Below are 121,896 nucleotides of genomic sequence, written 5' to 3'. Positions count from 1 at the left end.
ATTGGTCAAAGCAAGTCACATGGCCACCTCCAACTTCAAGGGGACAAGGAAGAGCAATCCTCTCACACCCTGAGAATCGATTCTGTTGAACAGTAGTAACTGACAGCAGTGAAAATATTTGGTCTAAAATAGAAAATTTGGCCTTAAAATATCTTTTTATTTTTATACTTCCAGTCCTAGCTTGGTGGCTGGTACAGAGGGGGGAGGAGTCAATATTATTTGAATTTAGGTATGTGTTAGAAGATGATTTAATAAGTCTACTTGAAAAGGTGTTCAAAAAAGTCTGAGTTGATGCCTTATTTTCCTTCAAAAACAGGAACATTCAAGAATCTTTCCGCTGATCTTGCTGCTGGGCTCAAAGTTGGAGTAATTTTTCAAAAATAGTTCTTGGGGCATCTAAATACTTGGAAGCCTCATTAAGAATTCAAGTTTAAAGTCTGAAGAGAAGGCACTTCCTAGCCCTGTTGTTTACATTTACCTTGGTCAACATCCCTACCCAGCCTCAAACACAACAGGCAATCTGGAAGGGGGAAAGTTACAAAATATTGCCCTGAGTCAGGTAGGGGTGTGTGTGTGTGTGTGTGTGTTTGTGTGTGTGTTGATATGAATGGGTATTATGTGTGCATATGCACTTCTCATGTTGTGTGGACAGTCATAGTTGTGTTGCCTATAGGTATACTTATGGACAGATAAATATGAACCTCTTGGAGTATGAAATTAACACATGAGTTCTGAGCTCCAGTTGATAGCCTCTCTCTTACATTTTCCATCCTGCTTCCATGAGATACTCCTTCTTGCCCTGTGATGGACACTTTTCAACATATAGATTAAATTGTTAAAGATTAAGTACCAAAATGAGGTGGTGATGAGAGGCAGTAATAAATGACTGCTGTAGAGGAATGCAAAGGATCCAAAAGAGAGACTGTCTGTTCAGGATTTACTTAGGATTTTCCAGGTGTTTTTCATACCAAAAGTGTTCTGTAGTTCCTCTCTTTAAAGCTTTCTATTTGTTTAAATTATCAATATATACACTTATCATAAAAAATTCAAGCAACAGAGACAAGGGCAAAGAAGAAAGTTAACAAAATCATCCAATATCCCAAGAATAATGATGACCAGTATCAGGCGAACATCGTTCTGGGTGTTTCTAATGTTAGGAACAGAGAGGAGGACAATAAAAATCATTGTCCTCTGGTTTTCCTCCTACTTTGCTGGCTCCTCTGCCTCTTCCAGTGTCTCAGGGGTGAAGAGTCCCAGGGTTAGCCCCACATTCTCATCTCCATCTTTACTTTACCCACTGGAAATCTGGCCAGGTCTACAGCTTTCAATGATACCTAGATGCTGATGGCTCTCAAATTTATATCTCCAGCCTTGTCCTTTGGAAGCCAAACAGCTAGACTGCAGGGAGTTGGAGAGTGAAGAAACATTGAGAAAATAGAGATCCAGCTGGATTCTCTTTCTTTTAGCTCTGAAGTTATATGAGCCTCCGATACTTGTAGATACACTGATACTGCTAACACTAATTTTTAAATCTTAATGCCTTCTAATACTACCTATCATTTTTTGACCACCTACTACATGTTAGGTATTGTGCCATGTGTTTCACATATATTAACTCATCTTATGCTCATGACTCTGTGAGGTGGTATTTTAAGAAATAACAAGAAACCCCCAAACCAAAACTTCGCATCATAGACAACTTGTCTGAACTGAAACAGCTAGTAGGTATTAGAGTTAGGATGTAAAGTCAGGGGACCCATGCTCTTTCTGGTATGCTACACTGCCTCCATTTGCATTGCAATATAAATTTTAGTATCAGTTTGACCATTTCACACACACACATACAGAGACACAAACCAAGTTCGGATTTTGATTGGGATTGCACTGAATTTATAGATTAATTTGGGGAGAACTGTCATCTTATATCAATGCTACTGACTGTTCCAAACGTGAAATGGTCTTTTCCTCCCTTTATTTAAGTCTTCTTTAATTTTCCTAGTAAGATTTTGTGGTTTTCATCGTGAAGCAGCAATCGATTCACCACAACCCCAATGAGGCAGGGGACTTCTGGGGGTCAGAATACTAAGACTTGATGGATAAGAAGTATAATAAGGGAACTGCAAAAATGTGGGCAGAAAAAAATGATTAAAGGTCCCACCAAGTAAAGCAACAATTTCAAGAATTTTAAAGTGGACAGCAATAGCGGGGTGTATAACGTATTGTAAGATGCAGACAGCAAATGGCCTTATGCCCTGCCAGCAATAGGGATGCCAGGAACTCTGGAGAGTATGTGCATAATGTAACCTACTGTGGACTGTTGATTCAGCACCAATTTTTCATGAGGAGGAGACTGTGACTGTTAACTGAGGCATGATGGTTGTCACCTTTAAAAGTGAAGAGCAGGTTAGGCTGAACCCAGGCCAGGATTGCCTTCTGGGCCCTCCTCTCCCTCTTCCATTTCTGTAACCTTCTCCAACCTGCTGGCACTACCTCCTCGGCACCCTCCCATTTCCTCACAACCTCCCTCTTGCCACCCACAGTTAGACCTGCCTTATCCTATACTTCTCCATAGCTCCATACGTGGATCCCCCCCAACCCTCCCCGCTCCCCATCTCCTCCATTTATATTTAGGGTATTCAAGTGTTCAGAGAAAGAGAGTGGATAGAGGATCCACTTAGTACACATTACATGTGTATTAAATGACAGATAGCTAGGTAGCTATTTCTCAAATTAGGGTCCAAAGACCTAATCCTAGAGGTTTGAGAGGTCCACAGGAATTTGGATAATAATAATTTACTGAGCACTTACATGTTCCAGGAGCTGTTTGAAATACTTTACATGTATTTAGTTTCACTATAACCCTCTAAAGCAGATGCCCTTATGTCCATTTAACAGACGAGCAAACTTAGCAACACGCCCTTATCCCCATCAAAGAGATGAGCAGTCATGGAAAGGTTGAGTTATTAGCTCAAGGTTACACATCTAGTAAACGGTAGAGTGGGGACTCAAACCTAGGCAGTCTGGCTCCAGAGCTAATGACCTCAACCACTTTGCAATGCTGTCATCTGGGGCTTGACTGGGACTAGGTGGTCCAAGATGGCCTCACGCATGTGCCTGGTAGTTAGCTGGGGCTATTGGCTGTCGCCTCCTCCTCCATGTGGCCTTTCCAGCAAGATACTCTGGACCTTTTTATGTGGCAGCCAAATTCCAAGATTGTACCATAAGTCATAGAACAGATAGGCTTTTTTTTCCCCCCAAAACACGACATGATTATATTTTAATACAAAACGATAGTAAATTGATGGCAATAAAATACGGTATTTCATTTGCATTGCATGATAAATGGTTAACATCCTTAGTCATAAGTGAGTTCTTAGAAACCAGTAACAAAGACCTTGATATACCAAGTGAAATGAAAAAAAAAAAAGAAGAAGAAAATGAAATAACACAAGTGACTAGTAAGGATTAAGCATATATGTAGATAGGCTTATAGACCAAATTAAGATGCTTGAATCACACTGTTTATGTGGCAGCTTTAAAACATGTCCTCAAATTCTTTGACACTGTTTCCATTGAGAGGTGGAGGTCCATATCCCCTTCTATTTTATATGGGCTGGTCTTAGTGGCTTGCTGGTAGCTAGTAGAATACAGTGGAAGTGACACTCCATTACTTCTTAGGATAAGTCACTAAAGGCCATGAACCTGGTTCTTTTCAGACACTCGCTCTCAGGGAAGCCAGCTGCCATGTGAGAAGTCTGACATGTTGGAGGGGGTGTGTGAAGGTACTCTGGTTCACAGTCCCAGCTGAGCTTCCAGCCAGCCAACAGCCAGCCTCGAATGTCAGCCACATGAGTGTGCCATCTTGGATGTCCAGCCTAGATGAACCTTTAAACGACTGCAGCTGCAGTGACATGTGATAAGAGACACCAACAAAGAACTGCCCAAGCAAGCCCTTCCTGAATTTCTATCTATTTCCTGAATTTCTATTTCTATTTCTGCAAAATAAACTGGCTATTTAAGCCACTAAGTTTCATTTAACATGTTCACTTAAAGAGCAGCAACAGTTTGTCAACCAATTTAGAACAGAATGAGAAGCAAGGAGAAAGAAAGGAGTAGATAAACAAGCTTAGGATAGGGTATAAGCAGGGTGGAAGGACCATAGCACTTAAAACCATAGATGGCATGGTTTTAAGGACCGGAGTGGAGGGTAAGCGAGGGGTTTTGGCAGACTGAAGGGGTCTGGAATCAACATACATCTTACATACATCTGAGTGATACAGAAGCAAGTGTGTCTGGTCATAACTGTAGCTGGCCATTAGCTGGCTGAGCAGCTAGGGATTTATCTGCTTTTCTTGTGCAGAGACTACATGAGGCCATAATGGGGCTATAATGGGTATCACTAGTTGGTGGCCAATTTAGGAATGACGTAGTTGTCAGTCGAGAGGTAGTATGATTCATGCCTTACTAATATTTAAAGTTTACTTGATTTATCTCCTTCTATCTGAAGTAGCACTTTCATTTGTTCCATCCTTTTTATCTATGTTCAACACATATCCATTTACTCTGCATGTAACATGTCTCATAAGCAAATTGTGTCTACATTTTTGTTTCTCTTATTTTCTATAGCAGAACTGAATATTCATAAAGCATACAGCAAACACATTACAGCAAGCCCCAAGGAACAAGCACTTAGAGCATGGCTGTGATGTCCCACTTATTGGCTAAAGCAAGTCACGTGGCCGAGCCCACAGTTATATGGGACAGGTCTACACAAGGGAGTGGATACCATAAGGCATGATTATTGGGACCACTACTGAAACAATCTAACACTAACACATAGCTAGGAAGTGGTTGATCCAGTTATCAAATTTTCAGCAATCTGTTTCTGGAGCCCAAACACAAAACTGGTGTCCTGGAGACTGCTGGGAATTCCTACTGAAGAGCTTTTTCAAACCTCTCTTCCCAGGCCCCAGCCCAAGCCCAATGAGTCAGAATCTCTTGGGGGTAAAAGGGATATGGGGGGGGGGGGCGGGTGGTGGTGGTAGAAATCCCAAGAATTTAAATAACTCTGTAGAAGATTCCAACACACACTGGGAGGTGTAGGGGGTTTCAAAGACAAGAAAGTCTCTACACTCAAAGAGCTTCCATTTTCCACAGAGAAAATTCTTGTCATTATTACACCAGAGGCGCTGCCCTGAAATTTAACAATTTAAAAAATTGCTTTCCATGTTTAAGTTAGAGCAGTGGTTCTCAAATTTTGTGTGCATCAGTATTAACTGGAGAGCTTCTTAAAACGGAGTTGGGGCCCAACCCCCAGTTTCTGACTCAGGAGATCTCTGGTGGAGCACACAAATTTTCATGTCTCACAAGCTCTGCTGTCCAGGGACCACACTTTGAGAACCACTGGGTTACAGCAGTAGGAGGATTTAGTGATACCGTTCCTCCCTTGACTCGCATGTATATATTGCACTTACATTCTTATAGCACATCTACTGCATACAAGGTCTCGGGCTGGGTGCAGCAGTGGGTATGATAAGGATAGGATTTAGATCTTGATTACACTTGAGCAGATTTATTCTCTAAGTGGATCTATTCTCTAAGAAGACAGGAAGCCTAAGTGTCTTTAGACAGGTTCAGATAAAGCAGAGATCTCCTCCCTTGGCAAGAGATAAATTAAAGCTTGGAATAGCAGACCCTATGAACTGGGGCCTTGAAAGATGCCTAGGACACGTGGAAATGGTGGAGGATCGCAGAATTCTTTCCACCTCGGCACAGAGAAAAAAAACAACCAAACAAACCTGGACAACCACCTGGAAAAGGTCTGTGACATTCTTGCCTCAGGCTCCAGCGTCTCTAAGCTGCTTGCATCAGAACGGGGAAGGGTGTTCTCAGTGTCAAGGTCTCAGTCTCAGACTCTTCTTGGGAAGGGGGGAGAACTGGCCTAGCCCTCCCTCTGGGGCTCCCAGAGCGGGTGCCTCGGAGACCCGGTTGTCTGGCCGAAGTCTGGGTGTGCGCGACTTGGCGAAGGGCGCGGCCTGGGCGCTTCAATGTTCCAAAGCCTGAGCAGGGCGCTGTGGCCGGGCCCGTGCCGGGCGAGAGGGCCTACACGCTGGAGCATCGTTCAGAACCAGCCTCAGATTCAGGCACGGCGCTAGCGGGGGCCGGGTGGCAGCCGTACTCCTCTGCCACCCGGAGGCCAGCGCAAGCGGCAAGGTCCCTCTCTCTCTCCACCTTCACGCTTCAGAGAGGGTGGGGACACGCGTGCACGCTCTTTAGCCCGGAGAAAGCGCGGCCCGCAAAAACCTGCACAATGCGCCTGCGCAGCCCTGCCTCACCCACCCCGCCTCTTTCCTTCGCCCCGCCCTGTTACCCCCTATATTGCCGCTAGGGGTAGCGGCGGCGGCTGTGGTCTGAGAGCGCGGCTGCTTTGAGGGCGCGGAAGCCGTACGGTGTGGGGACTAGGGCTGGCAAGAGGGTGGGAAAACCGGCGAGACAGGAGGGCGGTGCCGGGGAAGGGCCGTGCCGGGGAAGGGCGGCGCGTGGCTGACTCATCCCTCTGGAAGAGCAGACTGACAGACGTAAACCCTTGCCGAACCCGCCCGCCCGCGCCGCTCCTCTTTGGTTGGGAGGCGCCCGCCCGCACCGCCCGCCCGCGTTCTCCGGGAGCGCTCTCCCGGCCCGGCCGCCTCAGAGAAAGTTTTTGTCGTCGGGAGGGACCGGAGGCGCCGCGAGCCTTTGGGAAGGGAAGGAGGACTGAAGAGGAGGCTCCAGCCGCGCGGGCCCGGCGAGTGCATGGTTCCCGGCGCCTCGGCTGCCTGTCAGGAGGACATCGGGGCGGGGTCGGGCTGAGCCCAGCTCCTTCCCGCGGGCTCGCCAGAAATCGCCCTGCCGGACTGCCGCGGGGCGTCCCCGCTCCTCAGCCCGCCATGTCCCGGCTGCTGCCCCTGCTGAGGAGCCGGACCGCGCGCAGCCTGAGGCCGGGCCCGGCCGCCGTGCCCCGCCCGCCGTCCTGGTGCTGCTGCGGGCGGGGGCTGCTGGCGCTCGCGGCCCTGGGCGGCCCCCGGGAGCTGGGCACCCACCCCAAGAAGGAGCCCATGGAGGCGCTGAACACGGCGCAGGGCGCGCGCGACTTCATCTACAGCCTGCACTCCAGCGAGAGGAGCTGCCTGCTCAAGGAGCTGCACCGCTTCGAGTCCATTGCCATCGCCCAAGGTAAGGGGGGCGCGAGGGGGGCGAGCCGGGGCGGAGGGGCGGGTGGCCAGAGCCCTCCCCTACCCCGCCTGCGCCGCGGCCGCCCGGCCGCCCCTCGGCCTGGGCCCCTTGCCGCCGGCCCCCTCGCCCGCTTGGCCTCGCGCCTGGGACGTCCGGGGGGGGCGGGGGGAACTTTGCGCCTCCTGAGTGTCCCCGGGGCAGGTAGGACGGGCGCGGATCGTGTCAGGCAGCCAGGGCCAACGCTTGGCTGGTTCCTCCCCAGCCTCACAGTTGGAGCTTCAGCCCCAATTACCGACCGACGTTGATTTGATTTTGTTTAGATTTGCTGTGCCCCCCGTCCCCCAGCCCTCCTGTCCCCCTGTAGTCCTTGCTGCTTACTTGTGAACGTGCAGCCATGCCGGTGGCCTGCGGTGCGTGCTTCCAAAGCGCTACAAAGCCGAGAGGCAGGGGGAAACTTCGCTAAATGGTTATCAAAGGAAGATGTGTGAGGGTCCGAAAGAAGGGATGTTGCTTTGTTAAGGCAGACGTGTTCTCAGCGGCTTGTTTGCGTACACCTCCTGTTGGATTCATTTAAGCAGCCGAAGGAAACATTTTCCTGGGAAACTGAAAGCGTGGATCAGACCAGCAACTGCAGATACATACTTGCAAGCCCATCACAGGTTTGGTGCTGCCCAAGTTAGACTCCCGTTTTTGTTGTGCCCCCAGAGGATGAAAGAATGCAGTAGTTAAGAAGGTATTTTTCTGGAAAACTGTGGCTCTGCAATAAAAAGCGGACTTCTGCTCAAAAATAATTTGGAATGGTGAAAGCCAAGCTATTTTTAAGCCAACCTGTTAAAAGAGGGTATTTTTCAAACCGGTGCACCATGCTGGTATGTCAGAATTTGAGTCCAAGTGAAAAAGCTAAAAAGTCAGAAAATCAGAAGGATGAAAGGGGCCAGTGATCAAATCATTCAGTCTTAAGATACTTTGGCCATTTGAATACCGTGATACAGACAGAATACATTGCTGCTGTTTTGTGTTATACATTCTGGTGTGTTTGAAAGGTTTTTTTGGGTTTTTTTTTTGTTGTTTGTTTGTTTTACCAACCTACACTCAAGGTTGGTAGGTACATAAGCATTCCATAGGTTCCGTAAGTTAAGAGCACATTTATTTGGAGCAAAGCATCTGATCTGCCGCAGGCACTTGAAAGTGCTTCTTTGGTCTGTGTTCAGGAATGGAGGAGAGAATTGTCTACCTCATAAGCAGGACTTTTCTACACTACTTCTTCAGAAACTTTTTGTTAGTTGTGCCTTTTAACTGCTTTTTTTTTTTCCTCCGTTCAGGGAATTGTGGACCAATTTATGGTATTGGATGATTCCAGACATTGTCTACCCACAGTGCTTCTATAGGAAAAATGTAACATCACAATCAATTCGGTTACTAAATGTAATCATGATATTACATGAAGTCATTATCAAATACTAGCATATTTGTGAGCTATGTGTGCACTCAGTGTGTGGTTTTAAAATATTCACTTCTGAAAATGTGACCCTTGGAAAACTATAAAGACATTCATGCTAGAGCATTCGTTTTAGGAATCTTTCTCCATGGGCAAGACTGTTTGAACACACATTTGGCCTTTTCTAAGTAATTTCTTGGAAATTCTGCATTAACATTGTTACAAGATTGGAGGGCCTTATTAATATGATTTTATGACAGTTCATGAAAAGCATGTCCTGTGATACAAATGGATAAATTTTGCCTCATACCTTATTATTTTAGCACATGCCAGTAAGAATGCTACATTTTCCAGTGAAAATAGAAAATGTATTTTAAAATTTAACATGGTTTTAAATATTCTGGAAAGGACCTATAAACTTCAGTCAATGGAGATCAGTTAGCGTCAATTAAACTTAATAATACATAAGTTATATGAGAGAGAAGTTGGTAATTTAAGATGTCTTTGTTCAAGATAAAGGATATAGGAAACAATGTGGTATTCAAATGCTTATTTGACTTAAAAGCTAAAGAACTTCAGAGTTTAAGTCAACTAATTTTGCCAATGTTGATGACTAAATTATTGCTCTTTGACTCAAATGACACTTATTGATGATGATGGTTTAATTTTTAATACAGTCTTAGTGTTCCTCGTTGTTTTCAATATCAATACATATAGTTTCTATGGAGATAACTGGAATCATCACTAGTAAATTACCCTATTCATTAACCATTTAAGGTAGAGAGGATTTATTATGTTGAGAATGCATACAGCTCATTCTATTGCTGAAATCAATTTTTTCCCCAGACAAATGAAAAATTGCCATGTTTTTCTTTTATTGTTGCTTTTTGAGTGTTTTAAAATGCTCAACCCGTGTATTAAATATGTGTGTACTAAGTGCACTTTCTAATGAAATAAATTATGTTAAAAGAGCTGTTTCTTACAATAGGAAATCTTATGTGTTCTTGGAAAGAGTGCTTGCATGATCTAATGAAGTGTTTTGGATTTGGTGTGGAAACATTACAGGAAAAGAAAAATCTGTGCTTTGAAATGGAAGTGGGGTCTACTGTTGAAATTTGGTATATTTGCCCTTATCTTTCTTATGTGTTTATCAGTAGGCATTTGATATAGTCTGTGACAAGATAAAGCTTTAGAATCAGTTTCTAATAGATAAGGCAGACTTTGTGGGATGTCTTGTTATAGTTAAGTAAGATATTGTGATTTTTAAATTACAAACTGATTTCCTTGCTAGTTTTAAAAAAGTTGGTGTTCTGTTCTCAAGTTATCTGCTCAACCTGCTCTCTATTCTTCCAGAAAGAGTCCATAGTCTTCTGATAGTGTGCACTGTTGGTTCATTGTTTTTACAAGTAGGACTGACAAGCTGATGTTATTACTGTTGCCTTTTAATTTTAGCTGAGCTTTTTAAGCCAAATTTGTTTTCAAGTTTTGCAGTTACTATTTCTATTTATAATTATTTTTTAAAACTTTTAGAATACTTATTTGGTTTTTGAAGGATGAGCAGTGCTCATTGCATTAGTTAGTTCTACATTGCTGTACAACAAATTACCCCAAAGCACAGTGGCTTAAAACAAACATGTATTGTCTCACGGTTTCTGAGGATCAGGAGTCCTGGGGCAGCTTAGGGGGATGTTTCTGCCTCAGGGTCTCTCGTGAAGTTGTAATCAAGCTTTCAGCTAGGGCTGCATCATTGAAGTCTTGACTGGGGCTGGAGGAACCAGTTCCAAGAAGGCTCACTCACATGGCTGTTGGCTAGAAGTCTCAATTCCTTGCTGTGTGGGCCTCTCCACAGGGCTGCCTGAGTGTTTCAAGACATGGCAGCTGTCTTCCTCCAGAATGAGTGATGAGAGAGAGACACCTAAGCTGGAAGCCACAGTCTTTTATAACCTGGTCTTAGAAGAGATAGTCCATCCTTTTTTGCCCTCGTCATACACTGTGGGAGCATACTATACAGGCAGGGTGTGAATACCAGGAGGTGGAAATCATTGTGGGGGTCATCTTGGAGGCTGCCTTCCACGCTTATTTAGGTGTTGTAATTAATGCTCATTGGAGAATTACACAGAAAGGTAAGAGCTGGCTTTTGGGGAGGCACAATGAAAGATATGATTTGAAAAAAGGACCTTCTTAGGGAATATTTTTGTTAAATGTGTACTTAAAGTATTTTAAAAATGAGATTCTTTTTATATATAGCAAATAAGGGATGTTTTGGGGGAACAGAGCAGTTTTTCTATTAATGTTAGATCTTAATCAGCTTGCATTTTTTTTCTGTTTCTCTGTGTAAGTGATAACCGTATATGTTTAAAAAAATTTTTTTTACAAATTTTTTTTACCATTTATCTACATCCATATAGATACACCATATAATTCTAAATTTAATCTTGTACACGTTCCCCACCGTTGTGATTATTTACTTAAGGTAGCATGAGGAGTTTTGTTTTGAGAACTTGCCGTATAGCATACTCCGAATACATAGAAACAAAGATGATTTTTTGTGGAGTTCCAGTCCACTAGGGATCTTGGACTCTTAACAAGAGTATCCGCATTTTTCTCAGCTCTTTGTATAGGATTATGTAAGAAAGTGGCAGTGCTGTTAGGCTATTAGCCTCTAGATGAATTGGAGATAATCTTGGCTTTTGCTCAAAGAGAATAAGAAAGAGGGCAAGAAAACATTTCATACTCCAAATTAAGATTTGTGAATAAAGATATTTAGGTGCCTTAGTTGAAACAGTAAAAGAGGAATAAAGGAATAACTAGACCTGCAAGAGGAGAAGAACAGGATGAGGATATGAAATGTGGATTGAGTCAGGAAGAGTGAGTGATCTCTAATAAGCTGAGAGCTTCTATATCCTGGCCCTGGATAAGTAAATGAAGCTTTGTTACAATCAGTTATTTTACCAATATGGAAAGAACCTAATTTTAGCAGTATATTCCAGCAAGCTTAATTACGATACTTTAGAGTTAATGGGAATGTTGGAGTAGCCCTATAACTAGAGATTACTGCCTAGAAAACAGATCATATAAATAGGAATTTTTTCTTCCATTACAAAATGGATATATTCTATTTAACAATCTTTAATCATCATTTAACATGTAACTTGAGGTCCAGAGTTATTTGTGACATAAAACAATGACCGTTCCATTATTTCTCATGATTTTGTGGATCAGGAATATAGGCAGGGCTCAGCTGGGTGATTCGTCTCTTTCACATGGTATCTATGGGGGTCACTCGGTAAACGGCTGGCAGATGAGCTGGTCACAGAGTCCAAGATGGCTTCACTCACTTGTCTGGCACTTTGTTGGACATGGCTGGAAGGCTGGGTTCAACTAGAACTATTGACCAGAGTAGATGCATGTGATCTCACCAGTATGACAGTCTTAAAATGGTCAGGACTTCCAGAGAAAATGTTCCAAGAGAGCTAAGTAGAAGCTGTAAGACTTTGTTATCAGTTTCCCATTGTTGCTGTAACAAATTGCCACAAATATAGTGGCTTAAAACAACACAAATTTATTCTCTTAGAGTTCTGGAAGCCTGAGGTCCAAAATTAGACTTAAGGGCCTAAAATAAAAGTGTTAGCAATGCTCTGTCCTTCTGGAGGCTCTAGGGGAGAATCCGGTCCTTGTTTCTTCCAGCTTTTGGTATTCCTTGGTTCTTGCTCACATTAATCTCTGCTTCGGTTGTCACATCATTGACCTTTTTGCCTGTCTTTTATAAGGACCCTCGTGATTACATTTAGGGCCCACCTGGATAGTTCAGGATAATCTTTCTCAAAATCCTTAACTTAATCACATCTGCAAACTCTCCTTTGCCATATGAGGTGATGTAGTCACAGGTAGGAGGATTAGGATGGGGACATATGGGGAGGGGTATTATTCAACCTACCACAGTTTATGACCTAGCCTTGGAAGTCCCAGAATGTCATTTCTGCTGCATGCTATTGGTCAAACAAGTCACTAAGACCAGTCTAGACTCAAGGGAAGGGAAATTAGGAGGAGATATTCTATGTAGGTAACCATAACTAATAATTGTAGTTTGTTCCTTTATATCAGTTCCTTTATATCCGTTATAACATTTAAAAATTAATCGTTTCTGTTGGAAATCTTGTATTACATCTTTCTTTATTAATGCATACCAGTAACATATTAGTTTTTGTTTGTGTGTCTTAAGACTTTTGACCATTCGTTCTTGTACTGAGTGCCAGTATAGTGATAGTGATTCGTTTGATTGATAGATATGTATAGAGACAGAGGGAGACAGGTGTATAGGACTCTTTCCTCTGTATCAGGATATCTTAGCCTTGGCGGTATTGACGTTGGGGCTGGTAATTCTTGTTGTGGGGCTGTCCTCCACATAGGATATTTAGCAGCATCCCTGTCTTCTAGCCACTAGATGCCAGTAGCACCCTCCCACCCTCCTCACCCCAAGTTTTGTGTTCCAAAAATGTCTCTAGACATTGCCAAATATTCCCTGGAGGAGACACTGGGTGGGAGGAAAGGGAGGAATTTAGCAAAACCAATCTGCTTGAGGGCCATCGCTTTATATGAAATGCTATATCAGACTCTTCACCTCATTATCAAATAAACGAGCTTTGTGATAACTCTTTTCCTTGATTGTGATGCCCTTTCACTTCTAAGTTCTTAACTAAATTCTAAATATTAGACCCTTAGAAAACAGGGCTTCCAGATAAGTCAAACACTGCCATAGTTGAATTCACCAGTAATTTGCTGGTGTTCCTCTCAATAGTCACTGTTTTCTTACTTTTTATAGCAGTTGTGACAAGCAAATTTTTATAAAGATGTTTGTAGATAGGAAAATTGCAATAATATAAAGTCTGCAACTTTATAGGGTCATCCAAAGGGTCAGGCAGAAATAAAGATAATGGATAATCTTGAATGTTGGGAATGATCTGATATTGAACCACTATCAGTGGCGACTGTTTTAGTTTTTCTAAAAATAGTGATGAATTTGTATAACTATACTCTCAGCTGGTTTTCTCTGGCACGAGAGAATATAAAGCTAACTGGAACAAATAGGGACTAAATTCCTGAGTGCAGATTTTATTAGCATCTTGCTCGTCAGCTGAATTAATTAGTATGTAAGATTCTAGCCTTGTCTTTGACTCATAGGTTTATGCTTTAAGTGAATGAAAACAACAACATGAAAGCAAGTAGTTATTTGTTAAAATATAATAACGTAGTTACCTCAAACCATCTGGTAAATGACTCTTCTAGACAAAGGACCTTGCAGGTAACAAAACGTCATTCCTCTTTTTTTTTTTTTGAATTTTATTTCATTTTTTTTATACAGCAGGTTCTTATTAGTTATCCATTTTTTACATATCAGTGTATACATGTCAATCCCAATCTCCCAATTCATCCCACCACCACCCCCACCCCCGCTTTCCCCCCTTGGTGTCCATACGTTTGTTCTCTATCTCTGTGTCTCTATTTCTGCCTTGCAAACCGGTTGCTCTGTACAAAACATCATTCCTCTTAACCTCTGAAATGTTTACTTTGACTGTGTTTGATGGCAACATATTTGAACATACTGCTTGTTTCTCTGCCTTAGTAAAAGTATAACGAGCACAGTTTTGCTTGTACCAGATGTCCGAGTCCTTGTATACTGTATTTTAATACGATGATTTTCTTTGGGGCTACTTAACTTCTATTTGTAGAGATACTAGTCATCACACCAGATGCCCCCAGAACGCTGTGCTGTTTCCGTTGGCATGCTTTCAGACCGTGTCATAGTGCTGGCGAGGTGTGTCGGATTTGTTCTGCCCCTGCCCCAATCCATCCCCAGTGCCCTCGGACCGCTCTGCTCTATCCTCATTCATCCCTTGTGGTAAACTTTGCTCCTGTGGAAGGAGGTCTGCTTCTCGGGCGTCTCTGTTGTTGTTTCTAATGTCTGCTCTTTGTCACTCTTCCATGGTGGTTTTTTTTTTTTTTTTCTTCCAGTATCTCGTTCTCTCTTCACCCTTATGCTATTCAGTAGGGTTTAATCTTGATAGACATTTCAGGGTCACAGACCACTACTCTCCTGTCTCTCCAGCTAGCCAGTTACACCTATCACATTGCTATGGACCTCTGACTCTTCAGATCTCACACTGAAGATCTTATATTTCTGCTAATGTTACGATTATGGCCGTTCAAAGGATTGTTGTTGTAAATACCTGAAAGGCACTTAGGTTCAGAGAAGTTTAGGCTAGAATGGTGTTCTTTATTACTTGGTTTAGTTTAGATTTTCTGTCTTTTTTCTGAGTTTTAGGGTAGACTATTTAGGGCATTGGGTTATTAAAACATTTGTAATTTTAAAAATAGCATGATATTTTGTAATATAACTTCTGAATTTCTGTTGTATAATGGTTCTTATATTTTATAGAAGACATCCCACTGCTACCACTATTGCTGCTGCCAACACCATTTTCATTACCATTACTTAGCAGTTATTGAATGTTTGCTACAGACATACTGAGCTAATTAAGTGAGCTTTCATATAATTATTCTGTTCACTTCTCTTGGAGAGAGAAGGAATTATCTCTATTCTATGGATTAAGATGCTGAGGCTAAGAGGAGCTTGCCCAAGATCCTAAAACCTCTGTGGCAGAGTAGAGTTTTTAGCTTAGCTTTGTTTGACTTTAAAATCCCTGTTCTTATTATTGCACCTTTCTGTAGATATTCATACCTGGAATTTTTTTAACATGTGCTGGGAAAAAAGGTAACAACTCAAATGCTCAATAAAAGTCACATGTGCTGGTAGTATATCTTAGTCTATCTTTTATATGTTTGCATAATATACACATTCAATACAAAAGCAAATATAGCATTGTTACTTTTAAAATAAGGGAAATCAAAGTAAAATCAGTGTGCAAAAAAGTTTATAAATTGTGGGGGGATTTTGAAAAAGTCAGAAAACTAGTATTTGGGACTTCCAAGTGTTATAAATCTTTAACTTTCTAACCGTCATTCTAACTTTCCTTTAGATTTTTAAATGAGTTAAAAAAAAATCTAACATGCTATTCATAGAAGACCTTTCTAAACTTAGAAAATTTACTTGTGTAACAAATATATGTTACTCTCCCTACCATAATAGACTCGGTACTGGATACTGGAGGCATGTCAGAGAATTAATTCAGGGAAATACTCTCATGAAACCTACATTTTTGAGAGAGGAAAGATAAGAGCAATAAAGTAAATAATAAAATAATTATAGATAGTGTGTGCTATTAGAAGAATAAATAGAAGGACATTTACTTTACTTAAAGCGATCTGGGAAGGCCTCTGTTTAGGTAATATTTAAGCTGAAAATAAAGGATTGAGATGAAGCCATTCATTCAGACAGATGGAGGAAGAGCATTCTCAGAAGGAAAAGCAAATACCAAGACCCTGAGATAGGAAGGGACTTCACATAGTGTAGAAATTGAAAGGAGGCAAATATGAGTGGAACTTAATGAACAAAGGGTAGAGTAGAATGGGATGAGATGTAGGTAGGCAGAAGCCAGATTAGCCAGGACCTTTCTGGGTAAACCATATGAAGGCCATTCAAGCATTTAAGCATTAGTGAAATGGTATTTCAAGAGCCCTCTGACTGCTATTGGAGAACAAATTGGAGGGTGCAAATGTGTAAGCTGGGAGACCACTTAGGAAGCTGTTACAGTAGTCTAGGCTAGCAATGATGGTGGCTGGGACTAGGTGGCCATAGAGATGAAGAGGAGGAGATGGAGTCAAGATATACTTGTGAGAGTGAACTGATGGGACTTGCTGATGGGTTAGAAAGGGTCAGATAATTAAGGGAAAGGAAATAGTAAGTGATGACTTAGGTTTCTGACTATAGTGACTGAGTAAAAAGTGTTATTATTAACTGTGAGGGAGAAGACTGGGGAAAGAATAGATTTGGGGGTGTGGAACTTGAAGTGTTAATTTTGGACATGTCAAATTTTAGATACCTTTGTGAATATAAATGGAGATGTCAAGTAAGTAGGTATGTGTGTTTATGCATGTGTGTGTATTTATACACTTAAATCTGGAGCTCATAGAAGTTTAGGCTGAAGATGTAAGTGTGGGTGTCAACAGCTGTATATAGATGGAGAGGAAGATCCAGGACAGAACTCTGAAAAGCACCAATGTTTATTGGAAGGGAAGATGAAGAAGGATTAGAACTAGAGGGAGACTGAGGAGTGTCTACAAAGTCAGGAAAAATAACAAGAATAGTGTATTCCAGAAGCTAAGTGAAGAAGACAGCATTTCAAGAAAGAGGGAATGATCTGATGCTTTAGATGGTTCAAATAAGAGGAAGACTGGCGAGGTGGGAGGGTGGAGTAAAGAAGGTCTATTGGATATAATAACGCAAAAGAGAGTGATGTCTTTGTCAAGAATTATGTGGGGAGAAGCCAGATTTTAGTTGGCTGAGGAGGGAGTATCAATAAGGAAGGATTCAACTCTTTAAAGGGAACTTTGGATATGGAGGGCAGGAGGTGTTGGGAAGTAGCTTGAGTACTACTAAGGTTCCCTCTTTCCTCATCGGTCAGAAGTCTGAACTTATTTTAAATATATGTTACTAGTTTACTCATTTTTTACAGAGTCCTGTGTAGAATTCTAGTTTATCAGAGAAAAATGTAATATCACAGGTAAGCAAATTATACCTCTTTTTAGCAGTATTGTGTAGAAAATATACAGGCCATTTAGCAAGTAATGTCTTTTCATTTTCTTTAGTAAGAAGCTTAGAGAAATCAAGAAGATGATTTGAAACTCCACTTTCAAATTAAAATACCTGAAGGCTAGGGAGAACATTTTTTTCCTGGGATGTGGGACTTTAATGCTAAAACTGAAAGAGTCCCAGGCAAACTAGATGGTTAGTCACCCTACCTGCCCACGGGTGACAGTATTTTTGCCATTCTCACAGATTAAGGCTTTTGACTCATAGGAGAGGTTGAGAAAGGGATCCAGGTAGAGTTTCATGTCCCTTCTGCACTACTGCTTTTTCCCTTCCTCTAGGTCTGTACCACAATGGACACTTTATTAGGGCTCCTTCTATTACATTTTGTGCCTGGTGAGTTTTCTGGTGAAAGAACCTGCAAGAAGGTGCAGACTCCACAATTTATTCGTACCCTAATGCCTTCACACTGTTGCACTGGCTGTCACTCTGCCTTCACCTGTTCCCTTACTATTCTAGCAGTATTCTTATGGTGTCCGGTTGCATCTGTCTCAAGTAAGCATGTGCTAACGTCTCCTCTGTCCTTGAAGGTACCTGCTTCTCTTTTGATCTAGGGCCAATTGTTTGCTTTGTGACTTGAGTTCTCTTATGGGTTTGAAATAAGTCATAAATTTGAATTTAGTTTGACTTCATTTCACTGTAAGGGTGGGAGCAATACTCTTTGTAGCTCTCTATATCCCACAGTGAAAACTAGAACCTGCTTCACAAAGTTTAATGTACATATAAAATGATCTGGGAATCTTACTGAAATACAGATGCTGTTTCAGTAGATTTGAGGTTGAGCTTGAGTTCTGCATTTCTAACAAGTTCCTAGTGATTCAGTGCTACAGATCCAGGGGGGCAATATTTTGAGTAACAAGGTTATAGCAAGTGTTTTTGTTTTTAAGGTGAGAAAGTTGAGGTCATGTAGATAAACTCAGGCATCCTTGCATTTTGAAAGGAAACAGGCAAACATGTGAGAGTGATAATGTAAGATGTGGCATATTTTGTGAGCTGGCAGAATTTTGCTTGTGTGTTAGAAAGATATTATGGTTTAAAAAAAATTATTATAACATTTTTTTCTACTCACAGGGACCTGTTAACAACATTACAAAAAGTGTGAATTGTTAACACTGATTTTATAGTTATGCAATGATCACTTTTGAGTAATAAATACTGTGTAATAGATTTATTCCTTTGTTCTCATTTCTTTTTCTTTCCCATTATTACCTTGAATATACTGTTCATTGGTTAGTCTCATTTCTTCAGTGAACCATGTCCTCTGTCATACTTTTTTTCTTCTGCTTTTCTTCATCCTGTTCTTCCTGTGTTTTCCCCACTCAATTTTGTATTACTTTTAAAATTTAGAAACAATCTCAAATTTCTGAAAAAGTTTCAAGTGTAGTACACTAAGATTTTTTTTCCTTCCCCTGAATCATTTGAGAATAAGTTGCTGACATGATGCTCTGTCATCCCTGGCACAGGGTAGGTTACTTGGGAAGCAGTCTCTGAGACAAAATTTAGCATGCAGGACGTTTACTGGGAGTGCTGTTTGGAATCCTCACCTTAGAAAGGGAAGGGAAGGAAGGAGTTTTGGGCAGAGGTAGAAGTAAAGTGATGCAGTCTCAGCCGAAGCCTTAGCTGAACCTAAGGAGAGGTCTAGAGATAGAACGACCCTTCAGTGCTGTCCTGAGTTGGGTGAGAGGTCCAGGCCTCTTCCTCTGTGAAATTACATGCGGAACTGCCCTGGGCAGGGGGCAGAGCCTTGGGTGAGGCAGCATTCTTCAGCTGAAGCAGTCCCCTAAGAGGACTGTCACTGAGGGCTGTCTCTCGGAAGGACTTCGGGCAGCTAAGGATCAACTGTGCATCACGATGCCCACTACAACTGGAGTACTTTAGCCTATACTTCCTACAAAGAAGAATATTGTCCCATATAAGCCACAATATAACATGGATAGATTACTACCATCTTATTCTCTGTCACTCAGGTTTCACCAGTTGTCCCAATAATGCTCCTTTACACCAAAAAAATCCAGTCCAGGATCACATGTTGCATTTAGAATTTCCTTTATTTGAAACAGCTTCTCAGTCTTTCCTTTGGCTTTCATTACCTTGATAGTTTTGAGGATTACAGACCAGTTATTTTGTAGCATATACTTCAATTTGGTTTTGTCTCTTTCCTTATGAATAGATTCCAGTTATGTATCTTAAGTAGGCATATCACAGAAGTAGTTTTATGTTCTTTTTTCCTCCTATCAGTTGCTCATGATTTTTCTTTGTTTGTGATGATGTTAACTATTTCTTGATTAACCATTTCCTTTGAACATTTGACGAAGTAATATCTATCTGACTTATCCACTAGAGAGTTACTATTTTCCTTTTTGTAATTAATATTTTGTGGGGAGGTACCTTGAGTCTATGAAATATCCCATTCCTCATCAACTATTCAAGTTATGAATTCATATCAATATATATTCATGGATTCTTACTCTATTTAATGGGTTACAATTGATTACTTTCATTTTTGACCCTCAAACAGTCCCATATTTCACCAGTGGTAACTCCTTCAAGTTGGCTTCTGTGTCTTTTTGACGTCTCCATTACTCTTTGAACGTTTCCTTACTTTCTGGCACCATGAGATGTTCTAGGCTAATCTTAGCACATTTCCTACCCTAGCCCTGGAATCAGCCATTTCTATAAGGAGCTCTGTTTTTTTTTGGTGTAGAATGGTATTTAGAAACCAAGACGTGCACATTAGGTGTGCTCATAGCTATTAGGGTGTTGCTGTTCTCAGGCCCCCACAGTGGGCAGAGTTAGTGAATATATGAATGTATGTATTTATATACATAATAAATATTATTTATATTTCTCTATCCATATCTATTATAACATAAGAGTTCATAACAATTTTTCCAATCCTGATCCAACATCACAGAGTACATTCTTGTTTCTGTCTTTCTGTATTTCTAACTTTATTTTCTGATGGAAAAATACCTGACTCCCATTATCCTTAATATATTTATTCTTTTGATCATTCCTCCTACATGTCACCAATATCCCATCACCACCATTGAATTTATGCTCATTTCATTAAATAATTCAATTTTTTTTGTTATGGCAGTCAGTCCCTGCTTTACACAGTTCCCATAAGCATGAATTTTAGTAACCATGTTTTAGTTAAATAACACCAGTCCCCAACAACAAGATTCAAATTTTATTTACCACGGTATATTAACTCTGAGTAATTGCATAAAGTATTAACTTTGCTGCTAGCTCCTCAGTCCACAAATCACTGTGTAAAAACAGGGGGTGCCTCATGATTGTGACCAATCATATCACTCTTTCACGGTCTGTCAGTGATTGGTCACTACTTATCTGTTATTCAGTTCACACACAGACAGCAAAATGTGTAGTTGTGTTGCCTCCTTGTCTCCCAGTGATAAACCTATAAGACGTTTAAAAAAAAAAAAGAATGAAAAGGGAATGGACCAAAAAAAGATGAAAATGCAGCAAAGAAAAGTGATATTGCTGAAGTGAAATTTTAATCAAATGCAAATGAGGTAGTAGAATAAATAGCTGACTGTGGGAATGTTCACACTGCTGTTGTACTGCTGCCATTTGAGAGACTCCAGATATGCAGCCAGAGGAGCTAAGAGACCGCAAACTTATGGACATGAATGAGGAAAGTGAGAAGGTTGTGATGAAAAGGATGACGTTCCAGAGAAGTGACTCTGGTAAAAATTTCACATTAAAGGAACTTTCAGATATTTCATGATATTAAAAATATGAAAGATAAAATGCAAGCTATTTCAGACTTAGAAAGGAGTGTGACAATTCACCAAGGCATAGAAAAGATGCTTGTTCCATTTTGTAAGTTATATGATGAGAAAGAGAGTGCTAGCACGATTGAAGCGACTTTTGATCATTTAATTTTTTTTTTACAAAGCATAAAACACTTTCTCAGTGTTTCTAATATTTTAAATTACAGTATATTAAATAAATATCAGTTTTACTATTTAAAAACTTTCCCTATATATTTATAACTGCCAGTAAGAGAATTTTTAATGTTTTGGAAAAAAAGTTTAAGGTCACAGAACAATTATGATTTTTCCCATCAGTTATTGTTTGCTTTGCAGCTTGCATTGTCATTTTTATGTCCCCACACTATTGTACAAAATGAGAACTGCCCATATTCTAGCATGTTTCACTTCAAAATTTCATATACATTTGAAAACTTATACATATTTTATTTATATTATTGCTTGAATACATTGATTTAAAAATATTTTTAGCATGCAGGTATCCTAAACCCGAGATTACTATTGTGAAGCGAGCGAAGGAGGTATCATCAGCAGAGACCCCTGATAGTATTGGTATAGTACAATCTTGCAGTACTGATTGTTTGTCAGATGTTTAATGCAACTGGAAAAGCATCTATTTGACAGAACTTCTTGCTTGTTTGAAGTAGAATGCTTTGGTTATAGTGATAGTCTTTTTTTGTTGTTTGTTTGTTTGTTTGCATCAGTGTTTTAGACTGTCTGCAGAATATTTATTTTTATTATCTAACCCTAGACCTTGTGGATATGATCAACTAATAATTGCATGTTTAATTAACTGAAAGATTACATTTATGATCTTAACAAAAGACAAAATCACTTATAATTATATTTAAATAACGTATTTTCAAAGTTGTTGAAATAACGAGAGCAAGTGAGACGTAAGAAACAACAAAGATTATGAATATCTTTAGGATGAATGAGTAGGATAAAAGGACCACACACAAGGAAACCTTCAGAATATTGTAAAGAGAAACTGTGTTTAAGTAACTGAACTTTAGGGAAATATATTTTAAGAGTATATTCTTGAATAATTTGGAAGTCTTATGTAAGTTCACTTTAAGGCCATTCATGAACTTTTTTCAGATTCAACCTCCATGCAGCTTGATATCTAACTTCTGTTGTGCGTTGTGATGGTGGTGGTAGAGGAGGAATTGTGTTAATTGAGTGTGTGTGTGTGTGTGTGTGTGTGTATGGGGGGGAGGGGAGGGAGAAATAAAAATATTGCAATAAATTCTTCTCTGTCCATATTTTATTTTTTGATTACTATTTAATATATATGCGTTGCCTAAGAAGTATAACACAATGTTTGGAAAGGAATAAGAAATATTTTATGGGCCAATTGAAATTTTGTAAAGATAAAGGATAAATATAACTCAGTTTTCTTAGGCTGTATATATAGTGTCAAGAGCAGAAACTAAACTGTAAGAACCTCCAAGAAATGGAGAGACATATAGTGTGTGTGTACACACATACACACATGTGTATATATTAACATATTAGGGCAGTGCAAAAATCCCCCAGTTTGCTCTACTTTGCCAATTCTAATGTAACTCTGAAGTTAAAAAGTTTAATCTCAGTGTGTATGCAGAAGTTAAGCATTTAATGAAAATGTCTTTTGAAGAAAAAAGGTTTAATTTTGGGTTGTTCTGTAGATTGATTAGTTAGTCCTCATTTTTAGGACAATGTAGGGAAAAAGGAATGATACTTATTCTATAGATAATGGCAAATGATATCACTAGGAGGTAAGGTGCTGCTGAACAGTAACTAATAGTAGGATTTAACCTGTCAGCGATCAGCCTTTGAGACTCAGTCTTCAGTTATATCCCTACTCACTGTAGCGTGCTTCTTCATGAATGTTTAGGTGGTATGCCTCTTATTTTTTTTTTTAATCCTACTAGCTATATAATAAACAAGAAATATAGAATCAGAATCTTAGAGCTAGAAGGGATGCAGAGACCCTAAACTCCTCATTTTATGTAATATGAAACTGAGATCTAGAGGATTTATGATATAGTCAAGATTTGGTGACTAGTTATATATATACATATATAGCAGGGCAGGGATTAGTGTCAAGGCTTTTGGATTTTTAGTTCAGTGCTCTTCACTATAATAAATTTCTTCAGGGTTAGCAGGGGAGATTAGCGCTATACTATAGGGTATCCTGTTGTTCTGAAACCAGTAGAAACCATGTAATTTTCCCATTCAGAAAATATTTTATTTGTTAACCATAATAAATCAGTTGATTTCCTCTTCTTTCTTTTAACTTTGATGGATTTGAAAATGATGTATATGAAAGGGAATGATATTTTAGTGGAGAAAAAAGGAATTTGAAAAGGTATTAGTATTTTAGTTAATTGCGTTTTTACTTCAATTTCAAATACTAATGCATGACCAATGTTTTGACAGTGTTTTATATATTCATATACAATTGATTCTTGGTTCTTTTATGTTTTGCCATTGAGAATTTACTCATTGAAAGCGAAGTAGAGCAAGAGAATGAGAATCTGGGTTCTAGACCAAGTTGTGTGTCCTTGAGTAAGTCACCTAACATCCCTGGACCTAAGTGGCTGAATCTTCAAAATGGAGAATTCAGTCAGTATACTACCAAGTGGGCATACTACTGGCATTTGGGCTGGCTAATTCTTCATTATGAAGGGCTCTCCTGTGCATTGTAGGATGTTTAGAATCCCTGATGCTAGTAGCATTTCTCAGTCATTATCACATCCACAAACAACCCTGCATTTCCAGGCATTTTCCAGGGTGAGGTAGCATATTGAGAACCACTGGCAGACTGTTTCTAAGGATCCTCTCAGCTCTAACATTCTGTGAAAGAATTTTTATTTGGGGAATGATTGAAAGGGAAAAAGGCAATGCAATGACTGAAAATTCTTTGCTCCTTCCTAATATTAAGCAATTTTATTTTAAAATGAATGTTTTCTGGGGATTTATGTCACCATACCCACAGATATACCAACCACTTATGATGTTCCAAGATGAATAATTTTTTTATAACTCACTTTAAGCTTTCCATCTATAATATAATGTATCCATGTTATGTATACTTAGTTATATGATTTTTTTAATTTAATGTTATATAGTACTGTTTCTCTCTATACCTAATAAGTAAAAGTAACAAGATCTGACTCTTTTTTTTTCTTATTTTGGCCACACCACGCAGCTTGTGGGATCTCAGTTCCCCGTCCAGGGATTGAACCCAGGTCGCGGTAGTGAAAGTGCCGAATCCTAACCACTAGACCACGAGGGAACGCCCCAGATCTGACTTTTTTTTAAAAAGTTGTATTGTTGTTTTAATATCTTAGCCTTTAAAAAAAAAAGGAAAATCATTATATATAGTAATTATTTGCCTTGTCTCTTTTCCTTTGGCATGAAGGAAGGGAAGGAATATAGTCTGTGTTAAGTAGTGTATATAATTACTCCAAATACACAAGTAAGATGTGTAAAAGCAACCACAAATCAATAGTATGTTTGATTATCCTAAAAAAAAAAAACTCCATGAGATGACAGACATAAGAGAAATAAATTACTGTACATCTAGTATTTACTATTGCTTAAGCCAGAGTTAAATAATTAACAGGTTACTACATTAATGAGGTTAATAAAGGTGATGATTAATTGGGTACTATCACCTTCCTCATCATTACTGCTGGCCAACTCCTGTCCTCAACTGTTATACCACTGGACCGCCTCAGACTAGGAATTGGTTAGCTGCCCTTAAGTAAACTGGATCCCAGTCTAGGTTGCATTGAAGCCCCAGGCTGCATGTTACCTTCCCCTGAAGGTTAGTGAAGTGACAGTATTGCATGATCTAAGTAAAAATTTCTTTACTAAATAATGTACAAGTTGCAGTAAACTTTTAAATGATAAATAAAATTACAAAATCATACTTAAATACTTTTTTTTTTGGTCTTAGCTAAGGCATGTATTTAAAAAATAATTTATATGTCCTTTTATAATTAATAGTCATTATTTTAAAAGACAAGACCTGTTAATTGAAATTTACTAAATTAAAAAGTTCTTTCAATTTCTAAAGTGTTTCATTTTTCAATTGGAATGTCAGTTTTTATAAGTATATTGCTTAGTCATATTAATTTGTTTCTTTTAAAAAATATTGCCTTGTAGCTTTATAAACCCTTTTTGGTACATGTTTGATTTTTTTGGCATTTAATATGATTTACTTTGCTTAAATTATTTTGCATACAGCATGGTTTGCATTTTAAGTTTGTTTTCTTTAATGTGTTATATATTTATTGTAAATTTAACCTTACCCGTTGGAACTCTTGGTTCTGTTAAAAGTCTAAGCAGTTTTCTATTTAGAAATATGGGTAATTGAAACCTGTAATCCCCAAAACTGTTGTTTAAATGCAGCAGTTCCATCTCTGTTCTTTTCATAAATCTCTTTTTAGGTCAAATTGTGATTTGTGTTGCCAAGGCTACTTCCTCTCCTTTCTCAGGGAAGATGCTGGGGTGGGGCTTAGAACAAATACTAGGTGGTCAAACGATCAGAAACTGCATCACGGGAAGCTTCAAGGGTACTGAGTTATTTGTAATTAAAGGAATAGTGCGTGCATTAAACTGTTCCTTTTATGTCATCTCAGGGTGATGTTGGCTTCGGTACTTTTCCTGCTGTCTATTATAAATGATTCTGAATTTTTCCCTTGATTTGTGATCTTATATTGATGTTTATGTCCATGATAATAGACTGAAATAAGTTACCACATTTAGAATTATCGTTGCTGTGAAAGCGTATTGGAAACCAAGACCTTTCTTTTTGTTCTTTAGATTTTCTTTCGTTTCAAGTTTGGATTTATACTTGTAAAGTATGGTTAAATTTAATGGAAGGTTTAACAATGAAAATGACAGATCATAGTTTTTTTAAAATTATTTATTTATTTTAAAAATTGAAGTATAGTTGATTTACAATGTTGTGTTAGTTTGAGGTGTACAGCAAAGTGATTCATTTATACATATGTATACATCTATCCTTTTTCAGATTCTTTTCCCTTATAGGTTAAAATATTGAGTATAGTTCCCAACAAGTTATAATTTTTAGTACATAATGTTATAGAACTCACTCTGTCGAGGGGGGTAGTTTTGTTTTCCAGCACCACCTTTGTAAACACGTTTTGTTTTATAGCAGAGGCTAAAATGAAGTGTAGGTGTTCCACTTACTTTCTTCTACTGAAGTATTTTGATTTTCAATTTAAGATGTATTTCTTAGTACAGTAACTTATTTAAAAAAGAAATACACTAGGCTTAGTTTATCCTAAAAGATATTTTAGAACCACTTGTCAATATTGGACTGAAGATTTTTTAAAAATTATTTTTAAGGGGAAATATAGTAATAAACTCCTTTGACCTGTCCTACCTATTTGTTGTATTGGAATCTTTTGCCACTTAAAATAACTTGGCAATTGATTGGGGTCTGGAAATTTCTTTCAAGGATTTTGTTTTAATGACATTTGACCTATATTCCGAAAACATGAGAATATTTTTAGTACAGTGTAACAATAAAAAAATAAAAATGTAGCAAGATGGGAGTAATTTAGCATACTTTTTCTGAGAGAAATTTTGCAAAATTTAAAAAATCCTTCAATGTATGCCCTTTTTTTGGACTCAGTAATGCCACTAAGAACCTACCATAAAGAACTTTCAGGGGAACATAAAAAGATTTAGGTACAGGTTTGTATAAGTGTTATTTATAAATGTGAAAAAGAATAAAGAATAAATATCTTGTCATAGGGGATTAAACTACTAGGTATCATATGATGAAATAAAATACCACCAATACAATTATTGCCTTAAAAAATTTAAGGGGGAAATATTCACCACATAGTGCTTTGTGAAAATGGCAGAATACAATTTTGTGTATACCTCTCTATAGAAAAAAGATTGAAGGATAATACATCAAAATGTTTATTTCTGATAAATTATAGGTAGTTTGAAGGTTTTTTTTTGGTTTGTTTTTCTGAGTCTCATTAACTTTTTACAGTAAAGGTATATAACCTTCGTAGTTGAAAAGTGTAACTTATTCATTTAGATAAACCAAAGGAATTTAGTATTTTAAATGTTATTTTCTAATTTTTACTTAAAAATCGCTCTTAAGTAAAAAAACTCAACATCCTCATCCTTTTCATATATGTAAATATGAATAAATAAATATTTATGTGTGAATTATATATGTGTGTATATAAATATGGCTTATTTAATGTAAGATGTTTGCAGTAAATTCCTATGTTTTTTTTTTTATTAATGGAGGCTCTACAGTATTTGGGGGTTCTTTTGGTGCCTTCATTTCATTTTTTATTTTATTTTATTTTTTTACTGGGGTATAGTTGTTTTACAATGTTGTGTTAGTTTCTGCTGTACAGCAAAGTGGAGTTCCCTGTGCTATACAGCAGGTTTTTATAAGTTATCTATTTTATACATGTTAGTGTATATATGTCAATCCCAATCTTTGTTATATCCAAATTGATATAACAATCAGTTTTGACTGAAAAGCACAAAGGCACAAGGCATTTTATGGCCAGGTTACAGGCAGTTGTTTTGTTCCCAGTGGTTCTATTCTAAAACTTGCATGTTGCATATTCCTGAAAAGCACAATTTAAAAGAATTTTCCTACTTTATTCTAAGCATTAATATAAAAGGTAAATCTTAGTATGTTTATAGCACTGATAAAAGTACTTGAATATATGTTACATTTTAGTTATGAAGGATTCTAAGACATTTTGGTAAAACCTAGTAGGAATTTTCCAGGATTAAAACAAATGTGAGGGGCTTCCCTGGTGGCGCAGTGGTTAAGAATCTGCCTGCCAATGCAGGGGACACAGGTTTGAGCCTTGGTCCGGGAAGATCCCACATGCCGCGGAGCAACTAAGCCCGTGCGCCACAACTACTGAGCCTGCGCTCTAGAGCCTGCGTGCCACAACTACTGAAGCCACGTGCCACAACTACTGAAGCCCACGCACCTAGAGCCCGTGGTCCACAAAAAGAGAAGCCACCACAATGAGAAGTCCACACACCGCAACAAAGGGTATCCCCCGCTCGCCGCAACTAGAGAAGGCCCACTCGCAGCAACGAAGACCCAGTGCAGCCAAAAAATAAATAAATAAAATTTTAAAAAAATAATAAATAAATAAAACAAATGTGAGCTTTAAAATGGTGATATTTGTTCTTCTATGACTAGAGGTCATTGAAATAGTGTAGTATAGGCTTGGTTGTAGGAATACTGTCCCAAATATATGTCTTGGGAAAAACTGCTTCTTAATCTTACCAATCAAAAACTTATTATTGTTTATTTTTCGCCACAGGAAAAAAAAAAACTGATTGGAATTCAGCTTAAATTAGAGCCTACAGTTAGCTAATTTCCTTTCTCACCAGATGCCATTTTAGGTTTAAAAAAAAAAAAAAGAATGATAAACAATTGGTCAGGAATTTATTTTAAAATAAGCTTTTAGAACATGGCCTGGGGATTTGGAAACCTTTAGATCTGTGTCCTACAGCAAAGCCTGGGAACCCCTGGCATAGCTGGAGATAATATCTGTTCATCTGGTTTTCCCATAGTGCTTAGCAGTGTGTATATATTAGGAGGTATCTGTGTGCACAGGGAGTCTGATCCAAAGGTGTCAAGTTTAGACTACCTGATGACTAATCAACAAAGAAATACAGTAGCGGGACTGAAAAAAACCATGTCCCACCAACTCATTTGCCCAGATCTAGGAAGTCTCTTTCTTGTGTGGCCTTCTCTGAGTCTCCCTTCAAAAACTCTCTCTCTCCCTCCCTTTTTAAAAAATCTCTACATTTGTTCCTCATCTGTTTTTCTTACCTTGCTCTGTTTCTCATTTCTCCCTTTGTCTTTCTCTTCCTAATCCAACTTCTCCCCTTTTTAAGTGAATATAGTATAAAACAAATATTATATACTTATATTTATATAATAAAATATAAAAAGCTGCTTTATTAAATATATTTTTATTCCTGAAATAGGAGAAAAAAGCCTTAATTTTTGTTTTGTTCTCTCTTCTAATTTTTATGTGACAGTGACCCTCAGTTTTATATCTCCTAAACAGATAATAATTGAGCATTAAAATGATGATTCTGATGCACTATAATATTCCAATTCATCAAAGAAGTATTTCTTTTTAAAGAATTCAATATTACTTAGGTAGTAACAGTATTTTATAAGCTACATCAGTTCTCTGGTTGCTTTAGTTAACTAGAAAACTAACCGGAATACCTCATTCTTTGTACATTCTAAAAAATTAGAATTTCATTTAATAAAAGTGAAATTGCTTTAAATGTTTTAAACTGTTTTCTCTAATCTTCCTGGGTTACTGAAGCAAAACAAAATGTTGAAAGCGTTGAAAATTTTTATATTTAAACATGGAAAGTGCTTTCTTATGTTTTCAGAATTTATAATGAATATCTTAGGTGCTTTTTAATTCGGAAAAGATTTGTCTATACAATAATTGAATATATTTATGTTCTCAAGGACAGATCAGAAGGAGAGATAGTCCCACTTAAAATAATTTTTATTTGATTTGGTATGGTATAAATTAGCAGTTTGCAAGAACTGTCTTATTTACTCTCCCTCCAACAAAGACTTTTAACTGTGAAATCAAAAGGAAAAAAATTTTATTTGTAAATACTATCTCATAGACACATACAGATAATTTTCCTAATCTATATGTTTCTAAACATGGAACCCTGTTAAGCACAACTTCAAACAATGAGAAATATCAGAAAGGGAAAAATGTAAGGAAGTCTGGATGTTAGTTGTTTTTTGCCACTATTGTGAATAAACACACTTTGGGAAAGCAAAACAGTTATCATTCCATTAAAATTTTTTCTGTCTGTGTTCATGAGGGATATTGGTCTGTAGTTTTCTCTTTTTTGTAATTTCTTGGTTAGATTTTATATTTAGGACTATTCTGGCCTCATAAAATGAGTTGGGAAGTATTTCCTCATTTTCTGTTTTTCTGAAAGAGATTATAAGTTTGTCTAGGGTTGGTGTTTGCTCTTCATTAATATTTGATAAAACTCATTAGTGAAACCATCTGGACCTAGAAGGTTTTTCAGTGTGAATGTTCTGGAAAGGTGCTTGGTAACAAATTTGATTTTGCTACTAGATAGAGCTGTTCAGATTTTTTGTTTCATCTTGTATCAGTTTTAGTAAGTTGTATTTTTCAAGGAATTTGTTCATTTCATCTAAGTTGTTGAATATGTTGGCATAAAGTTATTTGTAATATTCTCATTTGAATGTCTGTAGGATCTGTAGTGATGTCCCCTGTTTCATTCCTGATATTAGTAATTTGTGTTCTCTCTTTCTTGATTGGTGTACCTAAGGGTTTTTTAATTTTGTTGATCTTTTCAAAGAACCAACTTTAGGCTTTGTCTATTTCCTTTATTGTTTGTTTTTTATTCATTGATTTCAGCTCTTTTTGTTACTATTTCCTTCTTTCTGCTACTTACTTTTGGTTTCCCTTGTTCTCTTTTTCCTAGCTTCTTAAGATAGTACCATAGTTTGTTCATTTTAGCCCTTTGTTTTTAATATTAGTACTTAAAACTAGAAGTTTCCCTCTAAGCATTCACTTAGCTGTTTTGACAAATTTTGATATGCTGTATTTTCATTGTGATTCAGTTTGAAAAATATTTTCTAATTTCCTTTTTGATTTCTTCTTTGGCCCATGTATTTAGAAGATGTTATTTAATTTCTAAATTTTTTTCCTAGATATCTTATTGTTATGGGTTCCATTTTGGTCAGAGAACATATTCTTTACAACTTTAATCATTAATTTATTAACGCCTGTTTTGTGGATCAGCATATGGTCTATCTTGATGAATGTACCATCTACAATTGAAAAGAATATGCATTCTGTAGTTGTTGAGTGTAAATGTTTAAATATCAGTTGAATCAAGGTGGTTGGTAGTGTTCAGATAATGTGTTTTTTACTGATATTTTCCCCTAGTGTTCTGTCAGTTACTGAGAGAGAAGTTTTTGTATCTCCAAGTGTGATTGTGGAAATGTTTATTTTCCCTTTAATTTTGTCATATTTTGCATCATGCATTTTGGGTTTTGTTTGTTTTTCTTTTTATTTTGGTTGCATTGGGTCTTCGTTGCTGCGCATCGGCTTTCTCTAGTTGCTGCCAGCAGGGACTACTCTTCATTGCAGTGCGCCGGCTTCTCATTGCAGCGGCTTCTCCTGTTGAGGAGCACGGGCTCTAGGGGCGCAGGCTTCAGTAGTTGCAGCATGCAGGCTCAGTAGTTGTGGCACGCGGGCCCTAGAGCTTGTGGGTTTCAGTAGTTGCAGCGCGCGGGCTCAGTAGTTGTGGCTCATGGGCTTAGTTGCTCCACAGCATGTGGGATCTTCCCAGACCAGGGATTGAACCTGTGTCCCCTGCATTGGCAGGTGGATTCTTAACCATTGCGCCACCAGAGAAGTCCGCATCGTGCATTTTAAAGCTCTGTTATTAGGCATAAACAAATTGTTATTATACCTTTTGATGAATTGACTCTTACCATTTTGAAATGTCCCTGGTTCTGGTAATACTGTCTTTAAGTCTAGTTTATCTGTTATTAATATAGCCACTCCAGCCTTTATAAGCTTACTGTTTGTATAATGTATCTTGTACCATTCATTTACTTTCAACCTATTAAAGTGTAATTCTTGCAGATATCATATAGTTGGGTCTTACTTTTTTATCCATTTTGACAATCTATGCCTTTTAATTGGATTGTTTAGTCCATTAACATTGAAAGTAATTACCGATATAGTTGGATGTAGGTTTACTATTTTACTATTTGGTTTCTGCTTGTCCCTCTGTTTTTTGTTCTTCTGTTCTCATTTCCTGCATTCTTTTGGCTTAATATGTTTTAGAATTCCCTTCACATTATTTATTTAGCTTTCTAACTATGTCCTTAATGCATTTTGTCTGTATGTATGGTTGCTCTAGGAATTGCAAATATGCATTCTTAACTGTTTTCAGACTGCTTAGAGCTAATAGCACTTAGAGCCTTCGTACCACTTCATATACATTGTAGAAATATTGCAACCGTATTTCCAAATTGGTCCATTTGTAACCTCCTTCATCCTTTATGCTTTGATGTCATATGTATTACATCTACATATGTTATAAACTCCACAAGGCAGTGTTGTAATTTTTGCTTTGGACAATCGGGTTTACTTAAATTACTAGGAAAAAAGTAGTTTTTTATATTTATTCAGTATTTACCATTTCTGATGCTCTTCATTCTTCCCTGAATATTTTACTTTCCAACTGGTATTTCCTTCCATCTGAAGAAGTTTCTTCTGCATTTCCTGTTTTGCAGATTGGCTGGCAACACATTTTTTCATAGTTTTAGTTTAACTGAGATACAGTTTGCCTTCATTCGTGAAGGATAAGGATATTTTTCTGGATATGCAATACTGGACTGACAGCTTTCTTTTTCTTTCCATATATTCAAATCATTGTTTTCTTTTACTTAATGTGTCATTTTTTTCCTGACTGCTTTCAATATATTTTTTTCTTTGTCATTGGTTTTCTTTATATTTTTCCTACTAGGAGTTCACTGAACCTCCTGAATCTTTTGAAATTTTTGTCGTCCCCCCAACTTTGAGAAAGTTTTAGCCATTATTTATTTTAAAAGTTTTTTTGGTCCTTTTCTTTCTCCTCACCTTTTGGAACTCCAGTTATGCATATATTGACCTTTTGATATTTACCCTCAGGTCCCTGAGACTCTGGTTTACTATTTTTCAGTCCTTTTATTCTCTGTTTTTCAGATTGGGTAATTTTACTGATCTATCATTATGTTCATTAATTGCTTCTTCTATCACCTTCATTATGTTTTTAAGCCTATCCAGTTAATTTTAAAATTTCAGATGTTATATATTTCAGTTCTGGAACTTCAGTGTGTTTTTTATCATTTCTATTTGAGCATTTATTTTTTTTTACATCTTCAAATATAATTTTAATTACTACTTTAAATTCCTTGTCTGCTATTTCTTTTTTTTTTTTTTGCAATACAATAAAAAAATTTTTTTTCAGAGTGTCGTAAGTACAAAATTAAGTGCTCCAGAGGATTTCAGAGGACAGAGTCCTTTGGGCTAAGAAAATCAGGGCAGGCTACTGGGAGGCCAGGCATCTTTAGGTGAATGATCTTGGCTTTCCACAGAAACCAGCTTTGTTGGTTCTACCACATTCTTTTTTTTTTCACACACACACACTGTATTTTATTTTTACAAGAGATAAATAGACTGACAGCAAGCATTGTACATGGATGACCACAACAAAAGCAACAATGATTGCAATTACCACACATGAAACACACTCATACTATGTCATAATATTGACATTCAGTCCAGTAATCCTCCACTGTAACAGCTCCTTTACTTTGCAGTGAAAATTGATTTGTATATTCTTTGCCTCTGAGTCCTTGTGGGTTTTTTTTTTAATTCAAACAGAAAGTCACAAAAATTATCCTCATCCTCATCAGTTCACTCAGTCCCATGTAATTAATTTGTTTTTTTTCATCTTGATCTTTTGTTAGCACTTTTATGAGCTCATCAGTTTTTCATTAGAGTTCTGAAAATGCTTATTCATTCAGTTCAGCAGTACAGTCAGTTACCAGGAACCTGTAGTTGTCAGAGCCTTTTCCATGAATTTCTTGAAGATGAAACCCTTTTATAGGAACATATTTGCAAAAGCATCAGAGTACACCCAGAACTGTCTGTAAATGACAAAAGACTTAAAAATGACCACGGTTAAAGATCTGATGAAACTTCATAATAATGCAGTTGACAAGAAAATTAGTTATTTCTGAGATATACATTTTAAAGTAATAACTAGGATTATGACTTATAACATTATTCCAGAACATATAAGATTTTTAGAAATTTCATGTAATGTCTGAAACATTTATATTAACATATTTCCATACAAATAACCCAATGAAAGTTTAGTATTAGTTGTTTTGTTTGTTTTTTTATACTGCAGGTTCTTATTAGTCATCAATTTTATACACATCAGTGTATACATGTCAATACCAATCGCCCAATTCAGCACACCACCATCCCCACCCCACCGCAGTTTTCCCACCTTGGTGTCCATATGTCTGTTCTCTACATCTGTGTCTCAACTTCTGCCCTGCAAACCGGCTCATCTGTACCATTTTTCTAGGTTCCACATACATGCGTTAATATACGATATTTGTTTTTCTCTTTCTGACTTACTTCACTCTGTATGACAGTCTCTAGATCCATCCACGTCTCAACAAATCACTCAATTTCGTTCCCTTTTATGGATGAGTAATATTCCATTGTATATATGTACCACAACTTCTTTATCCATTCATCTGTTGATGGGCATTTAGGTTGCTTCCATGACCTGGCTATTGTAAATAGTGCTGCAATGAACATTCGGGTGCATGTGTCTTTTTGAATTACGGTTTTCTCTGGGTATATGCCCAGTAGTGGGATTGCTGGATCATATGGTAATTCTATTTTTAGTTTTTTAAGGAACCTCCATATTGTTCTCCATAGTGGCTGTATCAATTTACACTCCCACCAACAGTGCAAGAGGGTTCCCTTTTCTCCACACCCTCTCCAGCATTTGTTGTTTGTAGATTTTCTGATGATGCCCATTCTAACTGATGTGAGGTGATACCTCATTGTAGTTTTGATTTGCATATCTCTAATAATTAGTGATGTTGAGCATCTTTTCATGTGCTTCGTGGCCGTCTGTATGTCTTCTTTGGAGAAATGTCTATTTAGGTCTTCTGCCCATTTTTGGATTGGGGTGTTTGTTTCTTTAATATTGAGCTGAATGAGCTGTTTATATATTTTGGAGATTAATCCTTTGTCCGTTGATTCCTTTGCAAATATTTTCTCTCATTCTGAGGGTTGTCTTTTCGTCTTGTTTATGGTTTCCTTTGCTGTGCAAAAGCTTTGAAGTTTCATTAGGTCCCATTTGTTTATTTTTGTTTTTATTTCCATTACTCTAGGAGGTGGATCAAAAAAGATCTTGCTGTGATTTATGTCAAAGAGTGTTCTTCCTATGTTTTCCTCTAAGAGTTTTATAGTGTCCAGTCTTACATTTAGGTCTCTAATCCATTTTGAGTTTATTTTTGTGTATGGTGTTGGGGAGTATTCTAATTTCATTCTTTTACATGTAGCTGTCCAGTTTTCCCAGCACCACTTATTGAAGAGACTGTCTTTTCTCCATTGTATATCTTTGCCTCCTTTGTTATGGCTTAGTTGACCATAGGTGTGTGGGTTTATCTCTGGGCTTTCTATCTTGTTCCATTGATCTATATTTCTGTTTTTGTGCCAGTACCATATTGTCTTGATTACTGTAGCTTTGTAGTATAGTCTGAAGTCAGGGAGTCTGATTCCTCCAGCTCCGTTTTTTTCCCTCAAGACTGCTTTGGCTATTCGGGGTCTTTTGTGTCTCCATACAAATTTTAAGATGATTTGTTCTAGCTCCGTAAAAAATGCCATTGGTAATTTGATAGGGATTGCATTGAATCTGTAGATTGCTTTGGGTAGTATAGTCATTTTCACAATGTTGATTCTTCCAATCCAAGAACATGGTATATCTCTCCGTCTGTTGGTATCATCTTTAATTTCTTTCATCAGTGTCTTATAGTTTTCTGCATACAGGTCTTTTGTCTCCCTAGGTAAGTTTATTCCTAGGTATTTTATTCTTTTTGTTGCAGTGGTAAATGGGAGTGTTTCCATAATTTCTCTCTCAGATTTTTCATCATTAGTGTATAGGAATGCAAGAGATTTCTGTGCATTAATTTTGTATCCTGCAACTTTACCATATTCATTAATTAGCTCTAGCAGTTTTCTGCTGGCAGTTTTAGGATTCTCTATGTATAGTATCATGTCATCCGCAAACAGTGACAGTTTTACTTCTTCTTTTCCAATTTGTATTCCTTTTATTTCTTTTTCTTCTCTGATTGCCGTGGCTAGGACTTCCAGAACTATGTTGAATAATAGTGGTGAGAGTGGACATCCTTGTCTCGTTCCTGATCTTAGAGGAAATGCTTTCAGTTTTTCACTGTTGAGAATGATGTTTGCTGTGGGTTTGTCATATATGGCCTTTATTATGTTGAGGTAGGTTCCCTCTATGCCCACTTTCTGGAGAATTTTTATCATAAATGGGTGTTGAATTTTGTCAAAAGCTTTTTCTGCATCTATTGAGATGATCATATGGTTTTTATTCTTCAATTTGTTAATATGGTGTATCACATTGATTGATTTGCATATATTGAAGAATCCTTGCATCCCTGGGATAAATCCCACTTGATCGTGGTGTATGATCCTTTTATTGTGTTGTTGGATTCTGTTTGCTAGTATTTTGTTGAGGATTTTTGCATCTATATTCATCAGTGATATTGGTCTGTAATTTTCTTTTTTTGTAGTATCTTTGTCTGGTTTTGGTATCAGGGTGATGGTGGCCTCATAGAATGAGTTTGGGAGTGTTCCTTCCTCTGCAATTTTTTGGAAGAGTTTGAGAAGGATAGGTGTTAGCTCTTCTCTAAATGTTTGATAGAATTCACCTGTGAAGCCATCTGGTCCTGGACTTTTGTTTGTTGGAAGATTTTAAATCACAGTTTCAATTTCATTACTTGTGATTGGTCTGTTCATATTTTCTGCTTCTTCCTGGTTCAGTCTTGGAAGGTTATACCTTTCTAAGAATTTGTCCATTTCTTCCAGGTTGTCCATTTTATTGGCATAAAGTTGCTTGTAGTAGTCTCTTAGGATGCTTTGTATTTCTGCGGTGTCTGTTGTAACTTCTCCTTTTTCATTTCTGATTTTATTGATTTGAGTCCTCTTCCTCTTTTTCTTGATGAGTCTGGCTAATGGCTTATCAATTTTGTTTATCTTCTCAAAGAACCAGCTTTTAGTTTTATTGATCTTTGCTATTGTTTTCTTTGTTTCTATTTCATTTATTTCCACTCTGATCTTTATGATTTCTTTCCTTCTGCTAACTTTGGGTTTTGTTTGTTCTTCTTTCTCTAGTTTCTTTAGGAGTAAGGTTAGATTGTTTACTTGAGATTTTTCTTGTTTCTTTAGGTAAGCTTGTATAGCTATAAACTTCCCTCTTAGAACTGCTTTTGCTGCATCCCGTAGGTTTTGGGTCATCGTGTTTTCATTGTCATTTGTCTCTAGGTATTTTGATTTCCTCTTTGATTTCTTCAGTGATCTCTTGGTTATTTAGTAACGTATTGTTTAGCCTCCATGTGTTTGTGTTTTTTCATTTTTTTCCCTGTAATTCATTTCTAATCTCATAGCGTTGTGGTCAGAAAAGATGCTTGATATGATTTCAATTTTCTTAAATTTACTGAGGCTTGATTTGTGACCCCAAGATGTGATCTATCCTGGAGAATATTCCGTGCGCACTTGAGAAGAATGTGTAATCTGCTGTTTTTGGATGGAATGTCCTATAAATATCAATTATATCTATCTGGTCTATTGTGTCATTTAAAGCTTCTGTTTCCTTATTTATTTTCATTTTGGATGATCTGTGCATTGGTGTAAGTGAGGTGTTAAAGTACCCCACTATTATTGTGTTACTGTCAATTTCCTCTTTTACAGCTGTTGACAGTTGCCTTATGTATTGAGGTGCTCCTATGTTGGGTGCATATATATTTATAGTTGTTATATCTTCTTCTTGGATTGATCTCTTGATCATTATGTAGTGTCCTTCCTTGTCTCTCATAACATTCTTTATTTAAAAGTCTATTTTATCTGATATGAGTATAGCTACTCCAGCTTTCTTTTGATTTCCATTTGCATGGAATATCTTTTTCCATCCCCTCACTTTCAGTCTGTATGTGTCGCTAGGTCTGAAGTGGGTCTCTTGTAGACAGCATATATATGGGTCTTGTTTTTGTATCCATTCAGCAAGCCTGTGTCTTTTGGTTGGAGCATTTAATCCATTCACGTTTAAGGTAATTATCGATATGTATGTTCCTATGATCATTTTCTTAATTGTTTTGGGTTTGTTTTTGTAGGTCCTTTTCTTCTCTTGTGTTTCCCCCTTAAAGAAGTTCCTTTAGCATTTGTTGTAGAGCTGGTTTGGTGGTGCTGAATTCTCTTAGCTTTTGCTTGTCTGTAAAGCTTTTGATTTCTCCATCAAGTCTAAATGAGATCCTTGCCGGGTAGAGTAATCTTGGTTGTAGGTTCTTCAACCTTGGTAACTGACTGTACTGCTGAACTGAATGAATAAGCATTTTCAGAACTCTAATGAAAAACTGATGAACTCATAAAAGTGCTAACAAAAGATCAAGATGAAAAAAAAAATTAATTACATGGGACTGAGTGAACTGATGAGGATTAGTATAATTTTTGTGACTTTCTGTCTGAATTAAAAAAAAAAAATCCCACAAGGACTCAGAGGCAAAGAATATACAAATCAATTTTCACTGCAAAGTAAAGGAGCTGTTACAGTGGAGGATTACTGGACTGAATGTCAATATTATGACATAGTATGAGTGTGTTTCATGTGTGGTGATTGCAGTCATTGTTGCTTTTGTTGTGGTCATCCATGTACAATGCTTGCTGTCAGTCTATTTACCTCTTGTAAAAATAAAATACAGTGTGTGTGTGAGGTTCTTCCCTTTCATCACTTTAAGTATATCATGCCACTCTCTTCTGGCTTGTAGAGTTTCTGCTGAGAAATCAGCTGTTACCCTTATGGGAGTTCCCTTGTATGTTATTTGTCATTTTTCCCTTGCTGCTTTCAATAATTTTTCTTTGTCTTTAATTTTTGCCACTCTGATTACTATGTGTCTCGGCGTGTTTCTCCTTGGGTTTATCCTGTATGGGATTCTCTGCACTTCCTGGACTTGGGTGGCTATTTCCTTTCCCATGTTAGGGAAGTTTTCGACTATAATCTCTTCAAATATTTTCTCTGGTCCTTTCTCTCTCTCTTTTCCTTCTGGGACCCCTATAATGCAAATGTTATCGTGTTTAATGTTGTCCCAGGGGTCTCTTAGGCTGTCTTCATTTCTTTTCATTCCTTTTTCTTTAGTCTGTTCCACAGCAGTGAATTCCACCATTCTGTCTTCCAGGTCACTTATCCGTTCTTCTGCCTCAGTTATTCTGCTATTGATTCCTTCTAGTGTAGTTTTCATTTCAGTTATTGTATTGGTCATCTCTGTTTGTTTGTTCTTTAATTCTTCTAGGTCTTTGTTAATCATTTCTTGCATCTTCTCGATCTTTGCCTCCATTGTTTTTCCGAGGTCCTGGATCATCTTCACTATCATTATTCTGAATTCTTTTTCTGGAAGGTTGCCTATCTCCACTTCATTTAGTTGTTTTTCTGGGATTTTTTCTTGTTCCTTCATCTGGTATATAGCCCTCTGCCTTTTCATCTTGTCTATCTTTCTGTAAATGTGGTTTTTGTTCCACAGGCTGCAGGATTGTAGTTTTTCTTGCTTCTGCTGTCTGCCCTCTGGTGGTTGAGGCTATCTAAGAGGCTTGATGGGAGGCTCTGGTGGTGGGTAGAGCTGACTGTTGCTGTGGCGTCAGAGCTCAGTAAAACTTTAATCCACTTGACTGTTGATGGGTGGGGCTGGATTCCCTCCCTCTTGGTTGTTTTGCCTGAGGCTCCAACACTGGAGCCTACCTGGGCTCTTTGGTGGGGCTAATGGCAGACTCTGGGAGGGCTCACGCCAAGGAGTACTTCCCTGAACCTCCGCTGCCAGTGTCCTTGTCCCCACGTTGAAACAGAGCCAGCCCCCACCTCTGCAGGAGAACCTCCAACAGTAGCAGGTAGGTCTGGTTCAGTCTCCCCCAGGGTCACTGCTCCTTCCCCCGCGTCCCGATGCACACACTATTCCGTGTGCGCCCTCCAAGAGTGGGGTCTCTGTTTCCCCCAGTCCTGTCGAAGTCCTGCAATCAATTCCCACTAGGCTTCAAAGTCTGATTCTCTATGAATTCCTCCTCCCGTTGCCAGACCCCCAGGTTGGGAAGCCTGACGTGGGGCTCAGAACCTTCACTCCAGTGGGTGGGCTTCTGTGGTATAAGTGTTCGCCAGTCTGTGAGTCACCCACCCAGCAGTTATGGGATTTGATTTTACTCTGAGTGCGCCCCTCCTACCGTCTCACTGTGGCTTCTCCTCTGTCCTTGGACGTGGGGTATCCTCCTTGGTGAAGTCCAGTGTCTTCCTGTCGATGATAGTCCAGCAGCCAGTTGTGATTCTGGTGCTCTCGCAAGAGCTTGTCTGCTATTTCTAACATTTGAGTCACTTTTTAAAAAATTGAAGTATAGTTGATTTACAATGTTGTGTTAGTTTCTGGTGTACAGCAATGTGATACAGTTATACATACATATGCATATTTGAGTCACTTTTGAATTGGTCTCTATTGTTTTTTATCCTGAAAATGGGTCAGGTTTTCCTGTTTGTGTAGTAATTTTGGATTGTATCCTAGTCATTGCTATGATAATTATGTTGCAGAGACTCTGCATTCTGTTTCATTCTTCTGAAAAATATTGACTTGTGTTTATTTGTTTTAGCATGCAGTTAATTGTTAGGCTCAAATTGCAAACTCTGTCTCTTGGGCTGCAGCTCAAATCTTCAGTTATTTTACCTTTAACTGAGATTTTTGGAGTTTTCCCTGCACAAGCGTGGTTTACAGGTCAGCCATATATTTGAACCAAATGTGTATACAGAATTTAGGGCTCCTCCTTTCTGACTTTATTCTTTCCAGGACTCCCCTCTCACTTTCCAGTGGCTTTGGTTACCTTGCACCCTGCCCACTACTTCTTTTTTTTTTTTTAACATCTTTATTGGAGTATAATTGCTTTACAATGGTGTGTTAGTTTCTGCTTTATAACAAAGTGAATCAGCTGTACACATACATATATCCCCATATCTCCTCCCTCTTAGGTCTCCCTCCCACCCTCCCTATCCCACCCCTCTAGGTGGTCACAAAGCACCGAGCTGATCTCCCCGTGCTATGCAGCTGCTTCCCTCTAGCTATCTATTTTACATTTGGTAGTATATATAAGTCCATGCCACTCTCTCACTTCGTTCCAGCTTACCTGTCCCCCTACCCATGTCCTCAAGTCCATTCTCTACGTCTGTGTCTTTATTCCTTTCCTGCCCCTAGGTTCTTCAGAACCTTTTTTTCTTTTTTTTTCTTTTTTAGATTCCATATATATGTGTTAGCATATGGTATTTATTTTTCTCTGACTTACTTCACTCTGTATGACAGTCTCTAGGTCCATCCACCTCACTACAAATAACTCAATTTTGTTTCTTTTTATCTGCCCACTACTTCTTTAGGCCAGTAAGACTGAAGTTTTTTTATTAAGAGTTTTAGTTGGTCTACATGTTGTGGAGTAGGCCAAAAGCTGAGTTAAATGGGTAACTCATTTAGTTCCATTCTTTCTTCTAAGTGTTGATTCCTCTCCAGAATCGACCTACTTTTGGTCATTTTCCAGTGCTTTCAGATATTTATTTATAGTTATAGTTGTTCCGTGCAGGAGGATTGGTCTGATAGAAGATTATTCAGCCAGTATTGGAAGTAGAACCAGGATTTCTTAAGCTAAAAATGGTTGGAGAATATGGTGTGGTGATGTACAATCTTAATAGTCATCTTCTTTTAAAATATTTAGAAAAGAAGAGAGAAATTATGATGCATGTAACACATACATACACACACAGAGTAACTGAAAGAACTGGTTTTTCTAACTCCAAAGTCTGCTTAATAAAACAGTAGATTAGAATACATTTCCACGTAAGTGTACATAGTTTACCATATGTCAGAAGAAAAATTTTATGGTTAAGATGTATATGTAGGGAAATAAAGCTTTGGGGCTTATTATGACTATTTTCAGTGGGGTTAAGTTGGCAGCTATGACATTTTAAAACTTGTATAGATTGCTGAAACCTTGGGCTTATTTCCAAGATTGAGTTTTGCTGTGTGTTATACATCTAATGTTTTTAACTTTTTTTTAAAATTATTTTTAAAATTTATTTATTTTATTGGTTTTATTTTTGGCTGCGTTGGGTCTTTGTTGCTGCTCACGGGCCGTCTCTAGTTGCAGTGAGAGGGGGCTACTCTTCGTTGCTGTGCGTGGGCTTCTCATTGCGTGGCTTCTCTCGTTGCAGAGCACGGGCTCTAGGTACGCGGGCTTCAGTAGTTGTGGCACGCGGGCTCAGTAGTTGTGGCTCGTGGGCTCCAGAGCGCAAGCTCAGTAGTTGTGACGCACGGGCTTAGTTGCTCCGCGGCATGTGGGATCTTCCCGGACCAGGGCTCGAACCCGTGTCTCCTGCATTGGATGGCAGATTCTTAACCACTGCGCCACCAGGGAAGCCCTTTAACTTCTGATATGTATTTTACTTTCTTTCAGTTAACGTAGTAAAGAAGATAATTTATAGTGTCAGAATCCTCAAACTGATCAATTTATGATTCACAATTTTTGATAGATACTTTCCATTAAAATTTTCACTTTCTAGGAAATGTTCCTTTCATATTTACTCTTATTACTCCTTAGGTTCTTTATGATGCAGGAGGCAAAAATCTGTGCTTTGATTTTAGTTTAATCTCTGTGCCAGTGGTTTTCTTCCCTGCTCTGTCTCCTTTACTTTATATTTCTTCCTTTTTCTCTATCTTTAAAAAACATTATTTTTCATTACCTTTAATTTTTTAATCCTTATGTGTACTTGGAAAGACAGATTAGGAATACTGGTTACATTATTTGATTTTTTTTTTCCTCTTTACCGCTACACGTTATACATTTGCCTAGCCCTTATCCTTTTGTCTTAGGAGTTGTAAAATATTTTAAATATTTTGCTCAATATGTAAGGAATTTGAAGAAGGAAAAGCAAGGACTCTGTATATTCTCATTATACTGGGAAGGTCCTGCTTGTTGAATTTTTAGGTATTTCAAGATGTTCCAGTCAACTGACAAGGACTTCTCCTCACAGTGTCAGAACTGTAGTGATGATGAGAGTAATGCAACTAGGAAATAGTTCTGGTATGTAACCACTTTTGCATGTTTACTTCACCAGAAAACTCTGTGGAAGTACAGTGATATCTTACATTTCTTGTTAAAAATTTGGAAAACTATTTGCATGCTTTCAAAGTAGATTTTGAAGTAACAGTGCTAGTCAAAGAATGGAAAGTATATTCTAAGCAGATGTAAAATTCTACAAAGTTTTAGGATATCTTCATTTCTTAACTGTTCTAAAAAAGGAAAAACAAAACTTAAACTTGCATTCTTAGAACTTTCTGAATAATTCAGTAATTGCCTAAACTCTAGGTTTTAGCGTATTTCTTATTGTAAAGTCTTTATGATACTATATGCTTTTTTAGTAAAATAACATTTACTAATATGATTCATACTCCTTTTTATATAGCTTATTAATGGAGATTTATTTGCTTTTTCCTTTTTAAAAAATAAATTCTTCAGTTCTTATGTTGTCATAGATTATAAATAAATATTTTAGAAAATATATATCCAGTTTGTAATGAATTTCCTTGGACACTTCGGTTGTTTGTACTAAATCTTTAGAGCAGAGCGATCCATGGTTTGGGTTCTTCTGTATAGGTTATCAGTTACTTCTGTTGGATTGAGTGAGGATAAAGAAGGTGGAATTCTCTGCCATTTTACCATAGCTTACTCTTACTTATAAATGGTGAGTTGTTTATTGTTATGCGATTAGGTAGGTAGATTCTTTGTAATAATTGTTAATTTTTAGATTTAATGATGGCACTTGAAGTTACTTACTTTGATATATATACTTGGGAAAACTTTCTGTGTTTATTATGACATATATTATAAGTAATATTGCTATTTGTTGAATGATACTCTACTCTTTTGGGTCATTTTATTGTGTAGAATATTCTAATTATCCAGTAGTATAGGTTTCAAAACTCAAAATATTCAGTATATTATCTAGGGATATTAATTAAGGAACATAACACAATCTGGTGAAGTTACTGGTGTAATACATTGCTTTAAAATATTATTTTCCTATTTTTAAAGGACATCTAGGTCTACTTGAGTATTATCAGTGTTTGTTTGGGTATATATTTCTTAAGTCATTTAGGGTTGCCATTTTCAAGAAGGGTGGCTATATTTCTGAAGTTTTTTTTTTTTTCACTGTAATTTGTGTGAACAGCCTCATTATATAGATACAAGGACTTACAAAAAACCAAAAAGCAAATGATTTACTCAGGGCTATAGGGTCCATGGTAGGCCTGTAACTAAAGCTCAGTTTTGTTTTCTAGCTTTGTAATTTAATCTATACCAAGTAATATTTCCTGTATGGATAACTTTGATCCATTAACCTAAAGATAATTTATGAAAAACTCTGCTATTCTCTCACTTTGTAATTCTGCTGGTATTTTCTTCATTGTAATAAAAAAGAAATCATGCTATAGTAACTAATTCTTGACCACACCCTTTCTTTCCCCTTCAGAAAAATTGGAAGCTCTACCACCCACCCCAGGACAGCTGAGATATGGTAATGCTTCTATAATTGTTAAATATTTGTGCATCTGTCTTTTGGACTTGAAATAACTGTGTTACTCATTAATAGTACAGAAGTCAGTAAGTTAAATCATTCCAGATAGGGTGGATTATCTTATTTATTATGCTGAAGCAAAAAGTTTGTAAACTTGGTTTAAGACATATTACAGTATTATGGAATTTCTAAGATTGTTAACCATATCTATTATTGTTTAAATATTGTTACCATCTAGAGATAGAATTATAGTAGAGGTTTTCTTAATTCCCAAGAAAAAGGGTATGTTTAGTTTGGATTTAAGTTGGGTAATTTCAGAACTAGAATTTCTAGGCTATTTTCTTTGGTGGAGAAAATACTCTGATTTGTTGTTTGTAATAATGAAGACAGTAAAGTTCATTTTAAACCACCAGGAAGAAGAGCTTTACAGTGCTGCTGGTGTGCTTTCTTTATTATGATTGGAATAAATATTCAAGGGCTAATACCAAAGTAATGTAAAATAGTTTGGGATCTTAATATAAAGACAGTGGAAGAAGAGAATTATTTAGCGGTGCAGTGAATTTGAATAGGTTGTAAGTTAAAGCTAAATATTAGATGTGATTTGCTAACAACTACTGAGTTAGAGAATAATATTTCCCAAAGGAAACTGAAGAAATTGGTAGGATATCATTACATGCTGGAGAGCAAACTTATATAATTAAAATTTAGTAGCCAGTTCTTTTTAATAGTTCTTTTTACTCTCAGAGGTAGAATATAATTTGTATTAGAAATAAGTAACTTTTCCCAGCTATCAAAACAATTTAAGAATTCTTTAAGATGTTTCTTTCCCAGGTAATCTTTTTTTATTCTTCTAGCCTGGATTCATACAATCAATATCCATAGCACTGTATAATGCTATTACCATTCTGGGGGTCATATTGAAATTACCTGCTTATATGGCTGTGTTATCATACCCAAACTTCTTGAGGGCTGGTAACCAAGTATCTTTGTATCTCAAGTGCCCTGTGGAGTGTCCAGTACGTGTTTATTTGACTTTCTGAAACTTATAATTTTCCTTTGGAATGAAAATAAATTTTTATTTACAGGACACATTTACTTAGGTCTAAACATCAAAGCATAATATATTTTATAGTTCCAGGTAATTATTATAGCCGTGTAGCAACATGCCTTGGTTTTATGACCAAGTTTTTACTAAGATAGCAGTTAGTCTAATCTTAAACTTAGTTTAATAACCTTGACACCTAATTTTAAGATATTTATAACTAGCCAGTTTTAGAGATGCCATCAAATTAACCCTAAAATGTTTAGTAATCCCAAAGGTTTCATAGTTACTTTGCCATATTTACATTTCAAAGATGATTGAGATGTCTGGAGAGTCTTCTCTCCAGATATACATTTAAGTAGCTCTCTTTTCACTGTAAATGTTTCATATGGTGAATTTTAAAAATTTCATTATATTCTTTTGACATGTCAAATCTGTAATATTATTTTGAAATTCTGTATGTGTTTTAGAAGCTGATTATTATAAAATTTTGAATGTCTGGTCATTAAGCAGCTGGATCTAGGCGAAAGTCAAAGAACTAAGTCTAGACTCTTTAATTAAAAAATCCCATTTCGTTAATGTGCCACTTGATTTTTATCATCTTTCATAACTTTTAAAACAATATGCTTTATAATTTAAAAGATGCTGCTTTTTACCTGGGACATTCTTATGTGATAACAAGAAGAACTCTGAAATGACCTAGGATATATACTATTTTCCCCCTTGATCTTAGTCTTCGACAGTGCTTGTGGGTAGAAATGTTTCTTGTTTTACTGGTTATTAGCCTTCCCTGATTGGGGTAGAGTGGTATCAAATTTTCATAACTTCTGGATTATATTTTAATTATACTTTCTGTGGACTTAACTGCATTAAAAGAAAAAAGATCTAAAGGCACTGAACACATATATAACCAATTGGTTTAAGGGACTATTTTTTGGATGTGGTATAAAACTCAGAGCCTTGATGTTTATTTTTAAAAAGTCGTCAGTTGAATGGATGTTGACTATACCTTGGCAAATTTATAGAATAACTAGAATAAAGTCTTAACTATCCCCAGCTTTTAATCTGTTTCACAGTCTTCCTTCAATTCTCTTAATCTGGAATTCTCTTCCTTTCCAAGTTAGTTGTCCTCAACTTATTTAACTAATGTTTATTGAGCATCTACTGTGCACTAGGCATTTTGCAGTGTGCTGAAGATGTAAATAGGAAAAAAAATGAAGCTAAATATATTTTTAAAATAGGTATTAGTTCTTCCTAGTTACACTTCTGTTTTCTCAGGTCATTCAGATTATGTACTAGATAGGTAGGGTGAGATGTGCCTTTGGTAGGAAGAGATCAAGTTACATTTTCATTTAAATCAAATATTGTTTGTTTTATTTGGTGAAAGCTATCAGGGATACTGATGTGTTGATGGGGGAAAGAGGACTTTGAACACAGATGTCTAAGACAGATGAGATAATCACATTTTCCTAACATTTGTTTAAAAAATTGTTTAGTGAGTGTAAGTGACCAGATAGCTTCCCTGATATTTGATTCAGAACACTTTTTATTATTTCTAATATGGAGATCAATTTTATGGTATCAGTCGTTAGGTCTAAGAGAGAAAAAGATTGATGTCAATAGTAATTTAACAGGTAAAACATGGTACTCATGTATTTATTTGTTCTGTCATTAACTGTATGTAATTTGTACGTGTGTGCGTTGCCAATAAGGAAACACAAAAGCCTAACACAATTAATTTTACATGTTATGTGTTTTTTATTTTGTTTTTTCCCCAGTATATCTTCCACCAAGTATATAAACAGAGGACAAGCAGAATCTTTTGTCTATGGGGAATGGAAAGCAAATTCCAAAACTTAAATCAAATCTATTTATGAGAGTTTAATCATATGGTCTGTTTTTGTCATTTTAAAATTATAGAAATCTTAAAACATATTTTTCTGTTTTTGATGTTTTTCAGTATTCATCCACAATGCGATACCTTTCATAGGGTTTGGCTTTTTGGATAATGCAATTATGATTGTTGCAGTAAGTTCTTTCAACCCTTCTATTTTGAGTTAATAAAGAAATTAATGTGGTCTAAATTTTCCTAATAATTTACATATTGTAGCTATAAAGTTTTAATTAATATCATAATGAGCAAGGCTATTTTAAACTATATTTCAGGTTAATTAGACTGTAGCTCAATTTTTAAGGCATCATATCTATTAATCATCAAGACTTTTGGTAAAGCATTGACAATAATAAACACATATTTATTGGGTCTATTTTATCCTGTTCTAGTTTCAACATTCTTACTAAAGAATAAAGTATGTAAAATTTTCTAATGTTCTTTCATTGTATCAGCAGTTCTCATCATGTGTATGTTATTAATTAGTTCCTTGTCCAGTTTTCCCATACAAAAGTGTTTTAAAGGGTGTTTGGATATACAGTCTATCCATTTAACCCAAAGATGATTTAAGTTTCAATTCAGAATACTGTGAATAATAAACCCTTCAGTCTTTGTTCCATCGTAGTGTTAAAAAGTTCTCCTTTGCTGAAGTCATTTTAATTTAAGGTTGTTTCTTGCAAGTATTGTTTAGTCTCAGGGATGGCTGATTTATCTTTCTTACTCTTCTGTGACACTTTTTGTCACTAGATAACCAATATTGGATCCAGATTATAAAGTCATGATGAAAATGCAGGTCTTCTGAAACTGCCCAGTGCTCTATCCACTTCTCTTCACTGACTCAAACTTTTAAAAAGCTCTATAAATTCTAGATATTTTGTAGGAGACCGCTCAAAAAAGAAATGGAATGATTTTAGGATTATTGAATGTGAGGGAAATATATTTGAGAGATGCCAGGGTTTTTTTTGTTGTTGTTGTTTGTTTTTGTTTTTTGTTTCGGTGTTTTGGAGGTCACATGTACTATAGATGGATACAAATAGAATATTTAGTTTCAAAATAGGGATAAAAGTATAATTTACATAGTATGGATTATAAAATTTGCTTAAAAAATATCTAAAATTGGTTCATTCAAGAATGGTTTTCTTTGGTATGTAGTCTCACCTTATGTCCAGATTGATAGGGATCAGATACCCAGAAAGTCTAGACATTCACCTGGTTGAGGAAACACAGGGTTCACACAGCAGGAAGGTATCTTGCTCCTTAAGCAGTCACAGAAGATACTGTAGCATGCACATAATTTGAAGGTGATAAGCACCCATTAGATACATAATTCTTTAGCAAAGTTGTCTGGTAAGAGCCTCTAAAATACAATTTCAAAACGCTAGTTTTTTTTGACTGATTATGACATTTTCCTATTATGTATATAAGAATCAAGTTGGCTATTTTATATATCTGTGAATATGAGAAACTTATTCAACCATACCATACTACCTTTTCTGAAATTACTAAAACCTTGAGTTGGTTAGATTATTTAAATAGTTAATGTAAATAAAGTCTAATTGTAATGAAAACCCCACTATGATGAATTTATAAGCTATAGTTTAAGATTTGATGTGTTCTTGAATAGATTGTCTGAATTAAAGCTTCTCTGTTTCATTTTTACACTCAATATTTTAGATTCTCTTTATTGACAGCTGGTACCTCTCGTTCTACCATCTTAATAATCATTTGTTTTTTTCACCTCAGTTGGGCAGACCTTAGATATTCAAATGATGAAAGACTGTCCTTGCTACAGGGAAGTGTTGAGATGATATATTTTACATAAAGAGGGGTGCAGGGAGATTTTGAAGAGATATCAGAATAGGGAAACTGGGTAGTTTCTTAGATCCTGAATAAGACCTTCACAGTATGGTCTTATTATTTCTTTGAAATAAATATCTAAAGTAACAGATATCTGTGTTTAAATACAGATACCAACAAGACAAAACAAACAGAACAACCACATTCTAGAGTCAAATTATTGTAATGTTCCTATTTTGTATTACTCAGGCCTGTGTCTCATTATTAGTGTAACTGAGAGTGGACTATTTTTCCAGGCCTGAGATGGTTGACTCTAATTCAGTAATATTTGTTTTTCTGGTTTACATTGAAATCCAGTTTCAGGAACGTATCACCCGTTTTTTATTTATATAGTACTGAAATAAATAATTAAACTACTGGCTTAAACCTGATTAAGAGTAATAGATATGGCAAAAAATATTATCCTGTGATAATTGCAAAATAATTCAAGAACAGTTAAATTTTCCAAAGAGGCTTTTTAATAGACTGCTAAGACTAAAATCCATAAATAATATAACTGTAGGATCTATGAAAAGGGAAATAAATGAACATTATTATCTTAAGAATGTTTTTCACCTTTTTTTTTTTAAAAAAAAAACAAAACAAAACACTGATTGCCTCCAAACATTGTAGGATAGCTATGACTGTTTGAAGATAGTATGTCAATAAGATATTTCATTCTTCTTTTCTATTATGCCATTTGATGTTTTTCCTGTTCGGTATACTCTCTTAACTGCTACCCTAGTTGTAGTCATGTAAACAAATTCCTATATAACTTCTCATAGTAGGCTTGACCTTTATTCTTGGCTGCTGTTCATACTAAGCTTTTGATTTCATAGTTTTTTATTAAATTTTTATATTATTGGGATTGCTTTTTATAACTTATGTTATAGTGGGTTTGGGGGGGATTATTTTTCTTACAATTTAATTAGGATAGAATTGATTAAAATTCTAGCATAGATTAATCATATTAAGGTGATGAACCAAGTATAACTTTAAGACAACTAGTATTAGGTTTATTTATAATTTCTACCTCACCTGTTAACATAAAATTTGATGTAACTATGGGAAAAAGGAAAGGAGTGGATAGTCCATTGCCTTCAAACCGACCTTGACTTTATATGAGGCTTTTCATGCTGTTTGAAGGATCTTCACGTTTCTTAAATTCAACCAAATGATTAAGCACTTAAATGCTTTATAAATACATGTATTGGCAAACAGATTTTTGGGGGGTCATTTCTAATGATTCATTTCTAATGATTCATTGATGTTAAAGATTCTGTATTTATTTTTTTATACACTATAGCTGTCAAGTGCTTCTCTTCTGTAGTAATGCTCCTGATTTTTTGGGTTCCATATATAAAGATACTTCTTCATGCCTCTTTTCTTCTTCAGAAATCTGTTTCCTTGGGTATCTTTACAACCTTGTAACTTTAAGTGCCTGGGAGACTTTTGTACATCATGCTGTTTGGTCCATACTCTACAAGAATTATATTTTAAAGGAGTGGAATCAACAGGCCTGGGGGAAAGAAAATTGAGGAAATTAAACTTAGCTTCTCTTCAATTTTGTAAATAATTGAGTAATACAATATTTCTATATTACCAGATAGGACATTCTTTTTTTTTTTTTCTCCACAAATATCATTGAGATTTGTAGGGCATTCTTTTTTATTCTCCATAAGTATTACTGAGATTTTTTAAAAAGTTTTAGAAATTTTCAAGCATCAGTATTCAAGAGAACTTTTGAAATTAAGTCCACTTATGGCCGAATTGTGTAAGGATTAGAACTGAATTAGCACAGTAGATTGTAGGATTTCTTCTTTATTCTATGCAATAATCCATTAGAATGGTTTAATCTTCTTCACTTCAGTTCCTTCTCTTTAAAGTAGAAGTAAAAATACGAGCCCCTCTTTTCTTTAGAGAAATGAGATAGACATAGAAAATCTTAAACTCTCAATAAATTCAGTGGAAATACAGTGGAACCTCATTTTTGCTGTAGCTCTATTGTATTAAATGCTATTGTTGCTTATAAATGAATCATACAGTCTCATTACTTAACGGTTAAAGAACTAAGTGTTTTAAGGATAATTTTTGAAGTCTGATTTTTTGGGTCCCTAGAAACTGGTTTTGTCTGTCTTTTAAATCTTTTATAGGGTAAATAAATATCAATAGTATAGTTGTATCATTCAGAATTTAAAATTTAGGTGAGTTGGTTGTCTTTGTGTTAAAAGCATTAAAACAACTTTCTGTGGTAAGAAAATATAAATTCTAGATTATTAATTATGAATTATATTGCTATGTGTGTTGCTATTTTTTATTTTTATGAAAGCCTAATTTTAATAAATAAAATATTGATGTTATTTCTGCATGAATGCATATATTGGGTTGGCCAAAAAGTTCGTTTGGGTTTTTCCATAACCTCTTATGGAAAAATCCGAATGAACTTTTTGGTCAACCCAATATTTAATAATTAAGTGAATTGCTGTAGTATATGTGTATATTTATGCATATTTTATATGTATAATTTTGCTGATAACACATTGATTATTTTACCTCTTTTTATTAATGTTTTGCTATTCTTTGATAGTCACTTCAGTTTTAATTTTTAAGATTAATTTCTTTGTAATCATTTTTCAGGGAACCCATATTGAGTTATCTATTGGAGTTATTTTGGGAATTTCAACTATGGCAGGTATTTAATAATAGTAATGTTATTATTCCATTGTATATTTATGAAACATTTTAGTAGGTTAGGTTTAGAAGAGGATACTTTATTTGAATGAGTTTATTCACTGAGATGTCTCTTAGTTTATCTACGTAATCCTATTCCTCTAATTTTTAATTTCGTATATGTAGCACATATTTTTCTGAGAAAGTTTAGGTACTTTAAGTTAGTTAATGGGTAACAATAATCTACTAGATTGACTATATTAAAATTTTTTTTCTCTGAATTCAGTGTTACCCTAAAACCTTCCTACTCTTTTTCTCTATCAAATTATTTATTTTCAACTTGGGCAGAAAAGTCAAGGAAGGAAATACAAGATTGAAAATATAATTTGGTTCTATCTCCTCTTTCCCCCCAAATACCACTGTACTCTTCATGATGGTGACATTTGGGAATGATTCTGTGTTGTTTTATTCTATGGAACACGTGAAGTAGATGAGTTAATGAAAGAGACATTTCCTCTCCTTGATTTTCTTGAATGTCATAGCTGTACATATAGCTTTACTCTTTAACTTTCAAGTATTCAGATTCCCTTAAATATTATCTGAAAGTTAAACTACAAAATATTGTACAGGTGTTTTAATACTGAAACCAAAATGGAAACTGGCTGCCACATTAGAAAAAACCTACTACTTGATGGAGGTAGAATACTATAATCTCAGAAATATTGTGTTCTATTTTGGAGATCTCAAGATTCAGAGCTGTCGAATGAACTACTTTGGATATTGTCATTGTAGTTTAGAAATGTGATAACTCTTCCAGAGCAGTGCTTTATTGATTTTTCTGACTTCTATGTAATAATTCACTTGTCCATTTTTCATTTTTTTAGCTGCTGCTTTGGGAAACCTTGTGTCAGATTTAGCTGGTCTTGGGTAAGTTCATTCATTTATTCATTTGTGCATGTGTGTACTTGCTCTATTTCTCTTCTTCATTCTCCTTTAATTGAGAAGGATTTTAAAAAGGGACATTTATTTTTGCGTGTGTGTTTTATAACTAAATTTTTAACTTTAATGTTTCTAAATCAATAGCACTAAATCTTTGGTGTGCATCAAATATAGATGTCTCGCTCACATCCCAGTCATGCAGAATTAGTGTCTCTGTGGATGGGACACTGACATTTGTGTTTAATAATCTTCTCAAGCAATTCTGATATGTGCAAAATTTTTTCTAAAACTACCATAAGGTAAGTTGAATTTTCATTTACTGAAGTGTTTATATGTATTTTATAAACATTTCCAAGGGTGAGACAGGACTAAAAGTAAGAACCCCTATCATTATTTCACCCCCACCCTCCTCCCACTAAACCCAAAGATAAGAAATATGGCTCAAATGTGAGGATACTGACTGGGCATGTTTTCTAGGGAGAGGGATTTTCAGAGAATAATGGCCAAAACATACAGGGACTTGGCTAGTTTTTTCTCTTTTTATTCCATGTGGCAGGAATGATGAAACAAACTGAGGATGCCTACTTGGAAAAGGCCAGCTTTCTCTCTTTCTGTTTTTACATTCTCTCTTCTAAGCGGCAGATGGCCTGGGCTGCTTCCTGAGCTTGGGGAAGCCTGGGAAGTATAAATTAGACTAAGTTGGCATTAATTTTTGTGATAAACATATTTTCTCTTGCTCAGTCTTTGGTTCTGTTTCTTCCTTTTTTGGTTCATTAGAATGGTAAGTTTTGAGATTTGGATCTGGGTCTAGTAGAGGTCTCCTTAGCCCTATAATCTGGAGAAAAGCAGCTTTATATATGACCTAACTCTATATATTAGACTTCTGCACTGGAGTTTGGGGCCAAAGCTAATGTTAAAAACACAGTTTCTTTGTTCTGGGCCAAAGCAGAAATTTTATATTCCTGGAATTCCTGACATAAACCTGTAATGATATTACCCCTTAAACATTCCATTTCCCAGTTGCCAACATTAAGGTTAATAATGATAATATTATATAGCTACTGTGACAGCTTTCTATATTTAATAGAATCAAATGATCTAATAGATCTCTAAGGCCATTTGGTTTTAGATTGTATCATTAAACAATTATTTTTTTATTAGAGATAAAGATTTGTTGGGAGTCTTATATTTAAGAACTACTTCTCCTCTGCCTTTTAAAAATAGCATTAGGTAACAAATACCACATTTTATCAATCTTAGTTGCACAGGTTTTTAGAACTTAACGTATCTGACATTGGGATCCATCTTATAATTGATGGTATGCATAGTTTAATTGGCAATTTTTTTTCTTTCTTACAGTTCTTAAAGATTGTATCCAATAAGCAATGGCAACTTAGAATTGATAAATACTTGCAATTGCCCTGAAAATTGTAGGCTGTTTTTCTTAGTATATCAATCTGATAAATTTTGGAAATTTTTGTTTTCTGATGATAGTTATTAACTTATATGTTAAAGTGCTTTGCTTTGAATTTGGAATAAATGAATAAATTAGAAGTGTTGTAAAAATTTTTATATACCTTTAATTGTTCTTTTTAAGGTAATGGTAGAGAATAATTACTCTAAGTTAATTAATTTACCTGTGTATTAAATATGTCAGTCTGAAAAATTTTAAACCAAATATATTTATACACAATGAAGATGAAAGTTGTAAAAGAATGTTTATACCATTTCTAGAGTGCCAATTACAGGTATAGAATTATCTTATCTTTGTAGTAATTAGTTTTTCCTATGTGAGGACATAGTGTGTCTCTTTAAAAACTTATATTCTGTCCTCTTGTATTTTTAAAGACTTGCAGGCTACGTTGAAGCTTTGGCTTCCAGGTTAGGTCTATCAATTCCTGATCTCACACCAAAGCAAGTTGACATGTGGCAAACACGTGTTAGTACACATTTGGTGAGTACTTTATATGGCTTATGACGGTGAATTTGGGTAGCCAGAGCAAGACACTGTATTCAGTCCCTTGAGAAATTTGAGACTAAAATTGATTTGAGTGGAATTTTTAACAAAAACTGTCCAAGCCTTGGCAGGTTCAGAAAAGCAGTAATTTTTTATTGACTATTTTTTGTAGGTATACTTGATTTTTGAAAAATTCTTTGTATGATTCAGTTACTGTTGAGGAGTATCAGTTACGTGCTGAGACTTAAGGACATAAAATGAGTAATAGACTATAGTTCTTTTTAAGGATTGTGTAGGTAAGGAACCAGACATATTAAATAAATTATAATTTAGTGTGACATATTCAGTAATAGAATTATGCACCAGATATAGCAGAAGCACCAGGAAAAGAATTAACTCTTTGTGGAGAGAAATTTCTTTTGGTGTGGAGATTTCTTGGTGAGTATTAGATCTAAGCTTATTTTGAAATTATTGATGAGACATTTACTAGGTGAATGAGAGAATTCCAAGTATATTGACTAGCAAGTAGAAAAGCATGAAAACTAACTGGAAGTTCCTAGCGGAGAGAGACAGACTGCATCTGCTTGGACCCTGTCTGTCTCCCTGGTACCTAGCATAGAGTTTGGTACTTTGTAGATTCTCAGTAAATGTCTGTATGAAGACATAAAACTTAATTCAAAAGTGTATAACCTTAATAGTCATCATAGGAATGCATCATTTAAAAATCATTTATAAAAATTAAAAAATATTTTTTTAATGTGGGTGAGATCGCAGAAAAATTGTGTGTACGTATACATATAAATATATTGCAATGGGTATACACGTATTTGCAGTTTTGTCTAGAATAGATAGCATGGCAGTATCGTATGATTATGCACAAATATTCATATTATTTGATTTTTAAATAAATCATTGAGGAGGAGCTATACACAGAAATGTTTATTGTTCTGTCATTTGCAATGGTGAAAAAGTAGCAATGATTTTTAATGGTAAGGAGAGCTTGAATTCCCTGGTGGTCCAGTGGTTAGGACTCGGTGCTTCCACTGCATGGGGCCCGGGTTCAATCTCTGCTCAGGGAACAAGGATCCCACAAGCCACGCGGTGTGGCCGGGAGAAAGAAAAAAAAAAAAAGAGCTTTACGTAGATTATAAGTCCATCAATTCAGTGGAATTTAGAAGTTTTTTTATTAAGTTTATGAAACAGTTTGGAAAGGAGTTTATTATAACATGTGTGGCTGTGGGGGGAAGGAATAAGGCAGAAAACAAAGCTATGTTTACATAATGATTAGACCTACATATAATTAGGTGTACATGGGGATAAATATTGAAAAGGAATATATACAAAGGGTAGCAAATACAAATATGTTGAGAGTACTTGGTGAGATATTTCCTTTCTTCCTATCTCTGACATTTTTAAAAAGTGTTTTTCTACTTGAATACTTCTCTAATGTTTTTTTTTTTTTAATAAATTTATTTATTTATTTTTGGCTGCATTGGGTCTTCATTGCTGTGCGTGGGCTTTCTCTAGTTGCGGTGAGCGGGGACTACTCTTTGTTGCAGTGCGCGGCCTTCTCATTGCAGTGGCTTCTCTTGTTGCGGAGCACGGGCTCTAGGTGCGCGGGCTTCAGTAGTTATGGCATGCAGGCTCAGTAGTTGGCGCATGGGCTTAGTTGCTCCGCAGCATGTGGGATCTTCCTGGACCAGGGCTTGAACCCGTGTCCCCTGCATTGGCAGGTGGATTCTTAACCACTGCGCCACCAGGGAAGCCCCTCTAATGTTATTTTTATGGCAATTTGAAAAAAAATTTTTTTTTCCTTGTTGCTTTGAACTTTACATATTATTTGTTCTAGAACCTTTTGTACATTATTTTTATATTTAAGTTACTATGATCAAAAGAAATACAGTCACAGTTGAATTTTATAGTACATAGTAATTTTTAATTTTTATCAGATGCTTAAGCAAGGATTCCTCTTACGGGGGTAAATTAACTGTCAAAAAATCTTTTCTTTTGTTTCCATAGGGCAAAGCTGTTGGGGTGACTATTGGCTGCATTCTAGGAATGTTTCCTTTGATTTTCTTTGGAGGAGGTGAAGATGATGAAAAACTGGAAAAGAAAAATTAACTCTCTTAGGATACCTATAAAAAGATGTAAACTAATGTACCTCAATTATTAAATATGCTGTCACAACATTTAGGAATTAAGACAGTAACAGTGCATAGATATGGGATCAACTAATTCAGCATGTATTATGGAAAACACTAACTTATTGTGGCTTGGTTTTCTTAGGACATCTTTTTTAAAAAACTTTTGTGTAAATTGTTGAAATGCTTTTTCATCAATGGCAGTCAACATTTTACCTTTTCTTTTTCTTTCTTTATACACCAAAATATCATTTAAGTATCAGTCATTGATGTGCTGTGCTGACTTGGGGTTTGCCTATTTGTTACTTACCATGTGTACATGCATGAAAGCATTTTCTGTTGTTGTTCCCTTATAGCTACAATTCAACCTTAAGATTTTTTCCAAATTACTAAAGATGTTTAACATCAGTTAAAGATTTTTTTTACTCTTTTTGGCAACATCAATTTTGTACTGTTTCACAGTAAACATTTACAATCATATAATTTCAGTCATTTAAAAAAAACTCTCACATCTATTCAAAATGGACAGAGAATTTAAGTATTTTAAGTACCTATCACTCATTTTAATTTTCAGACCTTATTGTCTCAAGAGCCGGAGATTAATCAGGATGAACAATTATGTGGTCTCCCTACTACATAAAACCATATATGTTAACAAGTGTATTATTTTGAGTTGGTTTTTTTACCAATTTAATTTCTCAGTTTTGAATAATACATAGTGATTTCTGACTCCTAAGGGAAAGTCATTATTTTAGAGTATTTTTAATGGGGATTGTGGAATTAAGGTGTGAACACTTGGAAAATTAAGAGGCAAAAAAATTTTTTTTTCACAGAAGTATAAAATGGAAACTGTCAAGAAGGTTTATGGTATGAGTGGTGAAGTTGAGGTGATATTTGTAAGGTTAATAAAATACAAATAATACTGTTTGGGAAGGCTTTTCTCCCCCCCAAATGTCTTCTCATCTGAATTGAATGAGTTTGAGTACTCATAATTTTGACATTGTTATAACTTCTTTAGCGGATTTTATTTCTGGATAACTTCTTTTGAGGTGAAAAATAAATATTTTATGTTTTGCTTTTTGCTATATATAGCCTAGTGGTCAAAAGACATATGAGGAGAAATTCTTTCTCCCTTTTTTGGTCCCTTTTCTTTTTTTGTGGTCTTTAAATCATATTTTAGATTGAAGTTACTTATGTCCAGTCTTGTGTATCTGATTTAGGCAAGATAGGATTCATATCTATACTTGTGAATCATAAATTTTAATTTTATGAACCCTTAAAGTTTGTTAGCATGTGGTCTGTTACACAGGCTAAAAAATTACTCTTAATTGTAAGAGTAGTTGAACACATCATGGGGGAGAAAAACAGAAATTAAAGTTACTATTTGGGCCACTGAAATTATTTATTTTGCTAAATAGATGCAAAAGAAGGGAAACTTAAAGATGGCTCTATTTACAGCTACCTTATTTTTAAAGTTTTATTTGCACATATTTACTTTGAGGTCTTATTTTCAGAGGAGCTGTTTTTTCTCACAAGGCAATTTGTCATAAATTCTCTTCTGTGTACTTCAAAATGGTTTTAGTGGTGTCCTTTAATCATAGAATATAAAAATAAATATATAACATTCTTATTATGTACAAATACTATGACAGCCTCATTTGATCAAATTAGAATTTTAAAACTTAACATTTTAAATAGAACTGTGGTTTGTATCTTCCACATAATACCACAGACACACCAAAATTTTTTTTTTAATTATTTCAGATGATAGGATTAGAGTGATTATTTTAAAAAAAAAATTTTTTTTTTTGGGTAAATGTTTAAGTGCTTTTGTCCCTAACTGTATTGCCAGTCCTTTCTGTTCTCTAAAAACATATTTTATTGTGGTGCTTAAATTTTCTTTTTATTAATTAAATCCCATATCCAGAAACTTTGCCTGTGAGTTTAGAAAGGGCATTTGATGAGTGCTTTCATTTTTTTTGCTCGTGAAAATAACCCAGTCCTACAGAATCTTTTTAGCTGAGCGTCTGTAGAATTATTTAAAATGTCAAAATATGGAACATATAACCTTCATATTGAAAAGTATTTTAATTTATGGACACAATAAAAATTTGCATCATTCAGGTAATTAGTTAAAAAAAAAATGGAGCCCTTTTGTCCTTAAACTAAGGTACACATTTTTTTCAAGATCTTATTCTATACTAGTATGGTGCTTTGCACAAAGTGACTTCTGAAAAATGGTTCCCTTTAAGATAATGACTTCATATAATCATTGTTTCATATTACTTGTCACGAGGAATTTTATTTCAGATTGAAACTGGAATTCTTATTTCTCATATTAGCTGTTTCTTTTTTGGGAGCAACTATAACTATGGTTAAATGCAACGTGAGCTGTGTCAGTACTCTTTGTTTGAAATTCATGTTGTCTGTGTATTATGATTTATTGACTTGTTTATGCATGTAAATTGGGTGCATTTTGTTGGCACTGTATGTTAAGTGGTGACCAATGTTTTTACAAAGGAATTGAACAAAGAAAAATACCTTTTAAGAAATTTTGGAATGTGGTTTTGATTTTGAAATTTGATTTTCTTCCTAATCTCAGAAAACCCTGGTTATTCTGTAGCTTAAAAGAAATAGGATTAATAAATGCAGATTTGTTACAGGGTTGTAGCAGTGACACTGAGACAGTAAAATGGAACTATTTACCATTTCCCTGAAGTCCACACTTGAGATACAACATTACACATTATGAGAGAAGGATGATTCCCATATTGAGATAATTTGATCTTTAATAGGATGTCAAAAAAGCTTTAGATAGAGAGATTGGCGAAAATTACACTGATGGGTATTTATTTACAGCAGAGATATCCAAGCCTTCTATATAATAACACCTCATTTACTTTACTCCGTTTTTCCAGAAGATGAATTTTGAAGGTAATGAAAGTTTTATCTTTTACACCAAAAGTTCAGGTAAACCATTTTGAAGTAAATCTTCCTAATTTTAGAATTATATTTTCTTGCCATCTTACGAGTGTATTAAATGTAATATAATGTAATCTTTTTCTTAGTGGCTAAGTGTCATCTTTATGGACATTGTTATTGTGCTGTAATGCAGTACCTTGGGAATCTGGTTTTTATAGTTTTTCATTTTCCTCCCATTTTTTTGCTGCTGTCACTTCTGGCAATTGCTCTCTCTCTCTTTAATTTGCTGCTTCTTGGTTGTGTGGACTTAGAAGCTAGATAGTCAGTCTTACCCATAAATTATTTGGGAAATATTAGAAAATAGTCTGTGGAGCCTGAGTGAGATGATGATGTCAATGATGATGATGATGGTAAATACAATGTTAGCTCCCTTTTATTAGGTACTTATTTGTTGCTATGTACTGTAGTATTTTACATACATAATCACATTTAATCACTGTAATAACAATGTTAAGTTGGTGCTGTTATCATCCCTATTTTGTATCGGGTGAATTGAGACGTGGAAAGGTTAGTTTGCCCAGGGTGTCACTATTCATAAGTGGACTAGAGTCTGGTTTTGTCCAGGTGTGAAGTCTGTGTTCTGAACAACTTACTATGCAGTTGGGACATCAGTTGCATGGACTCTGTAATGTCTGTTCTCTGTTCAGTTTCCTTTCTGCCTCTATATTTATGGAGTTATTTTCTCACTTGCAACTTAAGGGAATTGTACTTAAAATCTCCAAGTCCATTGAACAAATCCTGTGTTTTTGGTTGCATATTATGTACTAGGAACTGTTCAAGGCTCTGAATGAACAGCCAGAACATCCGTATTCTCATGAAGGTTATTCTGTGGGGGGCATGAGTTGGGGAGGAGAATATAGGAAAGCAAATGTACACTTAAATAGTGGTGATAAGTTCTGCAGAGATAAATGAAACAAGGGGGATAGAAAGTACCGGTGGTCATACGTGGGTGCTTATTTTTATACAGGGTGGTCAGGGAAGACCTGAAAGAAGTGAGAACATACACAACACAGATATCTGGGAAGAGAAGGTATCACGCTACATTCTAGGAAGTTGGTGTTAAGAAAATCCCCACCATATGAAATATATTTCAGTTTGGAATGCATTGTAAGATTTTTTTGTTTTTACTGAAGTATAGTTGATTTACAATGTTGTGTTAGTTTCAGGTGTACAGCACAGTGATTCAGTTTTATGTATATATATAATTTTTTTTTCAGATTATCTTCCCTTATAGCTTATTATAAAATATTGAGTATAGTTCTCTGTGCTATACAGTAGGTCCTTGTTGGTTATCTATTTTATATATAGTAGTGTGTTTATGTTAATCCCAAACTCCTAATTTATCCCTCCCTGCCTCCTTTCCACTTTGGTAACCATAAATTTGTTTTCTATGTCTATGGGTCTGTTTGCTTTGTATATAAGTTCATCTGTATCTTTTTTTTAGATTCCACATATAAGCCATATCATATGATATTTGTCTGGCTTACTTCACCTAGTATGATAATCTCTAGGTGCATCCATATTGCTGCAAATGGCATTATTTCATTCTTTTTTATGGCTGAGTAATATTCCATTGTAGAAATATACCACATCTTCTTTATTCATTCGTCTGTTGATAGACAGTTAGGTTGTTTCCATGTCCTGGCTATTGTAAACAGTGCTGCAATGAACATTGGGGTGCATGTATGTTTTTGAATTATGGTTTTCTCCGGATATATGCCCAGGAGTGGGATTGCATGTAAGAAGTTTCCTTGTCTGTTTTGATTATTCATGTTTTCTGCATTAAGCCTAAATATTAATATTTAAATATTAATATTAATGCCCCTGCATATTTACTTACAGTAGTAAATGGAAATGACTCAGAAGCATGGGGAAGCTATCCTAGAATTCATAAAGTCAGTGGATAACCAACCTATCAGCAAATAATTTAGGGTTTGTTGTGTGCTCATAATGAAACCTTACTAACAGATCACTTGTTTTTACCAAAGTAATAAATGTTATTGACATATGGGTTGTAACACTGAAATTAGTTTTTCTCCCCTGAGGTTTAGAAATGAAGTAGTAATTAAAGCAGGAACTTGTAACATTTTAATTTTGAAGCTTCAGAACTTTCAGGATCTATTGATCTTATACTGACAGCCGTATGAAGCACATGGTGTTTTGTATTGGTATTTATATGAAATTTTATGATGTCATACCTAGGTTAATGCTATTGATAAGTTTATGAATGAAAGAAATTTCAGCAATTTTTTATTGACTTTTAAAGATTAAAAAGATGGAGTAGGCATATGGTAGATTATATAATTTCTCCACAACTACAAGTCAAACCTTTGTTTAAATGAGTAAAATGTGAGAATGGTGACTGAAGAGTTAAACTCAAAGGAACTACTTTCAGGGGGAGATGGGGGGAACCCTCAAAAACTGTACAGTAAAGGAATTTTCTGTGAGAACTGTGAAATTCAGTAAAGATTTGGTATCTGCTAATAATATGAAGGCTATACATTTATATAGTGCTTTACCACTTATAAAATATTTATGCAGATGCAAGATATAAGTGGAGTTTAAGAGAGGTAGTTGAGTCAAAGAAAGCTGTTAGGCACCTTAATTAAAATTAAGATTTTTCCTTTTGCATATCAACCTCCCCACCCCCACCATTCTTGCTCTGCAGTATTGATTCTGCAGTGTGTCTGTATCTGTCTCCTTTATGTCTCAAATGTATTTTTTCTCTTCCTTATTTTCTCTTCTTTTCCTCAACCTCAGACTGATGGAAATGGAAAGTGCAGTTTTTAGAATGTATTTTATGTCCCACACTGTTACTTTAAAAGCATATAAATCAAACATTTTCTTTCCCACCCCTACTTGGGACAAGTACAAACAAGAACAAATCTTAATTTAGTTCATTCTTTAATTGTTAACAGCTTTAACTGTTCTTTCTTCCATACCGACTCAGGTAAAGAGCCCACATTTCATCAGAGGAAAAAGATCTGACTAATTGTGCTTTAAATGTCAGTGCCCCAGAGGATGGGATCTCATCTGTCTTGCTTACATCTCTATACTTAATGCTCCGTACAGTGCCTGACACACGGTAGATGTACAGCAGAGATTTGTTTAAAGAGTGAATCATTACTACCCACATCACTATGCTCTTCCTTCTAGGTATTTGAATTCTGGCTTGACTCCCAACCCATTCTGTATCAGTACTGTATAAAAACTGTATCACTTCCTATGTCACATTCTATATCACTTCTGAACTTCACACATTTTGCTTCAAGCTGATTGGTTTGTGGTTCATCTTCTACCCATGAACTCCCTAAAAAAATCAGGAGCCTTCAGACCACACTTCTATACTTTGAGAACCACTGCCCTGAACTTTTCTAGTTAGTTTAGATTAGGTTTAGCTGTAAGTAACAAACCCCCAAAATAACAGTAGCCGAAATGAGATGGAAATTTATTTCTCTTATATAAAGTTATCGTGGCATGTTTCCCAGCGTGAGTATAAAGGTTATGCTCCACAAGTTAGTCAGAGACCCAGATTCACATCCTCCTGCTTCATCATGTGTAGCTTTTATTCACAAAGTCACTTCATGATCTAAAGTGGCTGCTTCAGCCCCAAGCTATCATATCCATACTCTACCCAGGAGGAAGGAACTAAAAAGAAAGGTGAAGGGCTTAACCAACTTTTAAGTTACCACATGACTCATCTACTTATCTATCAAACCTCTATTACATGAACACACTAAGCTGAAAGAGATACTTGTAAATCTCTCCATTCTGTATGGCCAAGTGTATAGCCAAAAATTGGAAGAAGGGAGGGCATCTTGGAAGACACCCAACCACAAGGGATTGGGCTCAAGTTTACATGCAATGACTGCACTCAGCTCTGGGAATGTGCCATTTTCTCTATAATGTCTTAAACTGACTCTGGTATCAGATAACCTATAAGTGAAAAAAGTATCTGCCCTTACACATCCAGTATGCAATAACAATTTCTTTTCAGAAAGGGAAAGAATGAGCAACACGGCTATCACTAGTTGCTATAAATTATTAAATCCACCACCACATCACCCAGCTTATTTATTTGAAGGCAGTGGAAACTCATCATATCCTAGTTTCTTAGAGGCTCCCCAATGCCTTCAAGCAGATTTTAAAAAATGGTTCTTCTAGTTGATCTCTATGTGAGCACTGATCTGTTGCAAGTAACTGCATCAGTAGTTCTCAAACTGGGAATGATTTTGCCGCCTCCCCAGGGGATATTTGGTAACATCTGGAGACATTTCTGGCTATCATAACTGAGGGGTAGATAGCGGGTGCTACTGGCATTTAGGGGGTTTGATGCCAAGGATGCTGATAAATATCTACAGTGCACAGGGCAGCCCCCATAATAAGAAATCATCTAGCACAAAATGTCAATAGTACCAAGATTAAGAAACTCTGCATTATAATGTTTTGGCTTTAGTATTTTAAAAAAAATTTTCAGATTTTCTTTTTCTGATTTTACATTTAAAAGGTTTTTTTCTAATGAAGACTTTTTTTAAAAAATTATTTATTATTTATTTTTGGCTGTGTTGGGTCTTCGTTTCTGTGCGAGGGCTTTCTCTAGTTGAGGCAAGAGGGGGCCACTCCTCATCGCGATGCGCAGGCCTCTCACTATCGCGGCCTCTCTTGTTGCGGAGCACAGGCTCCAGACGCGCAGGCTCAGTAGTTGTGGCTCACGGGCCTAGTTGCTCCGCGGCATGTGGGATCTTCCCAGACCAGGGCTCGAACCCGTGTCCCCTGCATTGGCAGGCAGATTCTCAACCACTGCGCCACCAGGGAAGCCCAAGACTTTTTTTTTTAATTAATTATTTTTTTGGCCGCACCAGCGGCTTGCAGGATCTTAGTTTCCCAACCAGGGATTGAACCCATGCCTTCGGCAGGGAAAGCGCAGAGTCCTAACCACTGGACCACCAGGGAATTCCCTACATTTAAAAGATATTCGTTGGTATACAAAGGTATAAATTCAAATTAAGGATCCTATTTAATTCAACGTCAGTTAATTGAAGAGAATAGATATTGAATTTTTATCTTACACGTATTTATCTTCATAGATATATGTGGAGGATAACCTGGTAGATGAAGTACATTTAGAAGCTGAAAATATTGGTCTCAATTTCAGTTGAGAAGCTGAAAATATTGGTCTCAATTTCAGTTGAGAATTTGTGATGAAACATATATGCTTGGAAGTTATTTACACGCAGATGTTAGTTAAAGCCATTGTAATGTACAGGTCTTTTCATTTTGTAGAACGTAAGAGAGGAGGTCCAAGGACAGAACTCTAAAGGTGGCTGGGAGTGGGGGTAAGGATAACAATCACTGGTATTTAAGGACTTAATTCCTCTACATGACCATCTCAAAAGATGCAAAAAAGAAAAAAAAATGAAAAAATAGAAAAAATCCAATGGAACAGTCAAACATCCATACTTGATAAAAATTCTCAGCAAACTACAAATAGAAGGGAACTTCCTCAACCTAATAAAGAGCATCTATGAAAAACTCACAGCTAGCATCATACTTAAAGTGAAAGACTGAAATGCTTTTCCTCTAAGATCAGGAACAAGGCAAGGGTATATTCTTACCACTTCTATTCAAATTGTACTGGATGTTCTAGCCCATGCAGAAAAGCTAAATGAATGAATGGCATTCAAATTAGAAAGAAAGAAAGAAAACCATCTTAATTTGTAGATGATAATCATCTGCAATTAGGAAATCCTAATTAATCTACCAAAAAGCTACTAGTAGTAATAAATGAATTTCTTAAGGTGGCAGGATATAAGGTCAACATACAGCAATCAATTGTATTGGGTATTTTCCTGTCTTTTATTTATTTTATTGAGGTATAGTTGATGTACAATATTGTATGTTTCAGGTATACAAGGTAGTGATTCACAATTTTTAAAGATTATACTCTATTTACAGTTATAAAATATTGGCTATATTCCCTGTACCATACAATATATTCTTGTAGCTTATTTATTTTCTACATAGTAGTTTATACTTCTTAATCCCCTCTCCCAACTGGTAATCACTAGTTTGTTCTCTATATCTGTGAGTCTGTTTCTTTTTTGTTATACTCACTAGTTTGTTTTATTTTTAGATTCCCAATAGAAGTGATAACATACAGTATTTGTCTGTCTGACTTATTTCACTAAGCATAATATTCATCAGGTCCATCCATGTTGTTGCAAAAAGTTGTTGAATTAGTGTTTTCATTTTCTTTGGATATATACCCAGGGGTGGAATTGCTGGGTCATATGGTAGTTCTATTTTCAGTTTTTTAAGGAACCTCCATACTGTTCTCCGTAGTGGCTGCACCAATTTGCATTCCCACCAGCAGTGCAAGAGGGTTCCCTTTTCTCCACACCCTCTCCAGCATTTGTTATTTGTGGTCTTTTTGATGATGGCCATTCTGACAAGTGTGAGATGGTATCTCATTGTGGTTTTGATTTGCATTTCTCTGATGATTAGCAATGTTGAGCATCTTTCCATGTGCCTGTATGGCCATCTGTATGTCTTCTTTGGAAAAATATCTATTCAGGTCTTGTGCCCATTTTTTAATTGGGTTTTTTTTTTTTGATGTTAAGTTGTATGAGGTGTTTATATACTTTGGATATTAATCTCTTATCAGTCGTATCATTTGCAAATATTTTCTCCGTGTAGGCAGTGATTTTAATATTGCTATGAAGCTGCAGTAATCAAGACAATATAAAGATAGACACATGAAAAAGAAAGATAGGGCTTCCCTGGTGGCGCAGTGCTTGAGAATCTGCCTGCTAATGCAGGGGACACGGGTTCGAGCCCTGGTCTGGGAAGATCCCACATGCCGCGGAGCAACTAGGCCCGTGAGCCACAACTACTGAGCCTGCGCGTCTGGAGCCTGCGCTCCGTAACAAGAGAGGCCACGATAGTGAGAGGCCCGCGCACCGCGATGAAGAGTGGCCCCCACTTGCCGTAACTAGAGAAAGCCCTAGCACAGAAACGAAGACCCAACATAGCAATCAATCAATCAATAAAATAAATCTTTAAAAAAAAAAAAAAAAAAGAAAGAAAGATAGACATGGATCAATGGAATTTGTCCAGAAATAGACCCATGTATATATAATCAATTGATTTCAACAAAAGTGCCAAGCCAATTCAATGGGGGAAATGGTAGTTTTTTACAATAAATGGTGCTGGAACAAATCGATATCCATACACACACACACACACACAAAAAACCCAAAACAAAACAACAAAGAATCCAAATGAACATCAACCCTTACCTTAAACTAATATACAAAGAAATTCAAAATGAATTTAGAACTAAATGTAAGAGGTAAAAGTATAAAACTTCTTGAAGAAAACATAGGAGAAAATCATAGCAACATTGGTTTGTCAATTGTTTCTTAACTGGGATACAAAAAGGAAGAACTAAAAAAGAAAAATCAATAAAATGGACTTCATCAAAATTAAAAAAAAAAAAAACTTTTACTTTTCCAAAGATACTGTTATCAAGTGAAAAGGCAAACTACAAAATGGGGGGAAATATTCAAAAAACATATATCCAAGAAAGTACTTCTATCTAGGATACATAAAATCTCTTATATCTCATATCTAATAATAATAATGTAAACAATAAAAATACGCCAAAGATTTTAAAAATTTTTTAGCGGAGTATAGTTGATATGCCAAAGATTTGAACAATCACTTTACCAAAGAAAATATATAGGTGGCATATTAGCACATGAAAAGATGCTCAGCGTCACTAGTCATGAAAATACAAATTAACACCACACTTATGAGAACCGCTAAAATTGAAAAAATTCACCATACCAAGGGTTGATGAGGATAATAATACTACTGGTAGGGTTTTTAAATGGTACAACCACTGTAGAAGTCAACTTAGCAGGTTCTTAAAAAGTTAAACATATACCTATCATCCTACCTGGTCATTCCATCCTGAGGTATTTATGCAAGAGAAATAAATGTATATGACCACACATATGCACTAAAGTACGTAGCAACTTTATTTGTAATAGCTCCAAAATAGAAGCAACCCAAATGTCCATCAACAGAAAAATGGATAAACCAATTGTGGTCTATCCATACAATGTAATACACATTAGCAATGAAAAGGAACTCTTGATACATGCAACAACTTGGGTGGGTCTAAAAGTAATCAAGCTGACAGAAGACAAAAAGAGTACACATTGTATGATTCCACTTATATAAAATCCTGGAAAATGCAAACTATATAATCATGGCAAACATCTGGTTGTCTGAGGATGGAGAGAGAGAGCAGCAAGCAGGATTATAAAGGGGGTCACAAGAAAACTTTCTGGGGTAATGAAACACACACATTGTCTTGATTGTGATGATGGTTTACAGGTGTATACATATGCCAAGACTCATCACATTTTACACTTTAAATATTTGCAATGAAGCTGTATAAAATACAGCCCCGCCCCCCAACAAAAAAAAAGAATAATAGGAAAAGCATTAAAAGCCATTACTACTGTAAAGTTTTCTTTACCACCATCACCCCCTATCCACTGAGCAGGAAATAATTTCTAACTCTTCTTTATTCCCAAATCACTTTTTACTTCCATTATACTACTTAACAGATGTCTCAGTTGTTTATCATTCCAAAATTTAGTGGATGAAACCAATTATTTACTGTCACATTTCTGTGGGTTGGCTATGCAATTACTCTGCTAGTTTTGCCTAGGTTCAGTCATGTGACTGTAGTCCAGCTGGTAAGTTGGCAGAAGCTGGAGGGTTTAAGATGGTTTTGGCATAGATAGATGGAAGGCTGGGATCTCTCTCACCACTTCGTAGTGCCATTTCGTAGTCTAGCCAAATCTTGGCGTGGCAGTTGGGTCGCAAGAGAGTAAAGGTAGGAATCATGAGGTTTCATAATGCCTACACTCTGGACCTCACACAATGTGACTGCTGCCACCTTTCCTTGGTCAAGAGAAGTTACAAAACCAGCCCAAATTCAAGGGGATGGAGAAATTGACTCCCGCCTTCTGATGTGAGGAACAGCAATGTCCTATTGCAAAGGTGCATGGACACAGGGAGGCAATGCTCATTGGAAGCCATTATAATAATAATCTATCCTTTCAGATTATCCTTTATCATGGACATTTTTTTGGTACCCATATCCCTTCTATTGTAAGTTCCTTGAAAGTAGTATCTTATTCATCTTTTATTTCCCTTTGCAACGATCACAGACCTCGTTTCCTGGATGATGAGAGAAGTAAAAGGAAAGTGAGAAGAAACTAAAATTGAAAATGTATCATTGTCGTGGTAGGGTGGAAAAAATCCCAGTGTTTAAAATAATTTCCATAGCAAGCAAAAGCAAACAGCAGCTATTGATAAGCCATCAGAATATCTTAATAATCACAGCATTTTTATAGCAAAATAGGTAAGGGCAATACAATCCTCAATTTTATAGATAAGAAGACTTGCAAAACTGTTTTAGTAGCTAGACCTTATTTAAATACAACTCTTCTGATTCAAAATTCTAGGCTTTTTTTTTCTTCTTCAAATTTTATAGGATTGTATTATGTTAGACAATTGGAGAAAGGGGTGGATAACTTTGGGATTTTCAATTTACAGAAAAAAACATTCTGGTGGTTAGTACCATGCTTTTCATATTTATATTTTTCTGTGTAGAAAATGAAAGATTTTAGAACAATGCTTAAGGTGCTTAAAATAAACGTTGTTCATTTATTTCTAGTCCTTTCTGTTTCTAAGCACTTAGATTTCAAGGGATGAAGTATGTTGCAGAGCAGCTCTGCCAAAAGCTGAGTCCAAATTCTTTAGTCTTTCCTAGAAATTGCAGCCAATGTTTTGCCTATCCGCTATTAACACATTTACCCTTTGCATGCCATCTGATATTTGGCATGTTTTGTAAATAGGCTGACAACTCTAGGCTGGATCCCGGCTACATTTAGGTTTTATAATTATATCTTCCTGCAGTATTCTTCCCACACAGACAGCTAATAAATAGTTTAACTAATTTAAGATTCAGCCTTTCTCCTTGTCTCTGTAAAATTTAGAAATTGAAAATGCAATTCAGAAAAAACTATTTTCTGTACTCACTCCTATTATTATATGTTTGGTGTCCAGTAAGGAACCAGGTTATGAAGGAGGTGGGTCAACAGAATCATGAGATCCAATCCCTTTCCTGAGGATCCTCTGGTATCAGAGAGATGGACAGTCTTTGGGTGTCTGCAAGCTCCAGAATTCTGTGATTCTAAGTGAGTGACCCACATGGTGCACAGTGTTGCTCTTAAGTTCTTGTAATGAATTATGTTATAGTTTTTTTGTTTTTATATAATTCAACACATTGGGCAATAAAGTCATTTTGACACTATTCATATTAATCTTTACTCTGCAGTAAGACTTAATGTAACCATTTAAATAAAAACATTGAATTATTCCAATTCAGGAAAAGTATAAATGAAATATAGCAATCTTAGAGGGCAAGACATCAATTTAGTTAAATTCTCCATGAGCCCATGGCTCCCTGTGGATACCATTAATTCACATCCGTTGTGTGATGCCTCAGCACTGAGGCCAAGGCTATAACTAATTCATTCTCATGTCCTTAGTATTTATCACGATAGCGTACTGTAGGTTTTCCTTCTTTCTATATTTTTTTATTAGCCTCAGTATCAATTTTGAACTTCTGAAGTCTTGATAAGAGACTTGCAAATTCATTAAAAATACATGAATAGATTGAAACCCATTTTTTTTTTTTTTAGACTTTGGGTTTCTATTTATTTATTTATTTATTTTTATGGCTGTGTTGGGTCCTCGGATTGAAACCCATTTTTAATGCTCTTTTTAAGCCTTCAACCTCTGAGCCTCTGAGGGGAGTGGTTGCTGCTGATAGACCTGGCAGTTGGTTATAGAGGAAGATCTTTCTTTCTTTCTTTGTTTATTTTTATTTTTGGCTGCGTCAGGTCTTCGTTGCGGCGCGTGGGCTTCTCTCTAGTTGTGGCGTGCAGGCTCCAGGGCTCGTGGGCTCTGTAGTTTGTGGCACGCGGGCTCTAGTTGAGGCACGCGAGCTCAGTAATTGTGGCACGCGGGCTTAGTTGCTCCGCGGTGTGTGGGATCTTAGTTCCCCGACCAGGGATCGAACCCACATCCCCTGCATTGGAAGGCGGATTCTTTACCACTGGGGAAGTCCCGAGCAAGATCTCCTTTCACAGCTGAAGTCCTTTGCTTTTCTAAAGTCATGTTAATAGCATTGATCGTTTGGAATCAACAGTTCTAAGCTAATCAATTCATAGCTGTGGGAACTTACACACAATGACTAATCTCTGAACTCTCAAAGTGTCCCCATTTATAAAATAGAGACAGTAATACCTCCTTACAGGATTGTGATTACATATTTATCATGCCTGGTGAAATGCTTGGCATATAGAAAGTGCTCGGTAAATGGTTGTAGTAAAGATAACAGTTTTTAGGACTCTTCCTGTCTCAATTTGGTGGTTAAATATTTGGGAAAAAAATGGAACCTGTTGAATATTTTTGAGCTGAGAAATAATGGGAAAGTGAAAACATTTCACTTTCTCTTTCTCTTTGGGCAGTTATAGTGTGACTTTAAGTATTGAAATCTCTGTCCATCAGACACATCCTTGATGAAAGTTAAGCAACCGAAAGATAACCTAGATCAAACACATGGTTTTGAAGTTATTTTGCCACTGCTACCCCTAAAATAACTGCACTGAAGTGCAATGATTTGGAGCCTTCCAGTATTTTTCTTGTGTGTTGTGGAAAGCTGGTAAGGTCCTATGAAACTCCTATGGTTTCACTGAAATAATATTTAAAGCTAAGTCTCCAGGTCTTTTGTTTACCAGCTGTTTGATCCTAAGCAAGTCATTCAGCTCATCTGCAAAACAGTCCTAGTCACTCTTATTACTATCTCACAGGTTTATTTTAAGATTGAATGAGACATTACATGGGGAATGGCTTTGTCATTGGGATGACTGTTTTCTTAAGTTATATTAATGCTAAACATCCATGGAGGTGAAATGGGGACTCCATTTAATGGAATACTTCAGAGACACCTCCTTTCTCATGTGAAATAGGACTGACTACAATACACTGGATTCCTAAGTAGATACTTAATCTCATAGCACTAAATTCTTTTTTTTTTTTTTTTCCTTCTATTTTTTGGCTGCACCACATGACCTGCGGGATCTTAGTTCCCCGACCAGGATCGAACCCCCTTCCCCTGCAGTGGAAACTCGGAGTCTTAACCACTGGACTGCCAAGGAAGTCCCTCATAGCACTAAATTCTTAATGAGCTGTCTATTTTAACAGTTTTAGCCTTTCTCAATCACTAACCTGGCTCCTCCTCTCCCCTAGGTAGTATGTATCTACCATATTTTGCTTATGATGGTTGGACTGGGGGAAACTTGTCACTTACTGGGTCGCCTTTTGGATCTGCCTCTCTGCAGAGAAATTGGCCACTTGATAATTTTATTAGAAAACATTTTGCTCCTGCCAAGAAAGGCCCATGGTTTACAAAAGATGCATATGACTTGGTAGCTGGTCTGTCTAGTTCTGGAGTGCAGAATTATGGAACCCATTGTTTCTGTACCCCTAACCCCTATTTCCACCCTAGGCTTTATCAGCAATAAGGCTGCTATTTTTATCTTCAACTGCCTGGCTTATTTGTTTCTCAAAATGTTAAGAACTAAATCGGAAAAAGAAGTATTCTTTATTACTCCACCGAGAAGTAAGGGCTAACTTATCCAAGACTGACTCCTCATAGGGTAGCCTCTGAAAAACGCCATAGAAACTAACTCCAGCTGAGAGTTTAAGACAATCAAACCAATGTATGGCAGAAATCTGAGGGGCAGTTTAGTTGGACTGGTGCTCTCACAACCAAGATACCACGGTAACCTGGGCTGCATACTGAAGTTCTGCCATGTTATACAGCTGTGACCGCCCCCCCCCCCCAGATCTGACTCCAACCTCTTGATTTTAACAACTGATGAGTGCTGGGGTTATGATGTAAGGATAGAGCCAAGGTTCTGCCCCATCATATTGCTGAGATTACAAGTTTTGGACCCTAGCCCTTGGTCATATCATGTGAAGGACCTGTGCTCTCTCAGTCATGCACCTTAAAAGCCCCACAGCCCAAAGACTGAGCTTTCTCTTCCAGAGCCTGAAGTTCGGCCTTGCTAGATCCTTGTGTGCTCTTTGAATACATTGGGAAACAAGGGCTCACACACCTACTATGGCTTTTGTCTCTGAATTAAGCCCCACCCTTTACATGTTCCAGAAGACTGGTGTGTGTGTGTGTGTGTGTGTGCGCGCGCACGCACGCACGCGCCTTGCTTGTTCATCTTTGGTTGCTTTCCGATCTAAACTTCAGCATTATCTGCTCAAAAAGAGGGATTATAATTTGTCTAGATCTCTCTAGACAAAAAATTTCGTACAGATTATTTCATTTGACCATCACAATAACCTTGAAGACACAGGTATACCTTACCCCATTTTATATGCAAGGAACTTGAATTCTAAGAACTTCAAGGTCACATACAATGAATGACAGGGGTGGTTCTCTGGTACCCAGGTCTTTGGCCTCTGAATCCTGTGCTCTTTGCTTTGTAACCCTCTCTAGGAGTTGGTGGTTCTGTAAACATCTATTGGGTCATGTAGAAAAGCCTCATTCCCTTGTTGCTATGGGAATAGTTCAATGCCTTGTTTTCCAGAAGTCTTCTTCTTTACTCCAGGTAGCAGTTACAGTAACGGATTTTGCTTCAAATAAAAATAGCCCATTTCTCTGCTATCTAGAGTTTATTTTTCAGTAAAATTTTCAAAATTACACTGAAGCTGAAGAAAAAGGAATAGATATTGAAATCTCTAGCATCCAGATGCTGCAGAATTGGTACTGCAGGTGAAAGACAAAAGAATACCAGGTTGGGATGCATGTATTCAGAGCCCAGAGGGTAGACTAGATGATAGCAAAGGAAAGGTGGAAACATCAGAAAAAAGGAGATGTTAGAATAAAGAGAAGAATACACACACAACTTCGAAAATTGTGGCTCTGCACATTGGTAAATAACATTGTTAGACCCATTGCCTGGTCCCAGGGAAAGTTCTTGGCATGCAGGGCAGTCAGGCCACTTTCAGCACTGACAGGGCCAGAAGGGATTATGACCGTGATAATGCCTGATCAGTGGAAGTGGGGTCAAACAAGGAGAGTGATTCAGTGGATTGAGGCTAAATTAGGAAACAAACTTAGAACCTCAAAGGACAGTGAAGATGGAGGGATGTTGTAGTGAGGACTGTACAGGGGGTAAGACTTGATATCTTAATGAACTTATAACCAAATGTGGCACATGAGGCCACACCACGGTTTCTACCCTTTGCTTCTAACCTTTGTTCCTGGGGGAGACAACTAATATGAGGGGACAAGAAGGCTGGGGAGTTGGCAGAATCCCAGTGTGCTTCACAGGATCCTAATACGCTTCTCAGGCTGGTGGTGGAATCCTAACAAAAGGCCTTTCTGCCATGTTGGTTCCACGGAGGGAGCACATGGAGGAGAAAGTAGCATTGGTAACATACTCTGTCCTCCTCTTGATGTTCTTTTCAGGAAACTGGGATCAGAGAATGTTAGAACTGGTATGTGTTAATTAAAAATGTTTCTTTTCCAAGAATCTTGGAGTAAAATGTACACTCTAAAAAAGCACTCTGTGTTTAAGCTATAGCCTCTTATACTCACTAGGACATGACCATATGCCAATTTAAGAAGGTAGGTCTTACAAGACAGTGCTCAAACTCCAGAGTATGATGCTTAGGTCTTTTGTGATCTGGTCCCCTGTGTCATGTCCTCCAGGCTACAAGCCTCCCTTGTCCCCTGACCCCTTCAGTCTTGTGCTGTTTGTGCTCAAGTTTTATGAGTCCTCTTGCAGTTGTCCCAAGGTGCCATTCCCTGGCCCCTACACCCCCTCATTGAGATTGAGATTCTCACTGCGTAGAGCAGCCTTCCTTTCCTTGCCCACCTGACAAACTCCTGCTCATCCTTTTTAAGGCTCATTTCAGGAGTCAGCAAAACCTTTCCTGACCCTCCGGGAAAGGGTAGAGTCAGGTGCTCCCCCGGGCATTTTTAGTATCCACTACAGTACCTGACTTATAGTATGGTGTGTTCAAGGAATACTCAAAAGGAGAGAAAGTATCAAAAGCAAATGATTATAGAGTGCCCACTGGGCATTGTTCTAATCACTCTATATGCATTACCCCCACTTAATCCTTACAACAGCCCTGTGAAGTAGGTACTATCACCATTCTATTTTATCTGAGAGGAAACTTAAAGAGCTCAAACATTAGTCCAACTTTACACATCTACTAAGTAGCAGTGCTGGTGTTTGGACTCAGTCTGACTGCAGAGTGTACACTCTTGACTACAGTACTGACCTGCCTGCAAGGAGCTTAGACTGGCAGGGAGGCAGAAAAGAAGAGAAGGACACCTGGAGGGTCCGATGCTTTGTACACACTGATGTCTGCTTACTTGGCTATTAGTTTTTCCTAAGCAGCCAAGCAACATGCCTTAATGGTTGCTGCAATATAATACCATTCTGCAAGAGACTTTTGTGATTATAACACTGCACCATTTTTTTTTTGTCCTGGCATGTGTTCAATTATTAATTAGGGTATAGACTTTAGAGTTAAGAAAAAAAGAAGCTCTCTAACAAATACATTTTCCACCCAGAACTGTCTAGAGATACATTCATGTAGAAAACAAATGAGCAATGAAAAATATAACTCTCAGGAATCAGAACTGTCCCTGGAACAGGGGGAATTGGTAATATAGGCCCAGCTGGATTTCAGAATTGCTACGGACCAGCAACTGCTGTGTGCCTTCCATTCCTTTCCATGGTGAATAGGAGTATCTACTGTGATTATCCTGTCTCTTTCTCACCAGTATGTGGGGAAAACCAGTTTGCCTCAAGTTCACAGGTTTTCAGATCTAGAGGAAATATACCTGAGGAGTCTCACCGACACTTCAAACTGAATTAGATGGAAAGACCTTGGACCCTGAGCCTGAGACTGATGCTGTAATAAGATGAGACTCTTAGAAGTCTTGGAATGTGGGAGGATTGTGAGCCATCTGGGACCAGAGAGCAAACTATTGCAGTCTGTTTTATTGGTGGCCCCAGGAAACAATGCCTCGATGGCATTCACAGCCTTGTGTAGTCCCTTTGCCATGAATCTGGGCTGGGCTTAGGACTAGCTTCAACTAGTGGAATGTAGCAGAAGTGGCAGCGTGTCAGGTGCCACCGTGTCAGGAAGTACTGCTTTGCTTTGGTGCTGTTGGGAGCCTGCGCTGCCATATAAGAAGTGTGACAACCCTGCCAGAGGGTATGTGAAGTGGCCTGAGAGAAATCCTGCCATCCCAGCATATCAACTGAGCCCAGCCCCCAGCCAGCCCACAGCTGAATTCAGCCAATGAGTGACCGCCATCAAAATCAGCAGAGGGCTTGTCCAGCTAAGCCCAGTCTGGATTCCAGAATAGTGGAATACAAAGGTGGTTGTTTTAAGCCACTCAGTTTGGGGAGCGTTTGTCACATGGCAATAGATATATGAAATAGGACCAACTTGAACTAAAATAGTTATAATACTACCTCCTAAAAATAAGAATGGAGATGTTTATGGAAAATAAATCTTCAGTTTGAGTGAAGTTAATTGACTAAGTTGACTCCATCACAGTCTGAGCATAAATCACAATTGAAAAGACTGGCGCTGCAGAGTAAATGGAGCAGGCTAAAAACGCTGCCTCTATCCAGCGTCTTCTTGGAATTTGGTGTGGGATGTGCGTGCATTTTAAAATCAGGAAAAGGGGAAAATCAACTCCCAGTAGAGCCTAGAGATTTGTTTATGCTTTTTAATGCGAGAAACTTGAGATGGCTTTCCTCCTCTGAGAAAGGTATACATTGTAATTCTGCACAGCTGAGAAAACGTGTTTCCACTTTCCCTCCAAATCTCACTCCTCACCTTCCAGCCGCGTGAAGAATGGTTGCAATCCCTCAAACGTGCCAGGGGCTCTCGCATCTCTCTGCTTTGTTCGTGTTGTTCCTCCTGCTTCTGTGCCGTGTCCCCATCCGTCCATTAACCTCCACACTCCACCCACTTTTTTTTTTTTTAATTAATTTATTTATTTATTTTTGGCTGTGTTGGGTCTTCGTTTCTGTGCGAGGGCTTTCTGTAGTTGTGGCAAGCGGGGGCCACTCTTCATCTCGGTGCGCGGGCCTCTTACTATGGCGGCCTCTCTTGTTGCGGAGCACAGGCTCCAAACGCGTAGGCTCAGTAGTTGTGGCTCACGGGCCCAGTTGCTCTGCGGCATGTGGGATCTTCCCAGACCAGGGCTCGAACCCGTGTCCCCTGCATTAGCAGGCAGACTCTCAACCACTGTGCCACCAGGAAAGCCCTCCACCCACTTTTAAAAAATATAAATTTGGTGTTTATTACGTATACAAGCAAGTAGCTAAATGAAGAGAGAAATAAAGGCTTACATTTAAATGGAATCTTCATCTTTCTTTTAAGTGAAGAGGATTTGATGGTGTAGAGTCCTTGACAATTTGTTCTTCATGCTATGTGCTGACTCCTTGTGATTCTGGTTTTTTTCTTCCAGACACTCACAAACCATTTGCTTCATGACCTGCCCCTTGCTGCCTCTTCAACACGATCTCGTGCCACTCTCCCCCTTTCTCTTGATGCTCCAGCCACGTTGGCCTTCTTTCTGTGTCTCACACTCACCAGACTTTTCTGCCTCAAGGTCTTTGTCATGCTGTCTCCTCTGTGGAAAATGCCTCTTCAAGTTGCTTGCAGGAGTGGCCCCTTCTCAATATTCAGACCTCGGCCCCAGGTCCTCAGGGAGGCCTTTCCTGAATTCTCAGTCTAAATTTCCCTCTTGTCCTGCCACAGATCCATCTATCACAGGAGTTTCTTTTTTACTTTTTTTTTAACCTTAATTAAAAATACTTTATTGCTAAAATGCTAACCATCATCTGAGCCTTCAGCAAGTCATAATCTCTTTACTGGTGGTACATTCCACCCACTTAGTCCCCTAGAAAATGTGCAGGTGAAGCTTCCGCTCAGGGAAGAACTTCCTGACAACTCTCCTTCTGTGTCCCCAAGCAGGCTGACCCGCCCCTCCCCCAGCCCTCCACCCCACTCCCCGCTTTGTGACACCACCATACTCTGGTTTTTTTGTTTTGTTTTTTAAGGGTATTTATTTTATTTTTGGCTGTGTTGGGTCTTCGTTGTAGTGTGCGGGCTTCTCATTGCGGTGGCTTCTCTTATTGCAGAGCACGGGATCTAGAGCACAGGCTCAGTAGTTGTGGCGCACGGGCTTTCCTGCTCCGCGGCATGTGGGATCTTCCCGGACCGGGGCTCGAACTCGTGTCTCCTGCATTGGCAGGCGGATTCTTAACCACTGTACCACCAGGGAAGCCCTATACTTTGTCTTTACCTCTGTTACTTGGCTACACAATTCCTAGGATGGTTTGTTTGCTTATCTTTTGCTCCTTCTAGACCATGCATTTCTACTGGAAACAGGGAGAAATCCTACTGAGATGACACAAGAATAATATGTGGCAATAACTGCATGATTACAACTTGGCCCAAGATCAGTGGTTTTCAAAGTTCTGATTGCATCAAAGTTGCTTGTTAGGGCTTCCCTGGTGGCGCAGTTGTTAAGAATCTGCCTGCCAATGCAGGGAACACGGGTTCGAGCCCTGGTCCGGGAAGATCCCACATGCCACCGAGCAACTAAGCCCATGCACCACAACTACTGAGCCTGCACTCTAGAGCCCGCGAGCCACAACTGCTGAGCACGTGTGCCACAACTACTGAAGCCCATGCACCTAGAGCCCGTGCTCCGCAACAAGAGAAGCCACCGCAATGAGAAGCCTGCTCACCGCAAGGAAGACTAGCCCCCGCTCACCGCAACTAGAGAAAGCCTGCGCACAGCAACGAAGACCCAACACAGCCAAAAATAAATAAATAAATAAATAAATGAGTTAATTTTTTAAGAAGGTGCTTGTTAGAAATGCTTATTTTCAATCCCCAATCCAATAGTCTCATTCATTTGGGGCTGGAGGATCTGCATTTTAACAACTCCCAGGTGACCCTGATGCAATTGGTCAGGTGGCTCCATTTTACAAACTACAGCCTGGGTTCATCACGTCTCCTCTGGCCTCTTACTACTTAACTCTGGGCAGTTTCCCTCCAGCAAAGGAGGAGCCTGGGATGGTATTTGGTGAAAAATCAGGGGGACACATTTGGGTAAAATGTTCCACCCTAAAAGTCAAAGGCATACACTAAAATAATAATTATTTGTTGATGTTATTTATTCCCATTTGCCCTGACTTCCTTTTCCACTAACAGTCAAGAATTGGCCATATTTAAAGCTGCTCTGGTTGACTTTTTTTTTTTAAGGCACTCTGTGAATAGCTCCTCAAAGCTAGAAAAATTCATGCATTTGAAAATTGAATTGTGATGAGCTTATCTGTCAGCTGCATGATGTTTCCTCAATTATTCTGTCTGGGCAATAAATCCATGATTATTGAAGGCAAGGGCTATTCATTAGATATGTTCATACAGTCCAGTTCAAAGGCCCAGATTATCTAAACTGACAGTAACTAAAACAACTACCATTTATTTACCTGTTGCTTTGTACCAGGGTTGTGCTCAGTGTTTTACATCCATTTTGTTCTTTAATTCTCATTATTGCCTTTGAGACAGGTTTTATAGATGAGGAAAGTGGGGCTCAGAGAAATTTAAATAACTGGTTCAAGGGGTAGAGCTAGGATTAAAACAAAGTCTGCTTGACCCCAGCACCTAGATTTCTATACTACACCGCAGGCCAGCTCCTTAGAGCGTGCCTTCGTAGGTTACAGATGGCAGACTGATGCTGGGGCACATGGCCATTTAATATCAGGGTAGAATTTAGGACTCAGGCCTCCTGACCCCTAGCATAAGTTCCTTTTCATGACCTTACATATGAGGGGAAAAAAAAAAAAAAAGGAAAACTAAGATCATTAGTGATTAATTCTGGTTAAAAAAAAAAAAGAGAGAGAGAGGAAAAAAAACTCTGATTTTCCTTTACTTGCATAGATAATTTGGGAAATTCTTGATTCCTCCGGAAATCGTGGTTTTACAAAAATACTTACCAAAGTCTAAATTACACTGTTATATATGGACTTGGAACGGATGATCTGGGCCCTGCCCTGTCTCCACAAACTGCTATTCCCCTAACTTTGTAGAAATGCTAAAACCATCACATGATCTTCTCGGTCCATTCTGAAGATTCTCAAAACCTCTAAACCCGTTCAACCATTGCAGAGCCTTTTCACAGAGAACTGGCAAAGGATAATAGCTAAACCATGGGAGGTGTATTTTAGACTGAGAGCAGGCTGGTTTTATGAAAACCCAGCAGCTTGTGTGAATATTAATGTATAAACCAGAAGCAGAAGCAGCACAGGCAGTGCCATGAGCAGCTAAGACTGTGGCTTGATGTGACCAAGACCCTACAACGTGGCAGAGGAGACCCCAGATCAGCAGGGGCACCTGCGTTTACTCTCAGCTCTGCCCGTGACTGGTGAGACTTAGGCAAAGCTCTCAACCTGTGTGGATCTGGGTTTTTTGTTTTAAATTACACTAATATTACCTAAGCTGTTGGTGGAGGTGAGAATCGGACAAGAATGTCAGTCAAAGAATTTACCACGACTCTTTTCTCTGTATGTGTTTGTTTTTGTTTGGTTTGGTTTGGTTTGGTTTGTTCACTTATTTATTGTTTGATTATTAGTTTTTTAAATTCCACATGTGAGTGAAATCATACAGTATTTGTCTTTCTTCCTCTGACTTATTTCACTTAGCATGATACCCTGAAGGTTCATCCATGTTGTCACAAATGGCAAAATTTCATCTTTTGTTATGGCTGAGTAATCTTGTATATATACACCACATCTTCTTTATCCACTTATCTGTTGATGGACACTTAGGTTTTTCTAAAAGGGGGAGGGGTGGTGGAGCAAAATGGGTAAAGGGGATCAACTGTTTGGTGACAGATGGAAACTAAATTTTTGGTGGTGAGCACCTTGTAGGGTATACAGAAGTAGAAATATGTACACAAGAAACTTATATAATGCTATAAATCAATATTACCTTACTAGAACAAATTAAAAAAAATTTTTTAATTAAAGAATGTAATCAACTAAATAAACAAAGAACTTACCACATGTAAGCTGTTAGGAAGTTAAGTGTCATCTGCCATCTTTGCTGGTCATTTTGTGGTTTTTCAACATAACTTCACAGCTGATGTGATCAAAATTCCTGCTCACAGCAGGAGTGCAGCCAGCACTTGGTAGAATAGAACTGCTGAATATTTATGATAATTGAGAACTTCAAAGATGAGTTTGAACTGTACAGATGTCACCCTTATCCCTTGTCTTCTGGCAATTTAAGAGCTGACAGGTTGTGCTGTTTCAAGATCTCTGTTGCCTAAAGTGCGGGGTGTGTTCATTCACTATGATATGCAGGATAGACAAACACTTTAAATGTATAATTAGATATTTAATTTACTGTATATATGTTTAAGGATTCATTTGAAAAAAATAAGTTAAAATTGAGTCATTTAAAATATATAAAGCAAACAATAAGGATATGACAAAAATCATGAAAGTGGCATACAAATGTCTACAATTTAAGATCTACTCCTAGAATATAATTCCATAATTCCTTAAGCCAAATTCTTGGAGCCAGGTGTGTTCCAGAATTCAGAGTATCTCATATGCTACTTGACACCCCCAGAGGTAACTGGAACAGTACTCTCAAATCAAACACATTGTTATTTCTGCAGTAAAACATATGAATATTCACTCTAAGTGAGACAAAGTCTACAAATAGACTCACATCAATTCAGGTCAAGTATTGCAGCCAAGGGGACTGCCCTGGTGGTCCAGTGGTTAAGACACTGTGTTCCCAATGCAGGGAGCAGGGGTTTGATCCCTGGTCAGGGAACTAAGATCCCACGTGCTGCACAAGATTCCGCATGCCACAAGGGGTGGCCAAAAAAAACCCAAAACAAACAAACAAAACGTATTGCAGCCAAATGAATTACAAAAAAATATTGTTTTTCAGATGTTTTTGCATTTTGGAATTGTAGATAAGAGATTTTTAACCTATAGTAAAACAGGCCAAGGGGAAAAAGAGGTAAATCCAAGAACCTTACACCTTAACTATTCTTTGTAGTTTACAGAACACTTTCCCTCTCATTATCTTATTTGTGAGGTAGACACCCCTGTATTATAGATGAGGAATCTGAGGCCCAGAGAGGCTAAGTGACTTAGCCACGATCACACAGCTCAGCTGGTAACCAGCCAGGTCAGGACCAGAACCCAGGTCCCCTGCCTCCAGGTTTCTGGATCTTTCCATACCATAACCCACACATCATATAAATCTGAAGAGTCGAACTTGCAGAGGCTGAACGCTTGAACATGTTCCCTGGAGCACAGAGAGGCTTTCGTCTAGGGAAGTGTCTTATCAGACTGTAATTTCCACAGGGAGGCTTCTGGAGGGGAAGGATGAGAGAGGAGGACAAAACCTTGACCTTTTAATGCTGAACTACAGATGTATCCGAGGTAGTTGGTTCAATCTCTTCAGGCAGTACATAAAACCCAGCCCAGGATCTTCCCTGGCGGTCCATTGGTTAAGACTCTACGCTTCCAATGCAGGGGTTTCGGGTTCTATCCCTGGTTGGGGAACTAAGAGCCCGCGTATTGCACAGTGCGGCCAAAAAAAAAAAAAAAAAACCCACAAAACCAAAAACAAATAATAACAACAACAACAGAACAAACAAAAAAACCCAGCCCAAACGCTTGTTATGGTCCAATGGTATTTCAGAGAAGCCATTGCCTGCTACTTCCAGGAAGTCTAAAAATAGGAAACATTTATTGACACCTGCTATATGCCAGGCACTCTTCCCCGTAACATTTTGGGGCATTATTACTACTCCCCTCCCCTAGAAGAAGAAATGAGGTTTCAGAGACATGGCCAAGGTCCCATAGCTGATAAGTGACAAGTCAGGTTTGGGCCAGGTCTGGTTCTGCCTGGGGGCCACACACTCTTACCTGATACCTTGCACAGAGCAATGACAGTGCTCTGGCTTTCCCATCCGCCCCTGGGAGGGACGCCTTCTCCCCTGACCCCAGGCTGCTGATGAGCATGCAGACAGGACAGGTTGGTCTGAGGAGTGGGAACCACAAGCGCATCTTCCATGGTCATCCTGAGCGAGGCTACAGATGAACTCAAGGAATGTTCTATTTGCAAGATGCAGATGCAAAGACCCTCAAGGATTATGGTGTGCTCTAACTGGGTCCTGTGTTTTGCATGCCTATTGTCTCAGAAATCCCAGCGCGAGATGATCCAGCCTCCTGATTTTGATGGTACAGCCTCCGGCAGCAGGGAAGTTTGAGGAAGCGTGCTGTATTCAGGAAGCTACAGTGGGTGCATATGGTTGGAATGTAAATGAGTGGAGTTGGAGGAAGGACTGGGGACAAAGGTTAAATCATGAAGGGCCTTGTTGTTCTCACTAAAGAGATTAGATTTTGTTCTCTAGGCAATGGAGAGTCACTGGTTTGGAGTTGGGGAGCGACATGGTCATATTTCCATGTGTGATGTCTCATTTCACTTGGAAATCAGGGACTGTTTCCTTGAAGAGGTATCAGTTAACCCAGGACTGCATGGATGGATAGGATGTCAGCCAGCAGAGATGGCTGTTCATCTAGGGCACAAGCAGCTGTGACAGCCAGACGTGTTCAGGGTTCACAATGACATGAATCAAAACAAACCATTTCCATGTATTGAGCACCTACTATGTGCACTGGCATACATACACATATCATCTCTTTAATCATGGCAGGATCCCTGCAAGGAAAGCTGCAGCTCCTAGAACGCAGAGGTGGGATTCAGACCCATTCCCGTTAGACCCCAAAGCCCATTCTCTTCCCAACCCACAAGTTGCCTGTCCTGTGGAGTTCAGTCTCGGCCCAGAGTAAAGAATGAGGTGGGAGAACAGAGGCTCAGACAGAGATGAAAGTTGGCATCATATTTTAAAAAGCCTTGACAGCTTAGCGGCTGTTTCAAACTTGGTGTCTCCGGTTCCCATACTGCTTTCAAATATACCTGTGCCCCTAATGGGGCTGTGTTCATCAAAGTGAGATTATTACGTGCAAGAGAGGAGTGTCCCCAAGGAACCAGTTTTAATCCAGGATTCGTTTCCCTGGGTTACTGTTCCTTTGTCTCTCTACTTTTCTCTCTTTATTTTTCTGAGTCTATATACTCTAGGTGAAAAGAGATGTCATGAGAAAGAATTCCGGGAGCAGGCCACACTGCAGCTGACACTGTTCAGAAGGTGGTGTTGAGGATCTAGAGATATTCCAGGGTTGGCTAAGATGTGGTGCATGTGAGTTGGCTACTGGGCTGGGCCTGTGGGGGTATCATCATCCTTAAGGCAGCCTTCCTGCTCCCCTGCACCTCCTGAAGCTCAAGGCATTTACCATAGGAGTCACGCGTATACCTTTGAAGCAATCAGAAACAATTGCATGCTTATGTGTTCGGTAATGACTGAAAGAGAGTTTGGTGATGGGAGAAAGGTGAGGTCGTCGTGGATGGTGACAGGCAGGGAAGGCTCCCAGAGCTCACGGGAAAGGCCCTGTGTCTTGAAAGCTGTGCCTTCCTGGAGCCCAAATGCTGGCTGTCCCTGACTAATGGACCCAGCTGGGGGGACAGCATGGAGATGGGCACTTCCCTGGTGTGAACACATTCCATGAAAGCTGATCCATTGATAGCACTGGGGCCTCCACACGCCAGTAGCACCAAAGATTAACCTGGTGGTGGAGTGGTTACTGCTACATGTCCCAGGGGATAGATAGATATATTATTAGCAGCCAAACCTCCCTCCCCAAACCCTCTGGGATCATATGAATTAAAGTAAGACTGGGCAAGGAGGAGAGATGAGCACCCAGAGGACCAAAGGTAAGCTGAGTGTGGTTTCCCTTGGCCCAGCCTTCGACCTGGCATTTCTAGAATAAAAGCAACCAGAGGGACTTTAAAAAATGATATTGTCAAAATCCAAAGAAGACCACTTTTTCTGAAAAAGGACAATGACGCTTTGCATGTGTGTCATGCTAAAGTCCATGAAATGGCCAGGGTCCTCACTTATCAGTGTACCTTTGACCCTCTTTTCTTTACATAAAGATTTCTTTATGTCTTTGGGAGCCGATCTGAGTCTTTCTTACCATTGAGCCCCTGGGGTACAGCTTCTCTTGGCCTCACTCCCAGGTTCTCCCTTTCTGTCTTTCCAAAGGCTCTAGAATCTCACCCCTTAGATATTACCTTTCCTCACTCTGGCCCCACTGATCACTGGAGATTTCTCTTCTTGTTGCCTCTAAGGACAAGCAGATGGGCTCCTCTTGTTTGAAAGTTTTTTATTCTCCACAGATAGCAGAGAGACCAAAATAGCAAGCCCAGGGAGGTCACAAAGTTTAGGAAATCTTACCCAATTCGTGCTGTCACAGACTTTTTCTGGAGGTGCTGACAAATGGAAAGTGGTCCAATCCTGGCCTAGCCCCTTACCAGCTGCTGACCTCAAGTGAATCAACTACTTACCCATACCGAGCCTCAGTCTTCCCTCTGGAAAATGGGGACAATAGCACCTGTCTCCTGGTGTTGATCTAGAGATAGATGAGATCACACACACAGCACCACACCTAATGCCCAGCATGTCATAGACACTCCACAAAGAACAGTTTTTGCTGAGCTAGTCATTGGTAAGGCCCTTGGTCTCCAGCTCTCTGTCTTCATTCCTAAAAGAGAGGGGCAGCCCTTCCTCCACGAAGACCACTTTTCAAGCTTATAGGCTACAGATGGAATATCCAGAATCATGGACGTCAACCAGTCTCTCCAGCCGCCCCACCTGTCCATAGGGAGTGACTTGAAGTTCTGAGGATGCAGGATGGGGCCAGCATACTCTTCATTGGGCCCATATGGGTAAAATGTCCCCTGAGAGGAGTTCCTGGTAGTTCTCCTTTCTCACCAAAAAAAAAAAAAAAAAAAAAAAAGCCAACTGTTTTTTTTCCTTGTCACAATCTCTCCTCCATCTCAAAGTAGTGAACATGAGGCCACGCCATTGCTCCTGAGGTCAGGAGGCTAAGATATCCAGCCATGTTCACCATCTTGGAACATGCTTCACAGCAAAGCTGAATTTCTGTTGGGTCCTTGACCATCTCTGCAGCTCTGTGTTAAAGGTTTTCTTAGAGATCAATCAGGTCAGAACTTCACAGTCAGCTGGGAGAGTCAATCACTGCTCCGTCAGGTTGGGTATTGGTCAAGCCAGCGAGGTGCCAGCGCTGCCCTCCTCTGAGGACCCACATCCATGGCAGGCCTGTCACTTCCACAGTCTCCCACAAGGTGTTCACACACTTCGAATCCTATTTAAGGTTTGGGATTGGGCTAGGGTATGGTTCCCTACCATCACTCAACGGAAGTTCTCTGGGGCATGCACATCTGCCCCCTTGCCCTATGAGAGTATGATTGGATATGCAGAGCTACAAGGCACGCTTCACCACTCGTGGGAAAAGGAACCAATGCTTACTGAGTGCTCCACGGTGCTGAACACCAGAATCAGAATGTCGCATGCATTATCTTGTTCTCTCTCTCAGTAGCCCTTTAAAAGCAGGAAAGAGAGACTGGAAGAGGGCAGTGAGCTTGATGTTTCCCTAGGAACTCAGACGAAAAGTTTCTGTTTAGGAGTCAAATCAGGAAAACCCACTCAGTGGAGACTGGGGGCAAACCAAGCAAGTATCTGTTGATGAGAAACCGAGGACTTTGGGAAACTGCAGTCAAGGTGACCTGCTCCTAAGGAGTCTAAGCAGGGGTCTTTGGAATCCACTCAGCAGAAACTATTCACTTGTAGTTTACGGTTTGGTGAAAGACTAGGGGGAGCAAAGGTGAGAATGAGGGTGAAGAACAGAACAAGGAAAACCGTTAAAGAGCCAGGGGTGGGCTGAGCCTTTCAGACGCTGGCCAGCAGTGTGTCTGCTGCCCCATGGGCATCAGCATTCCTACTTTTGGGTAGATGTTATCCTATCACGTATCAATCTACACACACCCCAACTCGGCATCGCCACTCATCAAGCAAGCTTCTGATTGTAATTTTGATGCCCAGGTATTTGATATATAGGGAAAGGCAGTTGAGAGGTGCTGAAGTGGGCAGCTGGGCTTGATTGACAGCTGTACTTCTCATCTTAAACTAAGAAACAGGCATTCTGACTCGTGTCTCAGTCTCTAAGAAAAGATGCATGCCCTGTATACCCCAAGGTGGATGCTTCCCTCTGAGACCAGAACTGGTTACAACCTTCTGCAGCACGTTCTCACACTGGCTCATCTGCACAAACTCTAAGAACAAGACACTCATTGTTCTAAATCAATGAACGATCATGGATGCACTTAGTGGTTACTAATTAAAACAGCCACCCAAGGAGAACAAAATCATTAAGTGTAAAAACTGAAAGGGTTAAGGTGATTACAAGGGGATGCTCAAACAGGTGAACTGGAGGAGGCGCATCAGAAGCTCACATAGCACCACATCTCCTCCGTTCCCAGAGATGACTATATAAATCGGGTCATTTTACCTCTACCGGGTAATCCCAATGTCCAGAGTGGATACACTGAGATCCAAGGAGCAGTATTTATCTAATATTCACCAGAGCCTTTTTCTTACCTTGGTGACTTTTATTATTTTTCTTTTTGGAGGAAGATACTTCACTTAGAAATGTCAGCAAATTGATAATGTTTACAGAGGGCATTTTAGTAACACAGCACGAGGCTGGGAGGGAGATGACTCACATGCGACACGGTTTCTGCCAGGGCCACTTTGTACAGCTGTGCAGGTCATGCTAGAGTGTGTTATTAGCACTGTAGTCTCTGCAATTGTCCCCCCCCGCTCCCCAGCTTTTGCAGTGCAATATGTGGTATATCGGGGCTCTGGCCCATCTAGGGAGCTTATAAGGTAGTTGCGATTTGAAGGTTACAGCTGCATTGCGGAGCTCCCCACAGAACCTCGGATGTGAAACATTTCGCAGAGTGTAGGAACTGGGACTAAAAACTGTGAAATTCCTTTTGTGAGTGGTTTGGTGCATATTCATGCGAGGAGCATTCCAGTGAAGTGACTAGAAATGAACAAGGATCCCAGACACGGTAAGAAGCTGCATTGTGGACAGAAGTAACTGCCTGCTCCAGCCTCAACTTTGGGAACCATGGTGTCTCTTCAGGAAGACTGATAGACCCAAAAGAAAAGTATCCTTTCAAGTGCTGTGGCTCTTCCCTCTCTGCCACTGTCCAGTGACACCTTAAATAGAATTGACTCTGGAAAACAGAATTCCCCAAAGCCACCATAGAAATGAGTCAACGTGGCTTATCTTAACTCGTGAGTTGATGTCATAGAAGTGACTGAATATTGGGGAATGCAAAGAGTATTAGTCAGCTCCGGCTGCCATAACAAAGTGGCCACAGACTGGCTTAAACAAGGGAAATGAATTTTCTCACAGTCCTAGAGGCAGGAATCTGAGAGCAAGGTATCTACAGGGTTGATGTCTTCTGAAGTCTCTCTCCTTGGCTTGTAGATGTCTGTTTTCTCCTTTTATCTTCACATGGCCTTTTCCTGTGTGTGCACATCCCTGGAGTCTTTCTGTGTTCAAATTTCCTCTTCTTATATGGACACCAGTCAGATTAAATTAAGGCTCAGGGACTTCTCTGGTGGCAAGGTGGTTAAGAATCCACCTGCCAATGCAGGGGACAGGGGATTGATCCCTGGTCTGGGAAGATCCCACATGCCACAGAGCAACTAAGCCCGTGAGCCACAACTACTGAAGCCCGCGCGTCTAGAGCCCATGCTCCGCAACAAGAGAAGCCACCACAATGAGAAGCCTGCACACCAAGTAGCCCTGCTCGCCGCAACTAGAGAAAGCCTGCGTGCAGCAACGAAGACCCTATGCAGCCAAAAATAAAAAATTTCTTTTAAATTAAAAAAAATGAAGGCTCAATCTTTTGGCCTCATTTTAATTTCATTGCCTCATTAAAGGCCCTGTTTCCAAATACAGTCACATTTTGAGGTCCTGAGGGTTAGGGTTTCAACATATGAATTTGGGGGCAGGGGGACACAATTCAGCCCCGTAAGCATCGTAGGGGAAAAAGAGATTGTACTCTCAGGGAGGCATGAATGGCTGCCAGACAGCAATCTAACCAGAGATGCATCAGAGGCTCACCAAGAAACACAACACCCAGTCCTCCCATCTGGGTCCTTGGATCTAAGTCCAACCTGTCTGGAGGAATGTGACGGGACAGGGTTCTGAGGAATTTGCAAATACCACAGCAAAGCAGAAGAATACCTCCACCTCGAGACCATCAAATCAAGGGGAATGAATGGGAAAGGGAACAGGCTGTTTCACTGAATAAGAAACTCCATATGGAATTTGAAGGGCCACTGGCCCCAGAGGGCTGCACTTCTCAGACAGTACCCGTCACAGAGGACACACATGGCGATATCTGAACATAACTACACACCATCCCTAGTAGTGTGGACGGTTAAGTTGAGGTGACACATGTTCAACCAGTGATGTATGTTAAACTTGAGTTTGTTGTATTAATCCTTCTTCTATATGGTCCTTCTCATCTGTGAGAGATGATAATAGTGAATGACTATTAAAACTATTTACCTGTACAACCCTTTCAGGTGGGTTTTAATTGAGAGCCAGGACCCAAAGTTAAACCAAAAGTAGATGTCAGCTCTGGGATTTGGACTCTAGCCTGGCTCACTCCATAACCCACATATATCACCACTGGGCTATGGTCTCATGCAGAAAGTTCAGGAAAGCAGGGCCTGGGGGCTGGACTCTCAGCTTTGCCAGTAGCCAGGCAGGCCATCCTTGTTTCTGCATATTCCCTTCCATGACAGAGAAGGGACCCTGGTGGAGATGGGGCCTAGGGAAGTTATAAAGCTCCCTAGACTCAGTAAGCAAGAATTGCCTTTGAAACAGTTTAAGTGTATCTCTGCCTGCAGATAGCATCATGGTGATAGTGGTGGTGGATGGGAGGATTCATTGGTACTTCTTCTCTGAGCCTACATTCAATTTCCTTGGTTAGGGAAATTGGGTTTCTCAAGAGGTTGAGAAAGGAACATTGGTAATAAAATTCAGAGAGATGGATTACACTTGGATATTCAACCTTTTCAATGCTAAGCAATTGATTAAATCCTGCCTGTTTGACAGTGATGGATGCCTGAGGAACTATTCATGCCCATTTCCAAAGAATGGCTTTTCTTGTGTCTAAACAAACTCAAGATGATCACTCATTGACCCCTTTCTCTGGAGTCCCTGCCAAGAGGCCAACTTTTGATAGGTTTCTAGAGCCCAAAAAGCATAGTATGGAGATGCTGATGGTGGTTGTCTGTGGGAAGAGACATCAGTCCTTATGACTGTTTGATTCCCAGTTCATAGTAACTTGGGAATATAGTATGAAGGGTATTTTTTGGCCCATAGTAGCAAATGCTATTTATGTATTTGAAGAAGTGAAGAAGATCAAATAAATGTATCTAGTCACTAGATTGACATCTCTTTGAAGAGTCAGGGAGTTGAGTTGCCTTGATGACTTGTCACTCACACATTTAGTAGCAAAATAGCAGTTTAAACATTTTAAGAACCGTCCTCTAATATATTGGGAAGAGTATGAATCTGTTGATCAGGAGACATGACTCCTAGCTCCACTCTTTCGTTATCTATTTATTCCAGTTCACAGCATGCCCTCAACAGGCATGTGTGGGATGAATGGATAAATGAATGAACTAGAAGACCTTGGGTGAGTCACCATATTTGTCTGCCTCAGTTTTCTCATGTCGAACCTGGGTAAAGCTTGAACTCTAGACCTCTCAGCAATGTGGTGAGGATTAGATGGAAAATAGAGAATCATAATCTTGGCTAGCATGTTTCAGTACTAACAATGTGATAGGAACTGTTCTAAGTGTTTACATATCTCATCGTTTTTATTTCTAACAATGATTTTTTAGACCTATAGCAAAACTCCAAAGTATATCTAACTATGTCTAAGTCCTCTCATTCCAGTCTTGTTTGAACCCCTTTCAATCTGGCTTTTATCTCCACCCCTTCACTGAAAGCGTTCTTGCTAAGGTCACCCATGACCCCACATCATTAAATCTCTTGCCAGTCTGTGCTCATCTTATTTGACCTCTCTCTTCAGCATCTGCCCCAGTTGGTCCCTCCCTCAGACCCAGTTCCTGCCACCACAACCCCATACCTCCTCCATACCCCACACACTGCTGGTCCCCCTTCCCATTTTCCATGATTCTTAGTGGGGAAGACCTTTGGCAGACTGTGGGGTCCCTTCCTTGGCTCTGTGAGGGAACTTAATCCCCACTCCAACTCTGGTGCTGAGGGACTTCATTGACAGTAATAATACAACCAGTCCCTTCAACCAAAGTTTTGGGAAAATGGAAAGTCACACACTTGCAATCTAGCCCAACCCTCCCTGTTTGATAGGTAAGAAACCAGGGCCCCCAGGTCACACAATTAGCTAATGGTAGAGCCAGGACTAAGCCCCCAGCTGCTTGCCTCCTAGCCCAGTGCTCCAGAAAGCAATGTCTCCTACAAGAAAAAATAAAAATAACAAACAAAGACTATAATGATCTACAAATCAAGGTTACACAACTTTGCTTCCAATATTGCACTCCAACTTTCAAATAATTTGGAATTTAAAATAAGGTTTGAGAAGTGTCCGAAGTTTCACATTTTCTTTAGCTAATAAAAAATTTAACTTTCCTGACAAGTCTTACTGTCATCACTCTTAAACTGTGTCTGTCAGGGGCCCAGGTGTTGTTTCTGATGAGGAGAATGTGACCTCAGAGGATACTGTCCAAGGACAACAGAGGCAATAGAATAATCCAAGTCAAGCTCAGGGTGGAGTGGGTTACTTTTGAGCTTTCTTCCGTTAACCTAAAACAATAAAAGAGCCAGCTATTTAACCAGCGACATAGGTTTATTCAGGAGCAGCAAAGACTTACAATTCAAACATGCAACTATAGAGAACCACATGCAAGTCCAGTAAAGCAAAGGAGAGGAAACTGTTTTACAGAGCAGAAGGGGAAGTTGGGCAGAGCTAGTACAAACAAAAAGTCCATTGGAGGAAACTGGGAGTTCAAAGTATAGTGGCTTTTTATTGGCTGAGTTTGACAGTCTCTCATTGGCTGAGCTGTTGCCAGGCAAGGAGAAAATCTTCACTCCTCCTGCTGGCGCTAGTAAAGCAGTGTCAGTTCGTGCTGGAGATGCAAAGTAGGTCTCTTTCTGTTGGGATCTGTATTGACCTGGAGTGGTATGTGCATGAGAGCTTCCCCCTTCTGGCCTCCCGACTCTATTTTAGTGAGTTTTCCATTATTAATTTTCACAATTTACAGATATTCTTAGACCTGCTTTTGAATATATTGTACCATTTATTGAGCCTCTATTATGTGCCCAGCATTGACTTTTATTTGGACACATTATGACATTGAACACTCACAAAATTCTATGAAGTAATAATAACTACTATCTATTGATCAACTACTATGTGCCAAGAACTTGATATTTACTATTTACAATTCTCACAAACCCACTCCCTTCCTCATGGTTCCTTCAAGGCCAGAAACCCAGGTCAGTGTTCGCTATCCACCACTGGTCCTCGCAGGAAACATGGGCACTATTCCAATTTTACATGTGAGTAAGTAGGCATGAAGGGATTCTGTGATGTGTCCAAAAACACACAGCAGTGGTGAGTTGACCCCAGGGCAGCCCAACCTGTTCACTTACTACTCTGCTTATTGCTATGGCCTCGTTAAATTCTTCCACCCAGGTCAAACTGGGAGCATGTAGCTCTCCAAGTTAGAAACTCGTTTCTGGAGGTTAGAAACTCGTTTCTGGAGGTTAGAAACTCGTTTCTGGAGGTTAGAAACTCCCAACTGGGTTGTTTAAGATAGTTCCAAGCACTTCCAAGAAGAGTCCACTGCACTTTCGAAGGCTAACCCAGGCTATTGGTCAAGCTTGGGAAGCTGGGAGCACATCACTTTTCCATGGAGTCCACCACCAGTTCATTACCTCCCAGGCAATCACTTTCTGGATGGTGGGAAAAGCATTCTCTAAGAACAAGAACCCTTTTGAAAGCCCCACAAGAGATTGTAAAAAGCTCTGAATGTTGTTTACAAAGTAGCAGATTAGGAAGAGAAAATTGAAGTTGGCCCTGTGCCAGAGAAGAAAAGTTTGTTGTTGTTTTTTTAAAAATTTAATTAAATTAATTTTTTATACAGTAGGTACTTAGTAGTTATCTATTTTATACATATTAGTGTGTACATGTCAATCCCACTCTCCCAATTCATCCCACCACCACCCCCACCCCCACCCCCCCGCCGCTTTCCCCCCTTGGTGTCCATACGTTTGTTCTCTACATCTGTGTCTCAATTTCTGCTCTGCAAACCGGTTCATCTGTACAATTTTTCTAGATTCCACATATAAGCATTAATATACGGTATTTGTTTTTCTCTTTGACTTAGTTCACTCTGTATGACAGTCTCTGTGTCCATCCACGTCTCTACAAATGACCCAATTTCATTCCTTTTTATGGCTGAGTAATATTCCATTGTATATATGTACCACTGTACATATATCCATTGTACATTTATCCATTCATCTGTCAATGGGCATTTAGGTTACTTCCATTACCTGGCTATTGTAAATAGTGCTGCAATGAATATTGGGGTGCATGTGTCTTTTTGAATTATGGTTTTTTCTGGGTATATGCCCAGTAGTGGGATTGCTGGGTCATGGTAATTCTATTTTTAGTTTTTTAAGGAACCTCCACACTGTTCTCCATAGTGGCTGTATCAATTTACATTCCCACAAATAGTGCAAGAGGGTTCCCTTTTCTCCACACCCTCTCCAGCATTTGTTGTTTGTAGATTTTCTGATGATGCCCATTCTAACCGGTGTGAGGTGATACCTCATTATAGTTTTGATTTACATTTCTCTAATAATTAGTGATGTTGAGCAGCTTTTCATGTGCCTCTTGGCCATCTGTATGTCTTCTTTGGAGAAATGTCTGTTTAGGTCTTCTGCCCATTTTTTCAGTGGGTGAGAAGAAATGTTTAATTAACAAGAAAAACAAACACAGGGAATCCAGAACAGGGCTGTTTTTTATTTTCGTGGGTTTTTTTTTTTGTTCTGCTTAACTAAATGATTCTTTTGTGTCAATCCTTTGCTATAAACATAGGCTAATCTTCCTTTCCTCCCCCAAACACTGGACAGATTTTTGCCCATGGCTTGTTGTATGGCAGAAAGGAAGGATATTTATTATGTACTATGTGAAATAGTCCGCTAGCGGTGTTGGATTCATCTGTTCAGGTCATCTTCACCCAGTCCAGTGAGGTTAGCTTCATTTTCAGACTCTCCTCTTGTCATCTGATCCCTCGCTGGTTCCATCCACTAGCTGGACTGAATTAGGAGCCAGAGGAACCTGGCTGACTCAACCTTTAAAGTTCAGCCTCCCTGGGCATTGAGGAGGTGTTGAGGGTGGAGAGTGAATCATCTGGAGGGGCAAGTGGAGACTGCACATCACAGCGCCCATGCTGACTGCCTGGAGGTGGGCATGATGATCACAGTGATCCAACAAGGAACTTAACCTGGCTTTGAACTTGGCTCATTGATCCTGCAGAGAACTGGGGCTCATAAGCAAGCCCAGGTCCTCTCAAAGAACGTCCTCAGGATCTTTCCAAGCCTGGAAAGCTACGCCTGCTGGCAAGAAGCCATTTGATAGAGTGGACGGGGACCGACTAGGAGCCAGGAGACCTGGGGTCCAGTGCAGTTTCTGCCATGTAGAGTGTGTAACCATGGGCAGGTCTCCTTTTTCTTCTTCTTCTTGTAAATAAATTTATTTATTCTATTTTATTTATTTTTGGCTGCGTTGGGTCTTCGTTGCTGCGCGTGGGTTTTTCTCTAGTTGGGGCGAGCGAGGGCTACTCTTCACTGCGGTGCGCAGGCCTCGCATTGCGGTGGCTCCTCTTGCTGTGGAGCATGGGCTCTAGGTGCGCAGGCTTCAGAAGTTGTGGCACACGGGCTCAGTAGTTGTGGCTCGCGGGCTGTAGGGTACAGGCTCAGTAGTTGTGGTGCACGGGCTTAGTTGCTCTGCGGCATGTGGGATCTTTCCGGACCAGGGCTCGAACCTGTGTCCCCCGCAGTGGCAGGTGGATTCTTAACCACTGTGCCACCAGGGAAGCCCTGTTATTCTTTTTTAATTAAAGATTTTTATTTTGGGGGACTTCCCTGGTGGTCCAGTGAGTAAGACCCCATGCTCCCAATGCAGGGCGCCCGGGTTCAATCCTTGGTTGGGGAACTAGATCTCGCATGCATGCCACAACTATGAGCCTGCGTGCCGCAACTAAAAAAGATCCCGCGTGCTGCATCTAAGACCCAGGGCAGTCAAAATAAAAATAAATAAATAAATAAATATTTTTTTAAAAAGATTTTTATTTCTTTTCCCCCCCCCCCCCAGTTTTATTGAGAAATAATTGACATATATCATTTATAAGTTTAAGGCATACAACATGATGGTTTAATTTACATCTATTGTGAAACGATTGTCACAAAAGGTTCAGTTAACATGCATCTTCTCATATAGATACAATAAAAAGAAAAGAAAGAAGAAAAGAAAAAATGGAAAAAAAATCTCCGTGTGATGGGGACTCTTAGGATTTACCTTCTTAATAACTTTCCTATGTATCTCACGGCAGCGTTCGCTGTAGTCATCATGTTGTACACTGCATCCCTAGTACTTACGTATCTTATAACTGGAAGTTTGTAGCTCTTGATCACCTTCCTCCAATTCTCCCTCCCTCCACCTTCTGCCTCTGGTAACCACAAGCCTGATCTCTTTTTCTATGCGTTTGTTTTTTAAATTCCACATATTAGTGAGATCATTAGTGAGACATTTTTCTGTCTCTGTCTGACTTATTTCACTCAGCATAATGCCTTCAGGGTCCATTCATGTTGCCTCAAATGGTATGATTTCCTTGTGTTTTTTTAAATGGCTGATTAATATTCCATTGTGTGTGTGTGTGTGTGTATATATATATATATATATACATGCACACTATATATATAAATATAAATACATATAATATATATTTATATATAATTATATAATATATGTTTATATATTATATAACATATATAATAATTATATATGTTATATAATATATATAAATATAATATAACATATTATATTTATATATAATATATATAATATAATTTATATAATTATATATAATATATATAAAACATCTTTATCCATTCATCCATTTATGGGCATCCGTCTAAGTTTCCATGTCTTGCCTATTGTAAATAATAGTGCTATGAGGGTGCAGATATCTTTTTGAGTTAGTGCTTTCATTACTTTTGAATATATTCCCAGAAGTGGAATTGCTGGATCATCTGGTAGTTCTCTTTTTAACTTTTTGCGGATCCTCCATACTGTTTTCCATAGAGATTGTACCAACTAACATTCCCACCATCAGCGCACAAGGGTGCTGTTTTCTCCACATCCATGCCAGCATTTGTTATCTCATCTTTTTGATAATAGCCATTATAACAGGCATGAGGTGATATCTCACCTGCCTGAGCCTTACCTCTAGAGCATTCATTGCACTTGGTTTGGATGGGGCCCGGGCATTGGTGTTTTATAAACATGCTCCGGGTTATTCTCCTGTTCATCCAGGATTGAGAAACACCGCATTAGACCATCACCTCCAGTTCTGGGATTCCACTTTCGAGGATTAAGATCTCTTTAGTTCTAAAACTTTACTTTTCTATGGAAATAGCAAGAAGGAAATAAGCATTTTACTGAGGATGTGATAGCACATTTGTGATACTTATTCCTTATAAAAGTCTCTAGGCTGTCATAGTTATCATGCCCATTTTCATAGTTGAAGTTACTGAGGTCAGAAAGTTTTGACATTCATTCAGCAATGTTTGCTGAACATATACTGTGTGTCAGGTACTGTTGTAGGTGCTGGGGACACATGATGAACAAAACAGACCAAGTCCCTGCTCTCATGGAGCTCATGTCCTAGTCTAGGAGATGGATAATTAGGGCTACCAAAAGTTCCTCATTTGTCTGGGATCATGAATACCTGTTATTTTTAGCATGCCTTTTGGATTCTTGAATTGGGTTGTCAAGGAACACGTCCCTGAGGAGGTGACACATGAAGGCAGATGTGAATGGCAGAGACCTAGGACACCAGGCAATGGGAACAGTAAATGCAAAGACCCTGGGTCAGGAATAATCCTGTCATGCCGAGGGACCAAAGACAAGGCCCAGTGAGCACCTGGGAGATGGGAGGAGATAAGGTCAAAGAAGTGGGTAGGGCAGATCTTGGGAGCTTTGTCGGGGACAGTTTGGATTTTATCCTAAGTACAATGGGAAGGCTTCAGAAAGGTTTAAGCTGAGGAGAGCCAGGATCTAATTCAGTGGTTCTCAGCCAGGAAACATTCGGCAATGTCTGGAGACATTTTGGTTGTCACAACTGGGGATGGGGCTGGGTGATGCCAGCTCACTGGGCTGGCATCTAGTGGGTAGAGGCCAGGGATGCTGCTTAACATCCTACATCACACAAGACAGAAACCCGACTCCCCACACATAACAAATGTTCAGCCCAAAATGTCAGCAGTGCTGAGGCTTTTAAAAGATCATTTTGCACTGTTGGTGGGAATGTGAAATGGTGCAGCCATTGTGGAAAACAGTGTAGCAGTTCCTCAGAAAATTAAAAATATTATTACCATATGATCCAGCATTATCACTTCTGGGTATTTATTCAAAAGAATTGAAAACAGGATCTCAGAGAGATATTCGTACACCCGCAGTTATAGCAGCATTATTCTCATAGTCGAGAGGTCGAAGCAACCCAAATGTCCATTGACAGATGAATAGATAAACTAAATGTGGTCTATACATACAATGGAATATTATTCAGCCTTAAAAAGGAAGAATATATTGAGACACGCTACAACGTGGATGGACCTTGAGTAATTATGCTCAGTGAAATAAGCCAGTTACAAGAAGACAAATACTGCATGATTCCACTTATATGAGGTACTTAGTGTAATTAAACTCATAGGAACAGAAAGTAGAATGGTGGTTGCTAGGGGCTGGGAGTGGGTAGGAAGTGGAGAGTTGTTTAATGGGCACAGAGTTATAGTTTTGCAAGATGAAAAAGTTCTAGAGACTGATTGCTCAACAATGTGAATATACTTAACACTATTTAAAAGTGGCTAAGATGGGAAATTTTGCTATGCATGTTTTACCACAATTTAAAAAAACGATCAGCTCACCCTGGCTGTTGAGTGGAGAATGAACTGTTGGGTGACAACTATAGAAGCAAGGAAACTGGTTAGCAGGTTATTGCAGTAATCTAGACTAGAGATAATGGGGGCTTGCGCGTAATGGATAGCAATGGAGATGGGAGAAGCGGCCAGATTTAGGACATCTTTTGGTGGTGGAGCCAAGAGGGCTTGCTGATGGTTTGGATGTGGGAATTAGGCCATATGCCCAAAGTCACTCTGCTGATAAATGGCAGAGCTGGGACTTGAACACAGGGCTGACTCCAAAGCCCATACTCTCACTTTCTCTCCAAATATCACAATTTCCAACATCATCTAATGGACTAAAATCTCACTGGGATAGCATTTCTTACCATTTTGGTCCATTTCATGCTATTGGGTAGGTGGCAATTACTTCACAATATTGTCTTCTAAAAAATGCCATGACATATATTTCTCAAAGCCCTAAGCTTTCAAACACTGGTTTTGTTTCAGCTCATTGCCCACGAGCTGGTCTTTCTGCCAGCAGCTCCCAGCTACACTGCCTCGTTTGCAGTTGTGCTTTTGTGCGGCTTTAATTGTGAGGGAGAACTGCAGTAATCAGCCTGTGGTTTTCCGTTTCACCTGTGGATTGAGTTCAAAGAGCTTATTCATGCTGGCAGCCAAAACTCTTCTAATTCTGCAGATATCGCTTCCAGTACCTGGTGGGGGCAGACAGCAGGGGGTGATCTCTTAGAAACTTGTTTTCACCTCTGCTCCTTAATGTTTAGGTTGCTAGGAAACCAGACAAATATCAGAGAAAGGGCTTTCTGAGGTCACCTGAGACCCAGCTTGTGTTAATGGCCACAAATTGCAATCAAGCTTCAGCGGTTGCCAAGGTCTCCCAAAGAGGTTGAGTTAAGGGTGCGGTGTCTGCATTGCAGGGCTGGTTTATTCTCCTTTTCCTTGACTTTTTCTTACCTGGCCCAAGGAGAGGCCCATAGGGAACTAAGTCATCAAATCTGGGAGGCCAGTGAAGCCTTGCTCCTCCATTCTCTGCTGCTATGGAGAGTATGCTTGGATCTGGGCCAAGCAGAAACTTTCTGCCATCTCTGACGAATACATCTTCTCAGCAAATAATGGTGTCGCACATATGTGGGTGGGTAGGGAAACCCAACAACCTCTTTGAGAGTTATTCTTACGGACTCCTCCTCCCCTATTCTTTTTTTTTTTCACACACACACACTGTATTTTATTTTTACAAGAGATAAGTAGACTGACACCAAGCATTGTAAATGGATGACCACAACAAAAGCAATAATGATTGCAATTACCACACACAAAACACACTCATACTATGTCATCATATTGACATTCAGTCCAGTAATCCTCCACTGTAACAGCTCCTTTACTCTGCAGTGAAAATTGATTTGTATATTTTTTGCCTCTGAGTCCTTGTGGGATTTTTTTTTTGTAATTCAAACAGAAAGTCACAAAAATTATAATCATCCACATCAGTTCACTCAGTCCCATGTAAATTTTTTTTTCATCTTGATCTTTTGTTAGCACTTTTATGAGCTCATCAGTTTTCCATTAGAGTTCTGAAAATGCTTATTCATTCAGTTCAGCAGTATAGTCAGTTACCAGAAACCTGTACTTGTCAGAGTCTTTTCCATGAATTCCTTGAAGATGAAACTCTTTTATAGGAACATTTTTGCAAAAGCATCAGAGTACATCAGAGTACTCCTCCCCTGTACTCTAGGGCTGAGGTTTATGTAATGGATGCTGTGGCCATAAAGCAGTTGTTCCCAAACTGTGGCCCCTGGACCAGAAGCATCGGCTTCACCTGGGAACTTGTTAGAAATGCAAACTCTTGGGCATTATCCCAGACCTCCCAAATTAGAAACTGTGTGTGTGTGGTGGGGGGTGCTGAGGCCTCACAATCTCTTTACAAGCCTTCTGGGTGATTCTGATGTGTGCTGAGAGCCGCAGGAAAATCTAGTCTCCGAATCCAGCATTTGCCAGCCGAGTTTATACCATGGTTCTTTTCCACGAGCTTCAGTCTAACAGGATGAGCTAATGCAGGCCAAACATCTGGCATGCATCAGGGATGCTGAATCGACCCTCTTCCAATAAAACCCGCTTTTCAGTGAACTACGATTTGTTAGCTGGTAGCTGGAGTTACAATATGTGTTCAAAAAGAAGTGACTTCTGTTACAACCTAAAGATTATTGCTTTAGTGTGACCGGTCTTATCTCAATATAAAATCTGAATCACAGAGCTTTTACTGTGATTCAGAGTCTATGCTTCTCAGAACAGAGGAAGCTGGGGTCACGAGTATCTGTCCTTTCTGTCATTTGAATTCTGCTAGTGGTGACTTCTGCACCCATAAGGGCGGGAAGACAGAGAAACCCTCTCCTTCCTCACAGCCCCTCAGGTCCAGAAAATCTCCTGGGTCCAGAGTCTGATGTCCTCCCCACTGGAGACTCATAAAATCTCCTAAGAAGTCCAGGACTCTGGGCATGGCTCCCAGGGCAGCTAGCTGCTCCTTCTCCACCACCCGGAGACGCTGCCCTCTGCCCTCTGGGGCTGTCTGTAAAAGGCCAGTTTGCAGCTAGGGAAGATATATAAGCTTTCTGTGCTCCACCCCAAACGCTGAGGGGAAGGTTTATTGGAGGGAAGAGAGAAGAAAGATAGATGATAGCAAATTCCTCCCTGATCACCAAGCACTGTTCATCTTGTATCCTCTTCTCCTCTTAACTCAGCGTGGGATAGTGAGATTTCAGAAATCATGACTATTTCAGGGCTCACTATGTGCCAGACGGTACACTCAGTGCCTTACACACATTACATTATTAATTCTCACGATGATCCCCAAAGAAGGTTTAATCCCCATTTTACAGATGAGGAAAAGGAGACACAGAAATATTCATCATTCTGCCCATGCCTTTCAGCCCATAACTAGAATTGTAATGGAGGCAGGATTCACACGCTGGGGATGGACCGCAGAGCCTGGGATGCCACTCCCCAGGCTATGGTGTGATGCTGGCAGCTGCTGAATTTTGATGGCCCAACGTCCTGGTACAACCTGGGCTTCAGGGGGACAATTGACACAGCAGTGGTCTTGACTTGGCTTACACACAGGGATTGCCTGGGAAGCTTTAAACAAATACTAATGCCGGGTGCCTCCCTAGAGATTCTGATATAACAGCACCGAGGTGTGGGCTGGGCACTGGGAGTTTTGAAAACTCTCAAGATGACTCCAATAGCAGCCCAAATTGATAAACTCTGGCATGGGCTCAAATGGAGCTTGGGAGGCAGTTACGTACCTGGAGATATGCAGGTTTGGCTTTGATTTTTAGACCCTTCAGAATGTAATCTTCTGTAATCAAACACATACAAAAATAAACCTCATCCAGTCCCCAAAGCCCTCCACCAACATGGAAGCTGGCATTTCTACAAGCCAGAAGGGGAAGGAAATCTTTGCCAAGTTTAGAAAAAATTCCCTAACTTTGAGCACTACTTGACCAGTGTCTTAACAGCCTCTTTTTTTCCAAAAACAGAAATAATACATTCCAGACACATCATCTGTTTTCTACATAGCTTCTTATGTATTTAAGTTAAAAATTACCCTGATTCAATGATAAAGTAGCACGATTTTCTTTTTTTTTTTTAACACCCCAGAATTTATAAATCCAAGTGAATATTTCTCTCTTCAAATAAATCCATTTGAGAATGAAGTCCCCTGTTGTAGTGCTGTTGTCGTTGCTCAAGACTTGGAGGGGATTCTTTCAGAATTGCCTCAGAACTATATTAATTAAAAAACTTCATAGATTATTTAATCATTGCCTTGCTCTTTGATCAAAATTCGATTTACTTCATTTCTTTAATGTCTGTATTCCCCTAATTTGGCTCTGAATAATGTCTAGCAATTTTTGATATTCTAATCTGCAGTCAGTGCATGTTTTGTCAGCAATGAGTATGTGCAAATGAGCGTGGCCCAGACACTGAAGTCATCCCAGGATTTGTGATGTGGCAAGTAATGAAATGCTATCTTCTTATTATAGCAGTCTGTTCTTATGTGTGTTATTTTTTTCTCTCCAACTTGGCCCTTCTGTACAACACCTAAGGTCTAAGATGTCTTGGAAGTATCTCCCACAGTCCCTGTGCTTGGCACATAGTGAAGTTTAATTAGTACTTGTTGGTTGATTAAACAGTGGTCATAGGTTTTTACACCCACGTGGATGATTTTTCTAAACAGAGGACTGTAGACAGAGAAAGATTCGTAGGACCAACCACTCATCAAGTTGCCTCACTGTTTTTAAAAAAATTATTTTGATTTATTTTAAAAAATAATTTATTTATTTATTTTTGTCTGCACTGGGTCTTTGTTGCTCTGCGGGGGCTTTTCTCTAGTTGCAGTGAGAGGGGGCTACTCTTCGTTGCAGTGCACGGACTTCTCATTGCAGTGGCTTCTCTTGTTGCGGAGCACGGGCTCTAGGCGCGTGGGCTTCAGTAGTTGTGGCACATGGGCTCAGTAGTTGTAGCTCACAGGCTTTAGAGCTCAGGCTCAGTAGTTGTGGCACGTGGGCTCAGTAGTTGTGGCGCACGGGCTCAGTTGGTCCGCAGCATGTGGGATCTTTCCGGACCAGGGCTCGAACCCAGGTCCCCTGCATTGGCAGGCGGATTCTTAACCACTGTGCCACCAGGGAAGCCCTCAGCCTCTCCTTTGAACCATCATTAAGTTTTCCCTCTTTTGGAAGGTGTCTGTTGGGGTTCTGACACAACTTTCCCCTGATCCATATGATGAGTTGTGTCCAAGAGCAACAGATCAAGGTGAAAAACAAATACCAACCAATAAAAAGAAACAGCCTGATATTTAATCAGTATTGAAGGTGTCTCAGTTGTGTCTCATCTGACACCTTTTCGTTTAGTTTCACAGGGATCCCAGGAGATTGGCAGAGGTTAACGTTCTCACTTCAAAGGTGCAGAAATTGATCGCATCAGTAGTTGGGCACCAATGACTTAACTGGAGACACACTCCCTGGAAACCAGGTGCCTAGGAGGAGGCTCTGGCCTTCTGGGGGAAAGCCTGTAGTTCTCTCAGCATCAGAAACTTCTCCTTTGGAAATGTGGGAGTAATGATACTGTTTTTATTGTTGGTCACAATTCTCTGGTTACTATTCATACCTGTCCTTTGCAGAAATGTCTGGCTGTCTCAGCTCTGCTTTGGGGAAAGAAGATAAGGACGTATTGGTCCAGCTTGGGCTAGAGTTTTAAGTGAAAGGAGGATAGCTGTGGGGTCTACTGTTGGGATGGCCATGGAGCTGAGCAGGAGAAAGGCAGGACCCAGGGGGCATCTTGCACCTCTTATCGGCTGGGATTGTGCGTGAGTTTGCAGGACTTCTGTTGCTGTGCTAGGGATTTTGGCAGGCGGAAGTCCCTCTGCTCTTTGGAAGGACCCACCAGCTTTGCAACACCTTGTTTCTCAGTGTCCGGGAAGATTCCTAAACTGCGGAGGCAGAAGGCCTGGGTCTGAACCCCCAATCTGCCCTAAGAACCTGCCTAAACTTGGGAAAGGCACTACACTCTTCTGTGCTTCAGGATCCCAGCTCTTAAATGGGTGTCATAACCCCTGTCCTATTTCCCAGTCATGAGAATCTAAGAAAACAATAGAGAATGAGTAAAGACAGTGCAGATCAATATACTTGCAAATCAAGGCTTTCTCAGACACCCTGGGTTTCATTCTATGAACAAACAGAATAGAAGATTGGCTTTTTCACCCATCAGTGACAGTGCCAGAATTGAAAATATTTGCTCTTGGAATTGAGACAAGTGTGTCTTAGCATCCAAGGCTAGCCTGGACTTTCACATGTGACTTTGGCCATATTTGCTGCAGTAATAATTCTGTTTTCCCCATGTCTCCCCTGTGTCCATCCCCACCCAGAGTGTCTGTTACTGGTTTTAACCTTTCAAAACAGTCACCCAGCTTCAGGGTGACCTGCTGGGTGGGTAGCTCTCATTTCTCCCTGATTACTTGCCTGCTGAGTTCTTCTAGGATGGACACTCACAAACTCTCCCTTCCCATCCCTCCTGCAAAGAATGAAGTCTTAAGCTGGGTGTCGATTGTGATTTGATTTGACAATGAGCTTGTGTGTGTGACTAATCTCAGAAGTGGCAAGTGGTTTCCTTTCCCCTTTTCTTAAAATAACTGATTTGGACAAGACGAAAAAAAAATCCAAGTGTGTAAGAGTTGAAAGAGCACTTGCCCAGTCTTCTCCCTGGAGGAGTGAAGGGGAGAGGAGGAATTATCACCCATCTCCTGGGTTTGATGAGAACTGTGGTATGCTGCTATGTCCTGTGTGTGCCCTGGGATCCATTGACTGAGCCTTGTTGGGCCAAGGGTAGGAGAGAGGGGGTCCAGAACTGTCACTATACTTGTAGCTAGGTAACAGTCCTAACTGGAAAGGTGAATAAGGCGAAACGGTGCAATCTTATCTGTAAATGGGAACACTAAACTGGATGATTTTGAGGTCCTTTCAGTTCGACTTAGTTTAGTTCAATGGTTTGGCTTTAAGATGAGAACAGAAATTCAAATTTTACCAAGGTATTTCTGATCCACTTGGCCTTATATGTTATATTCGTAAAATAGATACGTGAACCTTGAAGAACTTCAGAAAAGCACAGCTTTCTATATTGTCTACTTGTTAATGATAATCTAAGACATTTCAAAGCCTGATGCTTTGACAACCAAAACCACAATTATTATAGGAATACTTACTGAGAAACTATGTTAAATAGCACAGTGTAGAGGGGATCCTACTCTTTTCTTCTTTGCAATTAAGTTGGAGAGAGGAGGGAGAGATTCATATACATAAGAAAAATAACATGTGGAAAATGTATTAAATGCCAAATTAGAGGGAAGAATCAAGTGTTGTAGGACCCATGGAGGAATGAATGGCAACATGTGACTTGTAAGAATGGAGAAGCTGACTCAGGAGGTTGGCCTTAGAGAATGAAAAGTATCTAAAATAGTCTAATTCATGGAAACAGAGAGTAGAATGGTGATTGCCAGGGGCTGGGGGAGGGGGAAATGGGAAGTTGTTCAATGGGTACAAAGTTTCAGTTATGCAAGAGGAATGCAGTTCTAGAGTCTGCTGTACTACACAATGTATGTAGTGAACAATACTGTGTAGTGCCCTTAACGATTTGTCAAAGGGCAGCAACAGCAAGGCAACAACAAAACAAAGAGGCACAAGGAAACTTTCAGAGGTACTGGGTATGTCTGTTACCTTGATTGTGGTGATAATTTCACGAGTATATCCCTATGTGCAAACTCATCAAATTATATACATTAAATACGTATATCATTTTTATCAGTTTTTTGTGTATCATTTATTCCTCAATAAAGGTGTTTAAAAAGAAATGAACAGAAAAAGGTGGGGGGAGGCGGGGGAGAGAGAGAGAGAGAATGAAGTGATTCCAGGCAGTGAGATCCTATGAGTTATGGCAGGGAAGCAGAAAGCACAGGGCTTATTTAAGAAGCAGCAAATACCCCAGTGCAGCAAAAGCAGAATGAGGGCAGTGGGTGGTGGAAATATTGGCAAGAAATTAAATTTGAGACAGTTAAAGAGGACCTTGAAGCCCGAGTAGATTCAGATAAGAAATAAGGGAGTGACTTGATTAGATTTGTATTTAATAATAATCTACTGATTATTATCAAGAGGAATTGCTTTGGGTGAGACTGGAGGCAGAGAGGCCAGGCAGGGAGACCAGTTTTTACAACCACAGCATCTCTATGAGAAGATTTTTCCAAGGCAACTCAGATTCCAGTAGACCTTTTATTTGTCTCCATGTGTGCTTGTCACATGCCCTGATTTCAGCTTCAGAAAATAAAATCCTGAATCACAGATGGTGTGATTGCTAATCTTGTAGACAGGTACTGATTGATATGTTTCCCAGGCAATTTGTGCCGTAAATAAGGACCACCTGGAAGGAGATGCCCTTGTGCAAAAGAGGGTGGGAATGTGAAGCATCGTACAGGCTACTGGCGGAGGTAAATTCTGGCTTTTGGTGCCCCTCAAACTCACAATGCTGATTGCCACATACTTCAAAAACAGTTAAGGCCACCTTTCTCTGTGGGGATCAGGCCATTTTACTCTCAACCAGCCCCACCCTTCATGCTGCTGTTCACACCTCACTCAGGCTCTTTTTATTTTCTGCCTCCCTCTCTAGTTACATGTGTATTTATCTTTTGACCTTCTCCACTGATGAGAGCTCTTTTAGGGCTTGCTGAGACTGTAGTTCATTTTGTATATGGTAATTCCCCATCTATCAATATCTGTGGAGTCGCAGAATCTCAGACTGTAAAGGACCATAAAGATAATCCATTCTAATGGTGCCCTTAGACATCATAGACCATTTCTGGATGATTTAGATGGATAGATGAATGAATAGATAGATGGATAGTTAAATGGAAAGGTAGGTAGATGGGTGGATGGATGGATGGGTGGGTAGGTGGGTGGCTGTGTAGATGGGTGGATGAGTAGAAGGATGGATTGATGGATTGGAAGATGAATGAATGGGTAGATGAATATTACAGGTGAGGAAAGTGGGGTTCAGAAAGGCTTAGTGCCTGGCCCATAGTTAACCAGTTGCTGTGTTGCAGAGCTGGGACTCAAATGAGCAGATTCCCAAGACCATGCTCTTAGTGATTACACTAGACTGTTCCTCATTGTGGGTACTTGCTAGGTAGAGCTTGTTCAACTAATAGCTAAAGTAATCTTTCATTCCAGCACTTCACTCAACAGCTTATAGCTACTCATGATGGGAGAAGGTTCTTCCCTCTTCCTTCTCCCCACTTTCCTAACTGAAGAAGGAAGAATATAAGAGATGACAAGTCCTTTTTTTTTCCCCTGGACCCTGTTATTCTGGGAGCCATCCATGAGCAGTGTGGGTGGTGAGAGTCTTTAACAGCCTTCATTTCTAGGCCACGATGGTCAGGGATTCTGAGGGAGCCATCTAGATCAGTTCTTATGCCATTTCTAATCATCAGATTTACCTGGGAAGCCTTAAAGCTACATACAGATATTTCCAAGACGCCATCTCTAGATTTCTCTGAGATATGCCTGAGAATGTTTGTTTAAAATAGGTAACCAACAAAGACCTACTGTACAGCACAAAGAACTAGGCTCGATGTTCTGTAATAACCTAAATGGGAAAGGAATTTGAAAAAGAATGGATACTTGTATGGGTATAACTGAATCGCTTTGCTGTATACCCGTAACTAACACATCATTTTTAATCAACTATACTCCAATATAAAATAAAAATTTTTTAAATAAAAAATAAAAAGTTCCCCAGATAATTTTAGTCATCAGACAGGTTTCGAATCTCTGGTCTAGATTATAATGGTATATAGATATATGAATAAGATAATCTTATTGAAGTCTGTTAATCAATTCATTCTGAAAATATTTATTATCACATTCTCTGTAAATCAGGATCCTAGAAGGGACCTAATGGCAAGTTCCTGCTGGGTATTTTGAGGAGCATTTAATAAATTAGTTGTTTTTGAAATTGAGGATAGAGTTTAAGAAAACCAACGAAGGGACAGTGCAGTGGCTCAACCAAGGACCCACAGGGAGTTCTTTATTTTTTTATTTTTTTTTTAATTTGGCTGTGCTGGGTCTTAGTTGGGGGATCTTCAATGGGGCATGCGGGATCTTTTTTATAGTTGTGGCATGCAGGATCTAGTTCCCTGACCAGGGATCGAGCCTGGGCCCCCTGCATTGGGAGTGTGGAGTCTTAGCCACTGGACCACCAAGGAAGTCCCCACAGGGAGCTGTTACTACTTGTAGGTCTGAAGTGCAATGGAAGAGAGCAGTCGCTGGAACCCAGAGAGAGTGAGATATGTGGAGAAGGTACCCTGACAGGAGAAACGGCCTCCACTGGGACACCATCAACCCATAGCCACCCAGCAAGGAAAGAGTTAGGGAACTAACACCCCGACATCACTATTGATCAAGCCCAACCAGAAGCTAGAGGGCAAGGGAGCACTTTGATGCAGAACACAAAGGTCAGCCTCACAGGGCACAGAGCTGGGTGGAGCAGGGTGTAGGATGGGTTAAGAAGGGCAAATCCATGGTCACCAGCACATCTACAGCATACTTGACCCTCTGCTGGGTGTTAAGGCTCCAAAGAGTAACAAGACATGGCCTCAGCCCCAGGGAACTCAGAAATTTGCTGCATAATTACCTAAAGGGACCCCCCCCCCCAACTCCCTGCTCCCTCAGTGGTTCCTAGGATGCTGGTGATTGGGGGTAGAGAGGGGAGAAAGTATGTCCACTTCTTCATGCTTTTCATCTTACTATTGGATGGAGCTCATTAAGCAGCCTTTTTTCCCTGGGTGAGGCTTTTTCACTGGAAGATGTTTATAGCAACTGTAAGTAGCTCTTTGCTTTTTCAGATGTAGAATTAAAGTCAGTTACCTTGCTCCGGGGTAGATGTTCTGGTTGTGGTCAGCCATCTCTGAGTGTTTACAATACTGAACTCTGTCCCAGTGACAGGGACCAACACTTAAGTGGATTTAGGAAGCAAAGGGCCACAGAATTTATGTATTTTGCCAACATAATTTCATTTTTCATATGAGAAAGTCTTTGGAGATATTTGGATCACTGAGTCAAATGAGAGAGTGAATTAGAGTTGAGAGTGAATTAGAATTAAGAGTGACTGAGCGTGAAAATTGTTTCCATTGTTGTTCTCAAGTATATGGGAATTTGCTGTAGCACTGATATCTCCAGGGATGATCGCCTTCCTTTCTTCAAATGGATGGCGTGCTGTTAAGTGATTGTGGAATCTAAGACCCTCCTGTACCTTTAACCCATTACATGCCTTTGAGCCTGACCATGAAGAAGCTGACTCTTTCTGGTAAATTACTCTTGGTGCTAATCATTATCTCTATCACCGTAAATACTGAGCATTTATCACAAGTCATGCCTTGTGCTAAATGCTTTGCATGCATTTTACCATCTGACATACTATATATTTTACCCAGATTTGTTACCTTTCCTCGCCCACTAGAAGCATGGGGATTTTTAAAAAATCTGTTTTGTTCAATGCTCCAACTCCAGCAGCTTCAACAGTGCTAGCACAGCATAGGCATTCAGTAAACATTTATTGAGTGTACAGGTGAGTTATCTCAACTATTTCTCACAAGGGCTCTAGGAAGTGGACATTATCCTTTCCACTTGAGGATGGGAAAATTATGACTTGGATCTTAGATACTTTTGAAGATATTTTAATTTTTTGCAGGAGGGAGCTCTAGCTGAGGCTCATAAGAAAAGAAAGGATGCATTTCACCAGGAAAATATAAAGAAAATAAGATTTAGCTCAGTTTTGCTTACAGAAGGCAGTTATGTGAAGTCTTCACCATGGACTTGTTTTCCGGAACTGTATATTTAATCCTCTATATACTATTAGCATCTGTGTTGATGGTGGAATTATGCTCATGGGCTCCAAGGCAGATGTGGAAGGGAGTAAACAAGGATGAAGCACATAGCACAGCCAAGCCTTTACGTAAAATGTTACCTCACTTCCTCCTCACCAGCCTGGTTATCACCCCCATCTCACAGGCTGAGACACCGAGGCTTGAAAGCAGAGACAATATTTCCCTGGGGCTGCATGACCAAGAAGAAGTTGTCCATCTCTTCCCCTCCCCATCTCTCTATGAGCCTACGTACCTATTCAGCTCTTGGACAGAAAGGCCTTTGTCACCCTAGTATCTCCACTGCCCAGCAGAGTGTCAGGTGTGTAGTAGGTGCCTCCTAAACACCAGCTGAGTTGATGGAATTTCTCCAGAGTAAATTCAGGGGCACATCTTATCTCCAAAACACTCTCAGTTCCTTACTCATGGTTCAGAATTTATTGTGCAATTTGAGCAGGGAGGGAGTGAGAGGAAGACTGATCTCTCTTTGTTGATGACAAGACAGAGATGGTGACTAATTTGGCAGGTTTTTATTTTTATCTTATCCAGCATTTCCATTTTTCTCTGGCCCTTTGATTAATTGTGTGGCTCTTGGTGCGTGTGGGTCCATTTTGTGCTTCATTGCTGAGTCCCACAAAGTGCTGTTAAATCAGTTAGGTTGGGGGGAACGTATAAAAGAATGGGGGAGGGGAGAAGGGGAGGGAGAGAAGCTGTGTGACTTAGCTGTTCAGACCCGGTCATGGGGCTGCACTGAGAGGGGCTTCCATCCACAATCTCCTGTGCCGGGTGCCGTGTGGATCCTACGTGGATTCTGCCTCCAGCGTGAATGGCATCTGGTAGAGACAGAGATGGGACCTCCGTACACAAAGCTGAAACACCAGGGGTGGGGTGTGAAGTGCCCCAGGAACAGCGCCAAGAAAATGCTCTGAGAGTTTAGAGAAGGGAGAGAAGATTCCTGTTCGGGGGTGTGTGGTGATGGTGGGCAGAAAGGATCAGGGAAGCTTTTCAGTGTTTGGAAGGAAGAGACAGTGTTTGACCTGGGTCTTGAAGGGTGATGGGATGGGCTGTGCAGAGAAGGTGGGAAAAGCATTCTGGGAAGCGGGCATTTCCTAAGCCCCAGCAGAGTTTGGGAAGCGCAGAGCATGTATGTTTAATAGTAGCTCCTCTGGCTGAAGCAGTAGGTGCACAGAAGGGAAAAACTGAGCTGTGAAATGAAGTCTGTGGACTGGATCCTGGGAAGCCCAACTGCCAGTCTGGGAGGCATTTAGGTGCAGTGGCCAAGAGTCCTAGATTTGGAGTCTAACCCCCTGGGTTTGAAATTTGGCTTGCTGGCTGGGTGACCTTGGAAAGCTGCCCGATTGGCCATCAAAACACATTCAACTTGCCCTCTCCTTGACCCTGTAATGAAGCTGCAACAAGGATTCAGATAAACTGTGTAAAAAACTTCACACAGGCACACGGTAAGTGTTCAATAAACGGTACCCACTATATCATTGTTAAATATTTTTTTAATTATTAGACAGTAAGATTCCATGAAAGGTTGTATTGAAACATTTAAGAAAGACAGGTGGAATATACCTTCAAAATATCTGGGATCTTTTGACTCCTCTGGTGACCATCTTTTATTATTGAATTGTTCATGGAAATGGATCCTTTATTTTTGGTGTGTAAAGGGCATAACTCCATTTATTGTATTAAACCATTGTGTAGACAGTAGTATTGCATTTGATTTTTAAAAATTAGACAGTTTAACCCAAAGCAATCTACAGATTCAATGCAATCCCTATCAAACTACCACTGGCATTTTTCACAGAACTAGAACAAAAAATTTCACAATTTGTATGGAAACACAAAAGACCCCGAATAGCCAAAGCAATCTTGAGAAAGAAAAACGGAGCTGGACGAATCAGGCTCCCTGACTTCAGACTATACTACAAAGCTACAGTAATCAAGACACTATGGTCCTGCCACAGAAACAGAAATATAGATCAATGGAACAGGATAGAAAGCCCAGAGATAAACCCACGCACATATGGTCACCTTATCTTTGATAAAGGAGGCAAGAATATACAGTGGAGAAAAGACAGCCTCTTCAATAAGTGGTGCTGGGAAAACTGGACAGCTACATGTAAAAGAATGAAATTAGAACACTCCTTAACACCATACACAAAAATAAACTCAAAATGGATTAAAGACCTAAATGTAAGGCCAGACACCATCAAACTCTTAGAGGAAAACATAAGCAGAACACTCTATGACATAAATCACAGCAAGATCATTTTTGACCCACCTCCTAGAGAAATGGAAATAAAACAAAAATAAACAAATGGGAGGACTTCCCTGGTGGCGCAGTGGTTAAGATTCCGCCTGCCAATGCAGGGGACATGGGTTCAAGCCTTGGTCCGGGAAGATCCCACATGCCACAGAGCAACTAAGCCCATGCACCACAAGTACTGAGCCTGTGCTCTAGAGCCCAGGAGCCACAACTACTGAGCATGCGTGCCACAACTACTGAAGCCCGTGTGCCTAGAGCCCGTGCTCCACAACAAGAGAAGCCACTGCAGTGAGAAGCCCACACACCACAATGAAGAGTAGCCCCCGCTCGCTGCAACTAGAGAAAGCCCTTGCAACGAAGACCCAAGGCAGCCAAAAATAAATAAATGAATAAATTTATTAAAAAAACAAATGGGAGCTAATGGAACTTAAAAGCTTTTGCACAGCAAAGGAAACCATAAACAAGACGAAAAGACAACCTTCAGAATGGGAGAAAATATTTGCAAATGAAGCAACTGACAAAGGATTAATCTCCAAAATTTACAAGCAGCTCATGCAGCTCAACATTAAAAAAACAAACAACCCAATCCAAAAATGGGCAGAAGACCTAAATAGACATTTCTCCAAAGAAGATATACAGATTGCCAACAGACACATGAAAGAATGCTCAACATCATTGATCATTAGAGAAATGCAAATCAAAACCACAATGAGATATCATCTCACACCAGTCAGAATGGCCATCATCAAAAAATCTACGAACAATAAATGCTGGAGAGGGTGTGGAGAAAAGGGAACCCTCTTGCACTGTTGGTGGGAATGTAAATTGATACGGCCACTATGGAGAACGGTATGGAGGTTCCTTAAAAAACTAAAAATAGAACTACCATATGACCCAGCAATCCCACTACTGGGCATATACCCTGAGAAAACCATAATTCAAAAAGAGTCATGTACCAAAATGTTCATTGCAGCTCTATTTACAATAGCAAGGACATGGAAGCAACCGAAGTGTCCATCGACAGATGAATGGATAAAGAAGATGTGGCACATATATACAATGGAATATTACTCAGCCATAAAAAGGAATGAAACAGTTATTTGTAATGAGGTGGATGGACCTAGAGACTGTCATACAGAGTGAAGTAAGTCAGAAAGAGAAAAACAAATACCACATGCTAACACATATATATGGAATCTTAAAAAAAAAAAAAAAAGGTCATGAAGAACCTAGGGGCAAGATGGGAATAAAGATGCAGACCTACTAGAGAATGGACTTGAGGATACGGGGAGGGGGAAGGGTAAGCTGGGACAAAGTGCGAGAGTGGCATGGACATATATACACTACCAAACGTAAAATAGATAGCTAGTGGGAAGCAGCCGCATAGCACAGGGAGATCAGCTCAGTACTTTGTGACCACCTAGAGGGGTGGGGTAGGGAGGGTGGGAGGGAGGGAGATGCAAGAGGGAAGAGATATGGGGACATATGTATACGTATAACTGATTCACTTTGTTATAAAGCAGAAACTAACACACCATTGTAAAGCAATTATACTCCATAAAGACGTTAAAATAAAAAAAAAATTAAGTAGGAAGAAAAACTCAATTTAGAGCTCACTTAAAAAAGATTTACTGAGCACTGCTTATGTGTTAAATACCAAATTAAGCAGTGACAATACAAAGATCAGTGGTCCATGGTCCCAGCTGAGTAGGGAACATCGACATGAAAACAAACACAAAACATGGTTAACTTTGGTGAAAGAAGTTTTGCACAAGTTTCTAAATTTAAGAAATTATTGAAATAGCTCTAGGTAAAATACCTGCTGCTACCTGGTGACAGCATACGTAGGTCTATATTTTTTATAGTAATGCACACCCTTTTCATGGCTAAATCAGTAAATTCAAAACAATGGAATTAAGACAATGAAAGCAATACAACTGTAAACGTTATAGAGCAAGACACCCTGGAGTTATGTTATGAGCAACTGCAGTTCAGTTCTAGGAATTCTGGCGACACCTGAGATACCGTGTGGTGGACAGGCTGACAAGCAATTGAATGCTCTACCTATGCACACTTAAGCATAATGATTCGCTTAGGAAGGGAAGAGACATATGGTCATTGTCTTCCTTGCTTCCTCTGAGCCTGGCACAGTATGCGCACAGCACTTCATATATGCCATCTGTTTTGATACTAAGCAGTAACCCTGTGCAGTGAAAAGTATGATTTCCCATTTTATAGACAAGACAGCAGAACCAGAGAAGCTAAGCAACTTTCTTAAAGTCACAGAGCTGGTAAGTGGCAGAGCAGGTATGTCAGACTCTCAAGCTCTTTCTGCATTTGCATTCCAGACTCTCGAATATCCCACTTGTTAAGTTGACAAGGAACAATTTTTAATCAGCCTAATGCAGATGTATTGCATCCTTACAAAGAAACATTCCCTTTGCGATGAGTCATTGATCATCCACTCTACACGGAGCGGGAAGGTGGAGGTGGCAGTTGCTTCTCTCCTGCTGTGTGGAGTGGTGATAACTATCTCAGAGAGTCTGTCTGCATCTGCCCCGTGTTTCTGACTGCCTGGCATCCTAACCAGCGCCCTTCTCTAATGCTGGCTGCTTCTGGGGCAGCCTCCCTCCAAGCGGTTCTGAGACCCTAAGGCTTCATTTCCTCCGCAGAGCTGCTCCTCGCCCCAGGGCCAGTGAGCATCCCCCAAGCTGCACAGGTGTACGTCTGACCCGGCACAGTACAAATGCTGACTCACTCGGTGCTGAACAGTTCAACAGTGCTCTGTCTCCTAAAACCCACACAAGTAAGGATTGACCAAAAACCAGATGTGTCCGTAAGAGGAATAAAGGTGATCACGCTGTACGTTTACACTGTGTTTTATGGTTTATGCTGAGCTTTCTCATGCCTTCATAAGGGTAGCAAGGTACTGTATTATCATCACAACAGCTCTACAGGGGACGTGTTCTTATCACCCCTATGTTACCCAGGAGGGAACTGAAACAGAGAGACTATGGTTTACTCAGGGTCACAAAGGTAAGAAGTGACAAAGCTAGGGTTTGAACTCAGGCAGTCCAGCTCCAGGAGTAAACACACTTAACCGCTAAACGACACTACCCTTTGTTGTGTCAGGTGGTCCCATGTGGACACTTCTAGCTCCACTTGCCTGTGACTTTGTTGGTCTGTGTAATGCTCTGTTGGGTTAGACCATTGTGTAGGCTTGTCTATGCAAACTGGAAACTGACTAGATACTTACAGGAAGGAAGAGGGCATGGTGAGAATGGGCATCCTTCTATCTGGAGTGGGGATGAGGTGAGATGAGGTGGGATGAGGGGAGCTCTTTCCTCTCTGATGAAAGAAACCAAGAGGATGTGAGCCTGCAACACTTGGCATTTCCAGTTGTTAAACTGGTTGATGTGGACACAGTGATACTCTTTTCAACAAATGCAAAGGGAAAATGTTTTGACAGATGAAGCAGAGGAAACTATTTCTTAGAGATCCAAAGTCTGGTCCCTTGGGCTCTCTGCTCACAGGTGTCTGTTTAACTTTAAGGCTGTTCTTTGTGTGGGTATCAAGAGGGTAAGAGGAAAAGTACAAGCCAGACTTCTTTCCTCCACATGTTGAGTTGGGATCCTTGAAATTAAATTCATTTTCTGTCTTCCTGAGTCATGAACTGAATGCCATGCACCTGGCACATTTGCTGGTGGGTATAAATAGTCTGGCAGGGAGGCTTCTGCTAAATTAGCGACTCCCAACCCTTCAGCTAGGGACACGCCAACCCAGACTCTCTATCGGTTTTACACCAGCCTCTCCCAAACACATACCTTTCAAACGTTTGAAACTTCACCTTATCACGTAACTTATGAACAACTCTATGCTTAATGCTTAGAACCTGTTCTGTGAAGATCAGCGCAGCTGTAACGCGCAGCTGTAAAATTGGTTGCCAACCCCCGAAAGCTTACCGTTTGGTGAAGATAAACCCTTGGGACCATCAGTAAATGCTATCTACGCCCATGACCTTCTGCTCCTCATCAGGGATAATGTCCTTATCATAGCCCTCCTTTTATGATTATGTTTTTCTTTTTCATAATACTGACTCCATGACACTTTTCTCTTTTGTTCTTCATAAGATTGCATATTCTGATTTTCCTTTTCTCTCATTTCCTTCTCTCTGTGATTGCCCCCCATCTGACCCCCAAAATAGGTTAGCAAGTGCCAGTTCTTAATTTATCTTTTTATTTTCTTGATGACAGTTTCTGGTTTTGGTGGAGTAACATGTTATATTAACCTGCTCACTAAAAAACAATTATGAAATCTGGGCAAAGTATTTAAAATACCTTTGAAAGCTTTGGGGAACAACTGATAGGCAGGAATTGGAGGTACTATGGTCCTTGAGAGAAGGGCAGCAAATCAGATGAGCTCCCCATTCACCTCAGATTATTTCCCGAGTCTACTTCCTATTTCCCAGGAAGGGGAATAGAGCCCTAGTGGAAAGCATACCTCACTGTGTTGAGTAGACAGAGGTCTCCTCAGCATTTGGGGCTGCCAGATAGGAGGGAACCACAGATAAGTGAGGCCCCAAATACGCAAACAAATTCCCCGGAGTCATTGGATGACTCCTAAGTTGCACGTGCATGGAGTGAGATTCCAGGATACCCAGAAGAATATAGCACCAGGGGTGCTAAAGCACTGAGAAGAGATTTCAGCAACTGAATAGTGCTGGGGGAATAGAGGATGGAGTTCAAGTCTTGCCAAAGACTTTTTTAATGATCCTTCTTTGGAAATTTCACACCAACAAATATTTTTCCCAAGAAAATACAAAATATAACTGCAGTCAATAGTTGTACTTAAAATCCATCAGCTTCTCATGTAGAATATTTGACACAGAAACCCATATTTGCAACTTACTTAGAAGTATATTGCCATAGATTTCATATGGAATGTACAGTAAGCTCCTTAATCTATAAATTGGGATGAACCATAGAAGTCCTTAAAAAATGGGATGGGACACCCATAACCAGAAAGAACTATACACAAAGAATTCATAGATTGACAAGAATTGGAGGCCACCAATTTAGAGAAGACTTGGGGTACTGGAGGTATAAAATCTCTGCTGGCTCTTTTTTCTTTTTCTTCTTTTTCAAAGCTTGTGGAAGCCCACCCAATCTCTAGTCTTGAACCATGGCTTTTGTGTAGATTGTTCTCAAGTACTCACCGTTCCCAGAAATTCAGGCCTGATTTTCCAGCTTCCTGATACACACGTGTACCTGTGTGTCCCACTGAAATCTCAAACTCAATACACTCTACACTGAGTTGCTCATTGTCTCTCCCAGACTGGCTCGCCCTTCTTTTTGTTAAAGGCACCACCATCCTCCTTCATTCCCAGGCCTAAAAGTACAATCACATTTGGCTTCTTCTTCTTCTCCCTCAGAATCTCCTGCAATTAATTTCTCTCCTCCGTGTTACCACAGCTACAATCTTAAGTAGGTCTTTGTGCCTCTTACTAGGACTAGCAATTGCCTCTTTTTCTTTAAAAAAAATGAGATATAATTCACATACTATATTTAAATGCTAAAATTCAGGGGTTTTAGTATATTCATAAGGTTTCCATCATCACTATCTATTCCTAGATCTGAGCTCTAATGGGAGGGTCAGATATGGGAAAAGGTAAAGTCACTGGAATAAGAAGGAAATAGGTAGGGGTTGGGGCGGGGGGAGTGGGACCCCTTCACTATCAGATCTCCAAGCAGGGAGGCCAAGATACAAGAGCCCTGACATCCTGTTGTAATGTTGAGCTTATGTCTCTGTGGCACTTTTCGTATTTTTTTTTATTAGAGCATCATGGCACACTATGAGGCAGACAAGTCAGGTTATTATACCCACTTGAGAGGAGAAAAAACAGAGGCCTGCTGAGAGGTACCAAGACTTGTCCAGGGTTGTATAACTGGTTCCTGCAGTTCTGGTCTGGACTCCAGCCCAAGCTTTTTCCAATGGACCACATTTTTTTCCAGAGTAAAGAGATTACGTTGGACCTTATCTTAGGGGACGTAGATACGTAAATTAGAAAAGGATCTAGGTAGAAGTAAGCACCTTTCTTTTAAAGTATTCCTCAAGGGACTTCCCTGGTGGCACAGTGGTTAAGAATCCCCCTGCCAATGCAGGGGATGTGGGTTCTATCCCTGGTCCGGGAAGATCCCACAGGCCGCGGAGCAACTAAGCCCGTGCACCACAACTACTGAGCCGGCGCTCTAGAGCCTGCGAGCCACAACTACTGAGCTCTCATGCCACAACTACAGAAGCCCGCGTGCCTAGAGCCCATGCTCCGCAACAAGAGAAGACACCACAATGAGAAGCCCGTGCACTGCAACGAAGAGACCCTGCTCACCGCAACTAGAGAAAGCCCACGTGCAGCAATGAAGACCCAACGCAGCCAAAAATAAATAAGTAAAATAAATAAATAATAATAAAGTATTCCTCAAGCATAGAATAAGCACTAAACTTGATCTTGGCCATTTAGTTCTAGTTCTGCTGTTTATCAGTTGTATGATCTTGAGGATCTCATTGAATGTGCCTGAGGCTCAGTTTTCTCACCTGCAAAATTGAAATGATAATAGTTATCTCACAGATTTTCTGTGAGGCTCAAATCAGGGAACACATACATAGCGCCATGAAAACTGTAAAGTATGAGACTAATAGAGGTTGTTAAGTTTTTTCTTTGACTAGTAATGGACTCTCTGGATGGGGGTCCAGGGCTCTTCCCATGTACAGGCTGTCTCAAGCTGGTGAAATATTTATTCACTCACTCAGAAATAAATTTCTGTTGTTTCTAAGCCATCCAGTCTGTGGTATTTTGTTATAACAGCCAGAATGGACTTAGACACAGGCTGATGTAATAGTGAGTGTAGGGGGTGACTCCTTTAGATAGACTGATCAGGGCAATGAAACTCGCTAAGATCCTGAATTTTTCTCCTGCAGTTTCTCACCTGGACTAACTCCTGCAAAATTCTGCAGAAGGAGTTGCTTACTGAGCTGGTGTCTCACACGGAGTAGTTGGAATAATCATAAAGAATGCTGTTCCTTTCTTTTCTTCCCTGGCTCTCCAACCAGTGATGGCACAGAATACTTTGGTCGGATGACCCCATAAAATTTGTGGGGAGTGGCGTAGCGGAGCTTGGGCAGAATGAGGTGATGCAGTCTGTGGTAAATTGATTTTTCTCTCACTATGCACTCACATCATCGCCTTCCGCATCCCAGTGCACACTGAATCTAATAAGCTGGCCTGGTCCCTAATCGTCGTTGTTTTGTCCCTCTGAGTTCTGTGAGCATCTTTGTACCAGGCTTCTGGACTGCAATCCAGGGCAGCCCTTCTGAGTATGGCAAGCTGAGGTGGAGGATGGGATTTTGGAAGGCTCTTTTAATTTTGAAATCATCTGATACATTAAAAATTCCTGACATAATGGAAGTACAGGGATATTTCCATTCTTAGTGCTTTACCTGGCACGCAGGTTTCTTTCTTGCCGCTCTCAGCTCTGGCCAGTGAGACCTCGGGCTCACGTTCCCTGCTGTCAGCACTGCCCACTCAGCTCTTTATGACAAAAGAATGCATACAGGACTTCCCTGGTGGCGCAGTGGTTGAGAATCTGCCTGCCAATGCAGGGGACACGGGTTCGAGCCCTGGTCTGGGAAGATCCCACATGCCGCGGAGCAACTGGGCCCATGAGCCACAACTACTGAGCCTGCGTGTCTGGAGCCTGTGCTCCGCAACAAGAGAGGCCGCGATAGTGAGAGGCCTGCGCACTGCGATGAAGAATGGCCCCCGCTTGCTGCAACTAGAGAAAGCCCTCGCACAAAAACGAAGACCCAACACAGCCAAAAATAAATAAATAAATAAATAAATTTAAAAAAAAAAAGAATGCATACAACTCAATATCAAAAAACCAAACAATCCGCTTAAAAAATGGGTGGAGGACCTGAATAGGCATTTTTCCAAAGAAGATATATAGATGGCCAACAGGCACATGTACTCAACATCACTAATCATCAGGGAAATGCAAATCAAATCACAATGAGATATCACATCATACCTGTCAGAACGGCTATCATAAAAAAGATAAGAAATAAGTATTGGTGAAGATGTGGTAAAAAGGAAACCCTTGTGCACTGTTGGTGGGAATGTAAATTGGTACAGTCACTACAGAAAACAGTATGGAGTTTCCTCAAAAAATTAAAACTAAAACTATTATATGATCCAGCAATTCCACTCCTGGATATTTATCTGAAGAAAAGGAAAACATTAATTTGAAAAGATAAATGCACCCCAGTGTTCATTGCTGCATTATTTACAATAGGCAAGATATGGAAGCAACCTAAGTGCCCATCAATAGATGAATGGATAAAGAAGACATGGTATATACATGCCATGGAATATTACTCATCCATAAAAAAAGAATGAAATCTTGTCATTTGAGACAAAATGGATGGACCTGGAGGGTATTATGCTAAGTGAAATAAGTCAGACAAAGAAAGACAAATACTGCAGGTTTTTACTTATATGTGGAATTAAACACAAAACGAACAAATATAACAAAACAGAAACAAACAGATACAGAGAACAAACTAGTGGTTACAGGAGGGAAGGGACAAAGAAGTGAAGGGGATTAAGAGATACAAACTACTAATTATAAAATAGATAAGTCACAGGGATGTAATGTACAGCACAGGGAATATAGTTAACAATATTACAATAACCTTGTATGGTATAGGTCTTAATCTATAAAAGTATCAAATCATTACGTCGCATACCTAAAACTAATATAATATTGTAAGTCAACTATACTTCAGTTAAAAAACTAAGTAAAATGGTAAAAATTATAAATTGTATGTTATATATAGTTAATCACAATTAAAAACAAAAGCTGCACTTTGTTCAGCACCATCCCAAACCTGCCTGATAAGGGCAGTTTGCATGGCCTCACTTAGTATCTGTCCTCAGTGGTGCATTGGGACCTGGCACTAGGCTGGAGCTCAGAGCCAAAGGGCTTTTTAGATTTTTGTTTTATTTCAATCCAATCAATCATTTAAAAAAAAACCCTCACATCCACCAGATGTCAGGGATTGTCCTAAGCACTAGGGAGAGAAGTGAAATTTAAAGCTATTTCTCTGCTTCCATCTGGTGGAAGCCATCATCATCTCTCCCCTGTAGTTTACACCATATTCCTTGCCAACACAAAATCTCCCAGTGGCTCCCCACTTGTCTCAGAGTAAAAGCTCATGTCCTCTCCCTGGCCCATCTCTTATCTCAGTCCTCTCCCTGTCCTACTCTCCCAGGCTCACTGGGCTCCAGCCTCTCTGGCCTCCCCACAGGCCCAGCCTCTCTGGCCTCCCCACAGGCCCAGGTGCACACTCACCTCAGGGTCTTTGCGCTGAATTGCTCTTCCAAGCACTTACTACAA

At 39.1% G+C, this 121,896-nt stretch overlaps 1 protein-coding gene across 1 annotated transcript; it reads left to right on the top strand.

Annotated features, from left to right (window-relative positions):
- The first annotated feature begins 6,496 nt into the window (after window positions 1-6,496).
- Window positions 6,497-59,765, top strand: TMEM65 (transmembrane protein 65). Its single transcript, XM_068526036.1, has 7 exons — window positions 6,497-7,212; window positions 44,693-44,737; window positions 47,740-47,807; window positions 52,144-52,198; window positions 53,061-53,103; window positions 54,964-55,069; window positions 57,092-59,765. Exons 1-7 carry the CDS (start codon window positions 6,927-6,929, stop codon window positions 57,191-57,193), a joined length of 705 nt encoding a protein of 234 aa, XP_068382137.1. The 5' UTR covers window positions 6,497-6,926; the 3' UTR covers window positions 57,194-59,765.
- The last annotated feature ends 62,131 nt before the right edge of the window (window positions 59,766-121,896 follow it).

This window comes from Eschrichtius robustus, chromosome 17 (assembly GCF_028021215.1).
Source record: "Eschrichtius robustus isolate mEscRob2 chromosome 17, mEscRob2.pri, whole genome shotgun sequence".
NCBI classification, from domain to species: domain Eukaryota; kingdom Metazoa; phylum Chordata; class Mammalia; order Artiodactyla; family Eschrichtiidae; genus Eschrichtius; species Eschrichtius robustus.
This window is presented reverse-complemented; position numbering and strand designations above follow the sequence as displayed.

Excerpts from the sequence above, each read along its gene's own strand:
- TMEM65 (XM_068526036.1), top strand. The coding sequence starts at position 6,927 with ATGTCCCGGCTGCTGCCCCTGCTGAGGAGCCGGACCGCGCGCAGCCTG. Across the intron at positions 52,199-53,060 it reads GGGAATTTCAACTATGGCAG|CTGCTGCTTTGGGAAACCTT; the intron begins GTATTTAATAAT and ends TCATTTTTTTAG. Across the intron at positions 55,070-57,091 it reads CACGTGTTAGTACACATTTG|GGCAAAGCTGTTGGGGTGAC; the intron begins GTGAGTACTTTA and ends TTGTTTCCATAG.